Below are 115,565 nucleotides of genomic sequence, written 5' to 3'. Positions count from 1 at the left end.
AGAAAAGAGCAAATTTACGGGACTATTTTGTCAGAAATCAGTTTAATGTGCATGGAGTTGCCCACAATTTCGAAAAATTGAAATCTTCTAATTTAAATAATTAACAATGTAACAAGGTGTTTTAATAAAAGTACATATATTGTGAAACAGAAAAATCATGGCTACAAACTTATGTCACTAGATTTTTGAATGAATTGCATTTTAAGATTTGAACTTCCAGAACATGAAACTTTTGAGTTCGAGTTGTGTCTGAACTATCACATTTTCAGAAAAAAATAAAACATTTGTTGAGGATGTGGCTTTTAAATAAGGAAATACAATCTAGAAACAAATAATTTTTAGCAGTACTGAATTTTGAACACAGTTACAGATTTTTCATTAAATAAAGTATTTTCATATGGATCAAATAAATACTGTCATTGGCAATAATTAAATTACACAGTGAATAATGAAGTTTAATTAAATAGTGTCTGAAAAGGAAATTAGTTATTTCATATCAGTATCTTGAACGTACTGTTGATGAAAAGAGAAGATCAATAAAGCAAAGTCATGAGATATTTCCACCTCGCTCTGTTACAAGCAGTGTTTGGATACATAAAGGAAAATTCACGACATGCTGTGATAAAAGTTATTACCAATAAACACTAGCGCAGCCACTGTAAGCGTCGGAAAACAGATATTTTGATACACCGGAAGGCAAAAGACAAATGATGGAAACTTTTTTCAATTTTTTTTTTTTACAATTATTAAAGAGACTCCTAGCGAGAAGATGTATTTCTTGTGATGCAATGTGTTGTCTGAATAATAATTCTATGAAAGTATGAAGTGTGAGAGTTCATTTAGTGCAAAACCATGAAAGCTTTCTTTTCTTCCGTGCATTATCCCAATGTCATGTCACTGTAGCTGCCTGCATCAGAAGAGGAAGTCTGATTAAAAATCCTTATTGTATCTATGGTCAAGAATGAGAAATAGTTATGGCGGAAGGAGACGAATATAATCAAATAGAGTACATCTCAACAACATAGAGAATACAGGAATCGAAATAAGTTAAAAGTGAAAAATCCTTAAAAATCTATAAGGAAGCAAAATGATAAAAGTATGAAACTATCAATTTGTTTAATTAATTATAATATACAGGGTGATTCAAAAAGAATACCACAACTTTAGGAATTTAAAACTTTGCAACGACAAAAGGCAGATCTAAGCACTATCTGTCGGCGAATTAAGGGAGCTATAAAGTTTCATTTAGTTGTACATTTGTTCGCTTGAGGCGCTGTTGACTAGGCGTTAGCGTCAGTTGATGCTAAGATGGTGACCGCTCAACAGAAAGCTTTTTGTGTTATTGAGTATGGCAGAAGTGAATCGATGACAGTTGTTCAGCGTGCATTTCGAACGAAGTATGGTGTTAAACCTCCTGATAGGTGGTGTATTAAACGTTGGGATAAACAGTTTACAGAGAATGGGTGTTTGTGCAAAGGGAAAAGTTTTGGACGGCCGAGAACGAGTGATGAAAATGTAGCATGCATCCAGCAAGCATTTGTTCGCAGCCCAGGAAAATCGACTCGCAGAGCTAGCAGAGAGCTGCAAATTCCACAATCAACTGTATGGAGAGTCCTACGAAAAAGGTTAGTTATGAAACCTTATCGTCTGAAATTGGTTCAAGCACTGTCTGCAGCTGATAAGATTAAAAGAATCGATTTCTGTGATTTTATCCTTGCTCAAATGGAAACAAATGAATCTTTCGTTTCAAAGATTGTGTTTAGTGATGAAGCAACTTTCCACACTAACGGGAAGTCAACCGTCACAATGTCTGAATATGGGGCACCGAGAATCCGCGGGAAACAACTCAGTATGAACGTGACTCGCCTAAGGTGAACGTTTTCTGTGCCATTTCAGCCAATAAAGTTTTTGGTCCCTTTTTCTTCAAAGGTGCTACTGTAACTGGACTACAGTATCTGGAGATGTTAGAGAATTGGCTGTTCCCTCAGCTCGAACATTTCAGCAGGATGGAGCGCCACCACATTGGCACTTACCTGTCCGTAACTACCTGAACGTCAACTACCCGAGGCGATGGATCGGCCGCCAGGCAGCCCGTGACAGAGCACTTCACTTCATCACTGGCCTCCAAGAAGCCCTGATCTTACCCCCTGCGATTTTTTCTTATGGGGGTATGTTAAGGATATGGTGTTTCGGCCACCTCTCCCAGCCACCATTGATGATTTGAAACAAGAAATAACAGCAGCTATCCAAACTGTTACGCCTGATCTGCTACAGAGAGTGTGGAACGAGTTGGAGTATCGGGTTGATATTGCTCGAGTGTCTGGAGGGGGCCATATTGAACATCTCTGAACTTGTTTTTGAGTGAAAAAAAAAAACCGTTTTAAATACTCTTTGTAATGATGTATAACAGAAGGTTATATAATGTTTCTTTCATTAAATACACATTTTTAAAGTTGTGGTATTCTTTTTGAATCACCCTGTATTTTTAATATAAATTTGCACAATTGGCGACCTGGTGACATGACATTGAGAAAGCCATGAAACCAGTCGTGTAAATTATCCAATATTATTTATGACACTGTATGAAAATTTTTTGCACATACTAATTATTTTCAAATTTTCATGTGCAACATCATACTGGGAGAAAAATAACCAGAACCAAAAATTTTTGTGGATTAAGTAACCAATTCAGAAGGGAATCAAAAGTGAAACCGGAATTTACGGAAAAACGCAGTTTGTTTCATTGCAGCAAAGGTAGGACTGCTACGCAACCGCTTGCTTAGCTGTGTTTGGTAGCATCTCCTATGTAGTAATTAGACAGCCTTTTCCTTCCTAAATGTATTGTAATGATTTTTTCAGAAATTTTACATAATGATTAGCGACAGAAAAGTTTGAAGTTTTTTGACATAACATTTCGTGCATCTTAGAAGTAGCCAATTAATGCTTGATGACACGTAAATCGTATGTTTAAAGTTCCAAAAATATTATATTCCAGTTTTCTATTTTTCAAAATTTTGATCTTAATATTCGATCAAAATGGCACAAACATCTCTTTCAATTATTGTTGACAATGGCTAAAACGCAATGAGCCAAGATAGTGTACAATTGCAAAACAGAACATCTGAAGTACCAGTGGCATGTCTTCCGCATTCAGAAGTATTAAGTAGTTCAGAGATGACCATAGATGAAACTACATCACGTATCTCCCCGAGCAACATTTTCCTCGCTCAGGAAAACATGGAAAGCAAAGATAACATGATTTTTGACGACACTTTACCATCACCTATCATACGAAATCCAAATGTCAATTTACAAAGTAAGTTGTTAATAATCAAAGTACATAGCACAGAAACCAAAATGACGCACTTGCCGCTATACTTCAAAACCTCGATAGTATGAACACCAGTTTGCGTGTAGGCATAAAAAATATTAAAATCAATTTGCAAACGGACATAAATACAAAATTTGACAGTGTGTCGCAAAACCTTACCATGATCATACAAGACATAAACAACATAAAACAAGAGCATGTAACATCCCTAGAAACCTGAAAACCCAAATAAGAATGTCATGATAATTTGAAGTAGGGAACAGTGTTATCAACAGGTACGACAACTTTGACAATAATATAACACCTTAAAGTTTTGATGAACACCAATTTCAATAATTGCTGAGTATGTCACGATATAAAGGTAGAAAGAAAGAAAGGTTATTTTTAATTAGCTATCAAACATATCAGTAATAACTGCAAATCAGTACAACGAAAGTTAAGTCCAAAGTAATATGTTGGTCAGAGATAACATTTATTGTAAAAGAGAGCTGTAAATGCAGCGAAAAGGAAATTCAGTGTGTCTACAATGCTCGGTCATGGAAATGTTAGTCGCTTGCTTGCTATCAAGCCGTGAGAGAGCACCGTTTGTTATAGTACTACAAAAGCTTTTACTGTGCCTTTGATTAAAAGTGTGATCCGAAGTTAATTACTTAAGTACATCTCATTTTGAACAAAACTCCAAATTTCCAAAGCAAAAAATATATATCAATATTTACATTATTAATCTTGTGGTCATTTGTATTCCATGACCACTGCTTGTGTGGAAGATTCTTTGATGCTTCAGAGCACTTCACGTCATGATGCTAGTCATTGCTGCAAAGCTCCTGGGATGGCACAAAGCTCATGTGGGGAAAAAAAAGAAAACACCACGAAACAAGACCCACTCCTTACCAAATGTTTCCACAAAGTAATTAAGCTTTTAACCTCTGTACAATTTTTCCAGATGATCAAATGAACAGATCTTCCACTAATAGTTTGCTCACTTAACGTCAAAATTGGCACGAACAAGATTTCCCCCTCAATCAGTGAAATGATTCATTTTCAAAATGTTTGGCCACAAAATATCTGGGAAATCTTGTACCCTCACATTAAACATCCATCAAAAAAATATATTGTAGTACTGGACATAACTTAAATATTAAGTTATTCTCAGTGGGATGCTCAGCTTCAGTCGAAACCCAATTGTTGTTCTGCCATAACATGTAATCACTAAGTAACTAAATGTTTTAGTTACTTCAGTTTCCATCGAGATCTTTGTTTATTTACAACCTCTAGAATGCATTATAGCTACATGTAACGATATCAGCTAGCCAACTAATCTCTCTACAGACATAATTGAAACGGTTTTTATTTGGAGGCATCTGATATTCTGATTCAGTTTCTTTTACCCTGCAATGCCAGGTACTACATGTAATTGCCTGTCACTGTCTTCATGGTTTATTTCTCTATACAACCACACTGGGGTGCCATTTTCTGAGTCAGAAAAATAAGATCATAGCAGCAAATGCACATAGGCCCTATGATGTTCAAATGCGTGGGAATGCCTAAGGGACCAAACTGCTGAGGTCATCGGTCCCCAGACTTACACACTACTTAAACTAACTTATCCTAAGAACAACACACACACCCATGCCTGGAGGAGGGCTCGAACCTCCGACAGGAGCCGCCGTGCAATCTTTAACATGACACCTCAAGCTGTGCGGCTACCGAATGATGGAAAGTTGCTGAGCACTCAGGGCAGAAAGGCAACTACTGGATCGCTCTACCTGGCTGCTAAGTGCCTTGTGTGTTAACATGTCCACAGCATATAATGACCCGGAGCAGCTGACTATGTTAACAAGGGAGTCAAAGGTGTGGCAAGGGGGTGCAAGTATGCATATCTACAGCACCTGATGAAAGGATCAGAGACACGCTGAAATGCATTGAGAGCACAGATGGGCAGCGGCAACAGCAGCGTCACACATTAACATGTACAGAGCAGTCAACGGGTTAATGGTGGAATGCACATATCTTTCTTCATCCTTTGAACCAGCAGAGCAAGCCAGTCTTATGGAACCTCAGTCAAATACGAACCCCAAACCATGGTGCAATTTGGCATTTTCCACATATGCAAATCACTGCAAGAAGTGGCATAAAAAATTCTAGGACCACACCCTTGGTTTGGTAGTCCAAGACTTACCTACACTTTTCAGGTCACTAATTACATTTTTAACTGATTTTCTTCTTCAGGATGTGTGTGTGTGTGTGTGTGTGTGTGTGTGTGTGTGTGTGTAACTACAGGGTGTTTAAAAAATGACCGGTATATTTGAAACGGCAATAAAAACTAAACTAGCAGCGATAGAAATACACCGTTTGTTGCAATATGCTTGGGACAACAGTACATTTTCAGGCAGACAAACTTTCGAAATTACAGTAGTTACAATTTTCAACAACAGATGGCGCTGCGGTCTGGGAAACTCTATAGTACGATATTTTCCACATATCCACCATGCGTAGCAATAATATGGCGTAGTCTCTGAATGAAATTACCCGAAACCTTTGACAACGTGTCTGGTGGAATGGCTTCACATGCAGATGAGATGTACTGCTTCAGCTGTTCAATTGTTTCTGGATTCTGGCGGTACATCTGGTCTTTCAAGTGTCCCCACAGAAAGAAGTCACAGGGGTTCATGTCTGGCGAATAGGGAGGCCAATCCACGCCGCCTCCTGTGTTTCGGATAGCCCAAAGAAATCACACGATCATCGAAATATTCATTCAGGAAATTAAAGACGTCGGCCGTGCGATGTGGCCGGGCACCATCTTGCATAAACCACGAGGTGTTCGCAGTGTCGCCTAAGGCAGTTTGTACTGCCACGAATTCACGAAGAATGTCCAGATAGAGTGATGCAGTAATCGTTTCGGATCTGAAAAATGGGCCAATGATTCCTTTGGAAGAAATGGCGGCCCAGACCAATACTTTCTGAGGATGCAGGGACGATGGGACTGCAACATGGGGCTTTTCGGTTCCCCATATGCACCAGTTCTGTTTATTGACGAAGCCGTCCAGGTAAAAATAAGCTTCGTCAGTAAACCAAATGCTGCCCACATGCATATCGCCGTCATCAATCCTGTGCACTATATCGTTAGCGAATGTCTCTCGTGCAGCAATGGTAGCGGTGCTGAGGGGTTGTCGCGTTTGAATTTTGTATGGATAGAGGTGTAAACTCTGGCGCATGAGACGATACGTGGACGTTGGCGTCATTTGGACCACCGCTGCAACACGGCGAACGGAAACCCGAGGCCGCTGTTGGATCACCTGCTGCACTAGCTGCGCGTTGCCCTCTGTGGTTGCCGTACGCGGTCGCCCTACCTTTCCAGCACGTTCATCCGTCACGTTCCCAGTCCGTTGAAATTTTTCAAACAGATCCTTTATTGTATCGCTTTTCGGTCCTTTGGTTACATTAAACCTCCGTTGAAAACTTCGTCTTGTTGCAACAACACTGTGTTCTAGGCGGTGGAATTCCAACACCAGAAAAATCCTCTGTTCTAAGGAATAAACCATGTTGTCTACAGCACACTTGCACGTTGTGAACAGCACACGCTTACAGCAGAAAGACGACGTACAGAATGGCGCACCCACAGACTGCGTTGTCTTCTATATCTTTCACATCACTTGCAGCGCCATCTGTTGTTGAAAATTGTAACTACTGTAATTTCGAAAGTTTGTCCGCCTGAAAATGTACTGTTGTCCCAAGCATATTGCAACAAACGGTGTATTTCTATCGCTGCTCGTTTAGTTTTTATTGCCGTTTCAAATATACCGGTCATTTTTGAAACACCCTGTAGCATCATCTACAAGCCTCTCCCAATAGCTGGAGCCATATTTAGATTTCACATTCAGGAAATATCTTCAAGGAACAACGTATACATACAAAGTTTTCCTCAAGTAATGATTTCAGCAACATTATTTTCTGAAGATTTTGTTGTGTGTGTACGCTATGAACACACACGTCATGTCCTTGACATTGTGCACATCCTTCAAAGTAAAGAAATTAACACAAAAACTAATAACTCTTTGATATTAATTAATTTTCAATTATGTATGTCAAGCCATAACCTTGCCCTCACCACAGGAGTGGTCCCATTCTAAGGTCTACGTATGCTGTCTTTTAACCTTCCCAAACCTATTACTCTCTCATCTGAGGAAGGAAGAGTTGAAAGGGACACACATTTTTACTTTTGTGTGTGACCACTGGTAGTAATAAATACTTCAGCTTCTGAAGGTATGTACTTTCTTCCAATTCTGTCTCATAATTGAAGGGTGAAATGGCTGTGGACGTGTTAATGCGCACGTCTTTGTACCTGTACCTGTGTGCTCTGAATGCGTGCCACCAGTCCTTCTACCTGGTACTCTGAACGTGTCTATGACTAGACATGTTCTGAACATGTCTAGGCGTAGACACGTTCAGAGTACCAGGTAGAAGGACTGGTAGAGTGCATAAACATGTTCAGAGCACAAAGAGACAGGTACAAAGGCCCATGCGTTAACATGTCCAGAACAGTTAAAGGGCTAATGGTTCTCTCAACTGAATTATGATCTCTCCACCTACAGGCAGCAGTAGGCTGTGCAAGCTGCTGCTTACTCGGAGTGTGACCACTAAGGACATCATCTAGCCTACCTTGATGCTGTCAACAATCCAATACGATGGCATCGTGGTACTGCCAAGCTTGGCGGGTTTGCGCTGCTCACAGCATTGTAATTCCTGCCCAGCAGCATTTTTCAGGTCCTTGGCGTCATTTTCCTTCCAGTCATTGGCCAAGCCAGTCACTTGTTGCATGTTTGCTCACATGTGGAGGCCAAGTGTGGGTTATGCTGGTGGATGGGTCATTTGGCAGCTGTTTGTGACAGCCAATTGGGCCGTGAACCAGTCAATGGCTGTCCCGATGATTTCACTGGACTCTGGGGCTATGTCTGACATCTTGCACATCTCCTCATTGTATTTTGCTGACATTGGTGGTGGATGGGCAGCTGGTTGAATTTCACACAGATACAAGAGTGATGGTCGGCCTAGTAAACTTCAGTATGTACAGGCTCTTTCGGTTCCTGGAGTTACAATGGCTGTGGTGTTACATTGTGTGTTATACTGATCAGCACATACCTTTGTGGGGACAATTCTCCATGCAAAATATCTTTGGACTCAGACCATTGACAAAGAGAATTTCATTTTTCAGTCAGCTTCTTTGCAGGATTTGGACTCATTACTGTGGGCTTACAGCGTGTCGTTTGAAAATACGAGTCCTCTGAGCCGAGCAGAAAATTTTTAAGGCACTTGTTTCTCTTAAGCCGTCAGAAGTACCTAAATTTTGTCATTCCCACCCCATTTCCTTCTCTACGTGCGATAAGGTAAAGGGTAAGTTGCAGCATTAGCAGGATCAGGGCGTCATTTCTCCTATTTTGTCGAGTCGGAAGTCCGATGGCACCGTGCACATTTGTGGTGATTTTAAACAGATGATCAATGTACAATGTGTCGCAAATTTGGATCCCATTCCACGGCAGGCAGAGTTGTCGAAGTTGTCGGAGGCCAGTGTATTTCCCGCATCAACTTGTGCAATGCTTACTTGCAGTTGGCACTGGACGTGGTTTCTTGGACTTTTCAGGTCCTACACAGCCCCATTAGGCTTCCCTAGTTTAATCACTTGCCTCTTGGAATATCATCTGCAGCAGGAATTTATCAAAAGTATTTGGAGCCGTTGACCCTGCTGCGTCAGCTACCTCGATGACATCTGTGTCACGAGCGCTTCTCATTATGAGCATTTAAGAAACCTTCAGTCGGTTTTCCAATGCTTCCTGAAGATTGAGCTTCATTGCAACTTGGAGAATTGCAGTTTTTTCTCCCTGAAGGTACATTTCTCAGTTCATTTGTGTAGTAAAGATGGTCTTAATATCACGACCACTGTCAACCTACCAGTGGCCAAGAACCTGACGAAGCTCATATTTTTTGGGTAAGATTTTGTAATATGTCTGCTTAACCCCAGGCCGCATACATTGACAGCCTTTTAACTGTATTCATCTGCAGATTGTCAATGGGCTTTTCAGTCTGTCAAGCAGCATTTGTTCTCTGCTCCCTGTACGCAGGGTAAACTTTTAACCCTGGCCTGTGACGCTTCCCAGTACGGTATCGGTGCCATCCTGTCCCGTCGGAATCCAGAAGGAATCGAACAGCCTATCACTTACACATCAAAGATGGTGTTTCCATTGCACAGTGTAAATACCCACATGTGGTAAAGGAAGTGCTGGCTATCATTTTCAGATTTAACAAGTTTCAAGTCTTCCTGTATGGGATGAGGTTCCCCCTCATCACCAACCTCCAGCCACTGGTCTCCTTACTTGGTCCTCGTTCCAAGCTGCTGGATAGGACTCTGCACAGGTTGCAGCAGCAGGCCCTCTTTGTCAGTAACTCTTGTTATGACATTTGTTAACATTCCACTGCCCAGCATACCACTGCCGATTCCCTACGGTGGCTGCAGGGGGCTCGACCTGGAGTTCAATCGGCAGGAGGTTCTCGTGTTCATGTTCCAGCAAACCCTGTCGGACTTTCCATTGACGGCATGTGAAGTCATGACCACTATCGACCCTACCAGTTTTTCCATCATATTGTTTCAGCAGTCCTATTGCGTTGGCCAGAGTGCAGCTCTTTGGGCACAGTGCAGGGGTGGTGCGTGTTTTTCCTGCTCTCGATCAACGCAACGTTGTCCGGGGTCCAGGAAGTTCTCGTGCTTGCCGAGAAAGAACAATGCTGTTGTGTGGTCAATACCTTGGCACTGCGTACTGCACACTCCAGTTGCTGTATGTGTCGCATTGGTGTACGACTCGTATGATGGCATTAGTGCAACGTCACGTCTACTGGCACACAATCAGTCATATCAAACATCTGGCGCATTCTTGTGGGGCTTGTGCACAGAAGCAGGCTGCATCACTTCTGTCCTTGGCTGGTCCTGGAGCACCATCAGGAGATGCCACTTATTTCACTGGGCCATTTTTAGGCAGCACGTGGTTGTCGGTGGTCGATGCATTTTCTAATTTTTCACACACGACCAATCTGTCCTCCACATTGTTGAATGCCACAGTTTGCAAATCATCGGTTATTTTTGCCATTGAGGGGTTGATCTGGTTAGAAATTTGTGTCACGGCAGTTTGAAGACTTTTGTGTTTGCAGTGTGTAGTGTTTCGAGAATTTCTGTAAATTCTAGAACCACTCAGCCTTCTACCGTCCCGAACACACAATATTTTAGATGTGAGTGTTGGGCGACAGAATCCTACCTATTGCGTGTCACATGTTTGTGTGTGCAGGTTTGAAATTCTATCGCCAGAAGAATGTAGATGCAGCGGTTGAACGGCAACGACAAGTACTTGTTGGGCGATCCAAGGAAGTTTTTAGTGAAAGTGTGCGGAAGAACCATGGCACTCCTATGTTATTCTGTGCTAATTGTGTCAGTGACCATTGTTATAATAACGAGAACAGTTGAGAAGGTACTCTTGAGAAAAACTTTTGTTTAGCCTTGTTGAAGGGAAGACGTGTATTATGGTTCATGTTGAGACTGGACATGGTGTTCTAGCCAACCTCCTCTTATATGTAAATTAGTTTGTTTCTAACATCTGGATACACGAGAAGCTTATGAAGCAGTACATATTTACATGAAGAGTGAGATTTGTAATATGCCTGAAGTTCAAATAAACGTCGTTAGTTGAAGCAAATGAAACTTTGTATGTCTACTTATTTTTATAAGTAGAGAGAGTCTTAAGCAATTCCTGTACCTAGCAGCATACTTCGGAGAAGTCGCCCTAGTATGTCAAGTAAGTCATCTTGTAAAAGAAGTGGAAGTTAGTATGTTTACTTCACACTTAAATTGTCATCCAAAGCCTTTAGAAGTGGTATCCAGCATCTCACTATTGCTCTGTTTCACCCGGATTCTAACTCAGATGTGGGGCACTCCCTGTGTAAATTTAAGACCAAAATGAAGCAATCAGTCTCTGCGGCTTCCAAAAATGATGTGTTGTTGATCTATCTGGCTACATATCAAGCAACGCTGATCAACAGGTGCAGTCCGGTGGAACGATGCATAGGTGTCAGTGTAGGGTCTCCTGGATTTGCTGCACTCAATTACATACCCTGGACTAGCTGCCATTTGGGACTATTTTTTCGGCCAGTAGTATGGGTGGCTGCCTGGTGTCATGGTGGGCCACAAAGGTCAGCAGTTGTTTGTGGTAGATGTTGGTATCGACCCTCTCCTCCTCCTCCTCTCCCCCTCGCCGATGTATGTGGCATCGCCACCACTGCTGCCAGTGGACCTCATGTTGCCACAACCTCCGTGTCATTCCAACAGAGCTATCATTGTTGGCTCCTTTGGTGGTTGGTCCACTGTTGGGTTTCCAGGGGCATCCCCAGCTGTTTGCCAGAGGTTGCAGACCAAGCCTCGTCACTGTTGGCCCCATGTGGCCTTTTCGGGGGGGGGGGGGGGGGGGCAGGGATTTAGTATTGCCCTAGTTCACATCGTGATGGAGGCAGGTAAATTGCATGGGTGGCACAGTGGGATAGTGCAGAAACCTGCCATAGAGGGCAGACGCAACATGTAGGATGGCAGACCCACTGGCAGAGTTGTTTACTTGTGGGTGGCAGGTTGGCAGTGCTTACTGAGTCTGACCACCATGACCTAGTTTAGCTTACTGTACTGTGTTGTGACCAGTACTTAACTGTTAGCCATCTACGCCACCCACACACTGAGTTCTTCACGTGTTCATTTCTAGGTGGGTCAGTCTCTTTGCCTGCTGTAGATCGACTCACGTGGCATGTTTGTTTCCCTCTCACGGGGTTCTATTCCCCGGCTATATTTGAGCCACCGTAGGTCTGTGAAGTATCCATGCTCAAGTGCCATTGTCACACCTGTGCACATACTAAAGATACAATGAAACCCTCAATACCCAAAGTACTTACAACATAACTGTCTGCAGATACACAGTATGATAATTAAGCTAAGAGTTAAAAGCTCTGATAACCACATAAATCAAAATAAACTCAAGGTTTACAAAGAGTTTCACTTTATTCTTATTCCAGACTTCATTGACCCTTAATAAAAAGTAATAGCTTATCAATTTAACTATATGGGAAGTCTGCTAACACATCTACTCTTGAAATTAATATTTGTACAAAATGTGATGGAGCTTCTCTCAAGTTAGTCGATCATCTGGCAGGAATGTTGAAAATTAGTTTGTGAAGACAGGCCTCCACATGTTAGTCTCATATGTTTGCAGTGAAACAACAAAGGAGATGAGTGATAATTCAGAACTACTATAATAAGCATTTTTAATGATTTATGACATAAAAATGATATATTACTACATAAATGACATACAACACATTTTTACATAAACTACCAGAAAAATCAATTATGTAGCTGACAGCACTGGTCAGCAATTTGAGATCTATTACTGTGCCCAACAGTTTGTTTCCAGATGGCAACATCAGGATAATCTGGTAGGAAAAGTCACATCTAATCACTTATAGAGTACTGTCTATTGCTTTTCAGTTGTATTTTCACATATACAAAACATTCATCCATATGACCCATTCACAATGATTGTTGGAATGGTTTTCGTAACTATCCAAGGTTTGCATTTTGTGTACTCCTACCAACCACTCATCATGTAGTGTATTTTCTTCACTTCTTCAAACATGTCACCCTGAAAATACACAAATTGAAAAATTTAAAAATAAAGTCATATAAAGAATTAAATTTTTTTCTTGTTTCAGAACATCTGAAAATAAAAATATATATGTTTTTCAAAATAAACAAGTTTACTGTACACTGCCAGATTGGATCTACTTAAAACAATTATTCAATGACAGCACAAGAACATGCCTTATTTTGTGCAGGTAAACAAAAGTACCACACAGGTGATAGTATTTTATGGCGGTTGGTTGAAATGCATAAATTAAGAACTCCTGTCACACTTTTTCAATACCTGCAATGTTGCTGTCATTTTTATACACTGGTGTATGTAACACAAACAGGCAGGAAATAAGTAAGCTATAGAGAGAATTTTCGACCAGTAGGTGAATTGGCAGAATGTATGTGTGGAGCAGTAGGAAGAATGTTGTTTAACATCTTGCAAGTAGCGATATTAGATATAGTGCCAGCTCATATTGAGGCAAGAAATTGGCTGCAGTCTTTTTCAAAGAATGAACTTAGCATTTGCGCCTTAAATCATATGGAAACAATAAAGATAAATGAATTTGGTAACACCCCCCCCCCCCCCCCGGAATTCCTTATAAATGTAAATTCAGTGTCTTAACCTCTTAATAACCTTGCTTAGTGGAGCATGAAGATGGACAGCAACAAGGAAACAAATTACGTTGAGGAATACGCAAGAAAGCGAATAATACATAACACTCATGAAATGTTCAGAGTGACATATGAAGGAAATGGATTACATCAGTATGAACTAAAACACATATGGGTTTGTAAATAATGACAAATACGAGGCCTGTTCAGAAGGTAAGTGTACTGTGACTAGAACAGGCTATGGTTTTTTGAGGGTTGGCAATGCTGAACAGTAGAGGGAGATCCCCTGACATGCGAGCCATGTGCTGTGATCCACTTCCTACTCATCGAAGGAATAACTCCTATTGAAATTTTTTCATGATTCAAAAAATGTCTACGATGAAGGTGTTATAAACAGAATGAGCGTGTTTAAATGGTGTAGGGAGTTTTGATAAGACCAAACAAATGATCATGATGAACAGAGGAGTGGAAGACTTTCCACTTTAACTGATGGTGCAAGAACCGAAACTGTTCATGAAGACCACTGATTGAAAGTGGACGAAATTTCCACATGTTTCCACAACTCTTCAGAACTCTCTTACATGAGACTCACATAGAAACACTGGCATGCAGGAAACTGTGCACAGTTTGGATCCCAAAACAGCTGGTAGAGCAGCACAAGAAAAATCGGGTCAATAGTGCCCACAAGTTTCTTGAGCGACTTGTTGGAAGAAGAGGATTTTCTGAGCTCTATTGTGACTGGAGATGAAACGTGGGTGGCTAATTACATGCCTGAGACAAAAAGACAGCTGTCACTGTTGCATCACACCAATTCTTCACACGGAAAAATTCAAAAACCACAATTTTGCACAAAAAAGTCATGGCCTCAGTGTTATGTAATCGAAAAGGCATAATTTTGGTCGAATTTCTGCCTCTATGGGAGACCATCTGAGCACAATGATATTGAGACACCCTAAAAATTCAAAAGGAGTGAAATGCTGATAAGAGGAGTGTCCTTGTTACACAACAACTCCCATCTTAACACAGCCTTGGCCACTAAGGTGATCTAGGACTCATTTGGTTGGGATGTTTTGATCCACTGCCCACATTTCCCTGACTTGGCACTTTCAGATCTTTTCACCTCCCTTAAGGCACACAAAAGAGGAATTAAATTTTCAACCAAAGAGCAGGTGCAGAAAGAGGTTCTGAAATGGGGTTAGAAGCTGGTGGAAGAGTTCTTCAAGAAGGGCATAAAGAACCTTATGCCACAGCCCACCACATGCGCTGAATGGGATGGCGATTGTGAGGAAAAATAGTCAACAACTGTATCAATGATATCCTGTAATTGTCTTTCAAATACACTTTTTCTAAAAAATATAAAAATCTAGCACACTTATTTTCTGAATGTGCCTTATACAAATGAAACATTGAGGACGCGATAATACAGGGAACGATGGATGAATAAGAGAAATAGTTTCCTTTGCCACCTGTGTGTCATGTGTTTTTCTTTTTCTATTTCATTTTTAATAGAAATAACAACCTAACCAGGGAACATATTGCTGTCACCCCTTATCCCAAATACAAGAGCACATTGGTTACTTCGGTGTCCTGTAGATGGTTTAGAACTGGGTTACCAGGTTTTCATGTAAACATTCACCACTGGATTATAACATAGGCAATGAATGGTGTGCATGTGCCAGTTGGTTGTACAGTATTAACACAGCAAGATGGGTCAACATGGAAATGTGACAAATGGCAGGAAGGTGTTTTTGTGGTAGGAGATACCCATGCCCACATTGTAAACGTAGCAGCCCAATTTGACCAATTGGGCTAACTTGTCTACAAGGAATGATATACCACTCGCAACCATGTAACACAGTGGTTGCAGAATGATCCTAACTGACAGAGGCCAAAGAAAGTGTCCCATCTTGCAAATGGCAATCACTTTCAAACAACACAGAATTGCTGCTGTTAGTGGGTATAGGCCAAGCTAAACCAATTTCTGACCTAACATTGTGAAAAAAATTGCACACAATGGATTTGAAGTTGGGTGCCTTACAAAAGGCCATCCTTCACAGTGGCATATATAGCTGCACATCTACAATGGACCAAACAACAAAAATACTGGACAGTATTTGACTGGAGGCATGTAGTAAGGCTGACAGTCACACTTTTGCCTCTTTTCAAATGATTCAAGGTGTCGAGGGTGCCGACAGCACAATGAGGCATTTAACCTGCAGTTGAAGTTCAGGCTGGAGGCAATTCTGGAATTTGTGGAAGCGGTGTTCATATGACAACTCGGCCCCACTCATTCAGATTACCTCACACACGAAAAATGATGTTTGCTTGAACATTCAAGGTGACCAAGTGTTTGCCTTTCCTGCACGTCTTTATGATAACTATACTGTTGACAGTCCCATCTTCCAAGATGGCAACAGTCGCTGTAACAAGACTGCATGCAAATGAACACCACACGTAGCCCATTACATTACCTACTCCCACAGAAAATATTTAGGTCATTCTCGAACCACATGTGAAATGTAGCAACAATAAAAGTGCAGTTTACAATAAAAGTGCAGTTTAGTAGCTCTGCAGAATCTAATCATCAATGAATGGATACATGTAGATATGGCATACTTGAATAAACTTGTGGACTCACATTCTGTCAAATTGCAATCATTATCAATGCTAGAGGCAGTGTTACAAGATACTGATGTGCTATTTCCTATGGTGGGGAGGTCACTTACTTTTTGTCTTCACATTTTTTAAAATAAATAATTACTGTTCAGGTATACTCATAAGGAAGTGTTAACTACGCATTCTGAGATGGATTGAAGTTTTCCTCGGAGCTATTTCAGAAAAGTTCCAGGTAACACTTTGTCTTAACACCTTTAAATACGATAGTCATGAAGTGTCTATACTGAGCAGGAACCACCTGAATTTCTTAAGGATGGGGATTTGAAGCCAGTGAATCTGTTGAACTCTTCTGTATCTGTAATGTCATTTGTAGTTCATTGTCTAAAAAAGATTTCATACTTAGTTGTTGTAACATATCAGTTTTGAGATGATATGGAACAAGCTTTCATAGTAATTAGTAAGCTAATTTGGATTTTAAATTGGATAGTTGTTTTACAAATATTAACTTAGGCACAAGAGATACGAGTGCCATTTCGTGGATTGTAGAATACTCTTCCAAGAATTTGTGCTCTGACCTGAATACCAAAGGGCCTTCCATCACACCAGTCGAACACGTTCTAAATATGACACAAATAATAATGGATAATAGGTCCTGCCAGGAGATAGCACCATGTAGGTGAAAGCAATTCAACAGAAAAATGAGCAGAACAATGGTAATACTTGTAACTAAGGCTGAGACTGAAAGTTTATGGCTGAGGCTGAAAGTTTGTATGCTAAAAAATATTTCAGCAATTTTACTGCAATCTACAGATAAATGAATAAACCTTTGACGAAAGCAGAGAGTGAGAGCAATAACTACACTCCTGGAAATGGAAAAAAGAACACATTGACACCGGTGTGTCAGACCCACCATACTTGCTCCGGACACTGCGAGAGGGCTGTACAAGCAATGATCACACGCACGGCACAGCGGACACACCAGGAACTGCGCTGTTGGCCGTCAAATGGCGCTAGCTGCACAGCATTTGTGCACCGCTGCCGTCAATGTCAGCCAGTTTGCCGTGGCATACGGAGCTCCATCGCAGTCTTTAACACTGGTAGCATGCCGCGACAGCGTGGACGTGAACCGTATGTGCAGTTGACGGACTTTGAGCGAGGGCGTATAGTGGGCATGCGGGAGGCCGGGTGGACGTACCGCCGAATTGCTCAACACATGGGGCGTGAGGTCTCCACAGTACATCGATGTTGTCGCCAGTGGTCGGTGGAAGGTGCACGTGCCCGTCGACCTGGGACCGGACCGCAGCGACGCACGGATGCACGCCAAGACCGTAGGATCCTACGCAGTGCCGTAGGGGACCGCACCGCCACTTCCCAGCAAATTAGGGACACTGTTGCTCCTGGGGTATCGGCGAGGACCATTCGCAACCGTCTCCATGAAGCTGGGCTACGGTCCCGCACACCGTTAGGCCGTCTTCCGCTCACGCCCCAACATCGTGCAGCCCGCCTCCAGTGGTGTCGCGACAGGCGTGAATGGAGGGACGAATGGAGATGTGTCGTCTTCAGCGATGAGAGTCGCTTCTGCTTTGGTGCCAATGATGGTCGTACGCGTGTTTGGCGCCGTGCAGGTGAGCGCCACAATCAGGACTGCATACGACCGAGGCACACAGGGCCAACACCCGGCATCATGGTGTGGGGAGCGATCTCCTACAGAGGCCGTACACCACTGGTGATCGTCGAGGGGACACTGAATAGTGCACGGTACATCCAAACCATCATCGAACCCATCGTTCTACCATTCCTAGACCGGCAAGGGAACTTGCTGTTCCAACAGCACAATGCACGTCCGCATGTATCCCGTGCCACCCAACGTGCTCTAGAAGGTGTACGTCAACTACCCTGGCCAGCAAGATCTCCGGATCTGTCCCCTATTGAGCATGTTTGGGACTGGATGAAGCGTCGTCTCACGCGGTCTGCACGTCCAGCACGAACGCTGGCCCAACTGAGGCGCCAGGTGGAAATGGCATGGCAAGCCGTTCCACAGGACTACATCCAGCATCTCTACGATCGTCTCCATGGGAGAATAGCAGCCTGCATTGCTGCGAAAGGTGGATATACACTGTACTAGTGCCGACATTGTGCATGCTCTGTTGCCTGTGTCTATGTGCCTGTGGTTCTGTCAGTGTGATCATGTGATGTATCTGACCCCAGGAATGTGTCAATAAAGTTTCCCCTTCCTGGGACAATGAATTCACGGTGTTCTTATTTCAATTTCCAGGAGTGTATTTGCAGTTCTGATTTCTGCAAGTGATGATTTACTCTCAGCATATGAGCTTTTGAGCACCACCCTTTGCTGGGTTGTAGCTAGAAAATGAAATAAACTACAATATTTGTGTGGAAACTATGGTGATTGTTTCAATATCAGTTTCATTATTGTGTTGTACCATTATTATACTGAGACCTTTCCTTTTCCACAATTTGAGGACATTATAAGAAACATACCGACTGTTAACAATGTATAATTTACATTCCATTTGTCACATCATGAACTTATCTAAGTACTATCAGATAAAACTAGAGCTCAAATAAGTGATATAGTACCTGTAACTAATCAAATATATATCACAGATTGTAGTAACACTGCAATAATTATTCATGCAATTTCAAAAGCACAAAAACACAGAAAGGAAAAAAAGCCAATTCCCTCTCCCTCTCATAGCTGCTTTTGGAGTTATTTCATGGGATAATGAAATATGTCACACTTCATCTGGACCATATGAACAACAGTGGATGTTATTTTGACTTCATGGAAGAAGACATAAAAGCAGGTTACTGCAAAACTCATCCAACATTAGATATGACACCTTACTGCAGCAGCATGCTGTTCTACTTGGATATTGCCTTGAGAATACGGCTTAATTCAGTATCAGCAGCATTATTTAGCCATGGAGGAATGCAGCACACAGAGATGATAAAAAGCCTGATTTTTAAGTTATCACAAATTGTACAGAACTAAATGTATCATAACCTTCCAAAATTTGAAAAATAATGCCCGTCAATTGTTACATGAGCAGGGTAGTCAACAGTTTTTCTACTTTCAGAACAGTCATGTTAATGAATGTAAAGTGATATTTCTAAGGACACACAGAGATTTCTGGATTCAATAATATACACCGAATCTCAACTGAATATGCATGCAAAAGTCTTTCTTTTTTAGAAGAGGCAGTTTTCTTACTAATTTACTTGAAAAAAAAAATTATATGGCACAGTGGTGAATAGCTGTATGCAGCACAGTGATAGTATACTGTAAATGTAGGGTAAAGGTTATGTTTTTACCATTTCCTTGTGTTTTGTTAATGTACAGTTGACTCATTCTCCATCCCTGAAGGTTATTTTTCTTGATGGAATTTACGGTACATAATGAATTCAAATGGTAAGGAAAACAGTCTCACAACCATTTCAGTTTGCCTATGTGATAGCTATCCTCCACCATGAAAGGCACTCTTTAAGACCAAGTTCCATTAAATATTATGATGACTATTCTCTACCATGAAAGGCACTATTTAAGACCAAGTTCCATTAAATATTGTGATGAAGTATCCTTATGTATAGCAATAAAAGCTTAAATCACTTCCCACTGTAGTCCATATAGCAAAATACTAGGCTACCAAAAAAAGGGCACAATCCATTTTCTACAAGGTGATGCAACATTTAGTATCCACCAAACTGAACTTGTACTTCAATTCTTGAGTCTGCCAGTGCGAGAGACAGGTAAAGGTAGCTGTCAACTTTTGAAACTGATCAACCATATCTAAGAAACTGCACTTGCACTAGTAACCAGGATAACATTGCTAATTCTATTCACTCAAAACATTGCTCTACTTTTCACATTACAGTGATACAGTTAACGGACAACCAGGATTCTTGTAGTGATCTCTCTGCTAGTGTGTTTAACACTGGATTATTATGATCAAAAGGCTGGGATGTTTCCGCCTAACAGGCAAAATTATGAACCTCACAGTGTTTCTTAAAATGTCCTTATCCTTAGTGAGTTCTTGGCCCTTTACCACATACTTGTATTTATTATGGCAGACTTTTGGCAGAAATCTCTACATTCCACCACACAAGAACACTTCTGCACACAAAAAATTAGAGAATATATATAAAAGAATGATTTCAGATGTAGGAGATAAAAATATAAAAAAACTTGCATGCTTCCAGCCTATTATGTCATATGGGATTATATTCTGGGGTAATTCATCAAACTGAGCCAAAGTTTTTAGATCGCAAAACTGTAATAAGACTCATTTGTAGTGTAAATTCAAGAACATCACATAGAAACCTGTTAAAGGAACTGGATGTTCTAGCAACTGCTTCTCAGTATATTTATTCCTTAATGTCACTATTTCCAATCAATAGCTCAATACATAGTATCATTACTAGGAATAAGAACTATGTATTAGGGTTGGAACTTTAATTGTGGCAATTATTTATTTACAGCTAATGCAAAATAGATATGTGTTACTAAGTTTTACTGACCTTCAAAGTAGTCACCAGCATTGTGTATAACCCGTTGCCAGCGATCCGGAAGTTTTAGGATACTCTTAGCAGTGCCACTTGTGTTGACAGTTCGAGCGGTGCGGTCTATCGCGGGACGAATTTGTAGCAGTTCTGAAGCGAATACTGTGGAGTGTTTCCTTCAGTTTAGAAATTGAGTTGAACTTATGAGGGCTTAATTCAGGGAAGTGCAGTAGGTGGTATAGCACTTAGCAGCCCCATCAGTCAAAGAAATCAGTAACAGCTTGCACTGTACGTGCTTGAGCATTGTCCTGCAGAAAATGTCATCACTTCTGTCTCTAAGCTGGTCGTAGGTTGTGTTCCAAAAATGAACAGCATAAAGACAGAAGTGATGACACTTTCTGCAGGACCTGACCATCATTTTGCAGGACAATGCTCAAGCACGTACAGTGCAAGCTGTTACTGATTTCTTTGACTGATGGGGCTGCTAAGTGCTATACCACCAACTGTACTCCCCTGACTTAAGCCCTCATAAGTTCAACTCAATTTCTAAACTGAAGGAAACACTCCACAGTATTCGCTTCAGAACTGCTACAAATTCGTCCCGCGATAGACCGCACTGCTCGAACTGTCAACACAAGTGGCTATGCTAACAGTATCCTACAACTTCCGGATCGCTGGCAACGGGTTATACACAATGCTGGTGACTACTTTGAAGGTCAGTAAAACTTTGTAACACATATCTATTTTGCATTAGCTGTAAATAAATAATTGCCACAATTAAAGTTCCACCCCTCGTACATACAGTCCTAAAATCACTTACCTTGGTTCAATATACAGGAACACACATTTTCAATAAATTGACTGCAACCATTAAATATTTGGTTTCAGATAAAACACAGTTGAAACAGAGTTTCAAAGACTTTTTGATAGTTTGAAAGTCTTTTCGATACTCCAGAAATGAATATCTTAACAGGGACTGTTAGACCAGCTTAAATAGAAATGTCTGTTAGATTTCAGTTTTGAGAGCACTTGGTTCAACAGTCAAGATTAGGAGGTATTTTGTGTATGATAAATTTATTAAAAGTGGATAATTATGTTTCATTCTGACAGGGTATTAATTATGTAAATATTAGCAGTTCCAGTTTACTGTAATGTATGCACATACTCTCACAATCTCCTGACAAATGATCAGGGAAGTGAGTGTAATATTCAAATGTTTTATGTTTAAGTTATATAATTTCATTTTTTGGTCTTTGGAACAAAAACTGAGTATAATGTATTGCTTGTTGAAGGGAAATAATGAACGGAGACTCAGCTGGTTTGTAAATGGAATGAGACGTACCGGAGTTTGTGGAAGTAAAGAACATGTCAGTAGTAAGCTCACACATAACCAAAACTTATTTAACTTCAAAATTACTAATACTTTCTGAGTGTGTTAATGCTTCAAGTCAAAATTTTACAAATCAAGCTGAACACGCTATTTTGAATATCACTCTAAAAGTGAAAAGTTGAAAAAGACACAAAACCTCACATTGGGGGAATATGGGATAACATCCTTTCAAAGGAACCATTCCAGCACTTGTTTTAAGCAATTTAGGGAAATCACGGAACACCTTAATCTGGCTGGTCAAATGTGTATTTGAACCACCATCTTCCTGAATACGAATTCAGTCTTTTAGTGTGGCACCATCGCTCTTGATCTGGATAATTAAGTTAGTAATTTGAAGTCTTAACGAATTACTCAAGTACACTGTTGTTTGAAACAGGAGCTGTTCATTTTTTTTTGGGAGTAAAAAGTCGAAGTAAGATACTAAATCCCATACATCAAAGAATAAAATTAATACAAAGCCCCACAGTCCCTATTACTCATTTCATAATTTGTCACAGCTCTAAGAAATTGAACAAGGAAGTCAGTAATGATGTGCAAACAAAGGTAGTAAATACAAAGATAACAAAATTTAAGGATGAAAGTAACTTTCACATGATGTGTCACTGTCACGTTACATAGCTCGGTGAAACTCGGGAGACCATACGTAGAAAGAAGTGCTACAGTATAGGGCAGAAGGTCACTGAAAGAAATAGGCAATGAGAGAAACAGAAATGACACTTTTATTTAAAGACAATAATTACAATCAAGTCATGGAGATTTATGACATCCCATGGAAATTACAAAAAGTGAGATACTGTTCTTAATAAGGCGTGTGATGACTATAGACAATAATGCATTCGCTTCACTGCGCTCCCACGCTGACCACATGGTTTGTAAGGAATTATTGTTTTAGAATGTTCCGAACCTCCATTAGCATGGTTGCTAACTGCAGGATGGTTGTTGGGTTGGTTCACATTGATCTGTTGCTGTACATCTCCTCAACGCAGCTCATACATGCTCAATCGGATTTAAGTTTGGGGGGGGGGGGGGGCAGTCAGGCCAATTCAATCAACAAATGTCCTCTTATTCCAAGAGCTCCTCCATCTGCACAGTCTGATGTGGTCACATATAGTCATTCATAAAAATGAAATCAGAGCTGAATGCTCCCCTGAAAGACACACATGGGGAAAGAGTACAGTGTCACAATAATGTTGTCTGATGAGTGTACCATAATCACAAATTTGGAGGTCAATATGCCCAGGCAACATTATCCCTGTCCACACCATAAAAGCTAAATCACCAAACCAATTACGTCTGATGATGTTCCTTGGTGCACTACATACGTACTCTCATACAGCGAGAGGTGGGAACATATAACGCAACCAGGAACATTGTTGAACTCAATCGTTTTAGTGGTCCAGATGTTAAACATGGTTATTTTGGTGGTAAAGGTGTGATGATGTGGGGAGGCAAAATTTTGCATGTGTTAACTGACCTTTAAATCTTTGAACATGGCACAATTGCCAATAAAAGTTATTGTGACATTGTACTCTTTCCCCTTGCACATCTATTCAGGGGTGCATTTGGATCTGACTATGAATGACAATGCGCGACAAGATCAAGGTGCACAGGTGAAAGAGCTCTTGGAATGAGAGGACATTTGCTGAATGGACTGTCTGGACCCCCCCCCCCCCCCCCCCCAACTTAAATGCCATCAAGCACATACATGTGGGATGCTGCGCCAGATCCACAGACACCAATGATCATACAGTAGTTGCCAACTATGCTGGAGGAGGAATGGAATGCTTTACAACAAGAACTCCTTACCAACCGTGTGGCCATCATGTTGTACAATCTGCATTATTGTCCATGGTGATCACACCCCTATTACGAACTGTGTGTCACTTTTTGTAATCTCCTTGGGAAACCATAAATCTTGGTGACTTTAAGTGTAATTACTGTCTTTGAATAAAAGTGTATTTTCTGTTTGTTTCATTGCACATTTATTTCAGCTAACTTTTGCACTATACTGTAACACTCGTTCTTCGTATGGTCTCCTAAGTTTGGCCAAGCTATGTTACTTGGCAGTGACACAGCATGCAAAAGTAAAAGTTTGCAAAAATCTTCTCTTAGATATAACATCTGAAGGGCAAATGTGTTTGTCTCTTCTTATGCAGCAAATCTTTCAAGGAATACCATTCTCTTTCTGATTAGCAATGTGCTAATGGCACTGAATAATAATGACTCTGAAGAATGGAATTGACACACAATAATCATGCACTTGGATTATGCTGAACTGCATATACAATTATTAAATGTTTGCACAAAATGTGTTTTGAAACTGTCATTTACAGAAGTTACAGCTTAATTGGGTTAAAGCAATTTAATAGCATCATATATGCCACCTTTTGCAATATTTTATATGTCTAATAGTGGTCTACTCATTAAATCAAACATGGACATAGATGTCCACATGACATACTGAAATAATGTGACACAGTTCCTTGTCTCAAGTGAGTGGAGTATTTCGAGCTATATCTGTGTACTGTGCACTGTAGCGCTGTGCACGTTATTATGGATCATTATGAAAATGAAAGTAAGCTTCCAATAGAGATCACTACGACAGTATCACAAGTCCTCATTTTATGTGTGGCTTAGAAATTAAAACAGGAACTCTCACACTAGTAACAATAAACTATAAACTGCATGGGACTACAACTTCATCCTTTGTCTCGTGTATGCTGGAGATCAAGATGTTGACCGCTCAGCTAACTAGTACTACCCTAAGTGCCTGTTTTAGTGTGCATGACTATTAAAATGTATTTTTAAATAAACTACACATTACACATAAAAACAGGAAAAGACTTACAGCTTCCTCTTCAGCTTCAGAATTTTGTGGTGAAACACCAAACTTCAAGAGATCCAGGATTTGTCTCCAGCCTTCCTTGGGAGATCCCAGAAGCCTGTCAACTGTTTTGATCCTCCATATACACCAAAATCTATGTTCAACAACAGGATTGAGGTTTTTCTTCCTCAGTGGACTATTCTCTGAACTAATATTCAATCTCTTGTTTGGTCCCTCTGTTTGTTGGTCATCATCACAAATGAGCTGTCGTTTACCAACATTTGGACCAATTTCCTCAGAGGCAGAAATGGCAGCTATTTTTGCAATTTCATTCTGTTTTTTCTCAAAATTGCTATCTCCTCTGTATTCTTCCTCGGCTGGAGGCACATCATCAGATTTATTGCGAAGGGTATTCTGCACGCAATTTGAAGAGGATGAGGCTTCTTTTCCCTCAAGTTCATGGGGACTTACAAGCTGTTCGCTGACTGGCAGATTACTTTCAGTCATGTTTCTACTTATTTCAACATTTTCTGAGGTCAAATTTCTTGTAATCATCTCTGAATCTGATTCTGGTTTTACAGAATCTTCAGTACTATATTTCACATTAGACACTGTATCGATATCCACTTTATGCATATTAGAATTATTATCCTCAATTTTAGAAACATCAGCAGCAACTTTCTGCTGTTTGTCAATTTGACATATTTCAATATTCTCAGTGTCTTCATCATCAGGAAATTTTCTTTTAATACCATTTTTTCCATTCGGAGGACCAGAGTCTTCCTCATCAGTTTTGTCAATGTAATATAATTCTTGAGTAGGTTTCTCACAAGTTGATTCATTTCCATTAGTTGTTATCTCATCTTCCACAATTATGTCACTTCCTGAATATTTCCTCCCCAAGTATTTTTTATTTTTACGGGATCCTCTGTGTTTGGGTAATTTAACACCATACCGCAAATGAAGCATATTACAAAAAGAGGGGAATTGCTGTTTAGTCACACAAGATAGAGCACGTGCCCGATGACGTGCGATTCTTGTATGAACTGCAGGCTGACCCCTTCTGATTCGTTTCATTGGGTGTAACGTATGAACACTCTCAATTTTACATCCACTGTCAGCGACTGAATTATCTCGATTAGTTTCTGATGACAAGCTCTTGCCTGCATTTGTTTCAGAGATGTCCATTTTCGTTGCTTCATCCCCTGGGCGAACATCATCTTGAACAGGTACAGAGTCATTAATTTTGCTGCTGTCTGCAATGCTAAAAAAGTGACGCAGGGCTAAATGCCTCTCACAATATGCACATTCTAGAGTGTTATCTTCTGAGCTCTTCAGCCAACCACAGATCACTAAAACCAGTGCACTTATTCCTTCTTCAGAACAATTTGTTTCAATGATTTTAAACAAATGCTCCAGAATATCTCTGCTCAGACCCTAGAACAAAATATGTAAATGAATTAGCTCTGCCTTGTATAAAGTGTTTTACATAAAAATGGAAAAAAAGTAACTTAAAAAATTATCCAAATGATTCTTTGCTTAATTTACGAAAGTAAATACTAAAATTTTAGAAAACAAGGTAAAGGATTAAACTACACATTGCTACTCCCACTCTAATTTGAGCTGATTATTAAAATCTGTTTTCACTGACAACAAATTTGGCACAAGATTTTCTTTTTACCATCATTCAGTGGCAGCTAATGAAAGCTGTTTGTTTAGCTTTGACCATAACATGGTTTTATCTTCCATGAAGATTTACAGTGTAAATGTTTCACAATAGGAATTGAAGAAACAGATAGTTTGGCAATGGAGAAAAAATAATAATGACAAAAGATGAAAGCACCATATGACAAAATGACATTTCCTGGCCGTATCAGACAATGTATCCTTAATTTGACGATTTCATTACACAAATTAGCTACGCGGAATTTGTAATTTATGTATATTGAGGGAGAACCTCATAACTTGAGAGAAAACATATGTAGTGAGGTGGTATTGTGAACTTTCAATTGCAATTTTCATTGTAGGTCAAATATTAACTACAAGACAAAAAAAAAAGAGTTCACCCTGACTGGAACAAACAGTATGGACTAAACACGATAATTTATTAAAATATTTTGAGAAATTCAGTATAGTTTTTGTCATAAAACACTGTTGCTACTGCTGTTCTGATCAGTTACAAAGAATCTGCATAGTGTCCTTGGAGCCATTCTGGTTTACAGTCCATATGGCACATATGAGGGCAGAAATGGGAAAATCCAATGCATTTATCTTAGTCATTCTTATGATCAACACACAAAATATTCACATTTCTTATCTATAAACACATGCAATTATTATAAAATTTATACACAAGTGCCAAATAATTACCATTTTATCTAACACAACTTGTTGTATCTTTGGTAACTCACTTTCATACATAATAATTTTTTTCCAACTGTGGCATATATTTTTGCACAAAATTTTTGGATGAGTTATGATCTGTATAAATCTATCCGGACAGGGACAAAATGACCAATAGCACAAATTATCATGTGCTTTATGAGCAATATCACCCCACAAGTCTGGTTTCTGGACTGCAAAGAAACAAATAATTGACAGTTAATTAAGAACTTTTATGACAAGTTATTGGAAAATGCCTTAATGATAAGAAAATGAAGTGTTTACATTAATTACAAACATCAGAATTTCAACTCAGTTTTTTGTTTTCACATAGTTGATATTCTTTACAAGTTAAGCAGTCACTCCTCATTAACTTTTTTTTCTGACTCCATAGACTTACGTCAAGTTATTTCATTTTCATTATACTACAGACTCAAAAACAATACAATAAATAACTCTTTCAATATTACTGGATTATGTGGTCCAGTAATTGTTTCTACCATATCTTTTTCTTCTAATCTTCTGCCAATTCACCACACACATCAATTAAGCATCATGTCACGTCAGGCTGTATTCGCACTGGATGTCATGTCCTGTCAATTCACTTAAACCCAGTATCAAATGGTGAAAGTGAGGTTATGAGATACTGTCTGGGATACAAAAAGTCAGAATATAGTAATGAATTGAGGGACTAACAATGATAAATTTTATTACTGCACGAAACGAACTTCATAACATAGGTTCTTGATCAATTTTGTGTGGTAAAGTAGTGAGAAGTGAAACAACATTTCAAGATATCAACATCCATTTGCTAGCGAAAATATATACACATAAACACAGAAAACAATATTTATATGGAAACAAACACATCCTCTTTACCTTACCCACAATTTTGTTTCCTCGCATAACTAATAAAGTCATAAATTATATTTTTCTCCTTCATTAGCGTTGATCTTTTCACCCAAAAATGTTATTTACTAAAAATGCTTCATCAACATATGTTTTCTTTATACGTAGTGCAGACTTCAGCTCTGTTCTGTTATTGTAAAACCTAATAATTGTTCGCCATCAAATATCTGACAATGCTTATGGAAGAACACCCAATGGAAAAACATCCAAGCTGTCATGGAACATTTGCAGTTTGTCATGAAAACAAAAAGGAAAATAATAAAATAAGAATTAAGAAGAAAGTGAAGCAGGAAATCCACTAATATAACATAAGTGAATGCAGGGAAAATAAATTCACTTCCATTGTTAGCAGACTATGACACCGTGGAAACTTTCTACCTGAGAAACAGTGATGTGACGTGATGACCCACTGACAGCCAGCGCGAGTGCCACCATTTGAAAAGCACTGTGGATTGTTTTGATGGGAAGTGGTGTGATGGCAAATTTGAATTGGTGTTCATACTGCTCACTTTCATCTTTTGCCCCCAGTTTCTTTAATATTCTCTCTTTTAAGGGATGAATTATTTCCAACAGTACAGCAATGTCAATTATTCATATCTCAAAATCTAGTTAGAGGGCCTACATTTTATTCTTTAGGTATTTGTATTCTCAAAAGAACGTGATATGAAAGTCACATATTGTAGACTATCTTAAATGCCTAAACTCTGTAGCTTTTGTACACATAAAATAATGGACTTACGAGATTGGAATAGTTTTCTTACTTTCATTAACTAATTTTTTATGGCTTTTTGGTGCAACTCTTAGTTGAGGTGGTAGGTGTTTGCTGCATAGAAGCATGTAATACAAACAATATGAGGTACTTACACAACATTCTCCTGCCATACTGACATTAGTGTAATATTACATTTTATCTCCTACAAAGAAAATTTGTAAATAATAGCAACATTTCTAAATATAATACTAGGAGACAGGACTTATAATGTCCATCAGTGTCTTACTGTGGCACAAAGAAATTAGTGACATGAGGGAGGGAGGGAGGGAGGGAGGGTGGGAGAGGGCTGGGGGGGGGGGGGGAGAGGGTGGGGGGAGGAGGTCTGGTACCTAGCGCTGCGGGTTTCGAATTCGTGCCAGACAGCATGGACCTCGATTACTACTAGAGGTCTCTCCAGCCGTTGTGCCAGAAACCGTGACCGCGCGCACACTCCTAGCCCGTGTATAATGTGAGGGTGCCACGGTGGAGCATGTGGTCCCAGCCGCCAATAGCGATGTACTCTATCATGTATGTAAGTGCCTGCCTCTTTCTTAGCAGGCAGTCTGATATTCGTGTTAGTCTATTGACAACTTGCCTACAGAGAGCGTGTTTACATTACTTTGTTTCCGTGGATGTTGTGGATTTGTGAGTTTTCACTTGTGACCCCATTGCTATATGTGTGTTGTTCGTTAGGTCTGGCTTGGTCGTCCGTCGTCATTCATGTCCGCCCTTCCCTGTTCGTTTTGTTTGTTCATGGGCCACTTCCGTTTGGTTCCGCCGCGCTTTCCTTTTTGGCAACCCCACAATCGTTCCGGTCACGGTTACAACATTTTGGCGACGAGGTAAACGGTGGTAGTTGTTAGCATGGAGGTGAAGTTGGTCTGTCTTATGGATCAACAGTAGCAGCTCATGCAGCAGCAGCAGCAGCTCCAGTTAGACATCTCACAACAGTCGCTGCAGTTGCTAAAGGACAAAGTTGATGCCCGGGACACATTCCCACAACAGCTACCGAGTCCTCGGGTGTTCGATGCTTCCCTGGTCCATCGTCATTCCCACCATTTAATGACGCTAAAGAAGACTGGGAAACATACTTACATAGGCTGAAACAACATTTAACAGCTTTTCAAGTCACAGATGACTCCTTGCAGCGGTCATTGTTTTTGTCTTGGGCTTCCCCAGACAGGTTCTTTCCTCTCCCCAAGTTGGCACTGTTGTCCGATCCTGTGGCTCTTTCCAGGAGATATGCCTTTTGCTGATAAACTATTATTCCCAAAGCTACCATGTGGTCACCTCTCGGCTGGAGTTTCACCAGTACCATAAACAGCATGGTCAATCACATTGTTCCTGGGTCACGGACTTGCAAGGTCTCAGCTGTCGATGATATTTTACGTGCACAAATTGGCAGTGTAAGGCTTCTTATGCGGACTCCTTGATCTGGGATGTGGTGGTTCAGCTGGCTCCCAATCCTGAGGTCTGCACTGAGGTGTTGAAACTCTATAACCCCTCCTTGGAAGAGATTAGCTGCACTGCACACTCCTTTGAAACTGTGCAGGCAGCTAATGAGCGTCTTATGGTGTGGGTGCAAGTGGCGGCAATAGATGTGTCTCGGCAGGTTCCGCCCTCACGATGTCGATGTGGCCCTGCCGATGGAGGCTAGCACCGTCGGGACTCCTGTTTGTCCTATGTCTCTATGGCATTGGTGCCTCTGGTCGCCCCTCGTCGCTGATCGTGTGGCCCACTTCCATCTTGCCCACAGTGCGTTACTGCACATTCTCGAGCTGATTGTCCCCACCACTAGAAAACGTGCACGCTGTGTAACAAGGTGGGCCACATCTGATCGGTTTGTCACAGTCACTCGACTCGCTTCAGTCCTGCCCCTCCAGGGACTCAAGGTACCGTCCATGCTCTGCACTCTGTAGTCCCACAGGATGACCCATCAGCATGGAAGCTTTTCCTCATGCTCTGCCTTTTCAATGAGGATGTAGTTTTCAGGTTGACACTGGGGCCACCACCTCCCTGATTAACATGGCGACATATATCCGCCTGGGCTCTCCTGAGTTGTCACCTCCCTCTCGGCGTTTGGTCGTCTACGAAGATGGTTTTATTCCCCTTTGTGGGCAGTTCGTCGTCCAGGCGATGTACAAATGTGTTGCCTGGTTCCTTACCCTATTTGTCATCGACCATCCGTTGGCTTCGAATATTTTTGGCCAGGATGCGTTTCAGCTGTTTGGCTTTTCAATTTCCGATGAAGTTAATGTCTTTTCCATGGATGTTCCTTTTCAGGACTTGGACGATCTGTGCTTTCCGCTTCTATGTCATCGTTTGCAATGGATCTTGGATGTACTTCTGATTTTCAGGGGCACATCACACTTCGGTCAGATGTGCAGCCTCACTTTTTCCGCGCTTGACCCCTTCCGGTGGCCTTACGGCTGGAAGTCAAGCAGGAACTTGATCAGCTCCAGGCCGCTGGCATTCTGGAACCTGTGACATACAGTGCCTGGGCGACACCATTGGTGGTCATACGAAAACCCAATGGGTCCCATCGACTGTGTGGGGCCTTCGGCACTACTGTCAATGCTCAGTCCCTCATAAACATTTACCCCATTTCCCGACAGGAAGACCTCCTCACCAAGCTTGCTGGGGGAGAGTACTTTTCCAAGATCGACCTGGCTGAGGCATACCACCAGTTACCCTTGGATGCCGATTCCCAGAGCATCTTGGTTATCAATATGCCTTTCAGATTGTACAAGTACAAGTGCCTTCCATTTGGTGTCTCTTCGGCACCAGCCATTTTCCAGCAGTTCCTCGAGCAGCTTACGCAGCCTATCCCTGCCCGCGTGAATTATCTGGATGACATCTTGGTCACCGGGCGTTCCCGCCAGGAACATTTGCAAAACGTCAGTGCCTTATTTCACGCTCTGCAATCTGCAGGTTTACACTGTCAGCTGGACAAGTTGCTTTTTTTCAACCGGAAATGGAACGCTTAGGCCAACGACATAGCAGAGCTGGCATTCACCCTTCGGGTCGTAACGTTGCGGCCATTGAGGCCCTTATCTGAACTGCAGGTCTTTTCGGACAAGGTCAGTTATTACTTAAAGTTTTTACCCCAGGCTGCCTCCGTTGTGCAGCCCCTCAATCACTTGCGTCACAAAGGGGTGCCTTTTGATAGGACTCCTGCATGAGTCCAGGCTTTTCTCTGTTTAAAGGCGATGCTGAAATCCACCCGTTGCCTTACTCCCTTCTCTCCAGACCACCCCTTGGTTGTGGCGGCTGATGCGTCGGCATACGGCAGTGGGGCTGTCATCATGCATTGGAATGCCGACGGCTCTGAACAGCCATCAATTATGCATCTAAGATGTTGACCCCAGCACAACGGAATTACTCCCAGATTGAAAAGGAAGCCCTAGCGATCGTGTTTGCCATCCAAAAATTTCATACTTATCTCTTTGGGACAAAGTTCACCCTCCTGACGGACCATAAACCTTTAGTTACGCTTTTCGGACCCCACTCTCACCTTCCATAGCGGATGGCGCAACATCTCCAGTGCTGGGCATTATTTTTACGAAATTATGCTTACACCATCCAGGATAAGCCCACCACCCACCATGCTAAAGCGGACACTTTGTCATGCCTCCCAGCAGACCCCGATCCTGCATTTGACAAACAGAAGGTCCTCTGCTTTCACACTGATTCCGCCCGCCAGGTTGTGCTGGATGGTCTGCCTCTTAAGGCTGCTCACATTGCTGCGGTTACCCGACGCGATCCTATCTTGCGGCAGGTTTTCCGCTACATGGTCCACAAGTGGACCACCTATATTACTCGTCGGATGCTGACCAATTTCAGCCCCTGGCACCACCTGTTCGACAGGCTCTCTGTGGTCGATGATGTCCTTCTGTTGGCCACAGAGTCGGATGCCCATAGGGTAATCATCCCTCCAGATTTGTGGCATCAATATTTATTACACTGGAGTATGTCCTGCATGAAAGTTTTAGCTCGCCGGCATGTGTATTGGCCTGGCATTGATGGTGATACTGATTGTCTGGTCTGCGGGTGCACTGTATGTGCGTGTTATCAGGCAAGCCCAACTCAGTTGTTTGCATGCTGGCCTGTACCTCACCGGCCCTGGGATCACATCCACCTCGATTTTGTGGGCCCATTTTTGGGGTCCATGTGGTTACTTATCGTTGATGCCTACTCTAAATACCCATATGTCATCCGCATAGCGTCCACCACCACAGAGGCCACACTCATGGCCCTGGCCCAGGTTCACGCCATGGAGGGCCTGCCTCAGACAATGGTCTCTGATAATGGTCCCCAATTCACAGCATCCTCCTTCCACAACTTCTGTCAGGCCAACGGTATCAAACATATCCATAGCCCGCCTTTCGACCCTTCCTCACATGGCACGGTGGAGAGGCTTGTCTGCACATTTAAACAACAGTTGATGAAGGCGGTTGACACATCTCCAACCACATCGGCCCTCACCCTGTGTTTGAGCACCTATCACATCACGCCAATTGATGGCCGCAATTCGGCGGAGCTCCTCCATGGGCGACAGTTGCAGACCCTGCTCCATTTGCTGATGCCGTCCCTCTCAGCGTTACACCCCCAGCACGGCCGTGTGGGCCCCGTGTACGGGAGCAAGGCAGGTTGGACGTCTGCCATGGTAGTCGCTAGCTGGAACGCTGCCATCATAACTAGCTCCGCCTGCGTGCCCCCGCGGGATGCCCACCGTCATTGCCTCCTCCTCCTCCACTACCTGCTTTGGGTACAGACGTGGTCCTCGAGTTGCTGCCACTGTCCCTGGTTGCTGCCTCCCCGCAGGCCTGCCGCTGGCCCTCCCTGCCCCTAGGTGGGTTGGCGGCTCCCTCCTCCACCCTGGCCTCTAGTTTGGTAGTCATGGACACCTCAGACATCCCTTCCTCCCTGCCACCGGCAGCTGGTAGCCTGGGTCTTCTCCCATCTGCCAACCGCCTCGGCACCGTCCAGGGCATTTCCGCCCTTTCGTGCAAGTTTCAAGGGGGAGGGATCTGGTACCGAGTGCCACGGGTTTCAAATCTGCGCCAGACGGCAAGAACCTCGATTACCACTAGAGGTCTCTCCAGCCATCGCGCCATAAGCCATGGCTACACGCGTGCTGGTGGCCCACTTTTAATGTGAGGGCGCCACAGTGGAGCACATGGTCCCAGCAGCCAATAGCAACATACTCTATCATGTATTTAAGCGCCTGCATCTCGATCAGCAGGCAGTCTGATATTCGTGTTAGTCTACTGACATCTCGCCTACAGAAAGCACGTTTACATTACTTTGTTTCCATGGACGTTGTGGATTCGTGAGGTTTCGCTTGTGACCCTGTTGCTATTAGCTTGTTGTTGTTCGTTAGGTCTGGCTCGGTCATCTGTCGTCGTTCATATCCATCATTCCCCGTTCAATTTGTTTGTTCGCAGGCCGCTCCTGCTTGGTCCCACTGCACTTTCGCACTCGGCAACCCCGCAACCGTTCCAGTCGCGGCTACAACAAGGGGGAGGGGGAGGGGGGGGGGGGGGGGGGGGGGAAGAGCCTCTGGCAGTTGCAAGACAGGCATTTTTGCTGAGATTTGGGAGGGTCATTTCACCCTGCAAGTTTTGCCTCAAAATCCTCATAAGATTTGGCATTGCCAGGAGTACTCCAAAATGGCTGATACATGAAACCTATTTCGTATGTTAAAAAGAGGTTTCTAATTTTGGTCTATAGGACATAGTCCTTGCAATGTAGTATGTGGGGAAAGCCTTTGTTGTTCAGTTCAGTTTACTAAATTCACTTCTCCATATACAACAGTGTACACACACACACACACACACACACACACACACACACAGAGAGAGAGAGAGAGAGAGAGGTGTGTGTGTGTGTGTGTGTGTGTGTGTGTGTGTGTGTGTGTACACTGTTGTATATGGAGAAGTGAATTTAGTAAACTGAACTGAACAACAAAGGCTTTCTCCACATACTACATTGCAAGGACTATGTCCTATAGACCAAAATTAGAAACCTCTTTTTAACATACGAAATAGGTTTCATGTATCAGCCATTTTGGAGTACTCCTGGCAATGCCAAATCTTAAGAGGATTTTGAGGCAAAACTTGCAGGGTGAAATGACCCTCCCAAATCTCAGCAAAAATGCCTGTCTTGCAACTGCCAGAGGCGGAGATCATTTCACAGCAATCCCTTACATTGTTAGGAAATTAACAGCAAGGGATGAGTGACATTATGAATAATGACACACCTAGACTGAAAATCTCTCATTGCGCCTTTTGGTCTAATTTAAGCTGTGATGTAGATGGTGAACAACTATATGCAGAAATTTAAGACTGTGGGATGATTTTAAAGCTGTGGTTCCATAAAACTGTCAAGAACAGAAGAATTCTTGCAGACATTCGTTGCCTCCATCACCAGTTGAGAGAGATCATTTAGCAAAGTTAAGCTCATATTTCCATTCCTCAAAATGGTACACACTGAGAATGTGTCACGTCCAACCAGCATTCAGAAATCCCAACTTTGATTCAAATTATTTCAACAAAACTTTCAAAGTCTTAAGAATAAGCACCTGCTTGTGTCTGTATGTGTGGATGGATATGTGCGTGTGTGCGAGTGTATACCTGTCCTTTTTTCCCCCTAAGGTAAGTCTTTCCGCTCCCGGGATTGGAATGACTCCTTACCCTCTCCCTTAAAACCCACTTCCTTTCGTCTTTCCCTCTCCTTCCCTCTTTCCTGATGAGGCAACAGTTTGTTGCGAAAGCTTGAATTTTGTGTGTATGTTTGTGTTTGTTTGTGTGTCTATCGACCTGCCAGCGCTTTTGTTCGGTAAGTCACCTCATCTTTGTTTTTATATATAAACAAAAAATAATGTTTATATGGCTACATGGCCATTTACAGAATTTATTTAAATGACTTGATTTCCTCTACTTAGGAATTCCTCTACGGTACAGAAGGAGCCGTTAAGGAGAAAGCTCTTTACTTTACATGTAAAAACATCTCTGCTATCTGTCAGACATTTTATTTCTATGAGTAGATTGCCAAAGAGTTTTACACCTGTGTATTTCACCCCTTTCTGAGCCAAAATTCGATTCGTTAAAAGGTATTACAAATTATTTTTCATTATAAAGATTGACATGCTGTCTACTGACAACAGCTCGAAAAAACTAAAGCTAATACTAGATCACTGGACTGAGCCCCATTAAACACATCAATAGCAGTGAATTATTCATTGACTACATTATAACAAATAAGTTTTATTACACATTGGATGCGTAAGTTCTGTAGCTTGCCTTTTCTAACCACCATGCTACTTAGGTACTGATGGAAGCTGAAAAATCATTATATTACGAAGTGACAAACGGAACCACACACAAAAACAATGCTGAAAAATCTCAACAGTAAGCCAAAAAGCTTATTGCTAGTTAATGATGACAAAAAAATAGAAGTGTATACGTCAAAGTGAAAAGAGAAAAAAATAAGACTTTTCCAATGTGGAATGCTAAGGTTGCAACAATGACAGAACTAACAGTATAATTTAAGAACTATCAAGACTATTTACAGAGATCAACTACTAGCATCTAGAAGGAACTATGCAGCCACACTCTTCAGAAACTCAAATAATATTGGAATAGTTATTTGAAAAGTTATTAACAGCTTTAGGGCAAATCACCTAGTGATCTTACCAACAACCATAAATGAAGTACCATCAAATTCAAACAACAGACTGCAAATCTTTTCAATGGGTACTTTCCCTCTGTTGGAAAATCTATCATTAATCTTTCAACGAAAGCCATTTAAATGTAAAAAATTCCACTGTAAAAATGGAAAACTGGACATAATTCTTGTGTATCACAATCAGGGACAGTCTCCAGTAGGACAGGCATTGAGATTCCTTGCATGTAAGCTATCTTAAAAACAATTTATCACGAATATGATTATCAAACATTGTAAACACATAAATGTGGTGAAAACTGCACATCACTCATCATTCTCATCCAATCTGTAGATGCAGTAGAAATATGGGGTTAAGCATCACAAACAAAACTGATAACCTATTAAAAAAAAACACTACTTACAAAGTTTTAAGAAACATCCCTGAATGATGAGTCCATATGTATCACTTCGTAGGCATAATGAGGAGAAGATTAGATCACTCAGAGCTTGCACACAGGCATTTAAATGGTCATTCTTTCTGCACTTCATACGTGAGTGAAACAGGAAGAAGCCCTAATAGATGGTACAATGAGAAGTACCCTCTGCTGTGCACTTCACAGTGGTTTGCAAAGTGTGGATGTAGAAACACATCATCAAAACTAGAAGAAAAAGATGTCACAACTATTTGTGGTGCCAAACTAAGAACCAGGTCGTAAACTGTTTCCTTTATAAATGTAAAGGTAATATAGCTAGCTTGTGAAAACAATGAAATAAAAACAAAGACATGCACCAGCATACTACTAGACAAAAGTCAAAATACAATGTAAATAACCACAGAACAGCATTATAGTCATTCGTTCATTCATGAATGATGAAGGAATGAGCATCATATTAAAATCAAGCACTTCATGCCAGGCTGAAGCTAGTCAATGCTGAAGGAATGAGCATTATATTAAAATCAAGCCCTTCATGCCAGGCTGAAGCTAGCCAATGCTAATCTTAAAATCCTCACTACCAAATTAAATATGTGTGAGGCGTCTGTACTTTCGGACATGTCTGAAAGAGAAGACACAATTTCAATCCTGTAGCCATTATGAATCAATCAAGACACAAAGGAATTAATGACATTAGCTAGCAGTGTGTGCTGATCTAAATCAGTGGAGAAAGTTGAAAATGTGTTCTGGAGTGGGATTCAAATCCGGGTACCCTGGTTACAACTGCAACATGTGGAAAGCACGAGAACCGGGTTTGAATCCCAGTCTGGCACAAATTTTCAGCTTTCTCCATTGATTTAAATCAATGCTCACTTGCACCTAATGTCATTAGTTCCTTTCTGTCTTGATCAAATTAAATGCTCAACGAAAAATAATTTTAAAAGAACACCTCTTTTGTTCTCTAAATGAGTTCTATGTCTTCATGCTTCAAAAGTATTTCAGTCTAATAGCCGTAAGTAACTTGCAAGCAATCTGACTGAACACTGCTCTTGTACATTGACAAACATAAAATGTAGAAAAATATTGTTAAACCCAAAACTATAGTTCATAAATTGTAAACATCAATGTTCTTACCAGATGTACAATGTCCTGATGATGTATTATTTTAGGAACTTTATTGATTATGCGATACTGAATAAATTTTATTATTATTATTATTATTATTGTCTATGGAACTGGACTTGTTCTGCTTAGTACTGAAAGGGAGGAGGCAGAAAAATTTCATTTTGATGGAGTGATTAAGCAATTTCCAGGAGCAAAACCATTGGGTGTTATTTGGTTATACTTGTTAAATGTTATGTTATATTTATAATTTGTTAGTACACAACTTTTTAAAGTTTTAATAATTTTTATTTTTTCCTACCATTCACAGTAGCAAAAGTGGAGACAGAGCTTCTTATGTGTTGTTTTTTTTTTAATACCCCACGTACACAGTGATCTCAAGAGTTTTTCAGTTACAAAAAATAAGTCCAGTACATTTTATTGATTTAGTTCATAAAAACAAACCAAATTTCCTATTGATTAAAGTTTTAAGTTTTGCTCCTGTATATACAGAGTGATTCACAAAGATATGCAGATATCTTAATATGTTATTCTGAAAGTAAAACTAAAGAAAAAAGTTCATAAGAACATAGATCTGCAAATGTTTATTTATGGAGTTACATCTAATAACAGATTTTGACTGAAATTTTGCAACTTTGCTAATATGAAGCCATCGCAAAACTGTACGAGGTTAAAGTGTGATTTTCATTTATTTTGTTGATACTGGTCTGGTGAATCTAATAAAACATGTCTCAGATGTGTATCTGCAATAGTTTTCCAGAACATGCAGAGAAGCAAAGATTATTATACAAGTAAATTTGTTTACTTTCCATTAAGAATGTAGAAATGTTTATGTCATTGCTGGTAACCGTTAGTGAGTTGTTTCAGTCCTTTCCTAACCTTGAAACGAGCAAGTTTTCTGTATTGTACAGTATGTTTAAGTAAAACCACATAGTAACTGTTGTAGTTTGTAGATTATTTATGAAATAGGGACGCCTTTCAAATTTATGACAGAGGAATACATCGACATGGTGTTTGTTTATGGCAAATGTGATGGTAATGATACGGCTGCAGTTAATGGATATCGTGTACATTATCCCACTCGGAGGATTCCGAATACATGAATCATTAGCAGAGTTATGTTATGGGAGACAGGTTCTCTACCTAGCATTGAGAATCAGTATGAGTGCTAGATATGTGAAGGCGATGATGAGGATATTATGGCCGTGTTCCATATAGCCTGCATTCCAGTACACAATGTAGCTCTCAATGATTAGGCATTTCACAATCTAAGGTATGGCATGCAATGAAGTACAATAATCTGTATCCTTACCATAAACAAAAAGTACATCATTTACATCCAGGAGATCCTGTCCTTCGCTTAGAGTTGTGCAACTGGTTAAATACTACAGTAGAGCGTCAATTATCCGAACGTCGGTCAACCGAACGACCGCTTAACTGAACTGTGTACTCCTCGCTTGCACCTGTTACTCTCCCACCCTACCGTCCATCATCCCCCTCACTCCCAAACCAAGTTTCCCACAGTAGTCGACGCACTGGGCCACCCCTGGGGGAACATTGCTTCTAATGGGGGCTTCACAATGCGCTGCTGATCGGCCAAGCCGCCAGTCGCTGTGTTTCAACAATCAGCACACTTCTGTCGACTTGGCACTGGCAGTAGAAGTAGCGGCAGTATCAAAGCTGTTCACAGCAACAGCTGCGCCAGCGTAGAGTTGAGGCGTGCTTTACTTTGTATTACTTTGTAATACTAAAAGAAATGCCTGTTTTTATGAATAAATTTACTGTACAGTATTTCTTTTTGGCAAATAAACATGTACAGTTCGATTATCCGAACAAACCAGTTTTCCGAACACCCATGTCCCCCAATTACTTCGGATAATCGACGCTCTACTGTAATTGGTAAAGTACTGACCAATGCTTTCTATACATTTTGACCACCTTTCTGGCAATTTGTGGACACCACGCCAGAAATGTTCATCTTCTGAAGCAAACCAATGAGAGACCCAACTTTCGACTTCTTCGTAGGAATAGAAGTGTTCCTCAGCCAATGCGTGTCCCATTGATGAAAACAAATGGTAGTCGGAAGGGGCCAAGCCTGGTGGCGTAGCAGCTCCCAGCCAAGTGTTTTGATTGTATCCTGAACCAGTTTTGCTTTGTGTGCAGGTGCATTGTCGTGTAAAAAATTACTTTGTCAAGTCTTCTGGTTATTCTGGTTTTTTTTTCAATCAATGCATAGTTCAAATTGATCATTTGTTGTCTGTAGCGATTAGTATTCACAGTTTCACTGGGTTTTAGAAGCTCATGATACACCACACCTTTCTGATCCCACCAAACGCAGAGCATTGTCTTCTTGCCAAATCGATCTGATTTGCAGTCGATGTTGATGGTTGTCCCGGATTAACCCATGATTTTTCCCATTTATGATTCTTAAAATAAATCCATTTCTCATCACCAGTAACAATTCAATGCAAAACTGTTTTTCTTTTCATGTCTTTGAAGCAAAATTTGACAAATGCTTTTTCAGTTTTCCATCTGTCTGTCATTCAATTCATGTGGCAGCCATTTTCCACACTTTTAGATCTTTCCCATAGCTTTCAAACGGTCAGAAATTGATTGTTGTGCAACATTTAGCATGGCTGCCATTTGCTTCTGATTCAAAGTATCATCTTCATCCAATATTGCTTGCAATTCGGCGTCTTCGAACTTTTTTGGTGGTCTTCCACGTTCTTCATTTCTTACATCAAAATCATTATTTCTGAACCGTTGATACCATCTTTTGCATGTTGCTTCTGATGCCTCGACAAGCATCTGATGCGACCCTGCAGCACTTTTTTTCAAATGAAAACAAAAAATTAATGCTTTCTGCAAATCATCACCTTCTGGTACAAAATTCGACATTGTTAACATGATGAAAACATATTATGTTTGTTCCATGACTTGATGTATACTAAATATCTTTGACAGATGTCATACCAACCAAACAAAAAAAATTAAGGCTCGTTCACAACAAATGTTCCCTATCGACACATTTGTATCTTAACGCTCATTTCATACCAGTACACCTGGTACATAATGAGCACCTATGGTCCACAGCAAACCCACATGCAACAGTGCAACACAATTTCCAGCAGCAATTTAGCATAAATGTATGGTGTGGTATAATTAACACACACTTCCAATACTGGACCATTCATTTTCCCAGGACGTTTAACTGGCAAGATGTACTTACAATTCCTTCAAGAAGAAATGCCCTACTTGCTCGAAGATGTTCACTTGCTACGTGATTGCAAATGTATTTTCAACATGATGGCACACCTCCACATTTCACCAACACAGCTACTACACATTTAAATGAACATTTTCCCCAGAAATGGATTGCTCATGGTGCTACAAGTCTGTGCCCGTCCACATCGCCCGATTTAACACCAATGGATTTTTTAATACAGGAAGGATGAAAGACATAGTTTATGAGGACAAAGTCAATACATGTGAGGCATTACCTGCTTGTATTATGAATGCAATAGATGAAATTAAGAAAAATCCTGTGAAACTGAAATGAGCAACAACATCTGTTCATACACATGCAGCTAAATGCACTAAACTCGGTGGAGGCATTTCTGAATGTTTATTGTGAATGTATTGTGAAACTGTATGTACACTGTACAAGTTCTGCATTAGTGTATAACTCACCCACTGAGATTGAGGGTTTGTCCACAATTCAAAATCTTAGAGGATAGGGCACTGACCATCCCGAAGTCAGGTTCCCAAGGTCTGTCATGCCCATATTCAGCTATTTCTCTCTTTCTCTCTCTTTGTGTGTGTGTGTGTGTGTGTGTGTGTGTGGGGGGGGGGGGGGGGGGGCACATGTGTGCTCATTAACAAGCTAGATATCAGTGCTGCCTCAGGATGGTGGCAAATTCAAAACTTTTCCCTCTATATAATAGTTCGTTCTGTGAAATCATTTTCCAAATTCTGAGAAAACATCTTTGAAGGTATTTCTTAATACATTTCACAAGTTGTCATCTCACTACAGTCAAATAACAAAAAATTGCATAATAACCAGTATTAGAAATTTTTTAGCCCTATTCTTATACCTTCATAAATCTAGAATTATTTTCATACTTACTCAATGAGGAACATTCAACTGTTGAAGAACATATATCACACTTTATCACAAATTTTTCAGTGCATCGCCAGCCATATTTCGAGAACCACAGAACAGCATTTGGATCAGCTCCCCAATGTTGTGGTCTATAAGTGAGCACTCTTTCCTGAAAGCCACGAAAGCTTATATTGCACCAGCTAGGGGGATCAGGAATAAATGATACCTCACTGTTTTCTTCGATATATCTGAAACAGCAGAAGTTTATTAAACAACTTCCATGCCATACAAATGTATGGAAACTGGCTTTACACTATAATGATAAGTTTGATATGGACAATTTAGTTCTATATTTTTATCTGCAGTTTATCAAATAAACATGGGATGACCACTGGAAACAGAAAGCATTTTTTTGTAAACCATCTGAAGAAATAAAAGGACTTTATCTTAAGTGTATGTATCTAAAAGTCACCCACAGTACTTCGAATATATCTCTTGTTTTTCATGCCATTTACTTCTTTCCTTCCATCCAGCTCCAGTACCTCTGAACAACACAAGTGGGACTTGCCCCTACAATAAATTCTCTGTTCACACTATCTACCTAACCTACATCTCCAGCTATACTTTGCAAATCACTGTGAAGTACCAGTTACAAGAGCTTCTTCCCAATCCATTCACACATGGAGCATTTGGAGAATGACTGTTTAAATAATTCTGTGCTTGCTGTAATTAATCTGATTTCATTCTTACAATCCCAACGGCAGGATATGTAGGTGTTGTGTTATATTCCTAGATTCATTATTTAAAGCTGATTCTTGAAACTTTGTGAGTATGCTTCCTCAGGATAGTTTTTATCCATCTTCAAGTGCCATTTCAAATTATTCAGCATCTCTGTGATACTCTCCTATAGGTCAAACATACCTGCAACCTGTTCTCTGTGTATATTCAATAACCCCCATCAGTCTTATCCAATAGATACCTCAGGTACTTGAGAAATACTCTAGGATAGGTCGCACAAGTACTTTGTTACCAATCTCATCTGTAGACTGAGTGCATTTCCCTAGTACGCTACCAATAAACTGAAGTCTGCCACCTGCTTTACCTAAGCGAAGTGTATGTGATCATTCCCGTTCATAATAGGGAAAATTTCATGTTGGGGCAGTCCAAGTGCACTGTAGTCTGGTAAAGTGGCCTGCCCTATTATGTCCTCTGCCAGCTGAATTCTAAACTGATTGAAACAAGATTTTTTTTATATATTATGGCATATCTTCTCATGAGAGGGAAAGGTAACACCTGCTGGCCCTGTCTGTCAACTGCGTTTACTGCTGTGTCATTTAACGGCATGGAGCTTCTGGGCTGGGGTTTTAGTTTTCATACCACTTTTTCCTGTTGCTGTCATCCTGACATCTGTATGGGCACTGGGCAGAATATTTACTTCTTTTTCATCCATCCACTTCAGAGTCATGAGCTTGCATGAAAGTAACTCAAAAGTCTCTCCTTGTACATCTAACTGTTCCTCCGGCATATGTGCCCCTTACAGTGAGCCTTACAGACAAGTGTATCAGTTGTCAACATATACGGTATGGCCATTGTCCAAATACAGTTGTATCATGTCCATAACAACAGCTTCATTAACTGGGATTTCTTTATTGCTTGGCACAGGTTTTTTCTTGTAAATATTAAATGCTGAACAGTAGCCTCTATTTGACTCACAAATTTTGAAGAACTTTATTACAAAATATGCCCTTTTTTTGGTATTGAATTGGATATAGGAGAGTGTATCTCTGAATTTCATGAGGCTTTCGTCAATTGCAATATCTTCTTCAGGATATTAAACACTTTAGAAATTTTGTTTGAGATGGTCAATAACAGGCTGCAATTTGTTAAGGCGGTTTTCAGGGTCAGCATTTTCATTGTGTACAAAATAAAGGAACCTAGAAATATGTAAGATTCTTCTATATGGCACAACTTCAGTAACAAAAGGAGTATAAATTGATTTTTTTATGGACCAGTCTGACTGAACTGTTGGCTTCTTTACCTGTACCATAAGAATACATAAAGAAAAATTTGCTTCAATTTCATTGGTTATAGTAGGAAACCAAGCACAGTTTGGTTTTGAAGTAAGAGATTTTTTTTATAACAATCTGTTGCACATCTGTTTATTTCTACTGCTACATCCTCCCACAAAGACACGTGAATCATTTTTCTGTGCACATCTAAGGGTGTTAGTTGTTGAGGGAGTTGTCTTTGAACCCTAGGATTGATGTCACTAGAGCCAGAAAATGAAATTTTGGGAGGCTTATCCTAATTTATTCTCCATTTCCATTCTTTTATCTCCTGGTTTTTAGCAACATTCACAACTGTTGCTGCAATGTCACTTTCACCACCTGTTTCATCTGCCTCACTGTCATCTGTAGTATCATTTACCTCGCTATCTTCATTATAAGAACTATCAGACATACCACTTTTAAAAAAATTTGTTACTTTTATTCAACAGACTTGATTTCATCATTTGAGAGAAACTTTTTACGGTATGGCACTGCTTGGTAAACAGTTGGTGAAAAACCCTGAAAAAGATTTCTTTTAATACACAAAATATCAAAAGAAATGGAGTGTGTTATACACCACTAAACAGTTCAATTTCTCAGCTTTCCAATGTTATATAACATGTCATGCCATCTACTGATAGAATAGAAGAAACACTAAGAAGCAGCAACAGCTGCTCGGCCCGTCTCGTGGCCAGCAATGTAATAATGAACTTGAAACCTGAGGCTGGTTGTATAAGTCAGTGGGTTATTTTTAAGTATGACTCACTGATACTGTATAGGTAGTATGGGTTTTCATTTTGTGAAGTGCACAATTTTACACTTTTGAACATTTAAAGCAAGATGTCAGTCATAGTATCACTTTGAAATCTTATCCAAGGTCTGACTGAAGATTTGTGCAGTTTTTTTCAGACTGTACTTCATTGTAGATAACTGCACCATCTGCAAAAAATCAGAGGCTGATATTAATACTGTCTGCAAGATCATTAATATACAGCATGGACAGCAATGGTCCCAACACTTCAGTTAGGCACACCAAAGTTACTTCATATGTCAATGACTCCCCATCCACAACAACAAGCTCTGTCCTCTCCACCAAAATATTCTCAAGCCAGTTATAAATTTCACTTGATTCATTGTAAGTTTGGACTTTAAATAATATACATAGCTGAAAATGAGAAATACTGCATCTACCTGACTGCCTTGATCCATGGTTTTCAGGCTGTCACGCGAGAAAAATTCGAGTTGTTTTCACATGACTGACATTTTCAGAAGCCATGCTGGTTGGCACAGAGGTGGTTATTTTGTTCGAGATACCTCATTACATTTGAGCTTGGAATATATCTAAGACTCTCCAACAAATAGATGTTAAGGATATTGGACAGTTTTTTGGATTAGTTGTGTTACCTTTCTTGTAGAGACAGGTGTGACCTGTTCTTTTCTAACCAGTGGGCATTTTTTTCCCCAAGGGATCTACAGTAAATTAGAGTTAACAGAAAGGCTAACTCAACCATAAATTCAGTATACAATCTCATACAGATTAAATGAGGCTCTTCAGCGATGCTCAATTTCAACAATTCCAGCTGTTTCTCAACACCACTGACACTAATATCTGTATCACACATCTTTTCAGTGGTGCAAGAATAAAACTGGGACAATACCCCTGCATTTTCATTTGTAAAGCAACATTTGAAAACTTGAGTTCGATGTTTCTGCTTTTGCTTTGCAACCCTCAATTTCATTTTGTCTTGTACACACACCTCAAAAAAAGTTTTCCATCACCCCGGTTCCCAGAACTCCTGAAGAGAGATGTGGATATTGTATCAAAGACACAGTCCTTTTGAATGTTCAGAGATGTCACTAAACCCGCCCAAAGATGTAAACAACCATGCATGAGCAGCACCTATTAGACGGAGGGGGTCCGTCAGCAGATCAGTTCGTCATTCCACCAGGAAGGAGGTACACGGCTCATGTTGTCTGTAGTTCAACCATGCCTAGATGGTCAATATCATGGTTCGATAGCATCCGCATTGTTACTTTGAGCAAGGAAGGGCTCTCAACAAGGAAAGTGTCCTGGCATCTCACAGTGAACCAAAGCAATGTTGCTTGGAAATGGGGGAGATATAGAGAGACAGGAACTGTCAATGAAATGCCTCACTCAGGATGCCCAAGGGCTATCACTGCAGTGGATGACCACTACCTATGGATTATGGCTCAGAGGAATCCTGACAGCAATGCAACCATGTTGAATAATGCTTTTTGTGCAGCCACAGGACGTCATGTTATGACTCAAACCGTGCGCAATAGGGTGCATGACGCGCAACTTCACTCCTAACGTCCATGGCGAGGTCCATCTTCGTAACCACGACACCATGCAGCATGGTACAGATGGGCCCAACAACATGCCGAATGGACCACTCGGGATTGACAACACTTTCTCTTCACCAATGAGTGTCACATATGCCTTCAACCAGACAATTGTCGGAGACTTGTTTGGAGGCAACCCAGTAGGGTTGAATGCCTTAGACACACTGTCCAGCGAGTGTAGCAAGGTGGAGATTAGCTGGTGTTTTGGATCTTGTGAATGACTTCCTTCAGGACAACGACATAGCTTGACTAGAGTGGCCAGCATGTTCTCCAGACATGAACCTTATCAAACATGCCTGAGATAGATTGAAAAGGGCTGTTTATCAACGACGTGACCTACCAACCACTCTGAGGGATCTATGCCGAATTTCCATTGAGAAGCGGGACAATCTAGACCAACAGTGCCTTGATAAACTTGCGGATAGTATGCCATGATGAATACAGGCGTGCATCAATGCAAGAGGACATGCTACTGGGTATCACAGGTACTTGTGTGCAGCAATGTGGACCACCACCTCTGAAGGTCTCTCTGTATGGTGGTCCAACGTGCAATGTGTGGTTTTCATGAGAAATAAAAAGGGTGGAAATGATGTTTATGTTGATCTCTATTCCAATTTTCTGTACAGGTTCCGGAACTCTCGGAACTGAGGTGATGCAAAACTTGTTTTGATGTGTGTATGATTGTATGGACACTGACTTTGGTGCACTAACAGCATTTACATATGACCAGAATTTCTTCCAGTTTTGTGAGATTCTTCAATAACATTCTGTTATGGTAGTCGTTGAAGGGTTGACACATTAGTCTCTTGATAACCAAATGCATTTCAATCAGCATATCTATGTTTATAGCCCTATGCTTTGTTTTACATCTATCACATCATAGTCTGTTTCATTACAGTGACTGTATACCATTGAGGGTCTCCTATCATCATGAACTGTTCTACTAGGTACATATACATACATAAAGAGCACGGTCAACTATTGTTCTAAACAGGAGCCATACAGTTCTATACATTCCTCTAAAGTTCCTTACCGAGATACGATACTACTGTCCCTTAGTCTAGTTTGCTGAGGATATAAATCCATCTACTTGTTTAGCCGCCCTTTGTACTTTGGTAAACATTGTTGCTACAAATGCCTCATGGTCACCGATACCAGTTTCAATGTGGACACCTTCAAAGAGAGCAGTTCTATTTGTTGCTATTACATCCAATATGTTTTCATCATGCTTGAGCTCCCAAGCAATTTTTCAAGGTGGTTTTCAGAGAGAACATTGAGTGATGTTTCATTGGACGTCTTGTCACATCCACCACTTACAAACTGTAATTTTCTTAACTGGTTGTTGAATGATTAAAGTCTCTTCTGATGATGATAGTATGACTGGAGAGCTTATGTCTAGTCTACTTAGGTTTACTCTGAAGTTTTCAGTTACATTTGGAAGTGAGTCTGCTGGTCGACAGAAGGACCTGATACTAAGTTTACTCCCACCTTTGATAATGACGAAGTAATACTACCCATGTGCCATTCGCTGATTCCGATACACTTCGAATATGTTGTAGTCTAGGTGAAAATATGAGACACGTATTTTTTTGTGTGTGTCCATGTGGCCACTGAAGTGGTGAAAACCCTCCCAAAGAAAATGCTGTAGTTACCTTTCTGAGTATATATGATCGAAACAGTTGGAGATATAACAAAAATGTTGAAACACAATCTTCATGGTTGCTACTGTACTTTACAAATGCGCAATTCTGTATTTAAACATTTTGTTATGTTTCAAAATCCTCCCCCCACCTCAGTATTTTTGAAATGGCAAAAAGTTTGTGTGTAGTATATCTAATAGCGTATTTAACAACAAATTCAACCATATATAATAAAGTTACATCCCAAGGTCGCAGCAGTTAGATATAAGTTAGAAGTAGCCCTACATACCGCAATACGCACGCTCTGTCCGCCATATGACATTTGTCATACTTGGTGATAGTGTTGTTTGCAATTTCACAGTGTAACCATAAAAGGTAGGCTCCTGAAGCATTTAATTGAAATAATAACATCTCACACTCTGTCGAGTTCGGGAATAAGCAATATCAAGGTTTTCTTTTTCATGGTCTTTGTTTTATTCATTTGTTGTTTATTTTGTTTCATTTCTTTTGTTGTTTGTTTTTGGATATTACGTTTGACATCTACTTTGTTATTTTTCCGTATTTAGGTTGTGTTGCATCATCTTTGATAGTCAGTGCAATAATAAGGGGGTGTTGTATTATCAACTGCAAAGGAGTGCTGCACACACATAGAAACTGTGCATCATGCACATCTGATTATTGCAATATTATTGCACAGTTTACAGCATTACCATAATTTTTAAGGCAACAATTAACAGGAAGTTCACAAGTATCACGTTTTTCTGTGTGTATCCCTTTTTGAACCATGCATAGCTAAACATGTTCACAAAACGAACTGATTATGAATCAAAGATTGAATTTTCAGGTGCATATTTACATCATAGCCTTATAGTAGGATTACATCAGAGAACTGTTTTAGAAAATTCTTCCACGGTCTGAATGTGTAAACATCAAGTAGTTGAATTATGCTGGCTGTTCCAGCAGGAATCTTCATTCATTGTACGTCCCTATTTCCCTATTCCATATATTTGCAGTAGATTGCCAGAAAAGGGTGTTACGGGGGAGACCAATCTAAATATGAGCATGTAGGAAGCATTAATATGGGCTTATTCTGGCCACATGTATATTGTGCCCGTATAGTCTGGAGGGAGGCGGTGATGACAGCATGACGCCTTTGGTCTACCCAAGACATTTGCACACACAGGCATGGCAACCTCCTCTTACACCAAAACGTGTCATGCTGCAAGGCATGTATGGACATCGAATCGCCTGGCTGCAACACAATGATGAAGTGTTAGACGACTGGACAGTAGTACAGGTATGCATTTATGTATGCATGCATTTCAATTGCGTGCGTGCATGTGCACGTACAGCCATTTGGTAATCACCACTTCCATACACATGCGGCCGGAATTTGCTGAGCGAACGTCAGCTTGAAATTGAACAATGCATACCAAGTATAACAGAATGAGTGTATACATGTTATTTCAAATACAGCAAAATGAATACAAAGAAAGTATTACACCTGTTACACAACAGCTTTGATTATCCACAATACAATATCAGCTCTACCATTAATGACAATGAAACTTCGTTCACAGTACATTTAGTGAATTTGATTAAAGAGTCCATCAACACTGACATATTTGTAGACAGTTAATAGTACTCTGACCTATGATGATGAAAGTGTGGATCCAGAGGCTGTCACAGTGGAAGAGGTGTTTGAAGAGGACTATGAGGATGTTGTGGAAGACAGTAAGAATAGTAAAATGGTAATAGATTTGGAATATAAAAAAAGACTGTTACGTTTTGACATGGAAAGATGAGGAATAAGAGTTTAAAAACAGCCCAACATAATTTCAGAAAGGTTAAGGATACAAGATCATTATATAGATGGGAAAAACAAGTCACTGAATGTGGGACATGAAGTGACAAATTATTACAATTTCCAAATATGTACTGGAACAATTCCAGAAGGCTTGCGATAAATCACTACCTCTTCATGACTTGGACCTGAAACGATGGGCTCGAGGGCGAGAGATAAAGTTAACTTGTCATACCACCTAGTCACAGCATCTATGAAATGGGTTCAACATTTTAAAGTAAGGCACAGAATTATTTCCAGAAAAATTAATGATTTTTTACTCAAAAATAATTAACCAATAAAGAAGAATTAGTAGAACAAGCTAATGCATTTGTGGCAAATGTAAAATCAGATATTGCATCATTAGGAGAGGACAATGTTTACAACTCAGAACAATCTGGATTTAATTTGGAGAGACACAAAGGTCTTGCCCATCCTTTGGAGGGACACTAAAAACTGAATGTCTCGCTCAGTTGTTGAATTCGGCAACCCATCACGACACGATACAGTCAATGCAATCTGCAAGTGGTGTTTTACAACCCCCTTTGCTCGTAGTCTTGCAGGAAACAGGTGGCCAGTTTGGACCCATCGTTCAACAAGCTATGTATAAAGCCAATAATATTGTTGCATTTGCTTCAACATTTGGTAAATTAACATCTGATCCCACTAATAGCGGATGTTTATTTACCTGCTGTTGGTGAACGAACTGTTCTGTTTGCCCAACACAGACAAAGTTAAAGAAAATTATGATGATTCCTGCTGGAACAACACGTATAATCCAGTCACTTGATGCTTACACATTCAGACCATGGAATAATTTTCTAAAACAATTCTCCCATGTAATCCTAATTTATGGCTATGATGTAAATTTGCACCTCAAGAATAATATAATGGAAATTCAAAGTTTGATTCATAACCAGTTTTCATCCCCTCGATTTGTGAACACTGTTAGGTACGCCTTGTTCAAGAACGAACACATGCGAACCTCCTGTTAAATATTGCTTTAAAAATTGTGGTACATGCTGTAAATTGAGCAATAATATTGCAATAATCAGACGTGCATGGTGCACAATGTGCATGTGTATCTAGCAATTCTTTGCAATAAATAATAAAACATCCCCTCATTATTGCACTGACTATCAAAAGTAATGCAACACAACCTAAATACTGTAAAATAACAAAGTAGATGTCAAACGGAATATCTAAAACCAAACAACGAAAGAAGTGAAACAAACAACAAACAAATAAAACAAAGGCCATGAAAACAAAATGTGAGTAGCCTATCGCTACCTCCATGTCAGTTATTTCCGGACTCTACGGAGAGCAAGGCCTTATTGTTTCAATTAAATCCTTCACGGGCCTGTCTTTTACGGATGCACTGTGAATTTGCAAACAACACTATCGCCATGTACAGCAAGCATCATATGGCAGACAGGGTGCATGTACACCGGTATACAGTGTTACTTCAAACTTACATCTCACTACAGCGACTTTGTGATGTAGCTTTATCAGATATAGTTTAATTTGTTGTTAAATATGCTATTACATTTGCTATACACAAACTTTTTACTATTTCAAAAACTGTGAGATGCAGGTGGATTTTGAAATAAACCAAAATGTTTAAAGATGTGATTGCAAACTTGTAAAGTACAGTAGCAACCATGGTAATTCTGTTTCAACATTATTGTTATATCTCCTACTGTTTCAATGATATGTGCTCAGAATGAGGGTTTTCACCACTTCAGCAGCCACATGGGCATGTATAAAAAAAGTACGTGTCTCATATTTTGACCAAGACTACATCTTTGAAGTGTATCAGAATCGGAGAGTGGGCCTTGGGCAGTGTTACTTGTGAGTCTTTCCCAGACAATCTCGTATGCAGTTTCAATTCCTATCTCAGATGATCTGAGTTTCTGTATACTGCAACAAATACATCAGCTCAATTTAAAATTAGCCTATCTGATGTCTTTAATTATGTTTGACAGAAAATCACAGAGGGAAATACGGTATATTGGAGTAAAAATAACTTATTGCTCCTTTCTTTCTTGCAACCAAAAGTTACACACCGTAACCGTAACAACAAAACAAAAAAAAACCAAAACCAAAGATATAACTTTATAACGTCATGGAACACACAAAATAAACATAGAAAGGGGGGGGGGGGGGCACTCAACGTAACAAACTCACTGCTATCAACACTCTCACTCCTGCTTTATTAAGGTTTCGAGATCATTGACAGAGCTTTATTAAGGTTTTGAGATCATTGACACAGCTTTTCTATTTGATATGAATTTGCCTCTAGTTAAAGGTTTTGTGAATAAGTCTGCCAATTCTTTATCAGAATAAATATAATAGACTTGAATCTCATTATTTTCAACATGTTCATGTATATAATTGTAGTTAATGTCAATGTGCTTGGTGTGTTTGTGATGATGTGTGTTTTTAATCAGGCAAACAGCACTTTGATTGTCAACATGGAGTGTTGTTGGTTTGTCTAACTGAAAACCAAGTTCATTGAGAAAACCATGCAACCAAACAACTTCAGTAGCAGCATCATAAGCTGCTCTGTATTCGGCCTCCGTTGTTGATCTGCTTACACATTTCTGCCAACATGAACACCATGTCACAGGCCCACCCGCTAACAAGCTCACATAGCCTATTGTTGACCGACAAGTGTCACAGTCACCAACAAAGTCGGCATCTGAGTAGACCCCCAGTCCAGTAGTCAGCTTTCTACCTTATGGTCAGGTCCCTGGTCCCCTGTAGATACTTCATAATCCTTTTAAAAGCATGCCAATGATCAAGACCCGGATTATGTAAAAACCTACTCACCATGTGCACAGTGAACATGATGTCTTGCCGTGAGACAATTGCTGCAAACGTTAAGCTGCCGACTGCCTGCCGATAAGGTTTGCTTTCCGGCTCCTTTACCTCATGTTGGTTTGCAGGAGACTGTCCACTGTGCAACATGGTTCCAACATCAAAAGGAATGGAGTTCAGTTTTGAATAATCCATGTTGAAATTCTGAAGTAAACAATTGATCTTTGCTGGCCTATATACATTTCTTTTGTAGAAGAGCTGTGTTCAATTGCCAATCCACAGAAGTATTTTCCATTGCCCACAGTAATTTCAAACATTGTTCCCAGTGCTGACAAAACATTTTCCAGTATTTTTGGAGACTTACAAATAAGCAAGCCATCATCCACAAAGTGCCAGGTAAAGCATGGAAAACACATTTGTCTGCATTCAGCTGCACAAAGCCAAACATTGTCAGAAACTGTAAAAAATTTTTTATTCCAACAATGTGGTGATTCTTTGAGTCCATATCGACTCTTCTTCAGATCGCACACATTATTTGGGCCTTCTACAACAAAACCTTTTGGTTGCTCCATGTAAAATTCTTCTTCCAAATCCCCATTCAGGAATGCAGTCTTAATATCAAACTGCCTCTGCCCACAATTTGTGAGACAAGTCAGTACTTAATAGCATAGTGTGTGCACACTCAGCAATGGACCTGTTTTCTCATTCAATTCAGCCATTCTGTTAAGGTGTATAGGGACTTGTTTTCTCAAGTATTATACCCTTACATTTGAAATAATCTTCAAATTGCTTATTTATGAATTCAGTTCCATTGTCACTTCTCAGAACTTTGATGTTGTTTCCAGTTTTTCTTTCAACCAGTCTCTGAAATTCCAAAAACACAGGAAAAATATCATGTTTACTTTTAAGAAAACACACAAACCTGTATGAAGTGCAATCATCCTTTAAACTTTTACTACTGTACACCTCCAAGAGACGGTTTTCTCATCCATCCACTCAAATCTACACGAATAAATTCACCAGGAACTTTCCATCTTGATTCCAAATTTGAATAAAAGATTTTCTTTTCATCTTGCCATACTAACACAGTTCACAATTTAGTTTTTCAACTTTTTTCATGTTGAAACCAAGTATTAATTTCTGATCAGCCATATGCTTGAGACCATTGAAATTAATGTGCCCAAGTCTGTCATGCCAAATCATGGTGGAATTCAGGGGAGCAGGATCTGGACATTTAAACATTTGATAACACTGATTGTCCATCTTAATTCCTGCTGCAATTAGACCTGAACAACAAACTTCCATTCTCTTGTTGTAAAAAATTACTTTAATTCCTCCTTTTGTGACTGCTGCCACTGAAAATAAATTTTTCTTTAGCTTAGGAATATCTAATATGTTTTCCAAAGTGTGAGATTGCCATTTGCCCTCAACTAATGACACTACTTCAATTCATCCAATGCCTTTTGCTTTGATGATCAAGTTGTTTCCAATCTGAAAAAATGAGTCATCCGACCACCGAAGTGGATTAAATGTGTTGAATCACTCTTTGTGTGACGTCATACGTTTTGATGCAGTTAGCACTGTTAGCTAACCAAATGTTTTCGCAACTGGCAGCAAAAACATACAAATGTTCTGTACTCAAAGCTTGGTGCTCAGGCGTACCAGTTTTCATATTAAGTTTTGCTAAAAGTTTTCTGCACTCAGATTTAAAATGTCCCTTTTTGTGACAGTAATAACATTCAATGTCTTTTCTACTGACCATGTTAGACGCATTGTTGTTACTGGTATTTGAACTGAACTTGCGCATTCTGTCCACATTAGCTGCTGCAAAGGGTGTTGAGTTTTCACCACATTGTAAAAGTTTTTGTTCTTCTTTCAATAACTTTTAAAGTCAAATTATCGAACATTTGTTGATCTTCAGCACAAGAGTCCCAGGCATATGAAAAAACTAAACTTTGCTGGCAGACTTCCCAAAATTTTAGCCATTTTGTCAGCTTCTGTGACAGGTTCCCCAGCATCAGCTAATACTTGTGCTAAGGACTCAACCTGACTGATGTGTTGTGTGATTGTGTCTGTTGGCAACATTCAGTAATCGAAAAATTTCTGCTTCAAGGCCATTTCATTAACTGTGGACCGCTGTCCAAGAATACTCTTTAGTCTGGCCCACATTTCCGCTGCGCTTGTGCGTGTCATAACAGACTGCAATCGGTCAATTTCCATCGCAGTAGATAGAATGAGTATCGCCTTCGCATTTAAGTCGTCCCAAGCAGTTTGACTCTCACCAACTTCATTTGGCCTCGGTTTCCTCTCAACGATATAGAGCACTTTTTCAGCATGAAAAATAATTTGTGACTGATATTTCCACAGTTGGAAATTTTACCATCAAATTTCTGGGTACTGTACATTTTCAATTTATCCATCTTCGTGTGCTGTTACCAATATTAATCCTTCTTCCTTCACTGTTGCTGAAAGTCATCCTGGAGTTGCAATTTCCAAAAACTTTTTTCACCTATTTTTTGGTCAGATGACTAACTCAGATCTTCATGCCGGTAATTCGCACAGTCTAATGAAACAACCAACACTGTTAGAATTTGTATCAATGCTTACAACCAGCTGTTAACACCCACACCTTCATCCCAGCTACCACACGCCAAGGTAGGTATGTCTGTTTCGCTTAGGTGTAAAAAATTTTATTTCACAGCCCTCTCTCTTGAATTTTTACACTTTCTTGGATTCATCTTTCCATTTTGTTATCTTTTTCAATTTTTTTTAAACTTGCATTTAAAATACTGTTAATATTTACTGTCATATCTTCTTAGTTACTACTCCAGTTATGGTTTTTAATGAAAATTCTGTCTTTTATAACAAAGTATTTACGAGTAGCGAACATGTTACACCCATTCATGCTAGGTATCTTCAGAGGTCTATAATACACTACTGAAGATACCTGGAATGAACTAACGAAACAAGTTTGGTGCACATAAAGAAATTCAGTTGCACAAGAGTTTTTTTATTTATATGGCAAAGCATAATGTATTTAAAGGTTGGTTGCTTTAATTGATTTACAAATTTTTGAAGTATCCTTGCAGTCTCTAACTAAATAGTCCCTCATTAACCATGAGGTACAACTTTCTGTAGTTCGCAATTGTTTTCAGAAAATTGGACCAGGTAAGCATTACATTTGTAACTAGCAGAATTAATGAAAAACCACTTAAATTTGTTCCATCACTCTTCTCGAAACTCTGAGCTTTCTTGTGAGTCCCCTTTTGGTGCTGCATCATAAAGCTGTACTTCTTGGCAAAAATTTAAAAAGTCTATCACTTATACTCTCCATGCACTGTGATGCAAATACTGGAATTATTAAAATTTTGCTATAGTTCCTACTGAAATATTTCACTTAACATTAATAACTGACTTTTTCTAGAAATATCAAGTTCTATTGAGAATTAGCACTTAAGTGGTGTGGATAATATTTTAACTTAAGCTGGGGTGTCGAAGACAAAAATTTAAAGTACCATCAAAGTTTTGTAGAATACTTACTTTACAAAATTTAAATCTTGATTTACCTCCTCTAAGGCAATTTATTACTAATTTAGTACCATCAGCTCAAACTCTCGATCTAATTAACAAAGCCACACAATTTATAAGCAGTCTTCACTTCATCTTTAACAGCTACGTAAGCCATACATCAGTAGCATTCTGCTAAGATATTTTCTCCATTAGTTATTACAAATTAATAATGCAGGTTGTTGTTCACATCATGCTTTGCTTCATAGAAAATCGTAATCCTGCTGTAAAGCAGCTGTCACTTTCTTGTACCTATCTGAATAATGTTCAATAGACAGTCCTTTCATTTAGCACACACTGTGGATGCACAGTAACTTGTTTCAGGTCAACAGAAGCATCCGACTCCACCCGGCTGCTTTGACCCATAGCGTAAGGGTGTTTGGTGTGTGACGTCATTAAGGCGCGGAGTTTATGAGTTAGTTGTGTTTGAAGATGTCGTTTTGTTGTGTTTGATGGCGCCCTGAGTGTGTGTGTGTGTGTGTGTGTGTGTGTGTGTGTGTGTCGTAGTTGTAGGTGTTGGTTTTTTTCGTATCAATAGCTACAGGCGTCTAAAGCTAGCGAAATGAGGGATGCTCAACTACCGGACCTACCGATAGATGGCTCTAGCGCATGCCGGCCAAAGATTATATCATTGAGTGTCCGCCATATCTGAATTTGGCGAAAAACGAAGTGTCAAAACACGGATGAAAATGTTTTTCGTTCTGCGCCCTGATAAGTCTTTTATATTGGATGTTCTAGATATCTACACATCAACATAATGAAGTGTTTCTAATCTAGTGAGAAAAAACAGTGACAGTTCTGCTATGAAATTCCTAAATTCGAGTGTGTTTTGGAAGTTTGACAAGCTGACCTATAAATTGTTTACTATTAATTTTATGAGTGCTTTACTTATTTGCCCGTTTTAAAATACTATTTAAGATTCAATGGAGCTCAACAAATTACCTTGGTTGGCAAAGCTTTTAACTACAGGTATAATTCGGAAAATCAAGTGTGGAAAACAGTGAAGACGTGTCTTGAAAAAAAGTTGACATCGTTTGCTTAGGGGTATCTTTACTGACAACAGAAATTACAACTGAACTATTAAAGTATTACTTAGTTATAAACGGAAAAACTGTTATTTTTCTTTATCTGAAGTGATGCATTACCGATCTGCATATACGCTGACACTGTAATTGCAACATTCACTTACGAATTTGGCTATCTCTTTGATCAGAAATTTAAATTCCATAATTTTATTAACGCCTGTACATGACACAGTGTATTTTAACTGAGTGATAAGGTAGAAGCACCAGTTTTTGATAGTGCTTCAGTCTTCGATACGAGACAAGAAATACATTTAAATGAGACAAACACAAAGGCCAACGTTAAGGCTCCTCTTAAATGCATAACTCGTATCATTTGGAAGTTAAGTGTAGTAATAATATTATATTGGACTGATCCATGATGATGTAGGAAGTGAAGGAACTTGTTGAAAATAACATCGATCACAGCTGTTAATTTTAAGGTTAAGGTTGGGGTGTCTTAAAACTAATTTTCCAGTCTGACACCTAAATAATGGCTGGTACCATGTTTTTATTTTAAAATTGAATTCAAAACATGTCAGTGAGCAAAATTAATTAGACTATGAATTACAACCATGGAATTTTATTTCTGTGAATCTTGGTTCCAGTCTTTGACATGGTGTCAATCACTGGAATGACTGGTTGTCATGATATGGCCCAAGCAAAAAACAAACCTGAAAGCAAAAGCTGTAGAAGCTGGCCAGACAGGTACCCCAATGGCTACTACAATCTGTGTTAGACAAGGGTGACATTATATTGCAAATTTAGTGTAAAAAGTTCCATATTGTCTGAATTTGTCCTATACTGACAGGACGTTCTAGTCCAGTCGATTTTCTTATCTGCAAAAGTACACTAGACAATACCAGCGGTACAAAGGTAGTGCCAAATTACAAACTATCTAGTAACAACAGAAGTATTGCTGGACAATGTACAGTAAATAACATGTAATAACGTGAGACATTCAGAATTGGTTTGAAGAAATAGAACAGCATTTGGAAAGAGAGTAACATTTTGAAAATAACAAATGACACAAGTAGAGTTTTCAGTTCTTATGAAAGCTCGCTTACTTTTTCTTTTTTTTCCTTCTTCCTCTCTCTTCTCCATTCTCAAGGGAAAAATGTGATAAAATAAAAGTGCAAGAAAGTTGTGTACAATGTTGGAAATGATGAAAAAGAAAATCTCACTATGCTTTTAACAGCATATGCTGCTGTAAAGCTTGCTCCTCCTAAGAACATGATTTTCTCCCATCTCTCTCTCTCTCTCTCTCTCTCTCTCTCTCTCTCTCTCTCTCTCTCTCCCTCTCCCCCTTTTTCCCTCCCTCCTCCATGTGAAGAGTATTCCTGTAATTATAGCTAATAGCATACCAAGAACAGGAGGGTGTCACAGTGGAGATTTGTTTTCTGATACAGGATAACAGAATATTATGTCCTCCAGGAATCACATTGGGTACACCACTTACACCATAAACTGTACAGCAACTACAATGTTTTGTGAGCAAGTAATACCAGTCAGTATCTTTAATTTTAACACAAGTCTTGACTCCCTTAATTACCTGCTTATACATGTGCTTGTACTACAGGTTATTGATAAAGCAAATACTTATTGAATAGGTCTTCACACTTTTAATACTTAGCAGAAATTCTGAAAAAGTAAATTCTTTTATTACTGTATCACCTTTATGGTGAATTAAGAGGTACTGACTGGTTTCGTTGAACATTTAATAAACGCCTTTATTTTACCTGCTATTGATAAAGAGACATTCCAAGTTCGGTACATTACAATCTCTCGTATTTTTCATGAGGTTTGTTATTCTGTACACTAATATTTCTTCTTCTAAATGGTAAATATTGCATTCAGACATTGTCGGTATTAAAGGTAATTCATGAAATAATTTATATTTAAACCAGAAAATTAAAGGTTCCACATGACACATGAAAAGTACCTTGTTACACACATGTATGTACAGATTCCAAAATGTCTGTGAATTTGAGTTACAAACTTTTTTAAATAGAAATATGAAGATCACAATACTTTGGGTCTGCAATAAGTCAAACGTAAAATACTTTAGTTCCCTATGGGAAACTTTGTTCTTTGCGTGACTCGTGCAACTGCTTTCACTCTTAATGGGAAACTAAATGGTTTATGTTAAAGTTAACTTGCAAAAAGTGTAACCATTGTTACATAATTTCTGTGAAGTAAGATTCCTTAATGTTAATTCCTTTCTTTGTCATTGTAACTTGATAATTTCAGTTCCATATGGAACATATGACCAAAAAAAAATAAAAATAAAAAAAAATGAAATGCTTTTATTACTATGACCAAACAAAATCTTTTTAACATGTAGTACACAGTTCAAATCAGCAAAAAGTGTAACTGTATAATTAAGGTAAATGTTGATGAAAATTAGGCATGTAACATGAATACTGAAATTTCCTAATCCGCAACTTGTGGTCGTGTGGTAGCGTTCTCGCTTCCCGCGCCCGGGTTCGGTTCCCGGCGGGGTCAGGGATTTTCTCTGCCTCGTGATGACTGGGTGTTGTGTGATGTCCTTAGGTTAGTTAGGTTTAAGTAGTTCTAAGTTCTAGGGGACTAATGACCATAGATGTTAAGTCCCATAGTGCTCAGAGCCATTTTTTGAAATTTCCTAGATTTCCAAGTGTAACTGTAATCACTGTATTCAGTACTTTGTAGTGCTAGAAAGATAATTCTATATGATTATTTGCATTCTCTTCCCCTCCCCCCTCCCTCAACACAGGAAAATATAATAGAAAGACCTCCTAGCAAAATAAAGACAAAATTAAGAAAATTAGGTTTTGCCTGAATCAGGCCCCCTTATTCTAGAATGGTTTTAAAGTAATAAGAATGCTTACGATCAATTGGAACATTGTGTTCATTCTAAGAAGAATTAAAACAAGAATTAAGAGAGTAACAATTTTATTGCTCTTATGTTGCAGAGTATCCACAAACATTACTGTTTGAAACATAGGGCCACTGCATACTCCATTAGATCACACCCATTCTGTGATTAAACTGCTTTCTTAAAGTGAAAAATTCAAGTTAACATAGTTATTGAGGGAAATATTTTCTCACACTGAAAGCTATCTGTCAAATAAGTCTCAGAACTTTTTTTTCATTAATTTCACACAAATCACCTGTTTTAATGCAAGTGCATATTTTGTAACATCTAACATCTTAAAATAAGCTTATATAATAAATAATTATAATTTTGTTACAATATCTACACAGGATGTAAAGAGTTAATTTTACTTCAATGTGATTCATCGTTTGAAGTTCATAATTATACAACAACAAATCTATGGACAAAATAGTTTTAAAAAATCTGTCAAAATGTCACACCCATCTGCATGAAATGTCCCAATACATAATCTTTTCCAATTTGAGCACTATACATGATTAAACAATATGAGTTTATTTAACTTCTGCCTTATACGTGATTTGTTGTTTAAAATTTTCTCAGCGGGCTTTTTTTTCCATATGTTTTTAAGCATGTGCAGGAGTACAGGGATGCAATCTTACAAACAAGTTGAGTCTCATGTAAATCCTCAATCTCAATTTCATAATGGTAATCATGACCAAGAGCAGGAGCAGGAAATGGGTAATCTACGAATTTAATTTTAACACAATGCAAAATCTTGGCCTGTATATATTTCTGTCGCATATCCCCAGCAATCACAAACATCTGAAACAGTTTCTGAGTATTCTACAACAGAGTACACGCAGTCACTTGTTTTAAACAGTTTTCTCCAGTTAACAAAATTTACAAATGCATTTTTATTGGCCATATTGGGAAAAGCATAGAGATAAATACATTCTAATGCAGATTTAACATTTCTTGCATGGAGCAGCAATGGAACACCAATGATTTTTAAGCTTTTGATATAATTGTCAGTGTCTGAAAATACCAAGCCAATAAGATTTGTTGTCAAGTCTCAGGGGGCTCTTATACCCTTTACCTAATGGATTTCTAGAGTTCAGTATACCAAAAATCCTATCAATATAACACAAAAATTCTACTGTTGCTTCACTTCCTTTAAAATTTGGATCACAAACCCTCCTCAAAAACTCTATACTATCTGCCACACTAGAACTCAAAGTCTGTGCAGCTAATGAAACATTCATTTTTCTATTTACACTACTTATATGTTGTCCTGATAGTTTGTTGGCAAATGTCATACCTTCTTCTTGTTGTACCTTGTTCAATTGCTCAATGAAATGCCATCTAATAATGCCAGTTGGAGACTCAATAGCAGATACTTCTGCTAGAGCATTTCTGGCAAACTTAATCGTATGGCACATGTCCAAGATACACTAAACATTGTATTTTTCCACAGGATGAGGAAAGTAGCTTTTAAAATCACCCTTGTAAAAATTTAAAGTACAGCCAAGTGAACGTAAAGTGCTTATATTTACCTTACAGCCATCACATGTAACACACCAAACCCTAATGCCAGAACTATGCAGCCCCTCTAAAGTAGATTTTACCAGTGTGGCCTGATTATTTGCCTGTACACCGTTGATAAAGAAATATGCAATCAGGCATTTAAATTTGCCTTTAATAGAGACAAGCATGAAAACCAGAGCCTCAGATGGTTCTATTACTTATTTTACTGAGGCACTTCCCCACCAAAGTCTAAAAAACCTGTGTACTGCTTAGTTCCTTGGTCCCAAACTACTTGCTTCCTAATTGCCACACTGTCTACAATTAGACATGAATCGCTGAACTGGTCCCTTACAATGTACTTGAAAACATCTTTTAAGGAGCCAGGTTCACAGTCTACACTTGCCACCCATTTTGAAATCAATGGGGCAGAGGCATTAATTTTTTCAGGTATTCATATGCTGCTGGTGAATAAAAGTACACAGTCATCGCAAATATTTTCACATTTGTTGTGTATCTATTACCCTTTGATGAGAGAGAGTTGTTCACTAAATTGCACACTAATTCCACTTGTGTTCCTATCTGATGATTGAGGAAGTTATGTAACTTCTCAGGAAGATGCCCCTTCTCCTTCAATGAACTTATGATGTCATCCATGGAAAACACTTTCTTCTTCGAATTTTTTCACGGACACACTTCAGCTTACGTTTTAATTCGTGCACAATGTCTGAGAAAAAAAAAAAAAAAAAAATGCAAGTTTCGGTCGCCTTGTCTTTCATTTATACTTTCGACTGTATACCACAATCAATTACTGAAGAACCAACTGTACTCTAAATAAGGAAATAATTTCGTTATATACGATTGAGATAACTCAAGGTTTGATGAAAAAATATTATAAGAAAACGTTGGGGGTATGAAAACATCCTTATACTAACGTTTTCGACACAATTCGCAGCTTCTGCATTGGATAAGTGGGTCATGCTTTCCACGGAAGAATTCTCATTGACAACATTCTCCACGCAATCAGTAGCGTCTGCAATGGGCAAATCGAGCACGGATTCCATGACAGAACGCTAAAAACAAAAATATGGACCTGTATTACAACATTGCTTGGACCTATGTAGCTTACGAAATAAATTCACAAAAGTAAAAAGCGCACACACAGCAAGGAAAGTAATTAGCTACCTCAAATGTAGAATCATCGTTGTCACTCAAAATCCTAACAACATGTCGTCGTGGCTGTTTATTTTGTGCATCAAATATGTCGGAAACTGATGGCACTGCTTCGGGTTTGAAACGTTTCTTCCACGTTCCAGGGCTCACTACGTAATCATCTTGTCGGAAACGGTTTCCGCAAAGAAAACTGCAAGACGTAGGATTAAAATCTTTCTGCTTCACGGAAGTAATCCACGTCTTTAGTAACTCTGGGTGCTTTAGAGGAAACCTGTTCAAAAACATCGAATTAGCAAACGCACTAAGTCTGTATTTTTATCGTATTGTATCGGTAGTCGTATTACCTGTGAAATGGTAAGTCACTCTCCTTACTCCATCGCTTCGTACAATTGAAAGCGGAACAAGAAATCACCATTTCGATAATCCGTAATTCCTTATACACCGTACAGACCGAGAGAAACTTCTTGCCAAATTCGAATATGGCGGGCAATACAGACGACAGTAATCAGCTGGTAGAGCCATCTATCGGTAGGTCCGGTAGTTGAGCATCCCTCATTTCGCTAGCTTTAGATGCCTGTTCAATAGCTATGGTTGACCTATATAGGTACTGATTCAAATTTTCATAGTTTTATGTGTGGGTACTAGTGTTTTGGTATTGTCAGCTGTGGCCAAGGGAAATGTCTGATTCCAATTTCCATATTGTTTGCTGTAGGCATTGGTGTTTTGGTATCACCAGCTGTGGTTGACCTGTATAGGTCTAGGGAAGTATCCAATTCCTGTAGATTTTGTAATTTTTTTTTTCATCATTTTGTGAGTTTTTGGGATTGTGATGTGTTTTTTTTTCTGTTATATTTAGCTTGTCCCCTACCTAAAATCCCCAGTTTCCCACAGTTGTCCCATTAGTTTGATTGTATTTTATGAGATACATGTTAATGTTTTATTTATACGTATTTTCGTGTTTGTTGCCGTGTGTATGTGGTGACATCATTGACGCCATATTGGAAACACTTATTTTAGCAATTTCTGCCATACTGATGACGTCATGGGTCAAAGCAGAAGGGTGGAATCAGACACTTCCATAATCTCCTTGTTTCAATAATATAACAACAACATTCCAATCATGACTTATGTTTGTTATGTTATTGAAAATTACTTCACGCCCTAAATACACTTGTACAAAACGTTTTTTTGAGAATGCAAACTTCCTTTTTTGATTAGCGAGGGGGCCATCACCCACATCATGTAGTCATTGACATTGTACTACAGTCAACAAAAGTTCCACAATAGCACCATCAGTAGAAAAAAAAGAGTATCACCATCACATTACACCAAACAACTATTTTAACAAACATTGGTGCACAAACAATTTAATTCCTGTCAATGATATACTAACCTATCTAAATTTAAGAACTGTGATTCCCTTGGTGGTACCATGCACTCTGCCAGTAAAGATTTAATTTTGCGAACTTTTTCATAGCCATCATCAGCCATCATACTAACTTTCCCCAATACCATCTGTAGCCCACAACAAGCAGTTTTTCTTCCAGAAATAGAAATTTATGTCATCATCTGAATCTTGAGTTTCTGTGAGCTGCCCCTGAAAAGTAATTTCATTTTGTTATAGAAATACCCAATAAATTTTTTTTTCGGAAAGTAAATATTTCAGGAGTAAAGGACACACCACTCACTGAATAACAGAAGCATTAGGCTGTAAACAGACACATGCAAAAGAGAAAGAGGGGTCATTCCATGTCAGTTCAACCAGGGGCTCCAGCTCATAGTCTCAGATTTGACTGAAATTCAGTACACTAATTTTACCATGTGTGGAACACTCAAGTACAAAGTATTAGTTTCCCCTGCCAATTAATTCCAGAATTATGACTTGTGAAAGAAGGTGGCGTGGCCCAAAAAATTGCAACCCGCATCTGGCAATCTATCTACAGACCCAACTTCAGGTCTTAATAACGTTGGAACTATTCCACACAGTCCAGTGAAATTTTTACAACCCAGTAACATCCATTTAGAGAACACACTCCATGAATTAAAACACCAACAACATATTTCTGAGGGAAAACAAAAAATTCCAAAATGTGATTAAAAAAATATAATACGTTAAAAGGTACATATTGTAGGTGCCCTCTATGCCAAATATAATTCACTCAAAAAGGGCAAAAAAATTTTTGTGGTAAGCTTAATGTGGCCTAAACACACACAGAACTCATCATGCCCATATCAGTCACAAAAACCAAGTTACAAGCACATGAAAATACAAAAATTTGAAAAATTACCTGAAAACATGGATTTTCTAAGTGTGGTAGCACAAAAGGGACACGTGGAATCCAAGCCAAATTTAACACGCTGCATAAGTAGACCATAATGATATATATCTCAAAATTTCAGCATGTTATTGCAAGACATTTGTGTACAATGGAAGTTGACTGATGTACTGGACACTGTTCCACAACACAATTTTGTAAAAACATACCGTACTCTGTTCTTCTTATCCTCTCCCACAACTGTTTAAACACTAAGCAACAACAATAGACAAATTAACACAACCTATCATTAATGTTTACTGCATCTTAACTGCTAAAAACCAGTCGATTGTGCTTCGAACAGAAGTTCTCCCACACTTTAGCTACTGTACTCTGTACATTGAGTGGCAAACTGTACTGTCTTCCTGACACTGGTAGGAACTGGAACTGTCATAAGGATATGTTCGAAAGGAATTCAACACCTGTCTGCCAAACATGGCCAATGAAATGATCTTGCTGGTCCTGCTGGTGCCATGAAGTTCACAAATACATCACCTTCTGCTTCACAGCACTCTGCAACACATCCTACGTACCATTTGTCATCATAAACAGCAATAACATAGCAACCTGGTTGTATGTTGCTGCTTTTGCTTCTGAATCCTGAGTCAGACACACTGTGAAGAGACACGTTGTGCATGAACCTATAGTTATAACTGGACAGTCTGCTCATCTGCACATTGTCAGAGTCCGCTGGAGAGAAGTGATGATGGCTCCTTGTGCCTGCAACAGTTTTAACGTGTTCTAGTCTGCTTTTTAGCAACTCTTCGACTGATTTCACCTCATCTTTCGAAACATAGAATGATTGTATGCCATAGATATTTTTCTGTACCCAGGTAAATAATTGAAGAGGTGTTAGAATGCGACCTTCTGTAGGGTGCTGCACACTAGCTCGTGATGCCATGTGCTTAATGGTAGCACCAATACCATCACATACATTTTTACCATGACTTCTTGCGAAAAAATTTCATTCTGCGTGAATCTGAAAATTATGGTAATGCATGCACAAATTTTTGAGATTTTTACAGTTTTTGCACTGACTAGCTGCCTCATCACTGAAGTATTTCGCAAAATGTATGTGAGGCAGCTTGTTTTTCACATATGCCATGACAGTGCGAATGTGGGCATGAACTGCAATGGCATCATGAATTAAGTCACTAAAAACGCACAGGTTCATGGCAGACACATCACGTAATTCACCTCTATAGTAAATCACAAATGGCTGGAGAGTTGCTTGACTGTTGTCCCAATGATATCCTTGGATGGCATCTTGAACTATAAATGCATAATTTTCAGAAAATTCTAGTATTACTATAATTTCATCTTGTTTCAAATTATCCTTACAAAACTGGAGATAAGCTGAGTGTGCTGTTGCTGTGAAGCTGTGTGTGGTCAGTTTGTCCGGTTTTTGACAAAACATTTCAACAAAATCTTTCCCTGTACTTTGCTTTGTTTCAAAACTTGTGCGATCCATGTGTGTCCATTGTTTATAAGAAACAAGTTCATCGTCATCCATAAGGAGTTCACCATACAGTTCTTTTTATATATAAATACAAAGATGAGGTGACTTACCGAACAAAAACGCTGGCAGGTCGATAGACACACAAACAAACACAAACATACACACAAAATTCAAGCTTTCGCAACAAATTGTTGCCTCATCAGGAAAGAGGGAAGGAGAGGGGAAGACGAAAGGAAGTGGGTTTTAAAGGAGAGGGTAAGGAGTCATTCCAATCCCGGGAGCGGAAAGACTTACCTTAGGGGGAAAAAAGGACAGGTATACACTCGCACACACGCACATATCCATCCACACATACAGACACAAGCAGACATATTTAAATATGTCTGCTTGTGTCTGTATGTGTGGATGGATATGTGCGTGTGTGCGAGTGTATACCTGTCCTTTTTTCCCCCTAAGGTAAGTCTTTCCGCTCCCGGGATTGGAATGACTCCTTACCCTCTCCTTTAAAACCCACTTCCTTTCGTCTTCCCCTCTCCTTCCCTCTTTCCTGATGAGGCAACAATTTGTTGCGAAAGCTTGAATTTTGTGTGTATGTTTGTGTTTGTTTGTGTGTCTATCGACCTGCCAGCGTTTTTGTTCGGTAAGTCACCTCATCTTTGTATTTATATATAATTTTTCCCACGTGGAATGTTTCCTTCCATTATATTGATATCACCATACAGTTCGTTATTCATGTTTGTTAAGACCTGAAGTTGGGTCTGAATATAGATTGCCAGATGCGGGCTGCTCACACACACACACACACACGCACACACACACACACACACACACACACACGGATGTGTATTTTTGAACTCTAAAGGACTTAGCCTGAGATTAAGCATCCCCCCTTCCTCCTGCACCTGTCAACGACTGATCTCTTCTCCTGTTCGGTAAGTGGTCTCCTTTACTCCTAAAGTATTTACTGTCTGCCAGAACTTTTCTTACTACTATGTTCATAAAAGTTACTATCATCATTACAATTACTATTAGGCCTATAAAAAAATTGTATTGATCTCAAAAAATTTCACAAATGTAGTAAGGGAAGTTACAGAATAAAGGTATGAGAAGCAGGGTAAATACTCATAAGCCTCCAAATATTTTACATAACATGACAACTTAGAAAAAAAGGCAAGGAAATCAAGAGAATGTAATTACATGAACAAAAAATAGCTGCAATCAAAACAATAAAAAAACTATACTCTAGAACAATTACATCGCCTAATTTCCTGTCTGGTCACCTGTGTCTTCAGTTATTGGAAATTAATACGGCAGGATACAGTCAGTTAAAATTAGGGCCTATATGTAATAACTCAATCTTATTTAGAAAAAAAGTAAGTACTACACCATTAAGATTACTATTTAATAACAATACGAAAAATCTATATACCAGGACCTTTGTCCAAAAAAGAGAGGGAGCAAATGGTTAGAGGATGCAAGGCTTTGTAACCAGGAAGTTCACTCATGACAGAGAAAAGGAAGAGGCAGCAGTACTGCGAAAGAATGAATGAGATACCTGGTGCACAGCGAATAAGTACATGACATTTAGAAGGGGAAAGAGGATTACAAGCCAAAGATAAAAGGAGGAGAGACAGAAGTAGAAGCATAACAAAATACAAATCAACAGTATGCAAACATAATTGAAAAAGAAAATAGTGGTTCTGAGGGGAAAAGTAATATGAAAGAGGGAGAACATACCAAAAATTAGGTTGGAAGTGGTGCTGGGAAAGAGGTCCAATGTGGCTCAAAATAAATTTCCTTGCACAACTTGGCATATCTTCTCTTACCGAGGGCCCTGAATGAGGGTGCAGACAGCATCATGAACAAATAAGATATTGAAAGGAAAAAAAGAAAACTATTTGTAACACAGGGGGGGGGGGGGGGGGGGGGACACGACAGGAACATACAGGGCAAAATAAAATTGTGAAATAACAAAACTAAAAGGAATGCATCCATTTCAACAAATGCCAATGCCAACAGGAACAGCTATACTCGGAAATGTAAATCACATGTAAGGCTAACTTAAGGGCCTTTGGTGATGCACATTAAGCTATGTCATTATTGTACTGTGAACCACATGGATAAGGAAATCAAAAGCGTCCTTTTCAAAGGAGCAATCCCAGTACACACCTTATTCCACTACAGGAAATTACAGAATACCTAAACTGGACAGCTGGATGTTATCTGAAGCCTGTGTATCCAATATATCATCTCACTAACAAGAGCCAGGCAGAATTTACATTTAATCAGATGAAATAACATGAAAATAAAGTAACATATTCTACCAATCACAAAGAATTAAATTATACATTTAACTTCGACAAAAAAACCTTCAAACGGTACAAATGATAGATCACATAATATCAAATAAACCAAGGGAAGAAACGGCAAGGTTTTCAATTTCATTACACCTTCGAACCATGATCTATCATAAATATAATTTTTACTTACGGCGACATAAACCCGATCACTTTCATCCCACGTATGCAATGCATAATGAAACAATTAGGCTAAATATTCATAATTATCTTGGAACGTACTTCTACAGCTTGAACCAATCTTCGAAACTGTGCAATCTTTATAACGCGGTGAATTAGCTCTTCTACTTTGTTCTCTATCATGAAGTGTTGCCTTTCAGTAGGAAGCCAAATATTTCTTTTTCCCAGGCTACAATTCCCAAGCATGCTTCGGTTTATGTCCATGTTAAGTAGCATATTTATTACAAGATCAATAGAATCATAACTATAAATCGCACAATATCTGATCCAGCAACTGCTTACAAAAATAAGAATTCTATATAAGTGCTCATCTTGCATCAACACAGAAGTTACCAACTTGGATTTCGAAAATTAAATATGAAATCATCGCCCCAAACAACGTACATATTAACTTCTATTTTTACCATGAATCTCTATAAAGTATATACATACGCGTTCTCCAGGCCACCGAACCAAATTTGCGACACATTCAAAACAAACATCAATCGAAACGTAACTTACCGGCAAACACAAGAACCGCAACTCACAAGCCTTTGGACTCAAGCAAAGATCTCTATGAAAGATAAAACATCAGTAAAGCCTGTCAGAATGCAAACTGTAAACATATTTACGTCACGACAAAATGCGATATCTCTACATGCGTAAACGTAAAGTTAACATGCCACTTTTTTAAAAAAGTTTTCAGTTATTGCATGAAAACTATTTACATTACTACATTTGAAGAGAAGGGAAACTGCTCATATTATAGTTATTACAAGGTCGTTCTAAGTTTTAATATTTTAGTTTTGTGAAAGTAGACGAAGAACGACATGGTCTCGTATTATAGCTGGCTAAACTCGTTTCCAGTTTAATACTCGTGCCACATGTATCTGTGTATTGTAAGGTATCTTCATCTGCATTCCGTGCTGTAAGGTTGGCGATCTATTATGTTGTGGGTCATTGTTGTACGAAGTCGCGCGAAGGGGTGGAAAAGACAAACTGGTAACAGAGTACAATTCGTATCTTCTGATTGTAGCAGCTGGAGATGTTACTAAACCAGAACTGATTTACACTGTCAATAGCAAATTCCAATATGAATAATTTTCGAAAGGCACATACATTTTTGAGGTTGGAACCCGTAGTTCTGATGTACTAATGCGTATCCGCTACAAATAGACTTGAATTCATCCGTTTTTCCTTGCAGGAATATACCCAGCAGAAGCGCCCTTGAAACAAAGCTTTCAACATCCGCATGTTACAAAAAGGAAGTTGTGGAGTTCACTATCCCCAAACGTATACCACGTAGCTCAACAGACATCTTAAGGGTAAAATCCATACTTAAGTTTGTGGCATTGTTTATATTTCTAGTTTTGTATTTTACACCCTACACCCTAAGTTCATAACTCGTCGGAGATAGTTTTTAGTATGTACCCATGCAATTTTTTTACATTCATGACAACATGTAGGTGTTTATTTCGTAGTCACAGTGGACATGATTTCAACCCATACCTCTTGTCTTGTGCAAGTCTTTTCACATCAGTGAACCAGATAGGTTTTCTTTGTTGTCTTCGTACTCCTGTCAATCCAAAAATTACCAAATACAGGCCCATCTTTCCTTTTGACCTCGAAAATATTCATCATGTGTGGTAGTGTTGTGTGTATCATTTTTTCGTAACTGTTGGGATTTGTCTCTGTTTCCTTTTGACCCTTCTTATGCTTTAATATGTTCCTTCCCAGCGACATTCAATTTTCAAATTTTGAATGGCCCTTAGGGTCAAGAGGAATGTTCGATACGTGCTATCAGCTTTTGCCAATGATATAATGATAATTGCTGCTGTTGCATCACTTACTGATGCACATATTCACATTTTTGTTGTTAGCTGTGAAGTCAGTGAATGCAGGTAAAGAAAGACTGGGTGTGTGAGTGCTTAGCCCGAGGTATACATTAGGTTGGACAGTGTGGCTGCAAGTTGGCAATGCCAACAAATGTAGTACTAAAAGAAACTGGTTGTGGTGATAGACTGATCTGTAGTTTTGCCCGAGGTCTAGGTTAAGTTGGAAGGTGATATTTGGTCATGAGTTGGAAAGCTAACAAATGCGATACCAAAAAAATCCTGGTTGCGGTGAAAGACTGATCTATAGCTTGCCATGATTGAAAAAACCATCAGTAACATCACATCATAGTCACCATACTGTTTATGGTGTTTTTTACATGTTTCCTATGTCACTGATGAAAGCAGATGTCCTGTACCGAATGTTTCATATACAGGTCATCCTTGTATGATATGGTAGCTGGTTAAATGTGATATATGTGTACTGCTGACAGATACATATATTTATCTCAAAAGGCTCCAAGATTTCATCACGGAATTTTGATTTCGTATCTGTAAGAGTCTGGCATAATTTTTCTCTGGTGTTCCTGTCCATTATAAACGCTTCTAGAGTGTCAAAACCAGCTGCCCAATGACAGAGTGTTAAGCCTTTTTAACGTCCACCAAGGTGACAGCTGCACTGATACATCATCAGCTTGTTAATATCATCTTTCGATTCCATATCTATTTGGTACACAACTCTTGAATTCTTATAAGTGGTCACCAATCAAGTGATCAGTCTGTTGTTACAAGCCATGTAGAAGAACTTTAGAAATAATTTTGTATGGGACCAGAAAAAGAGGTACATGGCTGTAGTAGTTGGACTGCATTATTACAGCTTCCTGATGCAGTGAATGTTTCAGTCCATATTTCTAATCCTAGGGAATTGTTTCAGTTTCTCAAATATTTGTTGAACATGGGTGAATTATCTCTAAAAGTTCTTAACAATAATGCTGTTTTCTAAGTGATCTGATGTTTGTATTGTTGGGGGTTCTGGTCTGGATGCTCAGGCTTTTCAAAAGGTAATCTTTCTTTTGATGGCTTACTGTTGAGTGTAGCTCCAGATTTAATTTACATGTTTATTCATGAATTGTGACACATTTCATTTTAAATCTGTAAAATCTTTTCTTTCTTTTCTTCTGATTTGTTGAAAGAAGCCACCAAGTGACAAGTGTGATTTTAATGCTCATTAAAATATCAAGTTTTGATCATATTTTTGTCCCTTTTTTATCTGTTGCAAGTTTTGAATGCGTATTTATTATTTTTAAGCCGTTATTGTGTTGAATGTTTACCTGTGCAAATGAATTTCGGGTAGCCATTATTTAGGTTTGACTTTTGTTACATCCTGAACTTAACACTCATAATGAACTGTTCCATCCATGTATATTTTACACGTACCTTTCGTTCTTAATGTCTGCACTAGTATCTTTATCTTGTCACACAAGTGAAGATTTGACATCTCTGTGTTGTGTTTAGGAAATATCTCATGTTTTGAATTTCTGTTAGATGTGACTTGGTCTAATGTTTCATTTGAATACCTGTCTCCCCCATTACTGGACTCTCACTTAATAGAAGACTCACCATGTTGTTGTGAGGTTACGTTCTTTTATATTGGAATAAACGTAATATGTCCCCATGAACCATAGGCTTTTCCGAGATGGTGTGACTGGTGTGCCTCAACAATGTAGATAATCATACTGTAGATGCAATCATAAAGTAGGGGTAATTGTGAAGATGCAGCAGTCTTTCCAGTAGTAGCAGGGGTAACAGTGTGGATAACTGACTGACCTGGCCTTGTAACATTAGCCAACATGGCCTTGGTATGGCGGTACTGTACATGGTTGAAGCCAGGGCAAAACTACAACTGCTGTTTTTCCTGAGCTCAAGGTGGTCTACTGAATAGTTAAATGATGATGGCTTCTTCTTGGATAAAATATACTGGAGGACTAACAGTGCCTCACTTGGATCTTCAGGCAGGAGCCACTAACGAGAATGTTCTCATAAGAAAAAATGAATTTTGCTGGTACACAGAGCATAATTTAGTTATCATTACTACTTGGTTTCAGAATCAGAAAGGTTATATACGTGAAAGACCTGGAGATGCCAGGATGTTTCAAATAGATTACACAATGGTAAAACAGAGATCACAAAACCAGATTTTAAACTGCTAAACCTTTCCAGGGGCAGATGTTGCCCCTGACCATAATTTATTGGTTACAGACAGCAGAAGCAGACAAAAGAAAATATAGATGTCTAAAAATGAGACTGGTAGAAAGTGCAGAATTGCAAATTGGTAATGGCTCATGGATAAATGCAAAGCTATAGAAGCATGCATGCATCTGAGTAAGTCAGATGCTTTTTATAGCAAAATTAGAGAGACCTATAGATAAGGGAGAAACAACTGTATGAATATTAACAGCTCAGATGGCAGAAGAAGGGATAGCTGAAATGTGAAAGGAATATCTAGAAGGGCTATGTAAAGGAAATGAACCTGAATGTAATACTGTAGAAAGTGAAAAGGAAAGAGAAGAAGATGAGTTGGGATATATGGTCATGAATCTGGCAGGGTATTGAAACACGAAGTCGAAACAATATCAGTATTACATTCCCTCAGAATTATTCAGATCCCTGAGAGAGCCACCATGCCAAAATTATTCCACCTGGTGTGAAAGATACGTGAAACAGGTGAAATACAGTCAGACTTCAAGAAAACCATAATAATTTCAATTCCAGAGTGGCAGGTGTTGACAGGTGTGACTTTTACCAAAGTATGGAATCTGTTTAACAAATGATGAATGCAAAATACTGATGTGACTTATTTATAGAAGGACTGAAAAACTGGTAGAGGTTGACCTTGGGGAAGATCAGTTTAGTTTCAGGAAAACTGTAGGAATCCTCGAGGCAATACTAACCCTTCGACTTACCCTAGAAGGTAGGTAAGAGATAGGCAAACATATATTTAAAACATTTGTAGATTTAGAGGATTCTTTTCAAAATGTTGACATAAATACACTTTGAAATTCTTACGATAGCATGGATAAAATGCAATGAGTGAAAGATTAACAACTACTTTTACAGAAACTGCACTGCAATTATAAGATTTGGAAGACTTGAAAGGAAAAAAATAGTTTGGAAGAGAGTAAGATAGGACTGTAGCCAAACCTTATTGTCATTTAGTTCATACATTTGGCAACCAATATTGTTACATTCCATCCTGGATTTACCATTGTTTGACATTAAAAATAGCAGATGACTTTTGTGTTTTGGGAACAAAATAACTGATGATGGCCAAAGTATGAAAGTGGGGAATTTGTTACCATCTAATGCGAATTTTGACGTTAAGAAGTCTTCTGAATGTACGAGGGCAGTTCAATAAGTAATGCAACACATTTTTTTTTCTCGGCCAATTTTGGTTGAAAAAACCGGAAATTTCTTGTGGAATATTTTCAAACATTCCTGCTTCGTCTCGTATAGTTTCATTGACTTCCGACAGGTGGCAGCGCTGTACGGAGCTGTTAAAATGGCTTCTGTAACGGATGTGCGTTGCAAACAACGGGCAGTGATCGAGTTTCTTTTGGCGGAAAACCAGGGCATCTCAGATATTCATAGGCGCTTGCAGAATGTCTACGGTGATCTGGCAGTGGACAAAAGCACGGTGAGTCGTTGGGCAAAGTGTGAGTCATCATCGCTGCAAGGTCAAGCAAGACTGTTTGATCTCCCGCGTGCGGGCCGGCCGTGCACAGCTGTGACTCCTGGAATGGCGGAGCGTGCGAACACACTCGTTCGAGAAGATCGACGGATCACCATCAAACAACTCAGTGCTCAACTTGACATCTCTGTTGGTAGTGCTGTCACAATTGTTCACCAGTTGGGATATTCAAAGGTTTGTTCCCGGTGGGTCCCTCGTTGTCTAACCGAACACCATAAAGAGCAAAGGAGAACCATCTGTGCGGAATTGCTTGCTCGTCATGTGGCTGAGGGTGACAATTTCTTGTCAAAGATTGTTACAGGCGATGAAACATGGGTTCATCACTTCGAACCTGAAACAAAACGGCAATCAATGGAGTGGCGCCACACCCACTCCCCTACCAAGAAAAAGTTTAAAGCCATACCCTCAGCCGGTAAAGTCATGGTTACAGTCTTCTGGGATGCTGAAGGGGTTATTCTGTTCGATGTCCTTCCCCATTGTCAAACGATCAACTCTGAAGTGTATTGTGCTACTCTTCAGAAATTGAAGAAACAACTTCAGCGTGTTCGTAGGCACAAAAATCTGAACGAACTTCTCCTTCTTCATGACAACGCAAGACCTCACACAAGTCTTCGCACCCGAGAGGAGCTCACAAAACTTCAGTGGACTGTTCTTCCTCATACACCCTACAGCCCCGATCTCGCACCGTCGGATTTCCATATGTTTGGCCCAATGAAGGACGCAATCCGTGGGAGGCACTACGCGGATGATGAAGAAGTTATTGATGCAGTACGACGTTGGCTCCAACATCGACCAGTGGAATGGTACCGTGCAGGCATACAGGCCCTCATTTCAAGGTGGCGTAAGGCCGTAGCATTGAATGGAGATTACGTTGAAAAATAGTGTTGTGTAGCTAAAAGATTGGGGAATAACCTGGTGTATTTCAATGCTGAATAAAACAACCCGTTTCAGAAAAAAAATGTGTTGCATTACTTATTGAACTGCCCTCGTATCTGTATGGAGTACAAACTTGTATGGAAGTGAAACATGGATGATAAGCAGTTCAGATAAGGAGAGATTAGAAGCTTTTGAAGTATGATGCTGTAGAAGAATGTTGAAGATTAGATAGGTAGATCGCATAACTAATGAGGAGATACCGATCAGAATTGAGGAGAAAAGAAAATTTGTGGTTGACAGAACATATACTGAGGTATGAAGGGATCTCCACTTTCGTAATACAGAGAAGTGGAAAAGGGGATTGTAAAATGTGGCTAAGGAATAAATATAGTAATAAGCTTCAAATGTAGGATGCAATAGTTATCTTGAGATGAAAAGGCTGAATAGTGTGAAGAACTGCATCAACCAGTTTTCGAACTGGTGACCACAACAGCAACAATAGTATCTCAGAATATTCTTTTAGTTTCACATACTTAGGTTTTTGTTCTGTGCTATAGATATCTTATTTAACAAAAGAGTGGAAACTGTGAGGATTGCCAAAGAAAAGTCGGCAGTGGGAAACAGTGTGGGAGCTGTTGCAGTTGGTATCACTGGACGGGGATGTTGTGGGGAGTACTCTGGAGAGGTTACTGAGGCCCTATCTTTGAACTGGAAGATATGCAACAGGAAAAAGTTAATAGAGGGGCAGGAAAGAAAGAAGCTAGGAGAGAACTAGTGAGGAGGAAGAATAGCAGTGATAAAGGGGATGATTGGAATTGGCAGTTGGTAGGAAGACGAGCAGGAGGAGGATGCGGTCTGACAGTTCTTTTGTGTCTACAAGTAACTGTTACCAACTACCATAGTTGAGAAGGGAGGGGGATGTTGTAGGAATAGCAAATGCACAGCATACTCTACCTATGAGAAGGAATAATACTAATTTTAGGAAGTGTTGCTAGGAGGCAGAGGTGTAAGCTGTCAGTTACAGGAGAAGTTAGGGGAAGAATTTCAGGTCACCAGCATTGTTCAAGCTGACAATGGGCTGAATCATATGATGGTGGGTTCAGGATCTTTGTGTCAGTATTCCATGAAAGATGATTAGATATTGATAGTTGGTAGGACAGGGAGTGGCTCAGATGGGGACAGGACATGCATTGTATGTGCTGATCCCAGCAAGATAGATTCCCTAACTGTTAGCACCAGTGTGACCGTCATTGAGTTGTTATGGCTGCTCTGTACAACGAGTCAGTGCAAAGCTGGAGATGGCGTGGGTAACTGTTGACTGGATGCACCCTGCACGGTGCCATTTGATGGCCTTAATTGGTGAGAGTATAGCAATTGGGTGTAATGCCACACACAGCCAAGTACCTGTTGTTATGGGTAGGAGGCCTTAATACAGTATGTACCAGACCATAGTGTGTAGACACTACAGAAATTTGCTTATAATTGCCTATTTCTCATTAAAATGAACAGTCTGTTAAAAATATAGTACACCAGATTGAAGTTGAATTACAATCTTTGAACAGCAAAGTGGTGTACATTATAGAGCACTGCTGTAGGGACTCTGAAATACAGCATATAGTGCTTTCATCATATGGATGTGCCAGTTGCTACTGTAGAACCATCGTAAAGGATGAGGGATCACGCATTTATATTGGAGATCACACATATTTTAAAGGTAGATATCTGACCTTAATTTGTGTGGTTAAAACATTTTGAAACTTCCTGGCAGATTAAAACTGTGTGCCGGACCAAGACTCGAACTCGGGACCTTTGCCTTTCGCGGGCAAGTGCTCTACCAACTGAGCTACCCAAGCACGACTCACGCCCCGTGCTCACAGCTTTACTTCTGCCAGTACCTCGTCTCCTACCTTCCAAACTTTACAGAAGCTCTCCTGCAAACCTTGCAGAACTAGCACTCCTGAAAGAAAGGATATTGCGTAGACATGGCTTGGCCACAGCCTGGGGGATGTTTCCAGAATGAGATTTTCACTCTGCAGCGGAGTGTGCGCTGATATGAAACTTCCTGGCAGATTAAAACTGTGTGCCGGACCGAGACTCCAACTCGGGACCTTTGCCTTTCGCGGGCAAGTGCTCTACCAACTGAGCTACCCAAGCATGACTCACGCCTCATCCTCACAGCTTTACTTCTGCCAGTACCTCGTCTCCTACCTTCCAAACTTTACAGAAGCTCTCCTGTGAACCTTGCAGAACTAGCACTCCTGAAAGAAAGGATATTGCGGAGACATGGCTTGGCCACAGCCTGGTGGATGTTTCCAGAATGAGATTTTCACTCTGCAGCGGAGTGTGCGCTGACATGAAACTTCCTGGCAGATTAAAACTGTGTGCCGGACCGAGACTCGAACTTGGGACCTTTGCCTTTCGCGGGCAAGTGCTCTACCAACTGAGCTACCCAAGCACGACTCACGCCCCGTCCTCACAGCTTCACTTCTGCCAGTACCTCGTCTCCTACCTTCCAAACTTTACAGAAGCTCTCCTGCGAACCTTGCAGAACTAGCACTCCTGAAAGAAAGGATATTGCGGAGACATGGCTTATCCACAGCCTGGTGGATGTTTCCAGAATGAGATTTTCACTCTGCAGCTACTGAACTAACAAAGCTAGATATCCATAAGAAGTTAATCATCCTATGTGTGTACTGCTCTCTAGGCAGTAACAGGCACTTTCTTCAACAGGTTAACTAATGTTTAGAAAGGGTCTCAGTTTCCGAAATTAACATAATAATAATCAACACAGTTGTTTAGACTGAAATTAGTAATAATTTCGTAAACATTTTGAACACTTTTGCTGTGGCTCAAATAGTATACACTTCTGATAGATTATCAAAAAGTTCAGCACTGCTTTTAGGTCATGTACTTTCAGATATCAACAGGGAGTATTGAGAAGTATTTTTGAAATAGCTTGGCCTCTCTGATCATTACTGTCAGCTAATAATAAAGCTGAAGACAGGCTTGTGCTAAAAATCCCCAAAACTGCAAGCCTACAAAAGCATCTTCTCGGAAGAGCAGCAATTTACCTCTCCTGTTCCACTATCTTCCTATCTCTACTATTTCTCATACAAAACTGCTGAAGAGCCTCATTTACCTATGCATTTCCCACACCATTACAGTCACTCCTCTGGAAAAAAAAACTACAACATCCATCACACCATACCTTGAAACTAACAATTCTGTGGCAAGACAGGCACATTTCACTGATGATCTCTACTATTTCTCATACAAAACTGCTGAAGAGTCTCATTTACCTATGCATTTCCCACACCATTACAGTCACTCCTCTGGAAAAAAAAAAACTACAACATCCATCACACCATACCTTGAAACTAACAATTATGTGACAAGACAGGCACATTTCACTGATGATAAAGCAGTGCTCTATTACAAATAAGTCAATCTAATTACCAATAAACAACAAAACGTATTTACAGAAATGTAACCTATATTCAGCTGTATGTAAACAAACCACTTGTGCAGAGTTTTGTAATCAAACAACTTAAAATGTACACTCTGTTCTAGAAATATGAATTAAATAATATAGGGATACACCCAATTTAAATTGATGGGAAGAAAAAAGAACAATTAAATAGTATTCTCTACATTTACTGTCCATAAACATAAACAAAAATACTATTACAACACAATTCAGTGAGCTTTTCCTAATTTTTGGAATAGTACATAAATAGTGGACTTAAAACACGCAATAATACACATATTTAGTAAGTAATCAATAGTAACATAACTCTCATTACAGTCTAAATAGGACTTACCTTTATGATTGCACAAAACTCGCTCATCTCTTCTGGCGTAGGGCACAGTAAAATAAATCAAGAAATAAGAAGTTAGCAGGCATAGGTGAGGTTCCAGTCTCTTGTCCTGAAGGAATGCATAGACAACATACAAGCCCAACTGACACACATAATAGATGAGTCTGTAGCTCAGTTATTTTTCTAGAGGATTTAAAGCACACTGAATTGTGTACTTACTAAAGATAGGTAATGCAGAGAGTATAGAAAACCACAGGCCAGTTTCACTAATGTCAGCATTCTCAGAAATAATTTAATCAATCATGGAAGTTATGCTAATGAGTTACATGAAGACCAAGTTTCTTGAGAAAACGTAGTTTGTTTTCCAAAGTGGGAGAATTATGTACAATATTAACGATTACCCCCCCCCATGAACCATGGACCTTGCCGTTGGTGGGGAGGCTTGCGTGCCTCAGCGATACAGATAGCCGTACCGTAGGTGCAACCACAACGGAGGGGTATCTGTTGAGAGGCCGGACAAACGTGTGGTTCCTGAAGAGGGGCAGCAGCCTTTTCAGTAGTTGCAAGGGCAACAGTCTGGATGATTGACTGATCTGGCCTTGTAACAATAACCAAAACGGCCTTGCTGTGCTGGTACTGCGAACGGCTGAAAGCAAGGGGAAACTACAGCCGTAATTTTTCCCGAGGGCATGCAGCTTTACTGTATGATTACATGATGATGGCGTCCTCTTGGGTAAAATATTCCGGAGGTAAAATAGTCCCCCATTCGGATCTCCGGGCGGGGACTACTCAAGAGGATGTCGTTATCAGGAGAAAGAAAACTGGCGTTCTACGGATCGGAGCGTGGAATGTCAGATCCCTTAATCGGGCAGGTAAGTTAGAAAATTTAAAAAGGGAAATGGATAGGTTGAAGTTAGATATAGTGGGAATTAGTGAAGTTCGGTGGCAGGAGGAACAAGACTTCTGGTCAGGTGACTACAGGGTTATAAACACAAAATCAAATAGGGGGAATGCAGGAGTAGGTTTAATAATGAATAGGAAAATAGGAATGCGGGTAAGCTACTACAAACAGCATAGTGAACGCATTATTGTGGCCAAGATAGATACGAAGCCCACACCTACTACAGTGGTACAAGTTTATATGCCAACTAGCTCTGCAGATGACGAAGAAATTGAAGAAATGTATGATGAAATAAAAGAAATTATTCAGATTGTGAAGGGAGACGAAAATTTAATAGTCATGGGTGACTGGAATTCGAGTGTAGGAAAAGGGAGAGAAGGAAACATAGTAGGTGAATATGGATTGGGGGACAGAAATGAAAGAGGAAGCCGCCTGGTAGAATTTTGCACAGAGCACAACATAATCATAACTAACACTTGGTTTAAGAATCATGAAAGAAGGTTGTATACATGGAAGAACCCTGGAGATACTAAAAGGTATCAGATAGATTATATAATGGTAAGACAGAGATTTAGGAACCAGGTTTTAAATTGTAAGACATTTCCAGGGGCAGATGTGGACTCTGACCACAATCTATTGGTTATGACCTGTAGATTAAAACTGAAGAAACTGCAAAAAGATGGGAATTTAAGGAGATGGGACCTGGATAAACTGAAAGAACCAGAGGTTGTACAGAGATTCAGGGAGAGCATAAGGGAGCAATTGACAGGAATGGGGGAAAGAAATACAGTAGAAGAAGAATGGGTAGCTTTGAGGGACGAAGTAGTGAAGGCAGCAGAGGATCAAGTAGGTAAAAAGACGAGGGCTAGTAGAAATCCTTGGGTAACAGAAGAAATATTGAATTTAATTGATGAAAGGAGAAAATATAAAAATGCAGTAAGTGAAACAGGCAAAAAGGAATACAAACGTCTCAAAAATGAGATCGACAGGAAGTGCAAAATGGCTAAGCAGGAATGGCTAGAGGACAAATGTAAGGATGTAGAGGCCTATCTCACTAGGGGTAAGATAGATACCGCCTACAGGAAAATTAAAGAGACCTTTGGAGATAAGAGAACGACTGGTATGAATATCAAGAGCTCAGATGGAAACCCAGTTCGAAGCAAAGAAGGGAAAGCAGAAAGGTGGAAGGAGTATATAGAGGGTCTATACAAGGGCGATGTACTTGAGGACAATATTATGGAAATGGAAGAGGATGTAGATGAAGATGAAATGGGAGATACGATACTGCGTGAAGAGTTTGACAGAGCGCTGAAAGACCTGAGTCGAAACAAGGCCCCCGGAGTAGACAATATTCCATTGGAACTACTGACAACCGTGGGAGAGCCAGTCCTGACAAAACTCTACCATCTGGTGAGCAAGATGTATCAAACAGGCAAAATACCCTCAGACTTCAAGAAGAATATAATAATTCCAATCCCAAAGAAAGCAGGTGTTGACAGATGTGAAAATTACCGAACTATCAGCTTAATAAGTCACAGCTGCAAAATACTAACACGAATTCTTTACAAACGAATGGAAAAACTAGTAGAAGCCAACCTCGGGGAAGATCAGTTTGGATTCCGTAGAAACACTGGAACACGTGAGGCAATACTGACCTTACGACTTATCTTAGAAGAAAGATTAAGGAAAGGCAAACCTACGTTTCTAGCATTTGTAGACTTAGAGAAAGCTTTTGACAATGTTGACTGGAATACTCTCTTTCAAATTCTGAAGGTGGCAGGGGTAAAATACAGGGAGCGAAAGACTATTTACAATTTTTACAGAAACCAGGTGGCAGTTATAAGAGTCGAGGGACATGAAAGGGAAGCAGTGGTTGGGAAGGGAGTAAGACAGGGTTGTAGCCTGTCCCCGATGTTGTTCAATCTGTATATTGAGCAAGCAGTAAAGGAAACAAAAGAAAAATTCGGAGTAGGTATTAAAATTCATGGAGAGGAAATAAAAACCTTGAGGTTCGCCGATGACATTGTAATTCTGTCAGAGACAGCAAAGGACTTGGAAGAGCAATTGAATGGAATGGACAGTGTCTTGAAAGGAGGATATAAGATGAACATCAACAAAAGCAAAACAAGGATAATGGAATGTAGTCTAATTAAGTCGGGTGATGCTGAGGGAATTAGATTAGGAAATGAGGCACTTAAAGTAGTAAAGGAGTTTTGCTATTTGGGGAGCAAAATAACTGATGATGGTAGAAGTAGAGAGGATATAAAATGTAGGCTGGCAATGGCAAGGAAAGCGTTTCTGAAGAAGAGAAATTTGTTAACATCCAGTATTGATTTAAGTGTCAGGAAGTCATTTCTGAAAGTATTCGTATGGAGTGTAGCCATGTATGGAAGTGAAACATGGACGATAAATAGTTTGGACAAGAAGAGAATAGAAGCTTTCGAAATGTGGTGCTACAGAAGAATGCTGAAGATTAGATGGGTAGTTCACATAACTAATGATCAGGTGTTGAATAGGATTGGGGAGAAGAGAAGTTTGTGGCACAACTTGACCAGAAGAAGGGATCGGTTGGTAGGACATGTTCTGAGGCATCAAGGGATCACCAATTTAGTATTGGAGGGCATCGTGGAGGGTAAAAATCGTAGAGGGAGACCAAGAGATGAATACACTAAGCAGATTCAGAAGGATGTAGGTTGCAGTAGGTACTGGGAGATGAAAAAGCTTGCACAGGATAGAGTGGCATGGAGAGCTGCATCAAACCAGTCTCAGGACTGAAGACCACAACAACAACAACAACATTAACGATTACAGAGTTCACAAAAGTGTTACTTGAAACTCTTCACAAGAATAATTGTGTAGTCACTATCTTAGACTTGTGCAAGGCTTTTGACCATAAAATACTAAACAAGCTGGAAGCATTTAGTGTAAGAGGAAGAGCAAACGTGGTTCCAGTCTTACTTGAAAAACGGAGTGCAAAAGGTATAGATATTTCACATGCCTGTTGATGTTAAATTTCAGTAAAACAATTGTCAGACAAGAAACATATAAACATATGTGTGCCTCAGGGTAGTGTATTAGGTTTAACTCTGTTCTTAAAGTATATCAATGAGTTTTCAAACAGTATAAGACTTGGAGAAAGCGTTCTCTTAGCTGATGACTCTGGTACCCCGGCCTGGCAACTTTGAAAGCCCACCAAAAAGCATGGAGCTTGAGCTCAGCTGAATGGCAGCACTATTAAAGCTATGAGTGCTGGTATCACCGTCCGCAGTGCTTGCCTCAATGTGCCGCAAGGCCACATCCTGTCTCACTGGCCAATTAATGTTCATAGTGGCACTACGAAGTGGGCCTTATGCGTACTCGCCTTCACTGTTGTATTTGCCTCACACTCATATTGCTGGTTGTGACGGACCTTTATTCTTGTTATTTCGCCTTACTATGTCTTGGTTACTCTGTTTGGATTAATCACTGGACTTTGTTTTTTGCATGCCATCCCTAATTGTCTGTTCTTCATTGTTGTCTTCTGTCCAAACTCGGTGATTGGCTGGTAACATCTCCAGGCTGGTTGGGCAGCCTCTGCAGGGTTTTTTTTAGTCTTCCTTTAGTTTTGCCAGATTCCAGTCACAATAATTGGCGACAAGGTAACATGTTAGCAGCTTGTCCTGGACACAATGCTCAAGCAACAGGAACAGCTGCTTCTGTAACAGCAGTTAAAACAGTAGTTCCAGCAGCTGACTGAGTTGGTCCACCAAGAAATACAGCTTCTGAAGATTCAGAGTACTCACCCAGTACAGGTAGTAGTCACTTCCCAGGTGGAGGGCCACCCTCCTACATGTCCAGAGCGATGCCAAAGAGGAGTGGGATACTTATTTGCAGTGGCTGAAGCAGTACTTCACTGCCTTTTAGATCTCTGATGATGCTCTCCAATGGCCACTCTTTCTTTCTTGGGCTTTCCTTGAGCTGATTGTCTCACTGAAAAAGTTGGCCCACCTATCAAATACTGTGCACTCACATTTGAGGAGATATGCACATTGCTTTAGATTTATTATTTGCAATGATTCGATGTTGTTGCATTATGAATTGGCATTATGAATTGAGTGTCATCAATACTGTGGGCAACCAGATCAGCTGTATCACTCTTGGGTGACTGATTTGAAACAGCCGAATTGCTGTTGTGATTTCACTTGTGTGAACCCAGCAAGCAAAAGCTCGTATGCAGGCTCTTTAATTTGAGATGTAATGATCCAGTTGGTTTGTGATTCATAAGTGCACCTATTGGCTTTTGAGCTGGACAACTCATTGTGGGATGATATGTTGACAGTTGCAAATTCTTATTCAGATCGCTGGATACACTGCACCCATTGTGGAAAAGAGGGGCATCCCTGTGATGCCTGCTATAATCTGTCAGGACAACTGGACCCAGTTCCCCACATTTGTCATGGAATGGTGCATGATAGAGTCCTGCATGACCGAGTACGCGAGCACAAGATACGAGATGGGGCGAGCACACCCTAACTGGATAGGCTGCCCGCACTAGTTCTCGTGTCCGAGCATAGAAGCCGTGACCGAATGCGTAGCACGTAACTTCAAACACATTACACGTGTCATTATCCGTGTGAGACTGCAGCCAGTACGGGCTTCTCATTTTTGGTGTCTCTCTCTCTCTCTCTCTCTCTCTCTCTCTCTCTCTCTCTCTCTCTCTCTCTCTAATCATGCAGTGCGAGGAAACCAGTGCAGTAAGACGTAAGATTGAAATCAATGTTTGCACGTTGAAGAGACGGGAAGGTCTAAAAAGCCAAGTACGGAGCATATTTTTGGTGGTTGTAGACGAAAACAGTGCGTCTACTGGGTACGTATCGTGCATAAACTGCTCCACATTATTGTGTTTCCAGTCGCGAACCACTCTTTTAAAGAAACACAGTTACAAGAAACCTCACAAAGATACAGCTCCTTCAGGAATACCGGCAGTAATAAAAAATAGTATTACAGCAAAGTGTGTTGCAATGTGTGCTAAAGATATGAGACCTTTTAATGCTGTTTGCGGTGAAGGTTTCAGAGAACTAGGCCAAGAATTAATACATCTAGGTGCGCATTATGGAAAAGTTAACATGGCAGATGTCATGCCACATCCGTCTACTATAAGCAGACATGTCAAAGAACAAGCGGATGCAATACGAAGCAGTATAATGCCTTCTGTTATTGCGGAAGTTATTAATAAAACATGTGCTGCGACAGCTGATATGTGGACTGATTCGCATAATCAGGTGCACTATTTGACGCTTACATTTCATTACATTATCACAGATTGGTCTCTTGTGATCAGTGTTTTATTTACAACAAAATTCCCGGAAGTTAGGAAGACGGGAGTAAATATTATAAAAGAAAGTGCTCTATGAATTTAGCTGTGTAACGTACCCGTTCTTGGAAACGTTACTTTTGTATTAAAGAGAGAGAGAGAGAGAGAGAGAGAGAGAGAGAGAGAGAGAGACGCTTTGGATTTGTACAGTACAGAGCAGCGAGCCGTGGCGAGGCGAGGTGCGTGTCCGGAATCCGGACATCAGACATGGCGCGAGTACGTGACCGAGCCGAGTCGTATGGGGCCGGACACGAGGGGCTCGGTCCCCCCGTCAACAGGCGAGCCGTGACCGGTCAAACATGGAGCGTTGCAGCACTCTAGTGCATGAAGTGCGGCAGTTGTTCCCCAGGGTGAATCTTTCACTTCCTTGTTGTTTATCAACCTTACCATTGTGAACACACGTCCGTTTCCAGATAGATGCAGGAGCTGCCATTTCTTTATTGAACCTCCAAATGTATGTTAGTGTAGGCTCCCCAGAATTAGTCTTGCCTTTCTGTGTGTTGCTGTCCTTATAGTGACAGCACAGTTCCCCTCTGCAGTCAATAAACATTCATTACTGCTTTCAAAAAGATCGCACATCTGACAATGCTGTTTGTTGTCAGTAGTCACTTGCCTGGTAATATTTTCAGTCTGGATGCCTTCTCATTGTTTGGCTTCTCCATGTCATCTGTGACACAGTTCATTTCCAGGAACTTGATGACATTTGTGCTTCTTTCACATCTGTATTCAAACCTGTGGTGTGCCACAAATTTCCGGACACATATCTGCTTATTTCCTATCACAGTGTCCTAGTTTTGCTGGGCACAATCCATTCAGGTCTCATTACAGACAGCCGATAAGCAGGGACTCAATTGCCTCCATGAGACGGTGCTGATAGAACCTGTGAAAACCAGGGCTTGAGTCGTGTCCGAGGTAGTGGTAAGGAACCTGATGGCTCCCTTGCAAGGAACCTAGTGGCTCTCTTCAGCTATGCAGTGACTTTAAATAGACAATTATTGCCCAGGCACATGTGGAAACTTACCCTACACCATGCCCAGAAGGCACCCTCACAAAGCATGTCAGAGGAAAATATCTTTCTTAGATTGATCTTGCCAAAGTATGTTTGGAGATACCACTAGAGGAGTTTAAAGCATTGTAATTATCATCATTCCCTTGGAAATATACAGATTCAAGCAGTTGCCTTGTGGTGTCTTCTGCCCTGGCAATCTTTCAGAGATACCTGGAATAGTTAATCATGTTCATATCTGTGTGCACTGACTATCTCACTGACTTAATTGTCATGGGCACTATGCGTCAGGAACCATTTGTGAAACCCTTACCCCCTTTTACCACATTACACGAAGGGGGGCTGAAGTGTTTATTAGACAAATTCCACTTTTCCAGGGGCAAGTGGAATACCTTGGGCACTTGCTCAACAAAGATGGAGATCTCATCCCTGACCACAATCTCACAGTTATTGACCTTCTTTGCCAACCCCAAGACTTACGGCAGTAGCAAGCTTTTTTTGGAAAAGGCGAATTATTATTCTAAGTTCCCCCACAAGTAGCCCATATAATGTATCCTCTCAACCTGTCACAGAAGAAAGGCATTCAGTACAGGTGGATGGCTACCTGTGTGAACTTTCATGCAGTTGAAGCATGTGCTGCAGTTGGCACCCTGCTTTGTGCCCTTTTCTCCATCGAATCCACTGGTTCTGCCTGCTGATGCTTTCCATATGGCCTTCAAACAATCCTGGTGCATAGGAGCAATGACTGTACTGAGCAACCAATTGCGTCTACATCAAAGACACTGACACTCGCTTCAAATAACTACTTGCAGATATAAAAGGAATCACTTTTCCATTAAAAAGTCCTATGTTTACCTTTCAGGGCTAAGTTCGCATAAATTACGGAACAAAAACAACTGATAGTGCTGTTCAGGCTGCACTCCAATCTCCAAGTATGGACAGCGGAGCAGCTACAGTGTTGGGCACTTTTTCTCAGCACCTAAAATTTTGTACCCTTAAATACAGGCCCAAAAAAAGTGACAAACAAATGTAAACTCTCTACTTGCTTACATATGGGACCAGACCTAATATCCGCCAGCGTGAAACATGCAGCTTGGATGGATTTTCCATTTCAGCTACACAAATTGCCCCAGACATGCTCCGTGACCCAATCTTATTGTTAATCTTGCAAACTTCCTCCGTGGGTAGCCTGCATAGTTTCCACATGATGCCAGTGCAGAGCTCAGTGTCTGGGCTTGCCTCTACCACCATTTGTTAGTTGTCAATTGTATCCTTCTGACAGATGCTATGGCAGATACTCACCATATCGTCATCCTGGCTGCCCTGTTGCCTCAGGTTTTACAAGTCCTCCATCACAGGCACTGGAGTATGTCCTGGATGAAAGCTTTGGCATGGTGACATGCTTACTGGCCAGGGCTAAACAAGATATGGAAGCCACAGTGTGCAGCTGCTCTGCTGGTGCCCAGCATTAGGCCGCATCACCCCAATCTTTCATTCCCTGGCTCACTTCCATCGCCCCTGGGTCTACATTCATGTGAACACTGCAGACCCCTTCCTAGATTCTGTGTGGCTCATAGTTATGACAGTTATTCTAACTACCCATACGTGGTCAGCATGGCGTCCACTGCAGCAGACACCACCATTACTCAGCTCGTTCAGACTTTAGATATCACATTGGACAATTGGCCTCAACTCAAGGTGACAACTTTTGAACGGTTCTGTCCCTTCAACAGCATAAAATCCCTCTTTAGTGTGCCATTTCACCCATCTTCCAGTGGTGAAGCTGAGCATACGGTGTGGCTGTTTAAGTAGCAAATGTTGAAAGTGATGTTCCTCCATGAGTGTGGCCTAGCAGAGCTACTCCGTTTGAGACAAGCACCAGCTCTCCTCCATCTCCTGAACCGACAGCCCTGGGAACCTCAGACCTAGCATGCCAGGCTATATTCCCCAGGGTCAGCAGTGTGAGCACACTTTTAAGGAGCAAAAGACTTGTGGGTGCTGGCTACAGTGTTTACCATTTGTGGGTGGTGCCTTATGACAGTCGATACTCCAAAGGGCTTGGAGTGCCATCATACCAACCAACTCTATCCACACCTCTCAACTGCACTATTGCTGGCCCCACAAGAGCACAGATCTAAATTGTGCTCCAGAAAACCATCAGCTGTTTCTGTGGACACAGTCATTCCAGCATGATGCCAGACACTCCTGATTCGTCACACTGGCCAGTGGGCATAAGCACTGGAGTACCAAATGTATCTCTACTTGACCTGCCAAACCGTTGTCCAGAACACCTTTGTCCCTGTGCACCCATTTCGGGGGGGGGGATCTGAAATCCTGGCCCAGTGACTTTGAAAGCCCGCCACAAGGCATGGAACTTGATCTTGGCGGATAGACAGCTCTGCCTTTAGTGATATATTCACCTCGCACCCATATTGCCAACCGTATTGCATTATTGTTCTTGTCATTCCACCTCACTATGTCTTGATTACTCTGCTTGGATTACTTACTGCACTTGTTTATTGCCCCTGCTGTCTCCAATTGTCTGTTCTTCGTGTTTTTTTTTTTTTTTTTCTTTTTTCCATCTGCACTTGGCAGTCCACTGGTGACAGCTGCAGGCAGGTTGGCCAGCCTCTGTGGGTCTTCCCCCCCCCCCCCCCCCCCCACCCCTGCCACCGCCCATCCCCCCCCCCCCCCCCCTGATCTTTGTCAGATTTTGGTTACAGCTAATGACAGCAACATCACAGTCACTGATAAAACACCAGAACTCCTATTAGAGGAAGCAAATAGAACTGTCGAGGATGTTTATAGTTGGGCAGTATGTAATAGATTAACACTGAACATATAAAAACATGCAATCACACATTAAAAGGAAAAAACAATTGTATTGCTTTAAACAAAAGTGATAAATGTGTAGATTGTGTGGCAAAAACAAAGTTTTTAGGGGTGACAATTGATTCTCAATTAACATGAATGATCACATAACGTACTGGCAAAAAGAATATCATCAGCATGTTGGGAGTCAAAGGCACAAAAACTGGATACAGTATTCAAACTTGTTGTTGCGGTGGTGGTGGTGGTTGTGGTGTTGGTGGTGGTGGTGGTGGTGGTGGTAGTAGTCAGGCTCATTGTAAAGAACTATTTAAGAAACTGGGTATCATTAGTTACCAGTTTAGCACATCTAGCAATGTATTGTCCATATCAGGGGAAACATTACTAAATATTTCACTAATAGTTCTGTACCTAATTGTGGAACAGAGGCACTTTGGACTTAGCATTTACCAAGCAAAAACAAAATAATCCCAAAACAGCATTTTCTATCAAGAAATAAAATCAAATAATAAATTACCCAAAGATTTGAAAAAGATTACCAAAATGCACCTATTTAAAAAACAGATAGAACATACTTTATAAGGAATTCATACTACACAATTAAAGATTACTTAGAAAACTCAAGAGTAATGGTAGATAATAAAAGTGGATGGCTACAACACCTGTCACACTACAATACATGATGACAATGTACTAAATTTACAAGAAAATGATGTGGCAAGATGTATAGTGCACAAGAGTAATATCTTGTCACTCTCCGGAGCTCAACATCTTACTCATCATGGAGAACTGCTGACTCAGTTTTTCAGATCAACTGAAGCAAGGATATGAAGATATAGGTGGCGGATAGTTGCATGTTCCGTACCTACATCTATGCATATATTCTTGCAAACCTCTGTATGGTGCATGGCAAGATGGTACCTTGTACCACTACTAGTCATTTACCATGTGAGATGGGACAGTAGTTAGCACACTGCACTTGCATTTGGGAGGATGATGGTTCAAACCTGTGTCCAGCCAGCCTGATTTAGGTTTTCCATGATTTCCCTAAATTGCTTCAGGCAAATGCTGGGATGGTTCCTTTGAAAGAGCACAGCCGATTTCCTTTCCCATCCTCCCTTAATCCGACCTTGTGCTCCATCTATAATGACTTTGATGTCAACAGGATCTTAAAACACTAATCTCCTCTCTCCTCGTACTAGTCATTTTCTTTCATCTTCCAATCACAAGTAGAATGAGAGAAGAAATTACTGTCTGTATACCTATGTATGAGTCCTAATTTATCTACTCCGGTCATTATGTGAAGTTTAAATTACTGGCAGTAGAATCATTATGCAGTCAACTCAAATTTCAGTTCACTAAATTTTCGCAATAGTGTTTTGCGAAAAGAATGGCATTGTGCCTCCAGGGATTCTCATTTGAGTTTCCAAAGTATCTCTGCAATACTCACGTGTTTATCGAAACCACCAGTAACAAATTTACAGCCTGCCTGAGAATAGTTTTGATGTCTTTCTTCAATCCAACCTGATAGTGATCCGAGACACTTCAGCAGTATTCAAGAATAGGTTGCACTAGTGTTCTGTATGCAGTCTCCTTTCCTAAAATTTTACCAATAAACTGAAGTTGAATATTCACTTTCCCTATTACCATCCATATGTGCTTGTTCGATTTTATATTGATTTGCAATACTATGCCTAGATATTTAATCAATGCAACTGTGTCAATCAGCATACTATTGCTTTTTCCCACTCGTCTGCATTAACTTACATTTTTCTCTATTTAGAGCAAGCTGCCATTCATTGCACCAACCGGAAATTTTCTCTAAGTCATGTCATATCCTCCTACAGTCATTCAGTGATAACAGCTTCCTGCACACCACAATATTATTAGCAAACAGTCACAGATTGCTGCTCACCCTGTGTGTTAGATCATTTATGTGCAAAGGAAAATAAGAGCGGTCCTATCACACTTCCTGGGGCACACCTGACAGTATCCGTGTCTGATGAACAATCACCGCTGAAGACTATATACCAGGTTCTATTACTTAAGAAGTCTGCACCACTCACGTAACAGGGAACCTATTCTGTACGCTCTTACCTTCTTTGACAGTCTGTACTGGGGCACTGTGTGGTACAATTCCTGGAAATCGAGGAATATGGAATCTGCCTGTTGCCCTTCATCCATGGTTTACAGGATATTGTGCAAGAAAAGGGCTGAGTTTCATACAAGCAATGCTTTCAGGCCTAGAGTCAATTTTCTGAACAAATGAAAGGAGTGCAAAGGGCATAGTTGCATGTTGAGCATCCAGGAGTCATTAGCGAGTGTTCACAATGTGAGTAGTGATAAACTATGTTTTATAAAATAAGTTATGGGGTGCAAATAGGGCATGACCAAAGAACATTATACAGCAGGGACCAACTGAATGAGGCGGTGCAGTTGTTAAGACAATGACCTAAAATTTGAGAGGATGGATGGCTCGCCATCTTGATTTAGTTTTTCTGTGGTTTCCCTAAATTGTTTCACGCCAATACCAGCGTGGTTCCTTCAGCATGCCCATGACCAACCACCTGTTCTATCCTCTTAAATACATATTTATATAATCTATGTGTACATATATTTTGAGCTATGTATTTTCATTGTATTATGGTGATAAATCCTGCATTGTGGTTAGATGATCCCTGGATGAAGAAATAAATAGGTACAAAGTAAATAATACCACACCATTTGAATGCCGTCACAGAATGAAGTAACAAAATTGTTAAATTAGAACACTTTTTTGTTATGTTACTGCATTTATGTTTCATTTGGAGATGCCTCGTACTGCAGTTTCTGGCCTTTTTCATCATACGTACAAATTATTAATGAATTAGCACTTTTATAATTGCTACATATCTTTGCTTCTCTGTGTTGGTGTTTTTTGATTTCTTCCATGTCTCTAAACATTCTTCTTTGTATAGGAACCAGTAGAGAACTATATATGAGTCATTGAAGGACGTTATTTGCAAACATAGGATAATATTGTGTTCCTTTTTCCTACCTAGTCATTAGCTCCATATAATTTAATTTGCAGTTAAAATGTTTGTTTTAACAAAAAATGAAAACTTCTATTGTGAATCATTTACACATCTCTATAAAGAGGTATTTTTGTATGAATATTATAAAACAGTAAAAAGCATTAAATCATCCAGTGTGCTGTTTATTGTATATGGGTACTTGATTTAATAATTTCAAGAGTGTTAGACTTTCAGATATAAATTATTACTATTTTTTTCAGGCTTTGGCAAATACTGTACAGCAAGATGTGACAGCACCACATTATAAATATCATGATGATCCATATTTTATACCAATGTCTAATGTTGGGAAAAGAACATTTGCATTGGCTAAGGAATCTGGTCGCAAAGCAGCAAAATGGGTTAGGGCTCAACATCCAGAATTCTTTCAGCATCTAGTGGCTGATCCACCAATAAAGGTATCAACAATGTTTTAAGTAAATCATTGTTTCTCTGCAAGTGAACAACATGTGTTGGTTATAGTGTGATTAAAATTATGTGATAGTTGACATCTGTCACTTGCTGCTATGTGTTGCCGCATTGGCTGCCAGCTACTGCTCAATTATAGGTGACACACTAACATGGTGGGTGACTTCACAAATGTGTAATGCGGAGCGACATTGGAGGCGCCCCCCCCCCCCCCCCCCCATGAGATATGACAGAAATGCGAGATGCTCTGTCGACAGCTGATTTTAAGTGCCGTATGACTAAACTGTGGCAGGCAACTTGTTTTGTAGCCCTTAATTTTAACCCATCTCCTGATTTAACCACAACCTCGTGATATGCAACGTATCCGAGGAAACGGCAGTCAACAATCTGTAGCAGAACTAAAATCACAATTGCTTTGTTCACAATGATTGAACTTAATCTCTACAACCAAATTCAAAACAGAAAAATTGCAGTTTTGTTGCTAAAAAGCAAACTGTAATTTCTCGCTTCCATTCATTGGTTACCTAGAACTATCCTCACAATGCCTACACAAACTACCTCTTTACCAACTGATGAGCAGTCTTGGCTGGTGCTTTTAGATTATAGACGATACTGGCAGGTTCCAAATGAAAAAAGAATGCTAGGAAGAAAAATAGGGGCAAATAAAGAAGCTAATATTCCAATGAAAATGGCACAGCAAAGTATTAGGGAAAAAAAATTACATTTAAGTCAGTTCAAATGAATAAAAATAGTAATGAAAGTTTTTCATTAGATTTAAAAATAAAAAAAATCACTGTGTTCCAAAAGTTTCGAACCTACAATCTTCAACAAGACAGGTTAATGTGCTAATCACTACCCCATAACACTATGATGTGTAATGCTGTTACTTTTATTAATCAGATATTCCAGTGGCAATAATGAATTACAACATTCATAAATTTGGCTTTACATAATGTCACGTGAAACTTTTCCAATGTAAATCAATCTCTGTGATTATAATAACTGTACGTGTTACACTGAATCACGTGTAGTGCGGAAGGCCTCAGTAGCGTCTGGTTGGTGCTGTGTATGAAACGCGTTTATATCATTAGCATCATTTTTGTGTGTGTGTGTGTGTGTGTGTGTGTGTGTGTGTGTGTGTGTGTGTGTTTGTGTGTGTATGGTGGAAGTTTGGCAATGGTGAACAGTTCTGGCATGACATTGAGTGCTCTGGTTGGAGCAAACCAGCTCCAACCCTTGAAGTGTCAACTATCAAGTAATTTTAATCGGAGTTTAGTAATGTATCCAAATCAGTGCTCATACAATTTTATAATCGTAGCTGTTCCTCAGGTCAGCTTATGAAAGAGATGTAAAGGGAAATGGCTAATAACATTAATAGTTACTATTAGATTGTGTATTTGAATGTCAATGGTTACAGACTGATGTCACTCCCATAACCCCGATGAATACAGTCTGTATGCACTATTAAGTAATTTACAGCGTATAATTATTAAGACGCAGCCTTGCAATAAGTTTAATGGCTTGGGCTCAAATCCCTTATTTCATTCTTTTACCCTGTAAAAGATCTGCAAGCATTACATTGCTGATGCTTTTGTATTGAAAACATATTGTTTTTAATTCAGTTATGGAACTTACTTTCATTTTATGTGATGTAAATTTTGAGACGATATATCTGAATTGCGGTGTTGTTGTCTGTGGGAAGATATTTCCTCTTGATTATTTGAAGAAAAAAATATTTAAATTGTGTATCCTCATGTTTAATTTTCTCACCTATTGTTTCAGGATTATTTTCCACTGGAAGTGTATACAGAGGAGAGTAAAGTGGACACAGATACCTTAAAGACACTTATTGAAGACTGTCGTGTCTCGGATGCAATAACAGTTTATCAAATTCTTGAGAATGCAGGGAAAGGTGAGGCAGCAGAGCATAAGATGTCATAGACAGGGAAGTAATATTTTACCCAGTTTCCTGGTCCAGCTACAAGTATAATATTGTTTTGTGCATATTTTAAGAAAGAAATGGATTTAGTTTTGAATTTATGTAATATTGGTAAGTAAAGAAATTGTTTCTCTGTGTACATGACTGTGCTCTTTGACATATGATGAGAGAAAGTTTAAAAATGTTGTAGAGCAGTGCATTGTTACGCCATAGACGTAAATGTTTCAAAAGTCACGATATCCGCTTTTCTGGATTGTGTTATGTGTAGTTTTGTTCAGCTGTATGCAAGTTCCGTGTGGTAACTTGATGTGATATAGGACAAATCAGTTGGTTTCAAAATATTGTACATTTTTTGGATAAAAATTTGATCACATAATTGACTTCTGTGTTCTCCTTAATCTACTTGTAAAATCTCTCCAAAAATTCATTAGATAAGGGGGAGTTGTAAAGCAAAAAAACTTTTTGTTTTCATCATTGTCCGTTGGTGTGTGTAATTCACAAGGAACATGGTCAAATATTTTTGTGACTGCATACTTTTCTCCCTTCTGTGCTTTAATTGTAGTCAATTATTAATCCAGTTTGTAGTAGCTTCTTTACTTCGGTAATGGATATCTTAGTTCAGTGAACATCCTTAGAGGTTCTTCTTCTCATTCATCTCCCAAAGATAAAACTGACCAGCCATTATTGTCTTCTTGTTATTTTATAGTTTGGTACAGTGAATTTTCCTTCTGATACAATAAACATAATGTGTTGCTTTAGTATAACTAATTGTTCAGCTTGCATGATTCTTGATTATATACATCTGACAGTGTCTTTACATAATATTTCTGTGTGATAAGTACTTTGTGCCCGAGAGTGGAACTACCTTACAATTTTATTCCATTTGACTTTAATGAATAAGCATATGCAAAATACTGTTTGGTAGCTGAAGCCAGCAGTCACTCTCAGAGGAAATGTTGCTGAACTTATGCTTTAAGTACCCCTATAATACATTATTTCCAATTGAAGCTCTTATCAGTGTGTACAGCCGGGTATTCTGAACATTCCATTTTGCGTATTTCCTTTACACTTTGCTTTGTTGTTATTGATGATGATATATCCTGTGCTGCACAGAAATGAATGAATTATTTTTTCGAGGTTAAGTGATCAACCAATTTCAGAAAAATGACCTATAATTTTTGTAAAAATTTCATTTATTATTCCATCTGTTTATGTGTCTCTTTTGGGGTTAATTGTGATGCTTACACCACCTGCAAAGAGCATTATTTACCTATAGCCACAGGAGTGAATACATTAACAAACCCTGCTGAAAATTAGTAGTGTTCTATCCCTCACTAGATGATCCATTATGGGAACAGCTTGGGCTATCTAACTTGAGCCTGTGCTTTTTATTACTTAAAAACAATGTGAATGAGTCATTCATAGTAGCCTACTGTCAGGGGCACAAATTTTAAATTTCTGCAAAATTATTTGCAATGTGAATGATCATAGATGGGGGAAAAGCTGGGTAGAAGAAAATGCTACAGTGAAATGGTAGTTGTAATGTTCAAGGTTGTTTAGGAATCTACGTTGTGACTCAAGAAGTGTTAAGTATATATTTAAATATGAATCCCTAAGTACATTACTATTTCCAAAATGTTTGACAAGGAATGATAATGCCATGAGAAATTTTCGTTTTAGAACAGTTAATTATTTTCCTGCAATAAATGTCACTAAATTATTTATAAACTTAAGATTTAGAATTGCTGGCCAGTATTTATCTCAAGATGGCAAAATTTCATTACTGCCATACTCTATCCTAGCTTTTGGAACTGATAGTTCCCTCTTCGGGAAGGAGGAAGGAATACATTGGTGAAGGTCGGAAATGAAGGGTGAGTCATTCAGATCCTAGGATGAAGAGAGACTGTGATCTTAGATTTCAAACTATAACATTTTTTCAGGTGCAGATGTAGAGACAGGAACCAGCGGTATAAGAGTTGCAAATTGATGACAATTTACAACTCTTATACCAATGGTTCCTGTCTCTACGTTCTTCCTGTGTTTTACCTACACCCTTTGAGACTGAAGCCCTTTTTATATTTCTCCGAGACCCTCTAACCCAAGAAACCGCCCAGTCCAATCCATACAGTCCCTGCTACCCATGTAGCTGCATCTTGCATGTAGTGGACTCCTGACCTATCCAGCGGAATCTGAAATCCAACCACCCTGTGGCGCAAATCAAGGAATATACAGCCTACATGGATGGAGAACCGTGTTGGGAAATTACCACCACTGCTTCAAGCACTAATAGAAAGCTCTGATGCTCAAATCGTTATAGGCACTGAAAGCTGGCTAAAGCCGGAGATAAGTTCAGCTCAAGTTTTTGCAGAGAACCTAATGGTGTTCCGAAAGGATAGGATAAACACAGTTGGCAGTGGCATGTTTGTTGTTGTTAGAAGTAGTTTATCTTGTATCGAAATTGAAGCAGACAGTTTCTGTGAGTTAGTGTGTGCAGAGGTCATTCTTGTCAACTGGAATAAAATAATAATTGGATCCTTTACCAACTTCCCAACTCAGATGATACAATTGCTAAAAGGTTCAAAGAAAACTTGAGTTTAATTTCAAACATGTTCCTTACTCATACAATTATAGTTGGTGGTGGCTTTAATTTGCCCTCAATATGTTTGCAAAAATACATGTTTAAACCTGGAGGTATGCATAAAACATCATCCAAAGTTGTTCTAAACACATTCTCTGAAAATTATTTTGAGCAGTTAGCTCATGAGTCCATGTGAATAATAAATGGTTGTGAAAACACACGTGACCTATTAGCTATAAATAATCCTGAGCTAATAACAAGCATCAAAAGAGGTACAGGCATTAGTGAACACAGGGTTGTCATTGCAAGATTAATTATTGTAACCCCCAAATCCTCCAAAAATAAACAAAAAAATATACCTATTCAAAAAAGCAGATAAAAATTCTCTTGAAGCCTTCCTGAGAGACAATCTCCACTCCTTCTAAATTAACAGTGTAAGTGTAGCCCAGATGTATACTGAATTAAAAGAAATAGTATCGACAGCAATTGAGAGATTTATACCAAATAAATTAATGAACGGAGCTGATTCCCCTTGGTACACAGAACAGGTCAGAACGCTGTTGCAGAAACAATGGAAAAAGCATGCCAAATTCAAATGAATGCAAAATTTCCAAGATTGACAATCTTTTATGGAAGCGCAAAATTAAGTGCAAACATTAATGTGAGATGCTTATAATAGTTGCAACAACGAACTTTATCTTGAAACCTGGCAGAAAATCCAAAGAGATTCTGATCGTACTTAAAGTATGCTAGCGGCAAGACGGTCAGTGCCTTCTCTGCCCGATAGCAATGGAAATACTATTGACGACAGTGCTGTGAAATCAGAGCCACTAAACACAGCCTTTCGAAATTCCTTCACTGAAGAAGATGAAGTAAATATTTCCAGAACTCAAACCAAGAACAGCTGCCAACCTGAGTAACTTAGAAGTAGATATCCTTGGAGTTCTAGAAGCAACTTAAATCACCTAATAAAAGCATGTCTTCTGGTCCAGACTGTATACCAATTAGTTTCCTTTCAGAGTATGCTGATGCAGTAGCTCCATACTCAACAATCTTATACTACTGCCCACTTCACAAAAGATCCTTACCCAAAGACTGGAAAGTTGCACGGGTCACACCAATACCCAAGAAAGGTAGTAGGAGTAACCCACTAAATTACAGGCCCATATCATTAACATTGATATGAAGCAGGATTTTGGAACATGTATTGTATTTGAACTTTATGAATTACCTTGAAGCAAATGGTCTATTGTCACACTGTCAACACGAATTTAGAAAACATCATTCTTGTGGAACACATTAATCACACGAAGTGTTGAGTGCTATTGACAAGGAATTTCAAATTGATTCCGTATTTCTAGGTTTCCAGAAAGCTTTTTTACACAGTACCACACAAGTGCCTTGTAGTCAGATTGCGTGCTTATGGAACATCATCTCAGTTATGTGAGTGTATTTGTGATTTCCTGTCACAGATGTCAAAGTTCATGGTAATTGATGGAAAGTTATAGAGTGAAACAAAAGTGATTTCTGGTGTTTTCCAAGGTAGTGTTATAGGCCCTCTGCTGTTCCTTATCTATATAAATGATTTAGGAGACAATCGGAGCAGCCATTGTTGTTTGCTGGTGATGCTGTCGTTTATCGTATAGTAAAGTCCTCAGAAGGTCAAAACAAATTGCAAAATGATTTAGAAAAAATATCAGTATGGTGCGAAAATTGGCAATTGATCCAAAATAATGAAAAGTGTGAGTTCATTCACATGAGTGCTAAAAGGAATATGCTAAACTTCGGTTACATGATAAGTCAGTCTAATTTAAAGGTCGTAAATTCAACTAAGTGCCTAGTAATTACAATTACGAACAATTTAAATTGGAAAGAACACATAGAAAATGTTGTGGGGAAGGCAAACCAAAGACTGCATTTTATTGGCAGAATACTTAGAAAATATAATTGATCTACTAAAAAGACTGCCTACCCTATGCTTGTCCGTCCTCTTTTGGAGTACTGCTCCACAATCTGGGATCCTTACCAGATGGGATTAATGTATTACATTGAGAAAGTTCAAAGAAGAGCAGCACGTTTTGTATTATCGCAAAATAGGGGAGAGATTGTCATGGACATGATACAGGATTTGTGATGGACACCATTAAAACAAATGTGTTTTTCGTTGTGGTGGAATCTTCTCGCAAAATTTCAGTCACCAACTTTCTCCTCCGAATGGGAAAATATTTTATTAGTGCCAACCCACATACAGAGAAACAATCATAATGATAAAATAAGGGAAATCAGAGCTTACACAGAAGGGTATAGGTGTTCATTTTTTTCTGTGCACTGTTCTAGAGTAGAATAATAGAGAATTATCGTAAAGGTGATATGATGAATCCTCTGCCATGCACTTAAGTGTGATGCGCAGGGTACCTGTGTAGATGTGTTCTAAATATATTGCTTCTAAATATAAACTGCTCAAAAAAGAGTTTCACACCACATTCATAATTTGCATAGTTTTATTTTTCGTTCAGAAACCTATTTCTCAATAGTATTTTGACCACAGAAAATCACGACACACAGCAAACTGTCTAATGCAGGTAGAAGTAAACATCCATTCTGTGTGCAATTCGATAAGACATACTTAGTCTCCAAGTTTGAGGAGGATTATGCAGCTTGGGCACCCTGTTCAGTCCCCAAACCTGCTTTGAAGAGCCATTTCAAGTATAGATTGTGCACACGGTGGCAGCTTATGACAGGAAGGATTACCAGCAGCTATAGTGAAAGGCAGAACACTGAAGACCTATCTTGTCGCGGTATAATACCAGCTAACAGATTGCTGGGATCTGAGAAAAATGCAACAGAGTGCCACACTGCTGCTTTCGAGAGGCGACCCGGAGTTCTGTATCAAACCAGACAGTATGTCATCTCCACATGATCAGTGTGGTCTCTAAGCACACATTACAAACAGGAGGGAAAAAACTGGTGAGCAAAGAAAGTGGAACCTGTGTCACCAACATTGGATTCCCTTCACCAGTGAGTGGAGGATTTGTCTGATGCCTGATAATTGTCTTTTAAGAATGTACAGAGGCCAGGTGCCAGTACATGTCTCAAGTATACATGGAGATGAGTCAGTGTTTTGGGATAGCATCATATACAGATGTAGGACACTTCTTATCACTGTTGAGAGTATTTTAAGAGCTGTGTGGTATTGGGCAGCCCTACAGTCAACGTTTCATTGATGGGTTCATCTCTCAAGACAATAATGTGTGAGGACACTGTGCCCACCACATGAACACTTTCCTCCAGGAGGTAGAAATCAACTTGAATGGATTAGCCTACACTATCTGCTAACATATATTTGATGGCAACCAGTTACAGACAGTTGCCACAGAACACAAAATTCCTTTCTGATCCCTATACACTGATGCATAGACAACATGGAGATAGTTTTTACTTCTAATATTGTAGTCGTGAATTTCAGCGTACATCCTGAATTCTCTGTTACTATTTACCGCAAATACTGTTAGGCAGTATATGTGTTAGCATTTGAGTGTAATAATCACTAGGTCTCTGAAGAGGGTTCTGCAAATAGTATTCTTACAGCACACTTCTGTAGAATAAGTGCTTTCTTATGTTCTACATTGCTTAAAAGTTTAGGTCACAGAACAATATTGAGTAAAAGTATGCCTGCAATTCTGTCTGCAGGTCTACAGAATGAGAGGGATATGTAAGTAAAAACTGACAGAGCTAAGAATTTTGATTAAGTTTGTCATATGGTGGTGCTATCTCAGTTTTTTATCCATCTGAGTGTCTTGTAATTTCACACATGTAGTGTGTGTTAATTTCTCTCTGCTACTTATAGCTGCAAGTCATTTTTATTTGTTTGTAGCTGCGTAATGTGAGTTAGATAGGGGTTAAGGTGTTCGCGTTGAATCAGTTATAAGCATGTTGCACTATTTTCCTGGCTATGTCTGTATGAATGTGTTTGGTCCCTTTGACGTTATACTAGTATAATCAGTAAAAAATCGTCATTTTTAAATAGTCTTCTAGCATATAGTAAAACAGTTATCTAGGTCAAATAACAGGTATGAGGCAAGTGCTAAACTTTGATGGACACCATATGTACAAGGTCTGTTCAGAAAATTCCGGGACTTTGTCCGCAAAATTTTTCTACGCTTATCTTATCTATTATGCATGGTCTCCTTCGAAATACTCTCTTCCACAGTTGATGCCAGGCTTGCCACAAGTTCAGGAAATCAGGTAATTTCATATGTGTCAGGGGAATATCAGGGAAATTTGAAAAAAACAAAAAACACTGGAAAAATCTCGTTTTTGTCTCATAGGAGGGAATGATTTGTCTACTGAGGTGTCATGCATCGTCGCTGGCTGGATGCAGCTGAGTACGTGAGCCACTTATCTACTCCCTCATTCTTACTGCTTCTTCTCTTTCTACCATTCCCCTCAGCTTGCAGTCAGTGCTGCCACCACTTCTTGCTGCTAACCTGGTAGCTGTTGATGATAAACAGGGAGGTGTGAGAAATGGTTTGTCTGGATCTGATTCTTAGAGACTGTTGATGCAGTGGCCGGAGACAGCTGTCATGTGTGCAAGAGTTGTGTCTGAATGATTGTGTGAATGTGCGTGGGCTCTCATTTTCTGACCAAGGCTATGGCCAAAAATTTAGTTGTGAGAATGTAATTGTCTTTTCTATGTGCCTGTCTGCAGGTCAGTGATCATCTTTAAGGTGAGTTGCTACCTATCCTCATTAGTATTAACTTTCAGAGTATTCAAGCAAGTCATCTGTTGCATGGATTCATCACCATGGCCTCAGTGGGCTTCTATGATGGGCAAAAACCACAGGCCATTTCTATGGGTATCTCTAAGGGATCGAGCCTGCCAATCTAAAACCCATCATTTCCCACTACTGTGTAGGCCCAGCCCATTGGACCTAGTCTCACCAATCTGTCTGCATGCCAGATCTGTTTGTGTGTGGCGTAATGCAGCAGATTTTCGTGGTTTATCCACGGACTCAGGACAGCGGTGCTCCTTGGCAGGCCAGAGACCACTGATAATGGATTTCAGGAATTGCAACTGTCTCACAGCAAAAAAATTGTACAGTGCAGCATTTTATAGACATTTATTGCAGTACATTTTGGCTCTTGGAAAGTAGTTTGTATATTAGAAAGTATGGATGATAAGAGGAAGAAAATTATGGCAGTCACTGGCAGTTTGTACACTATGTACTCATATATTTCATGAAAGAAGAACAATACAATACCTGTAGCACTATAGACATAACACAGTGGGTAGTAACTGACAGTAACAAATGTAATAGACCCAACATTTTATTGGTAGTCACCTACTGTGTTGGTTTACACAACTCTTCCCTTCCACATTTGGCTCATGGGTGCCTTCCCCTTACAGTGCTGAGACAGTATAGTTATCCCCGTCCTTAAGCCTGGGAAGAACCCAACATCTCTCAACAGCTACCACCCAATTAGCCTGATGAATGTACTTTGTAAACTGCGTAGATGGTCAGTTTCCTATTATGTTGGGTACTCGAATCTCGGGGCTTTATCAGTGTGGCTTCTGGGAAGGACGATCTCCAACTCACCATTTACTCAGATTGGAAACTGCAATCTGACAGGCTTTTACTAACTGTCGGCACATTGTCAGTTTTCTTTGACCTACATAAGGCTTTTGACATGTCTTGGTGTCATCGCATTTTAGTTACCTTCCATGACTGGGGAGCTCGTGGTCCCCTTCAGATTTTTATTTCCGAATTTTTATCCCACCAGCTTTTCCAGGTTCAGTTGACACTTCACACCACAGATTCAGGAGAACGGTATCCCACAGGGTTTTGTATTAAGTGTCACACTCTTCCTCATAGCCATCAATGGGCTTATAACCTCTGTTGGCCCTCAGGTTACCCCTGCGTTGTATGTCGACGATTCTTGCATCTGGTGCAGCTCCCACTCGGTAGCGTCTGCTGAGTGCAGGCTCCAAGGCACCATCCGACGGACCTGTGCATGGACTGTCTCCCGTGGCTTCCAGTTTGCTCCCTCCAAAACGCAGGTTTTGCATTTTTGTCATCAATTCATAGAACACTCTGATCCAGAACTTTATTTAGGTGACCAGCTCCTAGATGTTGCAGCACAGTCCCATTTCATTGGCTTTTTTTAAAATGAGAAGCTGATGTGGCTGGCCCATATCCCCCCCCCCCCCCCGAGGACTACATGCTTGCGGAAACCAAGTGCTCTCCTCCTCCTGGCCCATACATCTTGGGGTGCAGACCATGCTACTCTTCTCCATCTTCACTGTGTTCTTGTTTTGTCCAGACTAGATTATGGAAGTCAGGTTTATGGCTCAGCAGCTCCTTCCATTCTGAAAATACTTGATCCTGTTCACCATTGCAGGGTGCGTATGGCTAATGATGCCTTTCGCACTAGTCCTGTTGCTAGTCCCCTCACAGAAACGGAGATTCCCGCTCTACAAAGCCAACTCCAGGTTTCTTGCACAATCGCAGTTCGCAGATTCCCTTACCATCCCGTGTACTCTGTCTTCTTTGCAAGTGCGGGACGTCTCCCTCCCGATCACCACCCGTTGGTGGGATTGCTGATTGGAATGCATCTCACTTCCCTCTGTCAGAATCTCCATCTCTGTTCACTGAAATGCGCCCCATGTATTCCCCCTGTGGAACAGTTCTGAAGCGAATGCCATGAAGTGGTTCCTTCATCTTCAGAATCAAATCAGAGTCACAAGGGCTTAAGTCCGGTGAGTATGGTGGATAGTACAGTACTTCCCAGTCCAATCGACTGAACAGAGCAGCCACAACTTGCGCTGTATGCGCCCGAGCATTGTCATGCAAAATGATGAGAGGGTTGCACAGAAAGTGTCGCCACTTCTTTCGCAAAGCTGGTCGCAGGTGATGCTCCAAAAACGAACAGTAATACTGTGCATTGACGGTCTGCTGTGGAGGAATGTAATGTGTTAGGATAACATCATCTCAGTCATACACGAGAATCACCGTAACTTTCACTATACTGGGGCTCTGACATACTTTCGACTTTTGCAGCAACCCATAATGACACCATGCATTGGATTGGTGTTTCAGTTGTGGCCTGTGTCACATCCAGTGTTAACGATATGGCGTAAGAAAGCCTCTCCTTCATGCTCATAGCGCTCCAAGTTTGTCTGAGCAGCGTCATAATGCATCCATTTCTGCATTTCCTTCAAGTAATGTGGAACCCATCGTGATTCAATTTTATGCATGCCCAGGCATTCCTTCAGGATGCGTAGCACAGTCGTATGCACTAATCCGGCTTCGTGGACAAGCTCACGAATCGTATGGCATCAATCACTGTCCACTAACGCGGCAACAGCATGCACTACTTCTTCAGAGACACTAGGGTGACCTGCCCGATGCATGTCTGCCATAGTTTGGCGACCTTCGTTGAAGGCTTTTACCCAACATGCCACTGTTCTGTACAGCAATGCCGATTCCCCACATCCCTCTTGAAGACCTTGATGACACTGTCATTCTGTACGACCTCTGGCACATTCAATCTTCGTCCAACTCCGTTGTTCCTGTTTCGAGAACATAGTGACACCGTTACGTTAGACCGCTCGCTCACAAGTGACTGTGTTTCCCTTGATTGTGCGCATGCTGGTGACATGGGACGGGTGAGTCCATTTGCTCGGAGGTAAGGTAGGTATGTCAACAACGTGTGCTATCAGTGACAATAGCAGATTCCATTGCATAATGTCTCCATTGCAGTGTTGCCACTAAGCTCCAACCTACGTATTTTATGATGGAGTAAAATGTGATGAATATCTCGATCATTCGTTACTTCAGGTCAAAACTCATTACTAAAAAACTTAAATCATCCTGTACCCATATTTCTATTGCAATTAGATACAGATGTTACATGGGCACATATTAATAGTTTTTACTTCCTTATTTATACTTGTCGTGCCATCCTTTAAACATGCTTTATTACTTGTTTAAACTATGGTTTTGTAGCCCAACAAGTAATACTCAAACTTCTGAAACTGTCATACCATGGTTAAAGCTTCTAATTTTGAAAGACTGTAGTTGTTTTAATGTGTGGATAAGGACCTACTTGCCAAAGCAATAGACATGTGATCAACTTCCACATTAATTAGAATTTCAGTTGCTGAGCCATACTTACAGACACTAGCTGGCATACAAAATGGTAAGTCAAAATTTGGGCAACATGAAACCTTACTGTTGGACACTTCCTTCTTTAATCTTTTGAAAGTATCTTCACACTCCTTAGACCATGCCCACAATTCATTTTATTTTCAATAATTTTCCAAAACATCTAGCACTAAATAACTGTAAAATAAATTTTTTTACCATGTACAAACTACACCAGCATTGTTTTTGTCTGTTTCCCATTAGTAGGAAGAGCAAAATCTTTCTTGTTTTTAATTTCCCCATGTTAGGTAGTATCCACCTTTCACTGATTATATGAATCAAAAATTGTAGTGCTCTTTCTAAAAACTCAAGCTTAGATAATTCATACCATCCGTTTCCAGAGCATTTAGAACCTTGTGTACTAACTGTGTGTTAACACTTTTAGCTAGCTATTAAAATTTCATCCACATGTACAATTACTTCATTAGCCATTACATGTCATTATGAGTCGAGCTTTGCAGGCCATTTCTCTAAAATGCTTCTCTCACTGATCAATCATCAGTGCAAATCTCATGTCTGTATTTGAATAAAATTTAACAAAAGGAATTAAGGGGTGTGTTTGTTTAGCTATTTACATATTCACTTTGTAACATTCAATATATTATTGCGTATGTTAAATGGTTTGTTTCATATAAAAAAATTGCATGTAATTCTGCAGTGTCAAAAACATCTGGTGGATACACCTGCTGAATGTCACATTTCCTGTCCGACCTATTTCCATTTTCAGAGACAATGTCCTATGGGGACCATGTATCACTGATTTTGAGGAGTCCAAGAACTTCATGTTATTCCATGCAAAACATAATAATTAGTTCAGTGTATGAGGGAAAGGGACTAAGCTTGGCCCCATGAAAACTTTGTCTTACCTCCTCCTTGTTATCTGATCTGTTGCTTGTCTCACTATAATTCCAATCAAATTTTGTACATTGATTATCATTAAATACAAGTACAGATAGCTGTGACCAATTGCTAGTGAAATACTACTATATTTTTATGTACCTACGTTTCTAGCATTTGTAGACTTAGAGAAAGCTTTTGACAATGTTGACTGGAATACTCTCTTTCAAATTCTAAAGGTGGCAGGGGTAAAATACAGGGATCGAAAGGCTATTTAAAATTTGTACAGAAACCAGATGGCAGTTATAAGAGTCGAGGGACATGAAAGAGAAGCAGTGGTTGGGAAGGGAGTAAGACAGGGTTGTAGCCTCTCCCCGATGTTATTCAATCTGTATATTGAGCAAGCAGTAAAGGAAACAAAAGAAATATTCGGAGTAGGTATTAAAATCCATGGAGAAGAAATAAAAACTTTGAGGTTCGCCGATGACATTGTAATTCTGTCAGAGACACCAAAGGACTTGGAAGAGCAGTTGAACAGAATGGATGGTGTCTTGAAGGGAGGATATAAGACGAACATCAACAAAAGCAAAATGAGGATAATGGAATGTAGTCGAATTAAGTCAGGTGATGTTGAGGGTATTAGGTTAGGGAATGAGACACTTAAAGTAGTAAAGGAGTTTTGCTATTTGGGGAGCAAAATAACTGATGATGGTCGAAGTAGAGAGGATATAAAATGTAGACTGGCAATGGCAAGGAAAGCGTTTCTGAAGAAGAGAAATTTGTTAACAACAAGTATAAATTTAAGTGTCAGGAAGTCATTTCTGAAAGTATTTGTATGGAGTGTAGCCATGTATGGAAGTGAAACATGGACGGTAAATAGTTTGGACAAGAAGAGAATAGAAGCTTTCGAAATGTGGTGCTACAGAAGAATGCTGAAGATTAGATGGGTAGATCACATAACTAATGAGGGAGTATTGAATAGGATTGGGGAGAAGAGAAGTTTGTGGCACAACTTGACCAGAAGAAGGGATCGGTTGGTAGGACATGTTCTGAGGCATCAAGGGATCACCAATTTAGTATTGGAGGGCAGCGTGGAGGGTAAAAATCGTAGAGGGAGACCAAGAGATGAATACACCAAGCAGATTCAGAAGGATGTAGGTTGCAGTAGGTATTGGGAGATGAAGAAGCTTGCACAGGATAGAGTAGCATGGAGAGCTGCATCAAACCAGTCTCAGGACTGAAGACCACAACAACAACAACTAATTTTTTAACCTTTTCGAGCTCATCTTCAGGTCAGGCATATGGAAGGTGACTTTCATCCCTATAGCATAATCTCTCATCTTTCAGCTATGCCTTATTGAAAAATTTTTGTATTTCATCCCGCTGAATCAGAAATGTTAGACACTTCCCACATCGCTGTTTCGTTAACTTTATTTCTGCCTCATGCATAGGCATACGAGTAGTTATTAAACTTATATTTAGTCTTCCCATGCAAGCTGTGAGATATTCCATCCACACCATCTCACTGTTACCATTCAAGAGAACCCTGCTGCCATTTGTAGTGTTTACTTTTGTAATCTACCTCCTCCTTCCTACTTCCATCTATAGTCCACATTACACAGTGTCTTTTATGAAGATTTGAGAGGAGCAAAGTTTAAAATAAACTTTCTAGTTTACTGAGCTTGTCGTGTTGAGATGGCTCCTGTTCTTCTTGGGTAGGGGTCTGAGTTTTTAAGTTATTATACAAAAATCTCACATTTTAGGGTCTCATAGTTGGATTGAGCTAATAAATTTGAAGATTGTTGTTGCAGAATTTTTGTTTTTACACAAATATATTTTCTCAGATTTTATTATATCATACAGCCTTTTGATTTCTCACATTAACAAAGCTGAAATTACATTGGTCGCACAAAAATACGTCCAGTCACATCAGAGGCATGCTTACAACTCCCACACTCTGTGGAAACAACAATATTCCAAAGGGTTTACAATTTTTCTTAACAAACGAATTCCTACTTGTTTCTGTTACCTTATTAATTTCAATTATTGCTTCATAAATGAATCCAGAAATAAACACAGTGAACAGTACGGGATTGCATAATTAATAATAGAAGCTTTAAGTCTGCCTTAAAAAAAAAAAAAAAAAATATATATATATATATAAAAAACTGTACATTCAGAACTAGTACTTAACGATTACAACATTGAAACTAAAATATTGTATAAAATAATTTCTTTTAATAAAGTTTAGCCAGAAATATAACGCACTGTGTATAAAATTATATGAAAGTTTTCAGAAAAGCAACTGAGATAATATTGATGTGTCCAAAATTTGAAAAATAATACTTGTATCAACAACTACTGTTGAGGATATTAATGCTAGAGGAGGATGTCTCGTTACTCTCTTCAAGTACTGAATGGAGACTAGTTTCTTCTTCTTGTTAATATTATGAATAGTCTATAAAGAAATTCCTCGTAATGCAAACACAAGTATTATATCAGCCATTTGAAGCTTGTTCAAAATGTCACAGTTAAGTATACTGCAGCTCCAGGTAAACAATCAATTATGTACTGCACCAAGTGTAACACAGAAAGATAGCTACAAACCTGTTCAGAAAATAATGAGAAAGCTAAAACAGCTGAGTATATCTCGAACAGATTTTATCTGGCTCTGACTTCACAGCCACCTTCAAGGTAATGTTTCATTTGACTGTTTTATTATTTTTTGTTCTAGATGTTCCTGCCAGCATAAAACAAGCTTTTTTGGAGTTAATCTGCTTTTTTAATTGTGAAGAAGCTCACGCAGAAGATCTGATTGAGGAACACTGGTTTCGACAAGGTCCCCGAGGTTACGCAAGATTAAGAAAAACTTGGAAGTAAGAATACTGAAGCACAATTCAAGTTAAAAGATAACTAAATTGCTCATACATTGTATAAATAAACATAATCATTGAATCACAATATTTTTTCATTTCAGAGATAATGGTCTTGCTGAAAAAATCTTCACCTCTTTGAAATCGCCAGATGCCTCTGCATACTGTGCTCTTATCCAGGGAATGACCCGATTTTATCAGGTAGAGAGGGCTTGGCAATTGTATCAAGAAATGCTTCAGAAAGGCATGCCACTTACAGTTGAAGCATACAATTCTCTCATCCGCGTATCTAATTTTCTCCGAGAAAGTAATGAATTGCGATGGAAGCTGATTGAAGTAAGTTTCTGAAATCCATGTTAACATCTCATATTTGTTTAGTGATAGTGTATATGGGCTGCCAGAAACTGCTGAGCCCTGTACCAGCTTTTTAATAGGTTCATCTTTTGATAGATTTTGCTCCATAGGCTTAAGTGCATTGTAACGGAACATGTTAAAAGCTTTACTTTAATGAAGTATGTGATACCCTCCAAATTCAACCAGTTTAACGAGTATTTATGATTATAGAAGAGTTATGGTGTATGTTAACAATGATTGCACAACATGTCTCCATAAACAGTCAACCCATTAAATTATACTGAGTAACTGACCCGCACAAAAGTTAATATCACTTGATCACTGATACAGCAAATGTCATCATGTAAAAACACTAAGTTTATCTTAAATAATTAGTATGAAGTACGAAAAATAGTAGCCAACTTAGGTATTTTGGATCCCCTTAAATAAAAATCACCCAGTGAAACCTATTCGTTCACTAGGAGCGTTTTCACTCAGTATTCACGTAATCAATCCTATTTTAGACGAAAACCAATGTAATTCTTAATAATTCATGTTAATTACTTATTTATGCAAATTAGAGAAGTCAATTGACAAACTTCTAAAAAACGGCCTTTTTGTAACAAAGAATTATTCTGTCAAGTCTACAAATCTGTCTGTCATTTTAATAACATGTTAAATTATGTCACTCGATGCAAATTAATAACTTTTCTGCACAAATTATGATAACAGATGTACATGTGACTTGTAAACTATATCTCTTTTTAGTAGTTCTTTGACAATGTTATAAATACAAGCAGCAAGAACGGTCGGGAAGCAGTTGGAATGTCACTTTGGTAGAGTGTGTTTGTGTGTTATTGTTTGAGGTGGATAAACAATGCAAAGAACATGCAACGGAAATACTACTTTGTCTTGTGTCATGGTCTTTGGTGGACAGTGGAATTAAGATGGCCACCTGAGTAATAAATATTTGAGGTTTACATATTTGTTGGTTTCGCTCATTCTTTATCATCAAAAGCACATAAAAAACACGGGACCTCATGTTTTTAACCCTAGACAACCAGATTTAGAGCCAGCATGAGCATTGAGACACAGCAGCGATCCAGCAAGCAGCAGCGATTACCACAACGCATTTTAATGGCGCCAACCAAACATCAAGTGCTAACAAGCTCCGTAAACGGGAGTGAAATAGTGCGATTACAGCAATTAGCTATATCAATGACTAGGTGACCATTACAGCATGTTTATGGTGCATGTATGCTAGTGCTCAAGAATCATAATTGTCACTAGTGGCAGCAACAGGTAGTTGAATTAATCTGCACTGTTTAATTAATTATGTACATGAAAAACAATAGTGTCTTTTGTCAAGTTGAACAAAGAAACCAATGGCAATGAGTTTGTAGTGCACCAAATATGTTTGCATAATCTGCACTTAGCATACGTAATAATACACCTGAACTGTGCTTCTGCTAGGATGATTGCAGTAAATGGAATTAAAATGGCTTTCAGTGACTTTACATCAAAATAATGTGTAAAATCTTTAATAGTATTTTTAAGTTATGGGTTATGACATCATTGCGTCTTTCTAATGTCCCCCCCCCCTTCCCCCCCCCCCCCCTAAGATTTTATCTAATGTAGCATTGGCTGCTGTAGCTATGTAGTTATTGTAACTATTGCAGACAGAAGCAAGTAAATGTATGTGCATAGTCATAATCATTTTCTTCGTGTTTTGTAAGAAATGTGTTTCAAAAAGTAAACCAATTTAGCTTCACAATATTGAAAATTAAGCAGGAAAATTTAGTACTTGTTTGTTATTGTTTAATAACTAGGAATTTTCTGCTAGGTTTGTGTAGGTTTCTAAATTTTGTCTAAAATACATAGTTTCATAGTAAAGGCAAAAATGTTTATTTCATTCAGACATTAATTCACCATTAATTTTCAGGAGTTGCTGACGGCAATGTCAAAGCAGGAACTTGTGCCAAATGTTGGTACATTAAATGCCGTTCTGGAGGTTATTAGTAGTATGAGTTCCCAGAAACTCAGTAAGACATATGCTCTGCAAATACTATCAGAGTTCAGAAGGATAAACATTGAACCAAGTTTAGGATCTTATTATTATTTACTTATGATATTCTGCAAGGAAAGTAAGTGTACATATATTTATATAGATGTACATCGATTTCACTCTGAAGTGTTATGTAACTCATTGAATTGTCTCTTTTCAAACTTTTCAGGAGGTCCTGTGAGCTCCATTCTTTTAGACATAATGAACTACATAGAAAATAAAGAATATAAAGTTACACATCCCAAAGACACATTTTTCTTTGTTACTGCTATGGATGTTTGCAGAAATCATCTTCAGGATAAAGAACTAGCATACAGGTTGGATAAATTTCTGCACAGAGGAAATAATTATGATCTGATTGGAGACTCATATAAAGAGTCAATCTACTAGTAAGTACCATTATTAAAATATTACCAATGGTCAGGCGTACAATGAATAACTAATATAATAATTCATCTACTTTATAATATGTTAAGAAATAAGTCTTTTGTAAGTCTTCAGATTTTATGCTGTATTGTCTTACAGTGTGTTCTTATTTTCTTCCAGTCGGCATTTTTTTGCTCTCCTGTGTGTAAGTGAGCCTCTAGATGTCCTTATGGAATATTACAATAAACTAATTCCACATATATACATTCCAGAACCAAGTGTTATGGAGGTAAATTAATCTTTGTTGTTTTATGTCAAGATTCAAGCCAGTGTATTTTGCTAAATGACAGGGTTAGATCTGGTTCTTTAATCTACTGTTTTGAAAATGATTAATACAGCATATTTCGGCAAATATTTATATCTATAGCTATCCACAACTACTGCTATTGAACAGTGATTTCTTCTGTATAACAGTTATTGAAAAGCGCCAACTACGAAGTATGATGATGATAATAATAATAATAACAATAATAATAACCCATTTGGTGTTTTATGGTTGTAAACACACTGAGATCATAATGTCCAGAAGAAAAAAATGCTGGATTTGATTGAGTAGACACGTGCTTTTAATTATTCCCAGATATCTTGAATCTCAGTTGTAAAAATCTTGGCAACAAAAAATAATTAGTGTGGTATCACAGTCACTACATGTATTTTATATTGTTTCTGTGTCTTGTAAGTTATTGAAAGGTTGTTTTACTATACATTTTCTGTCTCATAGTTGTGCTATATTTGGATCTGACTGACTTATTTCACATTGTGGCTAACAATAAGCTTATTCATAGTGCAATAGTGGATAGTTGTTGCTTGTCTTTAGTTCTATGGAATAATTTTCTGGTACAAAAATAATATTTTCTGAAGTGAAATAAAACTTGCACTGTATAAAATTTCAATCTTCAAGCAATAACTAGGAGCCTCTTCTCAGCCAAAAAAGCAAATGAATGGGACAGTGAAGGCACATTGACATTCATGACTGAGCTTGAAGATTCAAGAGATTGGCAGATATGAAATAAAGTGTCATTCTATTGCATTGTACAATTTCACTATTGTGACACAGTTTCTGTTTTTGTGCGAAGATGAGGGCATGAAGCTGCAATTAGTGACACTAACTGGTTGATCACAACTCTTTTGGGCCGTTAAGATGACATGTAGTAATTCCACCCATATGAGCTGGCAACCTGAGCTGTATTTTAGGTAATGAAGATCTGAATGTATAAGATGAAGGTTCTTTCCAAAACTGCAAGTAACTGATTGCTAGGTAGCTGCATTATGCACTTTGGTAAACTGGAAGCAGGGGCACCAAGTTATCGTTCTTTAAATAAGTTAATTTAAAAGAAGTTATCCTCCTTGTATTTTGTAAGCTTTTTAAATATTATCTAAATGTCTTTTCCTTTTTTATGTATGTACAGGAGGTGATTAAAGCCATTGACTTAAGTGGCCAGGTTGATCATCTTCCAAGAGTGTGGTCGGATATGGTCACTTTTGATCACACTGATAGGGAGAAATTGATATCCAATCTTTTAGAGTCAATGGCCAGAAATTTACCACCAGTGGATTCACCAACTGCTCTACAGTTTGCTGATGTAGCTTGGGAAATTTTTAACAAATTTCAAGAAAAAGTTGATGTTAAATCTGCACTCAGGTAACATACAGATTTTATGAAATACTTAGGTTGAAAGTATTTTAATGTACTTGTCAAAAGGCATGTATGTTGTGTACTTCTAAACAGTTGGACTGGGCAAAATCTTGGAAGCATCATTATTCTGTTGCTGAATGGCCAAGAGATAGAAAAGGCATTTGCAGTATTGGACAAGCTTGACAAGGAACATCACAAACAAAATTGTTGGCTTGCCAGAGGTTACAGTTTTAAACCAACTTCTGGATGCTTGCATTGCAGTCAACAATAGTGAAAAAGCAGTTGTGAGTAACTTCTTTAAACATTATTCCATTTCTGATGCTTTGTAAGTTCATAAAAGTCAACTTATATGTTATGGTTTTTCAGGTCTGCATCCGCTACTGTGCTGATGCCGGTTATTCAGAAGCTGAAAATATGGGTGCTAAATTGAAAGAAAAATTGCAGTTGGATAGTACAACACTTGAAAGATTAGCCACTGTCTTAAACAGGGGAATGGCAAAAATCCTACCTAATTTATCAGAAAATAAATCATAATTTTGAAAATAATTGTATATGCTGATATAGAATATTACTGTGATTTTAAACATGTTGAATGTTCCTCACATGTAGTGCCAGACTCAGAGACTTTTGCAGACTGATTTGATGCTGATACATTTGTCATTAATACTTGTTTTCAGTTTTTTAATGCTGGTCTGCCAAATGGGAAATGACAGAAAAGTATAAATATGAATTACCTCTTACACACACACAATAATGTAGAAACCAGTGAGTTCTTTACAATGATTACTATTTACCAGATTAAAAGACGAAGTTTTTCCCCAAATTCATTAACCAAAAATACAGCACCTTGTTACGTTAGCAGCTTAACCTATTGTTGCTGAGGTCAGTGTCTGTCTGTCTAACAATGCAATATGGGGGGTGGGGGGGGTGGCATCATACATTTATTTGCAGATGAAGCTTTGGCAGTTGAGGTCATGTGCAGATTTACTTTGAAGAATTTGGGAGAGGGAATAGTGACTCCAGCTTTGCCAAGGACTAGAACTAATCTGAGGAGTTGAGCGGTGAGTGGACAACATGTGTCATCGTTTTGCCAATCATGGTAAAGTGTACTCTGTACTTTGGCTTTTTACAAATGTCTGCCACAGTTAAATGGCTATTTGCTTGAATCCATTCATAGTCAGAACTGAATTTAGTTCAAAATGGAACAAATACTCGACAATAGTACACATTTCAGCAGAATACTGTAACTCTAGATC

General features: G+C 39.4%; 2 protein-coding genes across 3 annotated transcripts; one reads left to right on the top strand and one right to left on the bottom strand.

The window, feature by feature from the left end:
* Positions 1-12,656: 12,656 nt before the first annotated feature.
* On the bottom strand, positions 12,657-70,133 carry LOC124784917. Of its 2 annotated transcripts, none has more exons than XM_047254139.1 (6): positions 70,096-70,133; positions 64,677-64,880; positions 42,393-42,616; positions 27,371-27,576; positions 25,025-26,437; positions 12,657-13,050 (listed from the first exon to the last, which is right to left on the bottom strand). In XM_047254139.1, the coding sequence occupies exons 2-6, from the start codon at positions 64,796-64,798 to the stop codon at positions 12,997-12,999; spliced, it is 2,019 nt and encodes a 672-aa protein (XP_047110095.1). In that variant the 5' UTR covers positions 64,799-64,880; positions 70,096-70,133; the 3' UTR covers positions 12,657-12,996. The 2 variants fall into 2 exon arrangements, with proteins under 2 accessions (XP_047110095.1, XP_047110094.1); XM_047254138.1 differs by having other exon boundaries at positions 70,027-70,124.
* Positions 70,134-70,381: 248 nt separating this feature from the next.
* LOC124721600 (protein PTCD3 homolog, mitochondrial) lies at positions 70,382-114,855 on the top strand. Its single transcript, XM_047246689.1, is given in 13 exon segments — positions 70,382-70,701; positions 70,778-70,898; positions 93,211-93,408; positions 95,201-95,330; positions 109,711-109,852; positions 109,954-110,185; positions 112,125-112,326; positions 112,417-112,636; positions 112,794-112,902; positions 114,083-114,315; positions 114,403-114,505; positions 114,507-114,593; positions 114,676-114,855. Coding segments are annotated over 13 exon segments (1,980 nt in total). The 5' UTR covers positions 70,382-70,666; the 3' UTR covers positions 114,844-114,855.
* Positions 114,856-115,565: the final 710 nt, after the last annotated feature.

Source organism: Schistocerca piceifrons, chromosome 1 (genome assembly GCF_021461385.2).
Source record: "Schistocerca piceifrons isolate TAMUIC-IGC-003096 chromosome 1, iqSchPice1.1, whole genome shotgun sequence".
Lineage (NCBI taxonomy): Eukaryota > Metazoa > Arthropoda > Insecta > Orthoptera > Acrididae > Schistocerca > Schistocerca piceifrons.
The sequence above is the reverse complement of the archived record's forward strand: the minus strand, read 5'-3'. Positions and strand labels throughout refer to the sequence as shown.

Excerpts from the sequence above, each read along its gene's own strand:
- LOC124784917 (XM_047254139.1), bottom strand. The coding sequence starts at position 64,798 with ATGGTATTGGGGAAAGTTAGTATGATGGCTGATGATGGCTATGAAAAA. Across the intron at positions 27,577-42,392 it reads AGTTGAATGTTCCTCATTGA|TCCAGAAACCAGACTTGTGG; the intron begins GTAAGTATGAAA and ends GTTTCTTTGCAG. Across the intron at positions 13,051-25,024 it reads CTGAAGCTGAAGAGGAAGCT|GGTGACATGTTTGAAGAAGT; the intron begins GTAAGTCTTTTC and ends GTGTATTTTCAG.